The 121,896-nt window shown below is 45.6% G+C and overlaps 6 protein-coding genes across 15 annotated transcripts; all 6 read left to right on the top strand.

The window, feature by feature from the left end:
• Positions 1-5,987: 5,987 nt before the first annotated feature.
• On the top strand, positions 5,988-10,026 carry LOC128342010 (zinc finger protein 382-like). Its single transcript, XM_053288801.1, has 2 exons — positions 5,988-6,365; positions 8,103-10,026. The coding sequence occupies exon 2, from the start codon at positions 8,187-8,189 to the stop codon at positions 8,895-8,897; it is 711 nt and encodes a 236-aa protein (XP_053144776.1). The 5' UTR covers positions 5,988-6,365; positions 8,103-8,186; the 3' UTR covers positions 8,898-10,026.
• Positions 10,027-19,902: 9,876 nt separating this feature from the next.
• On the top strand, positions 19,903-44,885 carry LOC128343912 (zinc finger protein 420-like). The gene is made up of 3 exons (XM_053293343.1): positions 19,903-20,015; positions 27,417-28,786; positions 42,914-44,885. The coding sequence occupies exons 1-3, from the start codon at positions 20,004-20,006 to the stop codon at positions 44,028-44,030; spliced, it is 2,499 nt and encodes an 832-aa protein (XP_053149318.1). The 5' UTR covers positions 19,903-20,003; the 3' UTR covers positions 44,031-44,885.
• On the top strand, positions 38,583-55,519 carry LOC128348103 (zinc finger protein 2-like). 4 transcript variants are annotated; one of them, XM_053303661.1, is made up of 2 exons: positions 38,583-38,732; positions 54,097-55,519. In XM_053303661.1, the coding sequence occupies exon 2, from the start codon at positions 54,190-54,192 to the stop codon at positions 54,748-54,750; it is 561 nt and encodes a 186-aa protein (XP_053159636.1). In that variant the 5' UTR covers positions 38,583-38,732; positions 54,097-54,189; the 3' UTR covers positions 54,751-55,519. The 4 variants fall into 4 exon arrangements, with proteins under 4 accessions (XP_053159636.1, XP_053159638.1, XP_053159637.1 ...); XM_053303663.1 differs by having other exon boundaries at positions 38,583-38,777; XM_053303662.1 differs by lacking the exon at positions 38,583-38,732 and adding an exon at positions 50,463-50,546.
• Positions 55,520-59,619: 4,100 nt separating this feature from the next.
• Positions 59,620-77,410, top strand: LOC128342262 (gastrula zinc finger protein XlCGF8.2DB-like). 3 transcript variants are annotated; one of them, XM_053289399.1, is made up of 2 exons: positions 59,620-59,736; positions 75,252-77,410. In XM_053289399.1, the coding sequence occupies exon 2, from the start codon at positions 75,336-75,338 to the stop codon at positions 76,296-76,298; it is 963 nt and encodes a 320-aa protein (XP_053145374.1). In that variant the 5' UTR covers positions 59,620-59,736; positions 75,252-75,335; the 3' UTR covers positions 76,299-77,410. The 3 variants fall into 3 exon arrangements, 2 of the variants coding, with proteins under 2 accessions (XP_053145374.1, XP_053145375.1); XR_008314874.1 differs by lacking the exon at positions 75,252-77,410 and adding an exon at positions 62,241-62,618 and having other exon boundaries at positions 59,634-59,736; XM_053289400.1 differs by lacking the exon at positions 59,620-59,736 and adding an exon at positions 74,092-74,141.
• LOC128342263 (zinc finger protein 501-like) lies at positions 62,825-63,259 on the top strand. The gene has a single exon (XM_053289401.1). The coding sequence runs from the start codon at positions 62,825-62,827 to the stop codon at positions 63,179-63,181; it is 357 nt and encodes a 118-aa protein (XP_053145376.1). The 3' UTR covers positions 63,182-63,259.
• A 9,541-nt stretch (positions 77,411-86,951) lies between the features above and the next one.
• Positions 86,952-117,729, top strand: LOC128344816 (zinc finger protein 420-like). 5 transcript variants are annotated; one of them, XM_053295722.1, is made up of 6 exons: positions 86,952-87,162; positions 90,491-90,589; positions 109,593-109,709; positions 110,826-110,908; positions 111,468-111,594; positions 114,755-117,729. In XM_053295722.1, the coding sequence occupies exons 3-6, from the start codon at positions 109,676-109,678 to the stop codon at positions 116,638-116,640; spliced, it is 2,130 nt and encodes a 709-aa protein (XP_053151697.1). In that variant the 5' UTR covers positions 86,952-87,162; positions 90,491-90,589; positions 109,593-109,675; the 3' UTR covers positions 116,641-117,729. The 5 variants fall into 5 exon arrangements, with proteins under 5 accessions (XP_053151697.1, XP_053151698.1, XP_053151699.1 ...); XM_053295723.1 differs by having other exon boundaries at positions 86,960-87,002; XM_053295721.1 differs by lacking the exons at positions 86,952-87,162; positions 90,491-90,589 and adding an exon at positions 105,806-105,929.
• Positions 117,730-121,896: the final 4,167 nt, after the last annotated feature.

The raw sequence follows: 121,896 nt of genomic DNA, 5'->3' as shown, positions 1-121,896 counted from the left end.
TTTCCTATCTAGAATGGAGTTCTCTAATAAATACAATTTATATTGATTTGAATCTATGAACAGGCTCCAAGTTACTTTACTCTCAGCATACCTAACTAAATTCCGCTGTGTTGTGCCTCTGTGCACTCTGCTATAATGAAAAAGGGTTTCTCTTACCAGAGAGAATTCCCAACATAACAAGCCAATTATGCCAAGCAGGAATAAAGTAGATCAGGCAGTGGAGCAATGGTCCATCCTCCACAAAGAGGATGGATGAGTCTTTGTGTACCTATTGAAATTAGATGTACTTTTTGAAATTATTTAGATTTACTGGAGAGCCTGTCCCGGCACAGAGACTCGTTGGCACACCTGCATACTCTGATTTTCCTCCACAATCAGCCTTGCACACAGAAGTGATCCCCACATTGTTACATCCAGGAAAAGCAATCAGACACAATGCATTCCATTCCACCCTGGCACTTCTAATCAGAAAAGTAGGACAGTAGGAATTTGCCTCCAAGGCATGTTTGGGGATATAAGTAACCCCAGTTCCATGACTCAATGTGCTCCTTTTAGGGGTGTGCACAAAACGATTTTTTGTGATTTGATTTGTACCCGAATCAAAACACCTCCGTTTCTATTTGTGTCCGTATCTGACCCATTCGAATCAGCCCAGATTCTATTCTGATCCAAATTTATCCAAATCCGAATTGATTTGGATCAGAAAAATGGGTCGTGGGGCCAAAAGAGTGGGGTGGGGTGGTAGTGCCTAAAGGGTGGAGGCTACCACCCCAATTTCCAAAAAATTGGGCAAAGGGTTGATTTAATTATTATTGTTTTGAAGTTTATGTGTCTTTAAGATTTTATTTTATTTTTTGCTATTAGCAATAGCAAATGAGAGTGGATTCATGGTTTCTCATTGAAAATCTCATATGCAACCAGAGAATCTACACTCGGAACACTTACAAAACAACAGAACCCAGTACACCATGGGTTATCAAGCCATGGGGGGTGGTTGGCACCCTATGTTCACTATGCCACCACTCTCTCTGGGCCACCCAAGTGCCCCACATGTGCAATTATGGGGCTACTGAAACCTCCATTCATCACTATGGGGGAAAAATCTTAAAGACGCATAAACTTCACTTCAAAAATCAAATAATATTGAGCCCGTTGCCCAATCACTCTGAAACCTAGGTGGTAGCAGGCACTCATTGGGGCACTACCACCCAACCCACTCTTTCCCCCCCCCAAAAAATAGCATCAACATCACACATCTACAACATCCGCAGAGCTTTGCAAAGAACAAGTTTTGGTCACGCACATTCACATCCCCCCAAAAATGAAATTTATCCACACACAAGAGTGTAAAACAACAACAAACAACAAACACCACACATAACTTTTAAAATTCAATTGCTGCAATTGAATTTAGGTTCAATTCCCCGCCGCGCTCCCGCCGCCCCAGACCCCCTGCCGCCCCAGACCCCTAGCCGCACTCCCGCCGCCCCAGACCCCCCGCCGCGCTCCTGCCGCCCCAGACCCCACGCTCCCCCCACCGCGCTCCCCCCCGCCCCAGACCCCGCGCCGTGCTCCCCCCGCCCCAGACCCCGCGCCGCGCTCCCCCCCTCGCCCCAAGACCCCGCGCCGCGCTCCCCCCCGCCCCAGACCCCGCGCCGCGCTCCCCCCTCGCCCCAAGACCCCGCGCCGCGCTCCCCCCTCGCCCCAAGACCCCGCGCCGCGCTCCCCCCCTCGCCCCAAGACCCCGCGCCGCGCTCCCCCCTCGCCCCAAGACCCCGTGCCGCGCTGCCCCCTCGCCCCAAGACCCCGTGCCGCGCTGCCCCCTCGCCCCAAGACCCCGCGCCGCGCTGCCCCCTCGCCCCAAGACCCCGCGCCGCGCTGCCCCCTCGCCCCGCGCTGCCCCCCTCGCCCCAAGACCCCGCGCCGCGCTCCCCCCTCGCCCCAAGACCCCGCGCCGCGCTCCCCCCTCGCCCCAAGACCCCGCGCCGCGCTCCCCCATCGCCCCAAGACCCCGCGCCGCGCTCCCCCCTCGCCCCAAGACCCCGCGCCGCGCTCCCCCCCTCGCCCCAAGACCCCGCGCCGCGCTCCCCCCTCGCCCCAAGACCCCGCGCCGCGCTCCCCCCCTCGCCCCAAGACCCCGCGCCGCGCTCCCCCCCGCCCCAAGACCCCGCGCCGCGCTCCCCCCCGCCCCAAGACCCCGCGCCGCGCTCCCCCCCTCGCCCCAAGACCCCGCGCCGCGCTCCCCCCCTCGCCCCAAGACCCCGCGCCGCGCTCCCCCCACCCCAGACCCTGATTGGCTGGGGAGGCTACCACCCGTCCCCAATTTCAGAGTAGAGGGCTGAATTTTGGTGAATTTCTGAGGTTTTTCTTCATAAGGTGTGCTAGATTGATTGATTCATTCATCATATTCATAGTAAGTGAGAGTGTGAAAAAGTGAGAGTGGGGTCAAGAGTTGTTTAATTGAAAAAAAAATCTCTTTTTCTATCATAGAATGAGAATTCACACCTCAGAAGTTTTTTTATTTTCTGAGGTGTGAATTCTCATTCTATGATAGCAAAAGAGATTTTTTTTCCAATTAAACAACTCTTGACCCCACTCTCACTTTTTCACACTCTCACTCACAACCCACTCCACTCTTTTGGGGCAGATCCACTTTCTGCCCCCAATCTGCCCCAAAGACACCAAAACTTCAAAAATTCCCAAAATATCAGCTCTCTGCCCAATCCCCCTGAAATTGGGGTGGTAGCCTCCACCCATTAGGCACTACCACCCCACCCCATGCTTTTGGGGCAGATGCACTTTCTGCCCCCAAACATCCCCAAAGACACACAAAATTCAAAAATTCCCAAAAACTCAGCCCTTTGTCCAATCCCCCTGAAATTGGGGTGGTAACCGCCCCCCCATTGGGCACTACTACCCCACCCCACTAGTCTGCCCCAGGCCCCACTTTCTGCCCCAATCTGCCCCAAAGACACAAAAACTTCAGAAATTCCCCCAAAATCAGTCCTTTGTCCAATCCCCCTGAAATTGGGGTGGTGGCCTGCACCCATTAGGCACTACCACCCCACCCCACTCTTTTTGCCCAGATCCCATGCTATGCCCCTGAACTGCCCCAAAGTCACTAAAACTTCAGAAATTCCCCCAAAATCAGTCCTTTGCCCAATCCTCCTGAAATTGGGGTGGTAGCTTCCACCCATTGGGCACTACCACCCCACCCCAATATTTTGCCCTGGGCAACTTTTCCCCCCGAATCAGTTCAGATTCGTATTTGGATTAAATCCAAATCCGAACCGAATCAAGGGTGATTCCGGTGGCCCAGATTCGGGCACAAAACAGAACAGGGGTGATTTGGTTCAGGTCCAGAACCAAATCACCAAAAATCTGAATTGCACACCCCTACTCTTAAGATCAGCTTTTCTAACCTATTCTTTAATGTAATCTAAATAAAATATTAACCTGTTTTCTGGGGTGTTCATGTTTCACTTTCTGGGAATTGGGCCCAGTTACCAATAGTATGCATGTTTACTCAGAAGGAAGTCTCATTATATTTAAAGGAGCTCCGGAACATGTGCACAGGATTGCAGCCAGCCAAGTCATTGAAGGGGAACAACTGGGTGGGAATTCAGACACCACTTAGCTGACAACCAGCAATCATGTCAAGAGAAACATGAGACACTCCCAACTGCATTAAACATTGGATGCATTAGCACATGATGGGGAACCATGTGTTGAATAGAACCATGGATCAATTACCCCCTCCCCCCTCCCGCTCAGAGGCGGATCTAGGGAAAATAGCGCCTAGGGCAAGCACTGAAATTGTGCCCCCTGTCCAAACATCTGACACCCATCTTTCAGATAACTTCACCATAATATCAGCTGAAAAATACAAGTCAAGCTCGTTAATCTTTTAATATTTCAAAAACTATTTAGCAGTGGATGTAGCCAGACCAAAAAGGGCTGGAAAACTACAAATTTAAGTATGCTGGGGCTCATGAAATACACAAATACTATGTGGAGGTGTACTTGAAAAACTGAACAGAAGTGCCTATCTAATTCTTTACTATGCATTGTAGCATCACTATTACATAAGTTTTAAAATTAAATGGAGAATTGGACTTTTCCCAGATACTCTGGAAAATAATTAAAGGATATGCAGAGTAAACTGTGTCACTGCTTGGAATATATTCTAGTCTTTCAGAAAGACAGTTAAAATGAGAGAAAGAGATCAAGAAATTCCCATTGGGTGTTAATACTAAGGATTTTACATGGATTCAAAGACAAACTCACCATTAAGAGCCATATTATTAAGACATCACATTTAACTCGCTTATCACAAGAAGCAAAAAAATATAAAATGAATACAATCCTAGCTCATAAGCTTCAGCTCAGTATTCACAAGCCGTGATTCTCTGTACATAGTGTCAATCTGAATATGTGTACAGTGTCTTATATTATATTAATTTGTTTTAATTTTTTTAACCTGTAGCCCCTTCAGGGGGCTTCCTAAAGACTGTTGGGGGGGGGAGTCTGCAAAGGTTCCCCCTCCCCCACTGGACTCTAGGGCCTCACAGGGACCATTTGAGCATGTGTGCTGGCCATTTTTTAAAATAATCTTTAAAAAAAAAAAAAAGGCCGCAGAAAACAAAATGGCCACCGTGCATGCTCAAATGGCCTCTGCTAGGCCTGGCATGACCTAGGGCCTCACAGAGGCCTTTTGACCATGCACAGTGGCCATTTTGTTTTCAGCAGCCTTTTAAATTTTTTTTTAAATTTTACAAAATGGCTTCCCCCTTCAAGTGGTGCCCCGGGGCACATGCCCTGCCTGCCCAACCCTAGATATGCCCCTGTTCCCGCTGTCCGCATTCAAACAACAGGGAGAGCATCATCTATGCAGTAGGTGAGACTGCAGAGAAGAGAGGAAACTGACTGTACCGGCTTCCTCCTTCCATAAAGAACTCTGGTTCTAGGGGATGCAGCCTGTGGTTCCAAATTCAGACAACACACAGGCTGTGTCCAATTTTGGGTTGTGGTGATGACACACTACAACCTGAGGGTTCAGATTGGAATTCCAAATCTGAACCTGCAATTTCGTCACCATGCCAAACCGTTTGGGGCGTAACGCCCACAGAAACTCTGGCCTATTCAACTGCGGTTCCGCATTAAGTATGAGTGTGTCTATTGTTTCATGGGAACCTCAAAAGAACTTAGAACTGGGGGGAGGAATGCTGTAAAAGTTTGGTATACTGGAAGTACACATCAAAAGAATAATTCTTTTAATGGTAGTCATATTTGGGTGCTTGAGGAAGGGGGAGGTACAGACAACCAATGAACAATGTGTTGGAAGTTAAGGACCTTGCGCTGTCTCTTGTCTTGTCTCAGCCAGTGGAGGACAGACTAGTGAGTCAGAGGGCTAGAAGGTCAAGACATTGGTCATCCATTCTCTACTGCTCTGACACTATCCCTTTTGAAATGTAAATTGGTACTCTTAGGGATTAACTTCTTCCCTCTCTTCTCTTCCTGTTCCTTCTACCTTGCAACATGGCAAGCTCCTCTCCCTGCACCATGTGTGCAGAGAAGATGCAGAATCCATCTGCATCCAGCTAGATAGATAGATTAGAGATCCTAACTCCTCACTTTCCTATCTAGAATGGAGTTCCTTAATAAATGCCATATATATTGATTTTAAACTATGAATTGGCTCCAAGTTACTTTACTCTCAGCATACACGCATGCCTAAGTAAATTCCACTGTGTTGTGCCTCTGTGCACTCTGCTATAATGAAAAAGGGATTCTCTTTCCACAGAGAATTCCCAACACAATGCTCAAAGCCTTAAGTCAGATGGAAAACAGTGCTTTGAATGGGGGAAAAAGAAACCCCTGAGAACTGTTCTCAGTGGATGCTCCATTTCTTGTCTGTATGCAGGTCAACCCAGAAAACCACAGAAGTGCAAAAAACTAACATGTCTGGAAGAGCCTTAACACTCAACACTTGTAGTAGAAACAGCCTCACATGTTGAAATATAATCTGAAAGCTGCAAAACAACTTGAATACACAGAAAAACAGGAAGAGTATTGCTCAATAGGGAAGAGCAAATTGGAATAAACACCATTGGCTGTTCTGATTTCATTTTCCAACCAGGGTTCCCACCTGCCTAAGCCGCCTTCTTGCTTAGAACAACAATTTCCAGAAAGCATTGCAAACCTAATAGAAATGGCAAACAGCTGGTTCCCTTTGTGGAGGATGGAAGCACTTAAGTCATTGCCTGTGGTTTTGAATAAATGCCCCATCTACTGCTTTGGAATAGCTGCTTGATGATTTTATCCTTCCAAGGGCTGGACCCTTTCCTGGTTCTATGGGAAGTTGGGTAAGTGAAAAGCTGTAGCTTCTTCTTCCAAGAGGAAAGACGTGAAGAAACAAGGGAATTCTTGCCTGGAGGAGGAGAAATAGTGAGAGGTAGCTAGAGAGTTCAATTCCCTCAGTGGTATGGCAAGAGGTGTCAGAGCTTGGTACCGTTTCCATACAAAGTCGAGAGCCAGCGTGGTATAGTGGTTAGAGTGCTGGACTAGGACCGGGGAGACCAGAGTTCAAATCTCCATTCAGCCATGATACTAGCTGGGTGGCTCTGGGCCAGGGGTGGAGCCACCATTGGGCCAACCGGTTCAAAGAACCCGGGCTGCTGACCAATCAGGGGCCGCGAGAGCGGCCCCAACATGCCCCCCGTGTCTGACATCAGATGCAGATGCAGTGAAGCTAGTTTAGCTCCCGAGCGGGGTTTGCGTGGGCCCCCTTCGGGAGCGACACAAAGGCTGGCGCTATGTTCCTGCAAAGGGAAGAGCCACTCCTGGGCTGCGCTGCAAAAGCAGCACCAGCCTTCGTTTAACTGCCGAAGGGGTCATGCGGCCCCTTCGGCAGTTAAAGGGCAACTCTCCCCTCTCTGGGTTGAACAGAGCCTCACGGCTCAGTTCAGCCAGACCATGCCCCTGCATCTGAAATCAGATTTGGGGGCGTGGCTAGCCCCAGCGTCTGACATCAGACGCGAAGCCGGGGTCAGCAGGGCCTGTGGCCACTGGCGGTCCTGCTCCGCTACTGCTCTGGGCGAGGCACTTCTCTCTCACCCTAACCTACATCACAGGGTTGTTGTGAGGAGAAACCTAATTATGTAATACACTGCTCTAGGCTCCTTGGACGAAGAGCAGGATATAAAATGTAATAAATAAATAAACAAAGTCCTATGAGTTGGGGTGTCCTTGTGGCTGCCCCTTCTAAGGACAGGCTTTGTGGAAGCAGCATCTTGCTGGCCCAAAACAGAGAGAAAAAGGTTTGATTATTTATTCCTTACACTTCTGTCTGATCTTGGAACTCCAAGCAGCCTATACAGGATTCTTTGAGAATCTCACCAAATATGAGGCTAGGAGTCATCTGGTAGGCATTAAATACTACTTATTAAATACACATTTAGACAACAGTGTGTTACCAAAGGCTACTAAGGAAAATTGTCCATCAGAAAATATTACTGGATAAAGTAATATAAATAGTTGTGATTGGTTTTAATGTTGTAACCTGGTTTTCGGGTTTTTTTAATTTAATTGCTGTTTTATGATGTTTTAATTGTTAACTGATTTTAATGGTTTTGTTAATTGTAAACTGCCCTAAGCCATTTTGGAAGGGCGGTATAAAAATCAAATAAATAAATAAATAAATAAAAATAATTAAAATGAAGTGTTCAGCCCTGCACTGAAGGTATCTGGGTCTCTAGGCAATTCATTGGAAGACTATGACCCATGCCTCCGCCCTAATGAGGTGCTTGTAGGAACAGAAGCCCCATAATGGATATAATTAATTTTGTATGTATTATTCAACTCCACACCTTCCTGGTCCTGCCTCTGATGTTGGTACCAGAACTGATGTTTTGCAGAGTTTTCCTCATTATGTCTTTGCACTGGGTTGCCTGCCCCTACTCTGCCTTCCACAGATTCAAATACATGATTATACTTTGCATATATGTAACATTTCTTCATTGTTTCTAAACATGATTTGTCGTTCCCATATTGGAGGTCAATTCCTTACCTATGTTTGTTCTCTTCTATTCCAATTTCCACAGGAAGAACCTCAGCACACCAGTGTGGACCTCTCTCACTTATCCTTGAGCTGCCTATAGTCTGAAGCTATATTTGGGAGGTGGCGCATGGAGAACCAAAACCCAACAGGCCCCCCAACAGGGGAGGAAACAGAAGATGGCCCTCATGACTTCCAGGGGACTGCACTCCTCAGTGATCGTACAGCACTCTTGGCTACTTCCAAACAAGGCAGTAAAGCACACCAATCTAAAAAAGAAAGGGATGTGAGGTACCTCACAAGACAACAAACACTTTGTGGAGCACAGAAAACATATAGATGCTCAGTGTGTGGCAAAACCTTCAGGAGCTGCTCACACCTTAGTAGACACAAACTAATTCACACAGGAGTCAAACTATATGTGTGTTCTGTGTGTGGAAAGACCTTCAGATATCTCCAAACCCTTACTCAACATGAAAGAACGCACACAGGAGTGAAACCATATACATGCGAGCAGTGTGGAAAGAGCTTTTTTCTTATCCGATACCTTGTTATCCATTCAAGAACCCACACAGGGGAAAGGCCATACACATGTGAGCAGTGTGGAAAGAGCTTCATTCATAACACTGATTTTACTAGACATCAAAGAACCCACACAGGGGAGAAACCATATATGTGTTTACACTGTGGAAAAAGCTTTGCTCAGAAACAGAATCTTGCTAGACATCAAAGAACCCACACAGGGGAGAAACCATATACTTGTCCGCACTGTGGAAAAAGCTTCACTCGGAAACATCATCTTGCAAGACATCAAAAAACCCACAAAGTGAAGAAACCATAATCCTGCTTGGAGGGTGGAGAGACACACCAACTGTTCATACACATGAAGGAAACCATCAGAGAGACATTGTCCAAATACCTGCACTGCAGTGAGTGCATTGGTGATGATATGAACCTTTTAAAAAATTTTACTGTTAATATTTATGTTTTAACAGAAATGTAAACAATTGAGACAATTGGAGTGTGGAAACAACCGCAGTCTCATCACATAATTCATTTCACATCAAGGATTCCACACAGGGGTTAGGCACTGTGGAAAAAGCTACACTCGGAAACAGCATCTTGCAAAACATCCGAGAACCCATGAAGTGAAGAAACCATAGACATGTTTGGAGGGTGGAGGGAGTTTCTGTCACTAATCAAGCCTTCATGAACATGAAAGAAGACACAGAAGAGAGACATTGGACAAATGTTCATACTCCAGAAAGAGCTTTGCTGATAAAACAAGCCTTAATGAACGCAAGATGATGTACAGAGAAGAGGAAACCCCTTGACTACTTGGGCTGCAGAAAGAGTCTCAGTGTCACAACACCTGCTGCTTTCCCCTTCAAGAAGTCCACACAGGTAAAATTCCAGTTGGTTTGTCTTATATGGTCAGGTTGGGGCATTCTTTGAGTGTCCTATATTTCTGAGCCTTGGAAGCTTCAGGGTCTGGAGCACTTTTAAGGGGTTGCTCAGTGAGGAACTCCATGGACTTTTATCATGTTTGGTGGTTTTAATTGTGTCTTTTAGTGCGCTGGGTTCAGTGTTTCCAAATGCTTTGATTAAAGGTGGGTTGGGGGGATGTGATAAGTGAAGCTTTTTCCATTGGTGGAGTAATTGCAGCTACAATTTTCTGGGAGATCTGAGATTTCTACCAATAGAGAAGACCCATTAATAAGATTGCATTGAAGGCTGTTCTGTCAATTGAATAGGCCAATTGTCAAACTATACCAGATATTACATCTGATCATATCCCCAGTTCTGAATTCACAAGGAAGAAAAGAAAAGTAGAAAACATTTTCTCCTCCAGCATTCAGCTGCATTCGAACAGATATATTTGCTGCTTCCTACATTTTTAAAATATATGTATATCAATATTTGAATGTATTTGCTATACTTATAAATAAAGTTGGTTGTGTATTTTCTCATTATGTAGTCAGGTGGTCTATGTAACAATCCTGTTTCTAGCCAATGCTAGTTGCTTGCTAATTGAGCAAAGAGGTGCCTTTTAAAAAGTGGTGATTCACTTTATTGAGCAGGGGGAGAGCAACTGGCCCTATCCATCCCCAGCACAGCATCCCTCCAGTAGTGGTGTGCACTGAACCGGACGGGGGAGGGTGCTCTTACCTCTCCCGCCATGTTCCCCCCACTGGCGGCGCTGTCATTTGAAATGGTCTGGTGGGGTGGCAGTGTACCCAGTGTACACCCTGTCACCTCCTCGGACCGGAAGTGCCTGGTGCACATGTGCATATGCTGCCACCCCATCAGACCATTTCAAATGACAGTGCTGCCAGTGGGAGAAACACAGCAGGAGGGATAAGAGCACCCTCCCTCATCCTTAAAGATATTCTCCCCACCACCACCTTCGAACTGGCCAAACCACGGGAGATTCGAACTGGTTTGGGGGCCCATAAAAGGGCCTCCGTACCGGTTCATGCACATCTCTACCCTCCAGTAGCTGTTGCTGGTGTCTATCCTATATTTCTTTTTAGGCTGTAAGCCCTTTGGGGACAGGGAGCCATCTTATTTTATATAAATCACTTTAGGAACTTTTGTCAAAAAGCGGTATATAAATATTTGTGGTTGTCTTAGTAGTAACTGCTGCCAGGAAATCCATAAACAGGGTATGATGACAATAGCTCATCCCTGTTTTTTCACAAGAGCTGCACAACTTTGGATCTCCAGGTGGTTTTGGACTACAGCTCCCATCATCCCCTGTCACAGTGGCCAATACTCGGGTATGAAGGGAGTAATAGGCAACAGCTGCAGGAGGGCCAAAGTTGTTCAGCCCCGGCCCCAGCCCATACCTGGTATCTGGTAGGGAGACCCTCTCTGTACATGCAGGTGAGTGTGTAATGGTGGCTCAGACTTTTGGAGCTATGGGGGGGGGCAGGGAGACAAGACAACCTCCATTAATACCGCGCAGTCCTCCTCCTTCCTCTTCATGGATGTGTAGTATTTGACCAGTGCAAAGGGAGGGGCCTGGGACTGGGGTGGGGCAGCTGGCTTTATTTAACTTCCAAAAATTCAAATTTGCAGCAGTAGAACTACCTCATCCGACTCCCTTCTGGCTTTCCGATTGCGCTGCGCTATCCAGGAAGCTAGAAGCGGGAGGGAAGCTCAATAGCATTGTGCATTGGGAAGCCAAAGGAGAGGTTCCTCCACAGAGCCGGAGAAGCTGGGAGCTGAAATGATGCTGGCTGCTGTTCCACCTCCGGTGCTCCCGTGAAAATGAGGCTCTCTCGAGTAAGAGGTCAAACCTTCCAGGAACCATTTATCCTAATCAACACCCCTTGATTAGGATAAATGGCCTGAAACCCATCCATGGTGGCGGGGTCGCCCTTCTTAGCATATGCAAGCTCTGTTGCAGGAATTAGTGAAGAAAAAATGTGCCTCTGAGCATATGCAAAGTTCAAGCCTGGAGGAATGTCCTCATGCATCTTCCTCTCAAGACTTGAAGAGGGAGTTCCGGAGGTCTCTAAAGAAACCTACTAACCCCTCCCCCCACACTGGTGGAAGAGAGAGACAGGTTTTCGCCATGTATTTTGGGCTGTTTGACAATCACTGCCTAGTTACAATGGCAACCAGGTGCCGAAGACATTTCCAAGGACAGGTAATGGCCCCAAAAGGAAGCAGCAGGCATGATGGAGTGATGTGTAGCCTATGGGGTGGGGGGTATCCAGAGAGGCCCCATGGCCATTTCGAGCCCCACCCCACCCCGAACCTTGGAGGCCATGGACCAGCACCTCTGGCTGTGCACACCCACTGATCCTAGTTAATCTAGGTTCCAGGGCCAGAAACATTGTTGTGTGAATGTTGCCTATGTAGTGGGTGAAACATTGGGGGGTTGGATCCACCTACCCAACTTCCATACTTTGGCACATCTTTGTCACTGCCTTTTTGCAGTACTGACGATGAAACATACAATCTCTGCCCCACTCCTGTATTTTTTAAAATAAAAGCCTGCTCCCATTACTGGTCTCCTTAATGAGAGGTAAGCCTGACTCACCTCCAGTCGGACTGCTAACGAGGCTGCATGCTTCCCGACAGGGGAGACCGAGGAGGAGTACTTTAAGGGGGTTTTGAGGCTTCACAACCCCCCACACACCACCCTGGATTAAAGGGTTTGGATCTAGATTGCCCACAGATTCCCCCTGAGCTGGTTCCTTAATTTGGAACTGTGTTGAAGAGCGCAGTTCTGATTTAAGTTGAGCGGTGGGGGCTGGGATACATCAAGCTGCACTCCTCCATTGGTAATCCTTTCCACTGAAGCCAGTTGGCATCTAATCTCTATGGTTTGGATTTAAGTAATTACTTAAAGTTCAAGAAGCTCACCTCTCAGCATGATTAAGGATAACTTGCTGGAATTTCGCCTGCTTTTGTTGGAAGGACTTCACAGAACTCAATCCATTGCTGTAAGTTTTCTAACTATAAATCCAGGATGGAAATTCAATCTTCTTACTAAATGCTGGAATTAAAAAACTAAGCTGATGTCTAAAAGTTTTAAAACTTTTTAAAAAGTATATTAGTGGGAACTATTATTATTCTTTTTCACTTCTGTTTGAGAGAGTTTATGGAAGAAGCGTTTTGCTGTTTGCTATTGAATATGGCCATCATGAAGTCAGCCAATTAAAGGAAGAAGGTGTTCCTCTCTACCGTTGGAAATTTTAACTGACAGTGATAAGATATAAGAGTTGTGGTGTGGAGCTGACTCTATTTGGAAAATAACCACAGGCTTTTACTTTCTCTCTCGAGACCAAGGACATTGAACCCTGCTGTGAGGCTGCTGGAAAGTGTTCTATTTCCCCCCCCCTTTTCTCTACTACGAAGAGAGAGAGAGAGAAAAGGGACAATGCAAAGAAAACAACAACAGAGTGAGATACAAACCCACTTACAACCTAGGAGACTTTCTGCTCCAAATCCAGGTCTGGGTGAAGGAAAAATGTCTACAGATTTAGATGAGACATTATTAGCCATGAAACAACTACTCAAAACTAATACCACCACCCTTCAACAAGTTAGTCAAGATATCCAACAAGTTAGGCAAGATACACAAACACTAAACAATAGAACATCAAATACCGAGGAAACAGTTAAGAAATTAGCACAAGACAACAAAGAATTTAAAACAAGGGTTGATACTCTGGAGCACAATGTGGGGTCATTAAGAGATGACAGGGAAAAACTATTAGATCAAATGGCACTGCTGGAACTCAGACAAAAAGAGAGATTTTTAAGGTTTAGAGGTATTCCAGAAAAAGCTGGTCAGGATATTAAAAAATTGCTTGGGGAGGAGCTTGCATCACTTTTGGGAATTTCAGGTGAAGAGATGGATGCGCAGATTGATATAGCTTTTCGTTTAAATTCGGAATTTGCCACAAGAAAAAAATTAGCAAGGGATTGTTTGGTAAAATTCAGTTCAAAATCAATCACTGAGCAGATTTTTCAAGCCCATTTTGTCAAAGCCCTCATTATTGACAGATAAATTTTTTGAAAAAAATACCATCCAGAATTTTAAGGAAACGTAAGGATTACAAATTTGACAGATGCTTTGAATGCCAATGGAATACGTTTCAGGTGGGAAATACCTGAGGGAGTCTCCTTTTTTTACAAGGGCAAGAAGAACAGATTCACAGAGCTCCTCAAAGCGCAAGAATTTTAGCGAAAATCCAAAAAAAAAAAAATCTTCCGAGCAACCAGCTCCCTCAACACATAATTCTAGTTAGTTTAGATGGATTACAAAATGCAAGATTACAAGATACTTTCTTGGAACATTAATGGGTTAAATACTAAAACAAAAAGGAATAGAGTTTTTACTTTCTTAAGAAACAAAATTTGGACATTGTGTGTTTACAGGAGACACACATTAGAAAACAAGATAGAAAATTTCTGATCAACAATGCTTTAGGACAAGAATTTGTTTCCTCAGATAAGAAAAAAAAAGAGGGGTAGTATTTTATGTTAAACAACAATTCGAACCCAAGTTGATTTTTAAAGATGAAGAAGGAAGGCTACTAGCCTTGGAAATTTTAATTTCTGGAATTAAATGATGATAATTGGGATTTATGCACCTAACGAAAAGAAAGTTGAATTTTATAATTATTTGGACCAGAAGATGGCTGAGTTATCGAATGTTAACTTGATTATACTGGGAGACTTTAATGGTGTTGTCTCTACAGCTTTGGATAGAAAATCTGATATATCTGAAAGGAACCTGCAAGGCAAGCTCCCTAAAGCATTTTTTGATTTAGCAGAACATATGGATCTTTACGATTTGTGGAGAATTAAAAATTTAAATGCAAAAGAATATACCTACTTCTCTGAAAGATATCAATCTCACTCAAGGATAGATATGGTTTGGACATCAAAATCTATTACGCCATGTATAAAAAGAATGGATATTTTACCCTGGACTTTTTCAGATCATAATCCAATTTGTTTTACATGGAAGAAGAAAGGAATGGTTTCATTTCATTGGAGACTGAATGAGTATCTGCTGAAAAAATCAGATGTTGTGGAGAAAGCTAAAAAGAAGCTAAAGGACTATTTTGAACTGAATTTAAATCAAGGAATGGACAATAAAACAATCTGGGATGCAGGTAAAGCGGTCATGAGAGGTTTCTTTATACAGCAAAATGCATACTTTAAAAAGCAAAGAGGATTGAAAAAAAGAGACATTACTGATGCAGATTTCTAAAACGGAAAGAGGATTATTATGGGCTAAATATAAGAAGACAATTACTCAAGCTATCAAAATGCTCCAACCACAACTGTCTATGTTAGTAGCGGATGAAGTTGAACGGAACTTAAAATATGTCAAGCAAAGGTCATTTGAGTTCGCAAATAAACCAGGCAAGTTGTTGGCTTGGAAAATTAGATCTGAGAAAAAAAATAATTACATATCCAAAATACTTACAAAAAATTGGCTTTCTTATGATGGTAAGGAAATAAGAGGAGAATTTTTTAAATACTATTCAGAACTATATAAAGGAAATAGTAGAAGATGTAAAAATTGAGCAATATCTTAAGACCAAAAATATTCCAAAACCTTCTAAGGAACACATAGAAATTATGAATGCTCCGATAACAATAATGGAAGTAACTGAAGCAATAAATCAAAGCAAGGCCAATGAGGCGCCAGGACCTGATGGGCTATCAGCTTTGTACTACAAATCATTTAAAGATCAAATTTTACAGCCTTTGCAATGGACTATGAATATGTATATGTATGTATAAAATTGTTTCTAACAAATGTTGGAAATGTGGACACTCTGAAGGAACCTTTTTTCATATGTGGTGCACTTGTAGGAAGGCTAAGGCCTTTTGGGACATGATATATAATGAGTTAAAGAAAATATTTAAAATGACATTTCCTAAGAAGCCAGAATCCTTCCTGCTGGGAATAACGTAAGGAGTGTTTTCTACAACTAATTTAACATTCTTTATGTACGCTACCACGGCAGCCAGAATAATATATGCGCAGAAATGGAAGAGCAATGAACTCCCCTCAAAAGAAGATTGGCTGATAAAAATTTTGGAATATGTGGAGATGGCAAAACTTACAGTACTGATAAGAGACCAAAATTTAGAATGCTTTAAAGAAGATTGGAAACGATTCTTATATTAAAGAACTATTTTCCTAATATTGATTTTCCAACAGGGTTTCAAATCTAGTAATATTAGCAGGTTGGGTAGATCAAAATCGTGTTTGTAAGGTTTAGATCTATGTTTTGAATTATTATTATAGCAAGGGTTAATTCTATAGTTGGTGATTCACAAGGAGGTGTGAGCAGGAAGTCCATATTTGTTCAATATGTTGTGAATGTTAAGATATTGTCAAAATTTATTAAAAAAATAATTTTAAAAAAAAGAGAGAGAGGTAAGCCTGACTACTGTTAACGAGACGTCCTCTGAAAAAGGGGAAACCATGAGTTGTGGAGGGAATAAGGTTGTGCATTAGGTCAGGTGGGCTATTTAAAAATGGTCACCATCTGCAAACCTGCAAACAAAGCTCTTTAAATGGTAAAAAGCCAAAGCTCAAAACTTTAGAGGGTGCCTTCATGGAAACCACTGGAGCTGCTTCTCTGAAACTCAGCAGGCCTCAGAAGCTTCTTCCATGCATCATATCCTGCAAGGGAAAGGGTGAGGTGACCCTAAAATCCGAAGTGTTTTCATAAAAGCCCCACATTTATCTTCCTGCAGTCTTGGCAGGAAGACTTGGCAGGAAAACCATTTATCCTAATCAACACCCCTTGCCCCCTGCTGCCTGAAACCCATCCATGGTGGCAGGGTAGCCCTTCTTGGCATATGCAAGCTCTGTTGCAGGAATTGGTGAAGAAAAATGTGCCTCTGAGCATATGCAAAGTTCAAGCCTGGAGAAATTTCTACAATGCGCGGTGCGCCGGTGCAGTTGAAAGATATAGTCACAAGTCCGTGGCGTCCTCCCCTGCTCGGCTCATCCCCTGGCAGCCACCCCTCAGCTGCACTGTAGCTGAATTTTTTAAAAACAACTGGAAGTTCAGTGCAGCAGGGGTGGGAGTGGAGGCCCCTCGGCCATTTGGAGGCCCCCCCCCCATGGACCAGGGCACCAAGGTCCGGGGTTTAGAGCACCTCTGGCTGGGCATACCCTCTGATCCTAGTTAATCTAGGTTCCATGGCCAGAAACATTATTGTGTTGTTGCTGCCTACGTAGCAGCATTGCTACATAAGCAGTGGGTGAAACATAGTAGGTGAAACAGGCATGGAGGCCCCATGGCCATTTGGAGCCCCACCCCACCCCATCCCGCACCTTGGAGGCCATGGACCAGCGCTTCTGGCTGGGCACACCCACTGATCCTAGTTAATCTAGGTTCCAGGGCCAGAAACATGGTTGTGTGAATGTTGCCTATGTAGTGGGTGAAACATTGGGGGGTTGGATCCACCTACCCAACTTCCATACTTTGGCACATCTTTGTCACTGCCTTTTTGCAGTACTGACGATGAAACATACAATCTCTGCCCCACTCCTGCATTTTTTAAAATAAAAGCCTGCTCCCATTACTGGTCTCCTTAATGAGAGGTAAGCCTGACTACTGTTAACGAGACGTCCTCTGAAGAAGGGGGAAACCATAGTTGTGGGGGAAATAAGGTTGTGCATTCAGTCAGGTGGGCTATTAAAAAATGGCCACTATCTGCAAACCTTCAAACACAGCTCTTTAAATGGTAAAAAAAGTCAAACTTCAAAACCTTAGAGTGTGCCTGCATGGCAATCACTAGAACTATTACTCTGAAACTCGGCAGGCTTCAGGCCCCAAAGGTTTCCTCCATGAATCATATTTTGCAAGGGAAAGGGTGAAGTGACTCTAAAATTTGAAGTGTTTTCATAAAAGCCTCATATTTATCTTCCTGCAGTCTTGGCTCTGTGGTCACCAGGAGTCGACACTGACTCAACAGCACACTTTACTTTAGTCTGGGTGACATCATGCCCTGCAAAGAAACTAACATATCTGCAACTTTTCTCCAGCTCTGAGGTGGGGAAAATGTTGATGAAAAGCAATCTGAACTTATGGGCTATATTTACAGGAACTCTAACACCTATCTGCCTGAAAGCTGGTACTCTAATGGACACAGAAGGAGATACCTAACCTGGATTTTTCATCCCACCCTGTGAAGAAATAGAAAATGCAGCCATTTTGATGGGTTTTTCTTTCTTTTTCAATTTAGGATCATTTTAGCCAAGAATTGCTGTTATCACCTTTTTTGATCCAGTACCAAAACATTGTACCAAATTTGGTTCAAATCAGTTAGATGGTCCACACAAGTTAGCCCTCTTGCACCTCAAACATTCATGCACCACCATCTTGAATCAGGGTGGATGACATCATCACAAACGACACCATTGTGGTTGTATCCTATGTGTCCCTACAGCTGTACCCGATTTGGTTCATATTGGTCCAAGCATTGCAATGTTGATGGTGGGGATGCACACGGAATGTTGGGTGATCTCATAAGCCGATTGGAAAGTAGGCTAATAAAAATGTTAACTCGATTTCTGAAGTGTGTGTGTTTTCTCATGTTTACTCAGAAGTAAGTCTCATTTTCTTCAATTATATACATGCCCAAGATTGCAGCCAACTCATTAATGGGGAACAATTGGGGGGCAATTCAGGAAGCGCTTAGCCGACAATTAGCAATCACGTCAATAGAAACAAGAGACACTTCCAACTGCATTGAACATTGGCAGCATTCGCACGCCATGTGGAACTGCGGATCCAGTGGGCCTGTGGTTCTGCTCCCCACTCCCGCTGCTCTGCTGTCTGCATTTGAACAACAGGGAGAGAGTCCTCTCAGCAATCAGTAAGACTGCAGAGAAGAGGGGGAGATGACTGTGCAAGCTTCCTTCTTCCATGAAGGACAGCCCACAGAGCCAATCACAGCTGGAGTTGAGGGAGGAGCGATGAAACTCACTACAACCTGAGGGTTGAGATTGGAATTGAAAGACTGAACCCTCAGTTTCTTCACCACAGCAAACTGTATTTCCCTGTGTTCAGATGTAACACCCATGAAACAAAGTGAGAATAGAGATTGTGGATCCTGATTGTCTATATATTTACATCCTGGATTAAAATGAATAAAATTGAAAATATAGAATATATCGGTTGGGAGGGGGCCTTTTAGTTCACCAGTATATTCTTACTGAGAACCTTACATATAGCCATGCCTCTGAGCTTCCCTGCAACTCTGGTTAAGGAATTTTTTACGTTAAGTCATTTTGTTTTATGTTCTTTTTGTTTTATGTTCAACCTTGAGCCCCTGGTGGCGCAGTGGTAAAACTGCCGCCCTGTAACCAGAAGGTTACAAGTTCGATCCTGACCAGGGGCTCAAGGTTGACTCAGCCTTCCATCCTTCCAAGGTCGGTAAAATGAGTACCCAGAATGTTGGGGGCAATATGCTAAATCATTGTAAACCGCTTAGAGAGCTCTGGCTATAGAGCGGTATATAAATGTAAGTGCTATTGCTATTATGCTTTATGTTCTTCAACCACCTACCAACCCATAAGAGGACCTGCCTTCGAATCCCATGGCTGCTACGTTTGTTCAAGAGCGTTTGGTGAGGCATTTGCTCAAAAGTGTTTTCAGAAACCCAGGTATCCAATATCCACTGGATCACACCTCTCTCTCCACTTGTGGATCCTTCCAAAGGAGTCTAGGAGATTAGCGAGACAAGACTGACCTTGGCAGCGGCCATGTCAGCATGAGGCATATTAACACCCAAAAACATGCAGCTGTGCTCACTTAAGGGTCACAGCTCCCTAGGCAAGCTCCTACACACTCACAAAGGGGCAGAATGGTTTTTCAGGGTGTAATTCATATGGAAACTCAGTTTGGAAGTGCTGAAAAAGAAATTCTCCTAACGGCAGCACTGAGTAGTGGCCCCACAGATACTTCCGTTAACCAGACCAGATGGTCTGAGGACTTTTAGGGATACAGTATTCCAGGAAAGGAATCAACCAAGCACAGACACTCTGTAAGGTCTCCCAGTCAGAGAGGTTTTCTAACATGAGGAAGTGTGATCAATGCAAAGCAGAGTCATTTCAGGCTATTCACACAGACTGCCTCCCTTTCTACATTTTCCTCCCCTTATCCTTCCACACAGGAGGACTACCTATTAGAAACCTGCAGTTTTCAGCTCTTAACCCACCCATCCCAACCTCCCTGGATCTGTCTGAGCTTTGTTCTTCCTCTGAACTACAATGCCCAGAAAGCATTGCAAATCTCAAAGAAATAGCAAACAGCTGTTGCCTTTTAACCTGTGCAAAGGAGGGGGGTGGGTGGAGGTATTTAAGTCTCTATCATGCTCTTTGCTTCTTCTATGGTGCTTCTTATTCCCTGGGACTGGATCCTGTCAATCTGCCTTTCTTAGCTCTATGGACATTTGGGTAAGTGGAAAAGTGTTGGAGCTACTAAGAGAAAAGGATAACCAAAGGACTCCCTGCCTGGAGAGGGAGGAATAGTGACAGGTACACAGCCAGAGTCCTCTAGTAGAAGAGCAAGAGGTGGGGGAGCTTGTGCCCTTCTGCCTTTAACATCCTGGGAAGCAGGAGAATCCCTTTGGTGGTGCCTTCTATGATAAAGCTTTGTGGAAGCAGCACCCTGGAGCTCCAAAAGGGAGAGAGAAAGAGTTGCAGTCTCATTATTGATTCCTTACCTCTGTCTTTGAAATTCAGAATGGTCCATACAGGCTTCCTGGAAAATGTCAACAGGAATGAGGCTAGGTGTCATCTGGTGGACATTCAATACTTGGCTTGCTATCTATCACCAAAACCTCCCGAGTAATCTTAGCACTTGCTGGGTCAGAGGATGGCTCTTCTTCTGGATTAACAAATGGAACCTCCTGGTTCAGGGAGGAAATGCCTCTGAACAGCTGTTGCTGGGGAAGGGCAGGGAGAAGAGAGAGGGAGGGAAGTCCTGCATTTGGACTCTGGGTGGTGGGAACTTGGACTCCCTTTGTTCTGATCTAGCAGGACTCTTCTTGGGTTCTCCAGAGTTCTCACAGCCAACCTAGTATACCTTCATCTAGATGGCTACATCATGGAAGGGCTGCTCACCACTTCCATTTGACTAATTCTCCATGTTGATACAGCTGACCCTACTAAAGAGACTGCCAGATCCACTTCATTAGTCAGGGGAAGAAGCCCAGTAATGGAGGCTGAGATAGGTGATTTTGTATATGGCTCCATTTCCATGTATCTGGGGACCCGGTTTGCAGGAACTTGTGGTTTCCTTACCATTGCATCCAAACACATGCAACTCCTGTTCCATCCATTGTCGGACCTGAGGTTGGTCTCAGGAGGAGACTCCAATTTCAGTACTCAGTTTGTAGAGAGCATCACTGCCCCAAACCCAGGACCCATGAAGCTTCCTTTCCATCTACACAGAGCAGTGTAAGCTGCATACAGCAGGACTGGAGTTGAGGGAGAGAGCTCCTCCCTCTCTCCCCCTCCCATTCCATAATTGGCAGTATGGGCTGTCTTTCAAGGAAAAGTAAGCCCACACAGCTGAAAATTCTCTGCAATGATCCAGTTCTTTTATTGCCGCCGTTTGGTAGGCTTTTCGTATGATCCACACCCTAGAGCCCAGTGATAACATCTTTTTATGTTTTAAAGTTTTATTCAAAGACTTGAGACATAAAGGGTGGTAAAATGTAGCAAAAGACACGGGGAGAGATATATCACAACACAAGCATAAGCAAAATTTGCTACATATCTGGCATCTGAAGCTAATATCAAGAGTGATGTTGTGAGTTAATAATAATCACTACCCACTAAATGCATCTAGAATCCTACTCCCACCCCTCCCAAATTAAAAGTTATATATTTTCCCATCTGGCAGCTTGAAGTATTTTCAGGTTTCTCCAAAAAGAAATAAAAACCTTAATAATAACAAAGTCAACAGTTAACTATTTAGTGAATATATATATCTATAGGAGTATAATCAGTTGCTTAGACAGAGTTAGTACACTTAAAAGAGGATAGAATAGTTGAGGCTAATGTAATGAGGGAGGAAAAGGGGAAGCAGGAAAATTATTTTTTGAAAGAGATACATAGAAGCAGGTAGAAGATTAGAGGCGACTGTTAGGAAGGAGGAAAAGGAAGAGAGACCAACATTGGTTTGGGGAGAGATGGCATATTGAATAACCAAAGGTACAAGAAGGGAAAGTGAAAGGTGTATGTAGGAAGAAAAAGAGAGACCATCTGCTCTCTTCCTATTAGGAACCACCCAGACCATTTTTGGACGGTCGGTATATAAATCAAATACATAAATATTAACTCTTTTTATAGCCCCAAAGTCACACTTCTTCTTTGTTTGTCTTTTCACTCTGGATTGGTTTCCACTTGTTGCACTCAACTTCTGATTGGTTCTTTTAAGTTTCTCATCTCTATAATCATTAGAAATGTAATATTCTGTGCTGATCATGGCAACCTGACTTCCATCAAAATTCCAGTTCCCACTTTTCGTCAGGACTTGTATTTTCCAGTTCACTGCCCCCATCAGCCTGATAATTCCTCTTCTTCATCCCAATAGAGTACTGGGAACTATATCTTGTTTTTGACAAGGCACCAGTGAAAAGGATCTTCCAGTCACCACATACATTCAGAGACCTAGAAAACCCTATAAAAACTGCAATTTATCTGCAGTTTGACTATATGGGGCCAGACTGTACCTGCATCCCTTTCTTCTAGCAAAATTAGCCTGAGTTTATCTTCTCTGCTACAGTCTTTTCGTAGCACATAGCAAAATGTTAGACTTTCCCATTCGGTCCAGTTTCCAGTGATTGTTCCCTTATTTTCAGTATGAGCCTCCATAGTCCAGCATAGTCCAAAAATACTGGCCAGAGTAACAACAGCCAGTCCCCGCTCCTCTCTGCAGTCTCAGTGACTGTACATTCTCCCTGTTGTCTGAATTGGGACAGGAGAGTGGCGAGGGAAGCAGAATGGAACCACAGTGCCTGACACATGAAAGCAACCAATATCATTCAACTCCACCACACGTTCCTGTTCCTGCCTCTGCTGTTAGTCCCAGAACTGCTGCTTCATTGGGGTTTTCTTGTAGTTCCTTTTCCAGTTCCACTGGGCTGGGACATCTCATGCTCTCACTCCTTAAGACAGGGTTTCCAATTCTTTATCAGAATTGCTCCCCCTGACATTCAACAGCAACTTGCCCAAGAAGAAAGAGAAGCATTTTTGCCACTTCATTTAGGAGCTGGAAAGGTTTCATTTTTGAAAAACTTCCCTGGGTCAGGCAGGGGCGTATCTAGCATGGGGCAGGCAGGGCACATGCCCCAGACACCACTTGAAGGGGGGGCGTCATTTTGTAAAATCAATTTTTAAAAATGGCTGCTGAAAACAAAATGGACACCGCACATGCTCAAATGGCCTCTGTGAGGCCCTAGGCCATGCCAGGCCTTACAGAGGCCATTTGAGCATGCACGGTGGCCATTTTGTTTTCAGCTGCCATTTTTTAAAAAAATGATTATTTTTTAAAATGGCCACCGCACATGCTCAAATGGTCCCTGTGAAGCCCTAGAGGCCAGCGGAATGAGGGGGACCTTTGCAGACACCCCCCATGGCATTTAGGAGGCCCCCTGAAGGGGCTACAGGTTAATTTTTTTAAATATAATATAAGACACTGTACACATATTCAGATTGGCACTATGTACAGAGAATCAGGGTTTGTGAATACTGAGCTGAAGCTTATGAGCTAGGATTGTATTCATTTGCTCTTACTTTGCTACTTGTGTTAAGTGAGTTAAATGTTATTTCTTAATAATATGGCTATTAATGGTGCGTTTGTTTTGAATCAGTGTGAAATCCTTAGTAGTAAGGCCCACTGGGAGTTTCTTGCTCTCTTACTCTCATTTTAACTGTCTTTCTGAAAGACTAGAATATATTCCAAGCAGTGACACAGTTTACTCTGCATATCCTTTAATTATTTTCAGAGTATCTGGGAAAAGTCAAATTCTTCATTGATTTTTAAAACTTATGTAATGGTAATGCTACAATGCATAGTAGAGAATTAGACAGGCACTTCTGTTTAGTTTTCCAAGTACACCTCCACATAGTATTTGGGTATTTCTTGAGCCCCAGCATACTGAAATTTGTAGTTTTTCAGCATTTTTTGGTCTGGCTACATCCACTGCTAAATAGTTTTTGAAATATTAAAAGATTAACGAGCTTGACATGTATTTTTCAGCTGATATCATAGTGAAGTTATCTGAAAGATGGGTGTCAGATGTTTGGACAGGGGGCGCAATTTCAGTGTTTGCCCTAGGTGCTATTTTCCCTAGATACGCCTCTGGGGTCAGGTTTCAGTTAAAGGCACAGGAGAAGAGGCTAATAAAGAAGGGAGCAAGCCTGGCTGCCTCTGAATGCGTTTTGAAATTTTACAACTCTGTCTGTCCCCAAATCTGGTGGGGAAACATGCTCTATGGAACTCATCAAAAGAGCTCACACAAAAGGAAAATGAGGTCTATTGTCTATAATGGAAGAGAAAAGGAATTCCTGTGCATTTTTTCTAAGATGGTTGTGTCTTCTATTAATTCATCAACTTGCTTAGCTGCAAGCTACGGTTTCTTACTGTAAACTGAAATCCCCCAAAGCCTTGGCAAAGTGGTCAAATGTGCCCCAGAATTAGGTTAACTGACCAAATAAGACCACCTGCAATCCAATTAACTAAAATCAGTGGGACTCATTTGTTCTAATAAAAGTGGGCAGTGTGAAAGCGGTTCTAAAATTGAATGGAGAGACCGCAAACTTGGAGATGGGGAAGGAGAGGCAGAGAGACAAAAACCTCACTGGACCAAACCTGCCGCCAGCAAGAGATCCTTTTTGGCTGAGAGGCATGAGGTGAGCCTCAGAAGGACCCAACCCATATCCAGAATGTGAGACCAGGATGGAGACTGGCCATCTCTCTGTTCCTGCCCAGGGAGCTAGCTCTCTTCAAATATTCAGTAATCCAAACACCTTTGGTTTAAAATGAGAGTGAAGCTTCCTTATATTTTCATTCGTGCCCTAAAAAGAATGTAAAATGTAATTTAAGGTGCCCATTTTAATGTGTGTCATACATTTTGAAAAGACTTTGTACAGTCTGGTATGTGATGATGTATTTAAAAATGGGGTTTCATGCACCTACACTTTGCCTAGGTCAGATATTCATCAGGCTGAAATTCATCAGGAGCACCTTTAGGAAGCGATTAAGGAAACTGCACCTGTTAAATGCCTGCCTGGACGCATCCCTCCCCAGTCCAATGTCCAACCAAAGGCAAAGTGTCGGGTCTTCATCATAATGGGGGGGGGGCGTATTCCTTGTCACCTAATGAATGTGTGCTGATGGCCAGGCAGATCAGACGAATGGTTTTGACTTGAAAAGCAATAGAATGTCCAGGGCTTATGTAACACATTACAGCTTTTATCTCAGAGCAGCTCACATGAGGGAGAAAATGCTGAATCATCCCTGGCAAGCTGCCTGGCTGGGCTTCTCATAAAATTAATCTATATTTCCGGTAGAATTAAAATGTTGCCGCTGCTCTTATCAACAGAGCTTGAACCTCCATGGGCTTGGGGTGGAATCCCAGGGAAAACTCTGAGCCGGGCCTCACAATCGGTGAGACCCAGTTTTGCAAGCAGAACAGGCTACGCCCGTTCTCCCCACTCACGAGCAGAGAGGAAGCCCTGGGCAGCCAGATCAGCCTCCCACACAATTGCCAGCTCCGTGACAGAGCCGGCCCGGGCTGGGGGGAGCAGGGGCTGAGCGGGAAGTAGGGGCGAGACCCCCGGCGTCAGGAGGCAGCTTTTTGCCTCCCCTCCGGCACTCTCCTCGTGAGTAGCCATGGCTCAGAGCCGTGCCGCAGCTACTTAAGATCCGATAGCCTGGGTTTAAGGAGCGCGTGCTCTGCAAACCCAGGCTAAGGGGCGGGCTACTTGAGCGGGTTAGCCGCTCAAGAAATACTGGGCTCGCAGCCAAGCCCGGTGGTTCTCACAATGGATGGAAATCGGGCTAGCGGAGGCTAGCCCAATTTTCTTCAATCTTGAGAATAGCCTCTTTTCATTTTGCTATTCGAAAAGGACAAAAACATTCCATGTGTAGGCTTACACGATCTGAGAAAACTGATAGCTACTGAGCGCTTGAGGATGCTTTTGCACCAGAGAAATCCCCATTTTTATTCAATTGCTACAGACACATTCCATCACAGGCTTTTAGGTTTTAAATACACTCAAATACTTAGTAGGTTACAAAAATAGGTTGTCTTAACCTTCAGTTGCAAGTTGCATTTAGGCATGCTGAAAGGTTTACAGAGTCTTTTGCAATGCCTTAGGTGGCTTGGGCGTAGGCTAGTGAATCTGATTTTAATTATATTGCCGGCAAACAATAATAGAACAGTATCAGGAATATGCAAAGTACGCGCACAAAATAATATAGGTTTCTAATATAAAATATGACTAAAACTGTTCCCTATGCTGAATCCTCTTTCCCTGGAAAACTCACCCAACACCTGATGAGAATCAAGCTTCCTGCAATCCAGTCTTTCAAGGATCTGCAATTATTCCATGAGAAACTGCCCTAGAGTTCACCAGCCTGTCAGAGGAGACAAGGGTTTTTTTAATGATGTGCACAAAACCGGTTTGCCCAGTTTGGTTCGAATTCGAAGCAGGAGGGGGAGGTTCAGTTTTGGTTTTGCTCAGACCACCCCCTGGTTAGTTTTGAATTTGAACTGCTTTGAACTGGTTCAAACCTCCAAAAGTGGGTGGAGTGGTAGCTGGAACCAATGGGTACATGGCTCCCAAACCCCAAAGCAATCGGACACTCTTACAATATTTTTATGAATTTTTGAAATTTATTTATATTTTTATCTCATAGGGGATAATGGGAATCGAATCAGTTCATTGTTCCTTATTGTGGAGCACCCATGGGTGCCAACAACCACCCAAAATCCGAAGCAATCGGACACTCCTACAATCTTTTATGAATATTTGTAATATTTTTAAATTTTCTCATAGGGTATAATGGGACCTGAACCAGCCCATTATCCCCTCTTGTGGAGCATATAGGGGCACAAATGTGGGGTTGGTGGTAAGCACCCAGTGGTGCCTACCACCCACAAAACCCCAAGGCAATCGGACACTCCGATTATTGGTGAATTTTTAAATTATTTTTTAATTCCTGGTGGGGAATAATGAGGACTGCAGCAAATGTATAGCTTCACATCAGAGGGAAAGGGGTGTCCTAGAGTGGAGTGTGGTGGGTGGTAGTTCCCAAGGTGGGCAAGGAAGCCATCACAATTATTTGAAATGAATTGGGCAAAGGGCTGGTTTTTAAGTGATCTTTGAAGTTTATGTGTCTTTAGGCTTAGCAGATGAGAGTGGATTCATGGTTTGTCATTGAAAATCTAATATGCTACCAAAGAATCTACACTCAGAACACCTCAGAAACAACAATACCCAGTACCCATGGGAGTGGTTGGCACCCTCTGTGCACTAGACCACCACTCACTCTGGGCCACCCCAGCACCCTACAAGTGTCTTTAAGGTTTTTCTCAATAGGGAAGAATGGAGGTTTCAGCAGCCCCATAACTGCACTTGGGGGGTGCTGGGGTGGCCCAGAGCAAGGGGAGGCTGATCACTACAGCTTATAATAGTGGAACATTGAAAACAAGCTCCAGCTTAATAATGCTGGTCCTATTGTACCTGTAATGTTGGATTTGTTCAGGATTTCTAAAAATGATTCATGGCTCTCCTATTGGATCCCAGTTGCTTCCCTATATTCATTCTCTTCCATTCCAGCTTTCCCAGGAAGACCTACAGCACACCAGCCTGGACCACTCCTATTTATCCTGGAGCCTCCTAGAGTCTGAAGCTATTTTTTCAGGTGACTTATGGAGGATCAAAGTGCCAAGGGCTCCCCATTTGGAAAAGGGTCAGAAGAAACAGGAGACGCCCCTCAATGACTTCCAGGCAGGGAGTTGGGAGGAATGCCCACCAAGGAGACCAAGAGAACAGGCTAGACAGAAATACAATGAGAGACAGGATCAGATCCAGGAAGCCCAAAGAGAGGAGTTCCTGGAGGGAAGGGAGGGACTGCACACGCTCACAGAAGACTCAGGCCAGCTGAAGGCTAAAGCACTGCTCCCTTCAATGGAGTTAGAGACAGAAGCCTGCCAGCCTCCCCCACAGATGCCGGAGGGGGCAGCACTCTGCAATGATCCTCCAGCACTCTTGGCTAAACCCAAGCAAGACACTAGAGCCTGCCAATCCAAGAGAGAAAGGGCTGTGTGTTCCCTTTCTGGACAGCAAACACTTCGCAGAGAAGAGAAAACATATAAATGCTCAGTGTGTGGCGAAACATTCAGGTGGTGCTCACACCTTAGAAGACATGAAATAACGCACAGAGGTGAGAAGCCATATCCATGCTTGCAGTGTGGAAAGAGGCTTTCTCATATTAGGCACCTCAATTCCCATGAAAGAACCCACACAAGGGAGAAGCCATATAAGCGTTCACAGTGTGGGAAATGCTTCAGGCGGGAAACTAATCTCACTAGACATCAAAAAAACCCCAAATGCACATATACATGCAGGCAGTGTGGGAAAAGATTCACTCAGAAAAATCATCTTACTCGCCATCAAAGAATCCACACAGGGGAGAAACCATATACATGCTTGCAGTGTGGAAAAAGCTTCACACAGAAACAGCATCTTACTCAACATCAAAGATGCCACACAGGGGAGAAACCATATACATGCTTGCAGTGTGGAAAAAGCTTCGCTCGCAGACATTGCCTTACTATACATCAAAGAATCCACACAGGGGAGAAACCATATACATGCTTGCAGTGCGGAAAAAGCTTCCCTCAGAAACAGCGTCTTACTCGACATCAAAGATGCCACACAGGGGAGAAACCATATACATGCTTCCAGTGTGGAAAAAGCTTCGTTCGCAGACATTGCCTTACTATACATCAAAGAATCCACACAGGGGAGAAACTATATATATGTTTGCAGTGTGGAAAAAGCTTCACTCGGAAATATCATCTTGCTGTACATCAAAAAAGCCACACAGGGGAGAAACCCTATACATGCTTGCAATGTGGAAAAAGCTTCGCTCAGAAACATCATCTTGCAGGACATCAAAAAACCCACAAAGTTAAGAAACCATAATCCTGCTTGTAGGGTTGGGAGACACACCAACCCTTCATACACATAAAAGAAACCATCAAAGAGAGGCATTCTCCAAATGCTTGCACTGCAGTGCAATTCATTGGTGATGAATTGAGTGATGAATTGAATGCATGATGAATGAATTCATTAGTGAATGAATGATGAATGAATTCATTAGTGAATGAATGATGAATGAATTCATCACCAATGAATTCATTGGTGATGAATTGAGCCTTTTAAAAAATTTTAACTGCAAATTTTTTTGATTGTTTTAATTCTCATTTGCTTACATTTTTCTTAATGAACACAAGAGAACACACAGGAAACTATTTCACTACTTGGACTGTGGAAACAACCTCAGTCGGCACAGGATTCATTTCACATCAAGGATTCCACACAGGGGGCAACCTTCAGTCTGTTTTCCCCGATGCAATTTTAAGATTAAGTGGGAATGTACTTTGAGCATCTTGCATTTCTGAGGCTTGGAAGGTTCAGGATCTGCAGCACAGCCTTTTTAGTCATGGCTCAGTGAGGAACTCCGTGGTCTTTTAGAGTTTTGTGGTGGATTTAACAGTGCCTTTTAGTGTGCCGGGTTCAATCTTTTGATTAAAAAGGGAGAGAAATGTGATATGTGAAGTTTTTTCCATCGATAGAGTAATTGCAACTACCATCTTCTGAGAGATCTGGGCTTTCTAGCATACATCAGATTGTAGTGAAGATTTTTCTGACAACTGGCCAATTCTACATCTGATCATATGTTCAATTCTCTTTCTTGGACAATGCACCTTCTTTGTGAAATGTTTGGTCCTTTTTAGATGTTTTTCATATCAGTAATTGAATGTATTTTTTCTGCTTGCAAATAAAGTTAGATGCATTTTTCTCAGTCTGTATTAAAGTTCTCCTTGTAACAATCCTGTTTCCAAACGTTGCCAGCAAGATTTAATCTGGGCATGGTGGCCATCACTCTTCCCAGGTGTTTACCCAACCCAGGGCTCTCCAGCCCTTTTGGACTACAACTCCCATCAGTGCCTGCCACAGTCGCCAATCGTAAGAGATGATGGGAGTTGTTGGGAACATCTGCAGGTGTTCCCTGGCCCAATCCATGACTTGGCATTTTGGTGATGAAAAACGTTTCTCTGAGCATATGCAGAGTTCAGACCTCCTCACGTGTACATGCTTGGTTTATGCATGCTGCATTTGCATATTCTGGAAAACAGTGAGGGACAATGTCTCTCTGAAACTATGCAGAGTTCAGATCTCCACAGACGGATTAGCATAAACCTCTTCCAAGGGAAGACTTAAAGAGGAAGTTAAGGAGGTCTTTAAGGAAACCCACAAGCCCCCACCCTCCAACCCAGTAGAAAACTCTCTGGCTGGGAAATGGAGAAGAGGAGCAGCTACGGCTGGAGAGCTACTTGCTGGTGCTGAATGGGTCCAGTTGCCATCCACTCACTCAGCGTGAAGAGACTTCCAGTTGGCCTGGATGCTTGGGCTGGAGTAGGTGCTGATTGCACAGCCCACCCAGTCTGGATAGCCTCCCTCTGTGTGCCTGTCTCCCCACTCCCGGCCAGGCTGAGCCAGGGGTCCTTGGGTGGACTGCCCAGCTGATTTCCCTGTGGCAGGGAAGGAGTTAAGGCAGCTGATGCCCCCTTCAGTAGCGGCCTCACAAGACAGTGGAGTCGAGCATTGGCAAAGCGCTCTGATGATAGGGGTGTGCAGAAAACCAGCTTGGCCTGTTTGGTTCAAATTCAAACCAGCTTCAAATCAGGGTGGGTAGGTTTGGTTTTTGTTTTGCTTGAATCCCCCTGCCCCCATCGTGGTTTGAATTTGAACCGGTTCTAAAAGGTTCTACATAGGGTAGAATCAGGAACTGGCCCACTACTCCTTATGTAGAGCACCGAGGGGCACAAAACCAGGATGGGTGGTAGGCACCCAGGGATGCCTACCACCCACCAAATTCCAAAGCAATCAGACATTTCTATGATATTTAATGGATTTTTGAAGTCCCCCCCCCCGTTTGCATTTCTCCCATAGGGAATAATGGAGATTTGAGGCAGCCCCATTCCCCACTCTAGGGCTGCAAGGGCTCCCTAAAGTGGGTCTGACAGTAGAGTGAGTTGTGCCACAATTCCCCCCAGGCAGCCCCAAGCCAGTGTGGTTCATGATCTTTTTCCAGGAATATATTTAATTACTGTCCTTTAAATAAGTCTATTCTCTTTCAGAGCAGCTTCTCTGGTCTGTGTGTGTCTATATGTATGGAAAGATCTTCATAGGGATTCATTGAGAGAACTCATACAGCCACCAAGATTCCAATTTGTGTTTGGACTTGCTGCTGCATGAGTTCTCTCAGTGAATCCCTATGAAGATCTTTCCATATACCTGTATATACACCGAGCAGAGAAGCGACTCTGATAGAGAATTAACATAGACTTGTTAAAAGGACCATAACTAAAAACGTTCTGGGGGTGGGGGGACCATGAACCCCACCGGCTTGGGCCTGCCTGGGAGGAGTTGTGACACAACCCACTGTGCCTCCAGACCCACTTTGGGAGGTCCTGGCACCCCACAAAGGGGAGAATGGGCTGGCTGGGCCATCTCAAATCCCCCTTATTCCCTATGGGAGAAATGCAAAAGTTAGAACAATCTAAAATCACAGAAGTGTCTGGTTGCTTTGGTGTTTGGTGGGTGCTTGGCACCCCTGGGTGCCCACCACCCAACCCATTTTTTTTGCCCCTAGCAGGCCACCATACCAACACACAGTGACACAACTCAAAAGACAACCAAAAGACAACCAAGAAACCAAAAAACCACCACAGAAACAGACCAGCTGCTGTGCCTGCACAACTGCAAGGCCAAGGGGACCAAACCAAACCACAGCACAGACTAAACAACAACAGCCACAAACCAACAAGATGGCACAAGGGAGTAAAACCAACCCAGCACACATACTGCAAAGAAAGAGAGGCAAGGCAAAAACACACCAACACACTGAAGGAGAACTTAAAGTAACACACGCCATGTTCCTGGTTCTTTGGCTCTTCTCTTCGTGTGCAATGCGTGAATTTTGCCTGTGGGGAAAGAAATGCCTCAGAGTGCCTGGTCCACCACATTTTTGCTGGAGGCCACAAAGAGCCCCTGGCATGTGGTGGCACCAGAGTACATATAGGCATCATCGACGTGCATGTGTGTGCATATTTAGTGTGTGTGTACTGCCAGCTAGAAGCAGGGAAAGCGAAGAGGGCTCTGCAAAAATTAATGGGATAAGAACATAACATAAGAACAGCCCTGATAGATCAAGCCCAAGGCCCCTCTAGTCCAGCATTCTGTTTCGCACAGTGGCCCACCAGATGCTGCTGGAAGCCACAGGCAGGAGTTCAGGGCATGTCCTCTCTCCTGCTGTTACTCCGCTGCAACTGCTACTCAGAGGCATCCTGCTTTTGAGGCTGGAGGTGGCCTTTAGCCCTCCAACTAGTAGCCCATGATTGACCTATCCTCCATGAAGTTATCCAAACCCCTCCTAAAGCAATCCAGGTTGTTGGATCTCACCACATCTTGTGGCAGAGAATTCCACAAGTTGATTATGTGTCGTGTCAAAAAGTACTTCCATTTGTTGGTCCCAAATTTCCTGGCAATCAATTTCAACATGGGATGACCCCTGGTTCTAGTGTTATGGGAGAGGGAGAAGAATTTCTCTCTATCCACTTTGTCCACACCATGCATGATTTTATAGACCTCTATCATGTCTCCCTGGAGTCTTTTTTCTGAACTAAAAAGCCCCAGGTGTTGTAGGCTTGCCTTGTAAGGAATGTGCTCTAGGCCCCTGATCATCTTGGTTGCCCTCTTCTGCACCTTTTCCAGTTCTACAATGCCATTTTTTTAGATGTGGTGACCAGAGCTGTACGCAGTACTCCAAGTGTGGTCGCACCATATTTTTGTATAAGGGCATTGTAATATTCGCCGTTTTATTTTCAATCCCCTTCCTAATGATCCCTAGGATAGAATTGGCCTTTTTTTAAAGCTGCCGCACATTGAGTCGATACTTTCAGCGAGCTGTCCACCACGGCCCCAAGATCCCTCTCCTGGTCAGTCACCGACAGCTCAGATCCCATCAGCGAATGGGATCATCGCCGACAGTTCAGATCCCATCCAGTTGGGGGTTTTCATCCCAATGTGCATCACTTTCCACTTGCCAACATTAAAACTGCATTTGCCACTTTTACGCTCTTGCCTGCCCCCCTTGGAGAAGCACGAGGCTTCTCTCGACCTGATTGGTCGAGGGGCCCGTGCAGGGGGCGGGGCTTCAGCTCTGCATCCTGCTCCGGGCCCGGGAGAGCTCAGTTCACTCTCGGCAGGCACCCACCCTCCCTTCCCTAGGTACAGTCTGGGTTATCGGGTGGTCGCCGTTTGGGGCCGAGCAGGAATTTTTTGGGCGTTCACTTGATTGGCCAGTAGTGCGCGCCTTTTTTCGCCTGCTCCTGACTGTACTAGCCCGTAGTTAGTTAGTTAATCTTGGTCACAATTTGGCAGGTGCAGTGCAGTTGGGAAAAATATGATCAGGCTGGTGGACACCTTCGGGTAAGCGTTTGGCTATGGGTTGGGAAGGGCAACTCCCTAGAGACTGCACGGCTCAGGGATATCTGCCCTTGGTCGACCTACCCTGGCAGGCTAAGCCCCGAGGAATCGCTGAACGGCTACCTTGGGGTGATGCTAGCCAGGGGCCCGGCACTAGGCCAGCTAGGATAGGCAGCCCTGGATTTGGAACATTTGGGGTTGCCTGGAGCCAAGGTGTATCGCCCTATGCCATAGGTTAGGCATGCCCTGGTGGCGCATGCCTATAGTACTGCACTGCCAATTGGGAAGCCATCCCTGCTCTACAAGTTCTTGTTAAAGTTAAATAAATTGTGGCCCAATTTACACCAATACCTTGTGTCTCGTGTCTTCTTGGGTGTCGGGCAATGTCACCAACTCTGCCAGTTTGGGGAGATCCTTTTGGAGCTCCTCACATGGTGGCCATCCCTCTTCCCAGGTGTTTACTCAACCCAGGGCTCTCCAGCCCTTTTGGACTACAACTCCCATCAGCCCCTGCCACACTGGCCAATTGTAAGAGATGATGAGAGTTGTAGGCAACATCTGCAGGTGGCCCAAGTGGTACAGGCATGGTCCAATCCATGACTTGGTATTTGGTAGGCAAACCACATCTATATATGTAAGTGGACGGGAGATATTTTAAAGCCATGGTAGTGGCCCTCTGCTGAGGGAGTGAGACAAGCAAATCACAATTCACCATAACCACCAGCAATTGGACAGGCAGCAGGTATTAGAGTTCAATATGAGAAAAAGGGCTCAACAGACTGATTTGGAAATATGGCCTGAAAAGAGAAGCAGATCTGTGGAGGAACCATGTTGATTCTGAGGAGGAAAGGAAAGGAAAGGCTTCTTATAGAAGTTTTGATGCCTGGCAACTGCAGACTGACAGGTGGACAACATCCCATCTTGAGAAAGTGCCATTCATTGGCCCGTTTTAGACTGTTGAGGTGAATGATGGGTTGTGGCATGTGCTGAGTAGCAACCTGTCCTGCCTGGGATCGTCTTCAGCTTTAGAGAAGCTGCCTCCTCAGTGTGGGAAATGGTGGTGAAACCCTTGGAGCTCCTGAGGAGGAGCCAGACACGCTCTAGTACTGTATATCGGTCAGTCCTCTTTTTTTGTGAATAGAAAAGTTCAGATTTGCAGTCGTGGCACTACAATTCCCTCCACTCGGGCATTCCCACTGCAGGAATGGCATCCAGCAATGGCCAGTGGGGGAGTTGGAATGGGCGGGGGCATTCTTCCACAGTGCAGGAGTAGTCAGGAGCTGACATGAAGCTAGGGGCTGTTCTGCCTCCTGTGCTCCCTCTGTGTCTGGTGAAAGAAGCACGGAGCAGACACACGCAGGCGAAGGCAGAATGGGCCAGGCTGTGTTCTGCTACAGATGTCAGAGGAACATAAGAACCTGCCATACTAGGTGGCCAGATTTGGCTTTTAAAAAGCCAAGTTCTGGCTTACGGCCCATTTGACCCACAAATATACCCCTTAGGTTCTGGCAACCTTGCTGCCATATACCGAGTCTGACCATTGGTCCATCTAACTCAATATTGTCTACACAGACTGGTAGCGGTTTCTCCAAGGCTGCAGGCAGGAATCTGTCTCAGCCCTATCTTGGAGAAGCTAGGCAGGAAGTTGCAAGCATGCAGGTGCTCTTCCCAGAGCGGCTCCATCCCCTAATGCAGGCCTGCTCAACCTAGGTCCCCCAGCTGGTTTTGGAATACAAATCCCATAATCCCCAGCCACAGTGGCCAATATCCATGGATTATGGGAGTTGTAGGCCAACATCAGCAGGAGTTGAGCAGCCCTGCCCTAAGGGGGATATCTTACAACAGGGTTTCTTAACCTTGGCCCCCCAGATGTAGTTGGACTACAACTCCCATCATCCTCAGCCACAAAGGCCATGTCTGGGGTTGATGGGAGTTGTAGTCCAACAACATCTGGGGGCCCAAGCTTCAGAAACCCTGTCTTACAATGCTCACCCATGTAGTCTCCCATTCAAATGCAACCAGGGCAGACCCTGCTTAGCAAAGGGGACAAGTCATTTTTGCTACCACAAGACCAGAACTCCACTAGATGCAGCTGCAGGTTTGCAAGAAGAGGACTACTGGCCAAAGCAGCACATCACTCAATATTTGGGTGTGGCTTGGGCCTGAGGTGAACGGGAGTGATGGTAAAGAGTAGAGGCAGTCTCTGTGAAGAGCCCCAAAAGCTTTTGCTTTGTGTACAAGAAAACTCTCTGGCTGGGAAATGGAGCAATAGGAGCATCTATGGCTGGAGTGCTGTGCTGTGCTGGTGCTGAATTGGTCCAGCTGCCATCCTTTTACTCAGCATAAAGAGACTGAGAGGTGGGTTGAGTATTTGAATATGGATACTGTATTCAAGGAAAGGAATCAACCAAGTACAGACACTCCATGTAGCCTCCCAGCCAGACAGGTTTCTTGCATGAGGAAATTTGATCAGCAGAGTCATCAGGCTATTCATACAGACTGCCTCCCTTTCTACATTTTCCTCCCCTTTCCTTTCAACACAGAATCATTACCTATTAGAAACCTGCAGTTTTCAGTTCTCAACCCACCCATCCCAACCTCTCTGGATCCCTCACCTGACTCAGCTTTGTTCTTGCTCTGAACTACAATGCCCAGAAAGCATTGCAAATCTCAAAGAAATGGCAAACAGCTGTTGCCTTTAGAATGGGGGGTGGAGGTACTTAAGTTACTGCCTGCTCTTTGCCATGGATCTCACAGCTTCTTCTTCAGTACCTCTTCTTCCCTGGGATGGGATCCTGTCAATCTGCCTTCCTTAGGGGAGGGCAGTCAACCGGTCAGTCCTCTTTTTTTGTGTGTGACTTCCTTGTGGGAATTTGGGTAAGTGGAAAAGTGGTGGAATTCCTAACAGGAGAGGCGAAGCAAAGGACTCCCTGCTTGGAGAGGGAGGAATAGAGGCAGGTACATAGCCAGAATCCTCTAGTAGAAGAGCAAGAGGTGGGGGAGCTTGTGCATTTAACATCCTGGGAAGCAGGAGAATCTCTTTGGCGGTGCCTTCTATGATAATGCTCTGTGGAAGCAGCACCCTGGAGACCCAAAACAGAGAGGGGGAAATTACAGTCTCATTTATTCCTTACCTCTGATTTTGGAATTCAGAATGGCCCATACAGTCAACAGGAATGAGGCTAGGTGTCATCTGGTGGGCATTCAATACTTGGCTTGCTATTATCAAATATAACTTCAGACAAAGTCTGTCACCCAAAAGCTCCCAAGTAATCTTAGCACTTGCTGGGTCAGAGGATGGCTCCTCTTTTGGATTAGCAAATGTATTTGAAAGTGGCATGGAGACATTTTAAAGCCCTCTGCTGAGGGTGAGATAAGCCAATCACAATTCACCATAACCACCTGCAATCAGGCAGTCAGCAGGTATTAGAGTTCAAAGTGTGAAAAGGCTCAACAGTCTGATTTGGAAATAGGGCCTGATAGGAGAAGCAGATCTGTGGAGGAACCATGTTGATTCTGAGGAGGAAAGCAAAGGCTTCTTCTTATAGATGTTTTGATGGCTGGCAACTGCAGACTGACAAGTGGACAACATCCCATCTTGAGAAAGTGCCATTGATTGGCCCATTTTGGACTGTTGAGGTGAAAGATAGTTTGTGGCATGTGCTGCTGAGTATCAACCTGTCCTGCCACGGATCATCTTCAGCTTTAGAGAAGCGGCCTCCTCAGTGTGGGAAATGGTGGCCAAACCCTTGGAGCTGCTGAGGAGGGGCCAGTCACCCAGTCAACCAGTCAGTCCTCTTTTGTGTGTGTATGACTAGAAAAGTCCAGGTTTGCAGTGGTGGCACTACAATTGCCTCCGCTCTGGCATTCCCACTGCAGGAGTGCAGGAAATCTGTCCGGCATTGTCCAGTGGGGGAGTTGGAGTGGGCAGGGGCATTCTTCCACAGTGCAGGAGTGGCTAAGAGCTGACATGAAGCTGAGGGCTGTTCTGCATCCTGTGCTCCCTCCACGTCTGATGAAGGAAGCACGCAGCAGCCACACACAGGTGTAGGCAGAATTCTGAGTCTGACCATTGGTCTATCTAGCACAGTATTGTCTACACAGATTGGTAGCAGTTCCTCCAATGTTTCAGGCAGGAACCTCTCTCAGCCCTATCCTGGAGAAGCCAGGCAGGAACTTCCAAGCATGCAGGTGCTCTTCCCAGAGCGGCTCCATCCCCTAATGCAGGCCTGCTCAACCTAGGTCCCCCAGCTGGTTTTGGACTATAACTCCCATAATCCCCAACCACAGTGGCCAATAGCCATGGATTATGGGAGTTGTGGGCCAACATCTGCAGGAGTTGAGCAGCCCTGCCCTAAAGGGGATATCTTACAACAGGGTTTCTTAACCTTGGGCCCCTAGATGTAGTTGGACTACAACTCCCATCATCCTCAGCCACAAAGGCCATGTCTGGGGAGTGATGGGAGTTGTAGTACAACAACATCTGGGGGCCCAAGCTTCAGAAGCCCTGTCTTACAATGCTCACCCATGTAGTCTCCCATTCAAATGCAACCAGGGCAGACCCTGCTTAGCAAAGGGGACAAGTCATTCTTGCTACCACAAGACCAGCTCTCCACCAGATGCAGCTGCAGGTTTGCAAGAAGAGGACTACTGGCCAAGGCGGCACATCACTCAATATTTGGGTGTGGCTTGGGCCTGAGGTGAACGGGAGTGATGGTAAAGAGTAGAGGCAGTCTCTGTGAAGAGCCCCAAAAGCTTTTGCTTTGTGTACAAGAAAACTCTCTGGCTGGGAAATGGAGCAATAGGAGCATCTATGGCTGGAGTGCTGTGCTGTGCTGGTGCTGAATTGGTCCAGCTGCCATCCTTTTACTCAGCATAAAGAGACTGAGAGGTGGGTTGAGTATTTGAATATGGATACTGTATTCAAGGAAAGGAATCAACCAAGTACAGACACTCCATGAAGCCTCCCAGCCAGAGAGGTTTCTTGCATGAGGAAATTTCATCAATGCAAAGCAGAGTCATCAGGCTATTCATACAGACTGCCTCCCTTTCTACATTTTCCTCCCCTTTCCTTTCAACACAGAATCATTACCTATTAGAAACCTGTAGCTTTCAGTTCTCAACCCACCCATCCCAACCTCTCTGGATCCCTCACCTGACTCAGCTTTGTTCTTGCTCTGAACTACAATGCCCAGAAAGCATTGCAAATCTCAAAGAAATGGCAAACAGCTGTTGCCTTTAGAATGGGGGGTGGAGGTACTTAAGTTACTGCCTGCTCTTTGCCATGGATCTCACAGCTTCTTCTTCAGTACCTCTTCTTCCCTGGGATGGGATCCTGTCAATCTGCCTTCCTTAGGGGAGGGCAGTCAACCGGTCAGTCCTCTTTTTTTTGTGTGTGACTTCCTTGTGGGAATTTGGGTAAGTGGAAAAGTGGTGGAATTCCTAACAGGAGAGGCAAAGCAAAGGACTCCCTGCTTGGAGAGGGAGGAATAGAGGCAGGTACATAGCCAGAATCCTCTAGTAGAAGAGCAAGAGGTGGGGGAGCTTGTGCATTTAACATCCTGGGAAGCAGGAGAATCTCTTTGGCGGTGCCTTCTATGATAATGCTCTGTGGAAGCAGCACCCTGGAGACCCAAAACAGAGAGGGGGAAATTACAGTCTCATTTATTCCTTACCTCTGATTTTGGAATTCAGAATGGCCCATACAGTCAACAGGAATGAGGCTAGGTGTCATCTGGTGGGCATTCAATACTTGGCTTGCTATTATCAAATATAACTTCAGACAAAGTCTGTCACCCAAAAACTCCCAAGTAATCTTAGCACTTGCTGGGTCAGAGGATGTCTCCTCTTTTGGATTAGCAAATGTATTTGAAAGTGGCATGGAGACATTTTAAAGCCCTCTGCTGAGGGTGAGATAAGCCAATCACAATTCACCATAACCACCTGCAATCAGGCAGTCAGCAGGTATTAGAGTTCAAAGTGTGAAAAGGCTCAACAGTCTGATTTGGAAATAGGGCCTGATAGGAGAAGCAGATCTGTGGAGAAACCATGTTGATTCTGAGGAAGAAAGGAAAGGCTTCTTCTTATAGAAGTTTTTGATGGCTGGCAACAGCAGACTGGCAGGTGGACAACATCCCATCTTGAGAAAGTGCCGTTCATTGGCCCATTCTAGACTGCTGAGGAGAATGACGGTTTGTGGCATGTGCTGCTGAGTATCAACCTGTCCTGCCACGGATCATCTTCAGCTTTAGAGAAGCGGCCTCCTCAGTGTGGGAAATGGTGGCCAAACCCTTGGAGCTGCTGAGGAGGGGCCAGACACCCAGTCAACCAGTCAGTCCTCTTTTGTGTGTGTGTGTGACTAGAAAAGTCCAGGTTTGCAGTGGTGGCACTACAATTGCCTCCGCTCTGGCATTCCCACTGCAGGAGTGCAGGAAATCTGTCCGGCATTGTCCAGTGGGGGAGTTGGAGTGGGCGGGGGCATTCTTCCACAGTGCAGGAGTGGCTAAGAGCTGACATGAAGCTGAGGGCTGTTCTGCATCCTGTGCTCCCTCCACGTCTGATGAAGGAAGCACGCAGCAGCCACACACAGGTGTAGGCAGAATTCTGAGTCTGACCATTGGTCTATCTAGCACAGTATTGTCTACACAGATTAGTAGCAGTTCCTCCAATGTTTCAGGCAGGAACCTCTCTCAGCCCTATCCTGGAGAAGCCAGGCAGGAACTTCCAAGCATGCAGGTGCTCTTCCCAGAGCAGTTCCATCCTCTAATGCAGGCCTGCTCAACCTAGGTCCCCCAGCTGGTTTTGGACTATAACTCCCATAATCCCCAACCACAGTGGCCAATAGCCATGGATTATGGGAGTTGTGGGCCAACATCTGCAGGAGTTGAGCAGCCCTGCCCTAAGGGGGATATCTTACAACAGGGTTTCTTAACCTTGGCCCCCCAGATGTAGTTGGACTACAACTCCCATCATCCTCAGCCACAAAGGCCATGTCTGGGGGATGATGGGAGTTGTAGTCCAACAACATCTGGGGGCCCAACTTTCAGAAGCCCTGTCTTACAATGCTCACCCATGTAGTCTCCCATTCAAATGCAACCAGGGCAGACCCTGCTTAGCAAAGGGGACAAGTCATTCTTGCTACCACAAGACCAGCTCTCCACCAGATGCAGCTGTGGCTTTGCAAGAAGAGGACTACAGGCCAAGACGGCACATCCCTCAGTATTTGGGTGTGGCTTGGGCTTGAGGTGAACGGGAGTGATGGTAAAGAGTAGAGGCAGTCTCTGTGAATAGCCCCAAATGCTTCTGCTTGCATGCAAGAAAACTCTCTGGATGGGCAAGTGGAGCATAGGAGCATCTATGGCTGGAGTGCTGTGCTGGTGCTGAATTGGTCCAGTTGCCATCCTCTCACTCAGCATGAAGAGCCTGCGAGGTGATGGTTTGGATGCTTGGGCTGGAGTAGGTGCTGATTGCACTGCCTGCCTGCCTAGTCTGGATAGTCTTTCTCTGTGTGCTTGTCTCCCCCAGCCTGGCCAGGCTGATCCAGGGTCCCTGCTGGGTGCACTGCCTGGCTGATTTCCCTATGGCAGGGAAGGCGTTAGGGCAGCTGGTTCTCCCTTCAGTGGCTGTCCCACCTCCAGAGTGAAGTTTAGTGCTGGCAAAGCGGTTGCTGAGGGGGGCTGAGAATGGTCAGAGGTCCTTCGGCCACCCACTCTAGGCTTGGGCCTATTGGGGGACTATGTGGTGGTGATGCCCTGTGCTGGAAATTCTCTGTGGTGAGAGAATCCCTTTCTCATTATAGCAGAGTGCACAGAGGCACAACAGAGCGGAGATTTAGTTAAGCATGCGTGTGTGCTGAGAGTAAAGTAACTTGGAGCCAATTCATAGTTTCAAATCAATATAAAAGGCATTTATTAAGGAACTCCATTCTAGATAGATAGATTAGAGATCCTAACTCCTCACTTTCCTATCTAGCTGGATGCAGATGGATTCTGCATCCTCTCTGCACATATGGTGCAGGGAGAGAGGCTTGCCATGTTGCAAGGTAGAAGGCAGGAAGGGAAGAGAGAGGAAGGAAGTTGAATCCCTAAGAGTAGCAATCTACATTTCAAAGGGATAGCATCAGAGCAGTGGAGAAGGGATGACCAATGTCTTGACTCTCTAGCCCTCTGAATTACTAGTCTGTCCACTGTCTGAGGCAAAGAGACAGCGCAAAGTCCTTTAACTTCCAACACCCTGAACGCTTTCCAGGGTGACAGGCAATGTGAGGGCGGGGATTCCCTGGGCGTCCCTGCAGGCCCATGGCTGCCCCAGTCAGCTCCCAAGCTATATTAAAAAGAAAGAATATATCTGTTTTCAGGGGAGCTCTTTTAGTTCACCAGTATATTCTTACTGAGACCCTTACGTATAGCCACGCCTCTGAGATTCTCTGCAGCTCTGGCTAAGGAATTTTTTACTTTAAGTCATTTTGTATTTTTCTGCCATAGGGGACACATTAGATTCTCAGACGTTACATTGCTTAGTCATAAGGATTCAGTACAAAAACCTTCCACGTGTAGGCTTACACGTTTTGAGAAAACTGATAGCTACTGAGCTCTTGAGGACACTCTTACACCAGAGAAATCCCCTTTCCACTCTCTCATTTTCTCAAGTTCAAAACCAACTCTGAGAGTTGGAACAAAAGAACATTTTTATACAATTACTACAGACAGCTTGTGTCAGAGGCTTTTAGGTTTTAAATACACTCAAAAATACTTAGTAGCTTACAAAAATAGGTTGTCTTAAGCTTCAGTTTCAAGTTGCATTTAGGCATGCTGAAAGGTTTACAGAGTCTTTTGCAATGCCTTGGGTGGCTTCGGCGTAGGCTACTGTATCTGATTTTAATTACATTGCCGGCAAATAATAATAGAACAGTATTGGGAATATGCAAAGTACACACAAAAAGAAATATAGGTTTCTAATACAAAATCTGACTAAAACTGTTCCCTTTGCTGAATCCTCTTTTCCTGGAAAACTCACCCAACACCTGATGAGAATCAAGCTTCCTGCAATCCATTCATTCAAGGATTCTCAATTTTTCCTTGAGAAACCTCCATGCTGGCTTTGACCATGAGGGAGCAAAAACTCCAGGCCCCTCAATAAGCTTTTCCAAACTTGCTTCTCCAGCACAGACCATCCTTTCTCTTCCCAGAATTCCAGCAACTGCCCTCTAGGTTCCACCCACCTGGTGTACTGTTTGGCTGCCCTAGAGTTCACCAGCCTGTCAGTCGAGACAAGGGTTCACTACCTGTTAACTCTTCAGAGGGAGAGGAGGCTGATCACTACAGCTTGTTGAAAACAAGCTCCAGCTTAATAATGCTGGTGCTATTGTATCTGTAATATCGGATTTGTTTAGGATTTCTAAAAATGATTCATGGCTCTCCTATTGGATCACAATTGCTTTCCTATACTCATTCTCTTCCATTCCAGCTTTCCCATGAAGACCTAGAGCACACTAGCCTGGACCACTCTTCTTCATCCTGGAGCCTCCTAGTCTGAAGCTATTATTTCAGGTGACCTATGGAGGATCTAAGCCCCACTGGCTCCCCATCAGGAGAAGGGTTGGAAGAAACAGGAGACACACCTCATGACTTCCAGTCAGGGAGTTGGGAGGAACGCCCGCAAAGCAGACCAAGAGAACAGGATGGACAGGAACACAATGAGAGACAGGATCAGATCAAGGAAGCCCAAAGGGAAGAGTTCCTGGAGGGAACGGAGGGACTGCACATGCTCACAGAAGACTCAGGCCAGCTGAAGGCTAAAGCATTGCTGCCCTCCATGGAGTCAGAGACAGAAGCCTGCCAGCCTCCCCCACTGATGCCGGAGGGGGCAGCACTCTGCAATGAGCCTCCAGCTCTCTTGGCTACATCCAAGCAAGACACTAAAGCCTGCCAATCCAAGAGACAAAGGGCCGTGCAGTCCCTTTCTGGACAGCAAACACTTCACAGAGAAGAGAAAAAATATAAATGCTCAGTGTGTGGCGAAACATTCAGGTGGTACTCACACCTTAGAAGACATGAAATAATGCACAGAGGAAAGAAGCCATATCGCTGCTTGCAGTGTGGAAAGCGGTTTTCTCATATTAGGCACCTTAATTCCCATGAAAGAACCCACACAAGGGAGAAGCCATATAAGTGTTCACAGTGTGGGAAACGCTTCAGGTGGAAAATTGATCTCACTAGACACCAAAGAATCCACACAGGAGAGACACCATATACATGCTTGCAGTGTGGAAAGAACTTCAGGTGGGAAACTACTTTTACTAGACATCAAAGAAGCCACCAAGGAATGAAACCATATAAATGCTTGCAGTGTGGAAAAAGCTTCACTCGGAAACAGAATCTTACTGGACATCAAAGAAGCCACACAGGGGAGAAACCATATACATGCTTGCAGTGTGGAAAAAGCTTCACTCAGAAACATCTTCTTACTATACATCAAAGAAGCCACACAGGGGAGAAGCCGTATACATGCTTGCAGTGTGGAAAAAGCTTCACTCAGAAACAGCATCTTACTCAACATCAAAGAGGCCACACAGGGGAGAAACCATATACATGCTTGCAGTGTGGAAAAAGCTTTACTCGGAAAAATCATCTTGCAAGACATCAAAAAACCCACAAAGTGAAGAAACCATAATCCTGCTTGGAGGGTTGAGAGACACACCAACCCTTCATACACATGAAAGAAACTATCAAAGAGAGACATTGTCCAAATGCTTGCACTGCAGTGAGTGCATTGGTGATGAATTGAGCCTTTCAAAAGTTTTTACTCTAAGTATTTTTGTTTTAACAGAAATGTATACAATTGAGCCTTAATGAACACAAGAGAACACACAGGAAACTGTTTCACTACCTGGAGTGTGGAAAGAACCTCGGTCTCAGCACAGGATTCATTTCACATCAAGGCTTCCACACAGGGGCAAATCTTCAGTCTGTTTTCTCCAATACAATTTTAAGATTAGGTAGGAATGTACTTTGAGCATCTTGCATTTCTGAGGCTTGAAAGGTTCAGGATCTGCAGCACAGCCTTTTTAGTCATGGCTCAGTGAGGAACTCCATGGTCTTTTAGAGTTTTGTGGTGGATTTAACCGTGCCTTTTAGTGTGCCGGGTTCAATGTTTTGACTTAAAAGGGAGAGAAATGTGATAAGTGAAGCTTTTTCCATTGATGGAGTAATTGCAGCTACCATTTTTTGAGAGCTCTGGGCTTTCGATCATTAATCAGATTGTAGTGAAGACTTTTCTGACAACTGGCCAATTCTACATCTGATCATATCCTCAATTCGGTATCCTGGAAAATGTTACTTCATTGTGAATCCACAAAGCCTGAAGAGAAGTTGGAAACACTTTCCCTCCAGAACTCAGCTGCAGTGGCACAGAAATGTTTGCTCTTTTAAAGATGTTTCTCATATCAGTATTTGATCTGAATGAATTGCTTGCAAATGAAGTTAGATGCATTTTTCTCAGTCTGTATTAAAGTTCTCCTTGTAACAATCCTGTTTCCTAACGTTGCCAGCAAGATTTAATCTGAGCATGGTGGGCATCACTCTTCCAGGTGTTTACCCAACCCAGGAGTCTCCAGCCCTTTTAGACTATAATTCCCATCAGCCCCTGCCACCGTGGCCAATAGTAAGAAATGATGGGATTTATAGACAACATCTGCAGGTGCTACCAAGTGGTACAGCCCTGGCCCAATCCATGACTTGGCATTCTGGTGACAAAAAAATTTCTCTGAGCATATGCAGAGTTCAGACCTCCTCACGTGTACATGCTTGGTTTATGCATGCTGCATTTGCATATTCTGGAAAACAGTGAGGGACAATGTCTCTCTGAAAATATGCAGAGTTCAGATCTCCTCAGACGAATTAGCATAAACCTCTTCCAAGGGAAGACTTAAAGAGGAAGTTAAGGAGGTCTTTAAGGAAACCCACAAGCCCCCACCCTCCAAACCAGTAGAAAACTCTCTGGCTGGGAAATGGAGAGGAGGAGCAGCTACGGCTAGAGAGCTACTTGCTGGTGCTGAATGGGTCCAGCTGCCATCCGCTCACTCAGCGTGAAGAGACTCCCAGTTGGCCTGGATGCTTGGGCTGGAGTAGGTGCTGATTGCACAGCCCACCTGCCTGCCCACCCTGTCTGGATAGCCTCCCTCTGTGTGCCTGTCTCCCCACTCCCGGCCAGGCTGAGCCAGGGGTCCTTGGGTGGACTGCCCGGCTGATTTCCCTGTGGCAGGGAAGGGGTTAAGGCAGCTGATGCCCCCTTCAGTAGCGGCCTCACAAGACAGTGGAGTCGAGCATTGGCAAAGCGCTCTGATGATAGGGGTGTGCAGAAAACCAGCTTGGCCTGTTTGGTTCAAATTCAAACCAGCTTCAAACCAGGGTGGGTAGGTTTGGTTTTCGTTCTGCTTGAAACCCCCCCACCCCCATCGTGTTTTGAATTTGAACCGGTTCTAAAAGGTTCTACATAGGGTAGAATCAGAACTTGAACTGGCCCACTACTCCTTATGTAGAGCACCGAGGGGCACAAAACAAGGATGTGTGGTAGCCATCCAGGGGTGCCTACCACCCACCAAACCCCAAAGCAATCAGACATTTCTATGATATTTAATGGATTTTTGAAGTAACCCCCCCCCAATGTTTGCATTTCTCCCATGGGGAATAATGGAGATTTGAGGCAGCCCCAAGCCAGTCGTTTTCATGGTCTTTCCCCAGGAATTTATTTCGTTACTGTCCTTTAAACAAGTCTATTCTCTATCAGAGTCGCTTCTCTGGTCTGTGTCTGTCTATATGTATGGAAAGATCTTCATAGGGATTCATTGAGAGAACTCATACAGCCACCAAGATTATTTGTGTTTGGACTTGCTGCTGTATGAGTTCTCTCAATGAATCCCTATGAAGACCTTTCCATATATATACACAGAGCAGAGAAGCGACTCTGATAGGGAATTAACATAGACTTGTTAAAAGGACAGTAACTAAATAAATGCGGAGGAGGGGGACCAGGAACCCCACCGGCATGGGGCTGCCTGGGGGGAGTTGTGACACAACCCACTGTGCCTCCAGAGCCACTTGGGGAGGCCCTGGCCCTGGAGCCTCTTCTCTTCATGTGCAATGCATGAATTTTGCCTGTGGGGAAGGAAATGTCTCAGAGTGTCTGGTCCACCACATCTTTGCTGGAGGCACACAGGGCCCCAGGCACTTGTGGCACCAGAGCACACATAGACATCATCCGTGTGCATCTGTCTTTGCGTTTGGGGTGTGTGTGTGGGTGTGTTGCTATCTAGAAGTGGGGAAAGAGAAGGAGGCTCTGAAAAAATTAAAGGGAAAGGAAAGTCCAGCTCAGAGGCGGGTCAGTGGAGGCCACACACGACGTGGTGTGGCAGGAGTCCACTTACTTATCATGGCTGGTGCATGCACGTCTAGTGTGTGTGTGTCAGCAGAACCAAACTGGAGAGGGGAAAGGGGGGCACACTTAAACCTCCATGCGCACACACACACACAGCCAACACTTCTATCTACACAAGCACATATTTACACACACTGAAATATTTACAAATATACATTGGGGCAGTCCCACTGCCCTCCCCTGCAAGTCAACTATGTACAACAGCAAGCAACACAACACTTTTAAAAACTAACATACTAACAAATCTACATTTTTACAGGCCCTGCCCCGCCCCACAACCGCTGCCCCCCCCAGTCACTTATTTCTACATTCAGAAATTTACATATTTACAAATCTACATATTTACACATCTACACAATGCCACATTGGCACAAACCACCTTGTGTCTGTACATGCACCCATGGCCCCACCAAGTGCTGTGGTCGGGTTGAACCAGGGGCAAGTTCAGCATCGGGTTACGCCAGTGGAGTGCGTGTATCCAGTTGCCAAGTCACAGCACTAGCAGGCATGCTGCAACATGGCATGGCTGAAGGAAAAAGGGCGGAGGGTAGGGATAAGTAGAAGCTGCTGCCGGGCAGGTGACTGGCACCATGGGTCAACCATGGGCCACTCACTCGCCCAGCTCAATCTCCAGATCAGGGTAGCCCAGCAGGGGGAGGTTAACCTTGAGGAAAACCAGCTGCTCAACCAAGCCAGAGTCCAACCGGGACCAAGAGGATATTACCATATCGCCATCACGTGAAAACACCCGCTCACTCTGGCTGCTGGTTGGCAGGCAGGAGAGGGCATGCGCAGCAACCACCGCCAGGTCCGGCCAGACTTGGCAGTGGGTTGGCCAGAACTGCATGCTGTCCATCTCGGGGTCTTCCTCCACAGGCTCCTCCAAGTACTGGGCAACACATTGCGCAGCACTGGAGGGCCTGCTAGGCCGAGCCTCCTGCCAAGGCACACCCGCTTGAACCACTAGGCTGGTTTAGTGGGAGCAACTACCTGTTGTGTTGGCACCACTGCCTGGGATGCTGTGCCACCAGTCTGGGAAGAAGAAGGGGTGGGAGCTGAAGGGTCGCCCACACTGCTGCTGCTGGGTGTGGGTCTCACATGCTCGGGGGAGGGGCATCATCACCATCCTCCTGGTCTCTGCCAGTCCTAATGACCTCCTCTTCCCTAACTCTATCGACCTGGAGATCCCTCCACCTGGGCAGGTCATCCTCTTGAATGACATTGCCCTTGATGGTTGGGTCACAGAGACAAGCCAGGATGTACTTCTCCATGTCACACAACTCATCAACCAACCTATCGACGACCCCATCCCTTAGCTTTCCAGCCAGAGCACACCCCTCTGGCATGGTCAGCGAAGTCCAGTGTTCACCCATCAGCTTCTCCAGGAGGAGAGCCACGGGCAGGGACTGGCTCAGAGGAGTGGTGTCACAACACAAACCACATAAAAGTGCCAAAACCATCTTGGACATGAGCTTCCACAGGGCATTGGATAGGTTTCACATGCCCAAGGACCCGTTCCTCACCAGGTCATCGAGGAAGATGGAGTTCCACCGGGTATCTATATCTGTGTGGATGAGATGTTGTGGAAGCCCATGGACACACTTCTGTGTGGATGTTTGCATACTCCAACACTGACTCTATTGTTGCCATTATGTTGGAGCCATTGTCTGTCACAATGAAGCCCTGGGTGAGGTGTGGCAACCCACCTATCCACTCCTCAATTTGGCGGACAAGCACGGATGCCACATCCTCCTTGGTGTGCTTGACATCCAAGGTCTCCAAGTGCAAGATGGCCCACATGAGCCGAAATGCTGTGTGGGACGTGCTGGAGCCAGAGGCAGCACCTGAGGTTCCTCTCTCTCCAGACCACACCACAGGGCAGTGAGGGCCAGGAAAGCAGCGTGCATCCCACTCACACTGTTCCACAGATCAGTGGTGAAATGCACGCTGGTGCCAGCTGGTGCTGCATGCAGCATGACTGACACGAGCTCTCTGCACCACTTGTACAAGGAGGGGACCACGTTACGGCTGAACCTGGTCCTTAAGGGGATGGTGTAGATAGGCGCTAGCAGCTGGAGTATCCGGCAGTAGCCACAGTTCTCAACCACCTGAAAAGGCTGGTCGTCAGTGGCCATCATCTCCCCTATGAGGCAGGTGAGGAGACGTGGGTCCAGGTGACTGGGGTGCTTCTTCCCCGATGACTGCGTTCACCGCATGACTTGCAGCGTGCCTGCTTCATGGAAGCTGGCACACTGCCCTTCTCAGTGCTATCCACAGGCACATGAGGCGCACTGGTGCTGCCAGCATAGTCAAGGAGATCTGGATGATGCCGTCACATGTGTCGCCACATGGAGGTCATCTGCAGATGCTTAGCCTCCTTGCCCCGACTCACCTGTACCTTTCAGTGGATGCAGAAAGCAGCACTTTGGGCATCTTGAGGGACCTCAAAATGCCGCCAAACATCACTGCTCTGGGTGGCCTCCAATGCCCTTGATGTTGTCTTGGGCCGCTTGGGTGACAGCAGACCAAGGGGGCCTGCTGGCGCTGACCCACCGCCATCACCCCCCAGCCACCCTGTGTGGAAGAAGGACCCGGCCTCACTGGAGAAGCATCTGCCCCCCTCCAACTCAACAGCAAACCCTTCCCCCTCAGATCCAGACTGGGAGGACCCAGCACTAGACTCTGCCATGACCTGGGAATCATCGGGGGGGGGGGCACAGAGTGGTGAGAGGACCATTGGTGGGTCTGAAAGAGGGAAATAACATCTGGCTGCACTGCCAGCCATCAAACCCCTGCCCTCCACCCCCACGATGGAAGTAGCTTCTCTGGCAGGAGAGTCCCCTGCACTACTAGGCTCTGCACAGGGTGGGAAAACTGATGGCGCACCACCTGAAGAACCTGCCGTTCAAAGCATTTTCAAAAACCAGGTATCCAATATCCACTGGATTAGCACACTCTCTATGCTTGTGGATACTTCCAAAGGAGTCTAGGAGATTAGCGAGACAAGACTGACCTTTGAAGAGGCCATGTCTGCATGAGGCATTGCCTTTATTAACACCCCAAAACATGCAGCTGTGCTCACTTAAGGGGCACAGCTCCCTAGGCAAGCTCCTACAAACACAAAGGAGCAGAATGGTTCCTCAGGGTGTAATTCATATGGAAATCAGTATGCAAGTGCTCAAAAAGAAAGCCTCCTAATGGCAGCACTGAGTAGTGGCTACACAGATACTTCCGTTAACCAGACTAGATGGTCTGAGGACTTCTAGGGATACTATCTTCCAGGAAAGGAATCAACCAGTACAGACACTCCATGAGGTCACCCAGCTAGAGAGGATTCTTGCATGAGGAAGTGTGATCAATGCAAAGCAGAGTCATTTCAGGCTATTCACACAGACTGTCTACATTTTTCTCCCCTTTCCCTTCCACACAGGAAGACTACCTATTAGAAAACTGAAGGTTTCAGCTTTTCACCCTCCCCTCCCCTCCCCTCCCCTCCCCTCCCCTCCCCTCCGGATCCCTCACCTGTCTGAGCTTTGTTCTTGCTCTGAACTACAATGCACAGAAAGCATTGCAAATCTCAAAGAAATGGCAAACAGCTGTCTCCTTTTAACCTGTGCAAAGTATGGGGGGGGGGAAGGTATTTAAGTCACTGTCTGCTCTTTGCCACAGATTTCCCATCTTCTTCCTTCGTGCTTCTTCTTGCATGAGACTGGATCCTGCCAATCTGCCTTTCTTAGCTCTGTGGAAGTTTGGGTAAGTGAAAAAGTGGTGGAGCTCCTAAGAAGAGAGGCAAAGCAAAGGACTCCCTGCTTGGAGAGGAAGGAATAGTGGCAGATACATAGCCAGAATCCTTTAGTGGAAGAGCAAGAGGTGAGGGAAGCTTGTGCCCTTCTGATGATTTAACATCCTGGGAAGCAGGAGAATCCCTTTGGTGGTGCCTTCTATGATAAAGCTCTGTGGAAGCAGCACCCTGGAACCCCAAAAGGGAGAGAGAAAGAGTTGCAGTCTCATTATTGAGTCCTTACCTCTGATTTTGGAATTCAGAATGGCCCATACAGGCTTCCTGGAGAATGTCAGCAGGAATGAGGCTAGGTGTCATCTGGTGGACATTCAATACTTGGCTTGCTATTACCAAATATAACATTAGACAAAATCTATGACCCAGAACTCCTGATTAATCTTAGCACTTTCTGGGTCAGAGGATGGCTCTTCTTCTGGATTAGCAAATGGAACCTCCTGGTTCAGGGAGGAAATGCCTCTGAAGAGCAGTTGTCGGCAACGGGAAGGGAGAGGAGAGAGGGACGGAAGTCCTGCATTTGGACTCTCTGGCTAGTGAGCAGGGGTGTTCTGAGCTTGGACTCCCTTTGTTCTGATCTAGCAGGCCTCTTCTGGGGTTCTCCAGGGTTCCCATGGCCAGCCTAGTATACCTTCATCCAGGCTGCTGCATCATGGAAGGGCTGCTCTCCTCCTAATACTCCATGTTGATACAGCTGACCTTACAAAAGAGACTGCTAGATCCCCTTCATTAGTCAGATGCAGAAGCCCCTTAATGGAGGCTGAGATGTGTGAATTTGTAAATGGCTGCATTTGCATGTAACTGGGGACCTGAGTTGCAGGGATTTGTGGTTTCCTTACCACTGCAACCAAACACCTGCAACTAACGTTCCATCCATTTTTGGACCCGAGTTTGGTCTTGGGAGGAGACTCCAGATTCAGTCCTCAATTTGTAGAGAGTTTCAGTCTCCAAACGCAGGATCCATGAAGTTCCCTTTCAATCTGAACGCAGCATTGCAGGCTGCATTCGGCTGCACTGGAGTTAAAGGAGGTATCTGGCTGGTTCTTTGAGCTCCTTATCTGCATAGTCATTTGAAAACTCATATTCTGTGTTGATCACAGCAACCTGGGTTCCATCAAAATTCCAGCACCCACTTTTTGACAGGGCTTGTCTACTCCCAGTTCACTGCCCCCATCAGCCTGATAATTCCTCTTCTTCATCTCAATACAATACTAAGAACCCTATATTATTTGACAAGGCCCCAAAGAAAGGAATCTTCCAGTCTCCACATACATTCAAAGACCTACAAAACCCCCAACAATTTGTCTGCTGCCTTATGTCTGCATTCTCTATTTGACTTTATGGTGCAAGACTGTACCTGCATTTCTTGCGGGAGGCTCCTTTCTTCTAGCAAAGTTAGCCCAGGTTTGGTCTCTTTCCTAGACCCTTTTCATAGCACACAGCAAAATGTTAGATTTTTCCATTCAGTTCAGTTTCCAGTCCATTGTTCCCTTTTATCAGTATGAGCTTCCATAGTCCAGCATAGTCCAAAAATTTAGCCCAGAGTAACAGCCAGTCCCCGCTCCTCTCTGGAGTCTCGGTGACTGTACATTCTCCCTGTCGTCTGAACTGGGACAGGAGAGTGGCGGGGGAAGCAGAGTGGAACCACAGTGCCTGACACATGAATGTAACCAATATCATTCAACTCCACCACACCTTCCTGGTCCTGCCTCTGCTGTTGGTCCCAGAACTGCTGCTTCATTGGGGTTTTCTCATAGTTCCTTATTCCAGTACCCCTTGGCTGGGAATGAACTCTCTCTCTCTCTCTCTCTCTCTCTCTCTCTCTCTCTCTCTCTCTCTCTCCTTAAGACAAGGTTTCCAATCCTCTATGAAAATTGCTCCCCCTGTGTTTCAACAGCAGCTTGAGCCAGAAGAAAGAGAAGCATTTCTTGGCATTCCACTTAGGAGCTGGAAAAGTCTCATCTTGTACAACTTCCCTGGGTCAGTTTCAGTTAAAGGTACAGGAGCAGAGGCTGATAAAGAAGTTGGCAAGCCTGGCTGCCTCTGAATGTGTTTAGAAATGTTACAGCTCTCTCGGTCACTAAATGGGGAAACATGCTCTATGGAACTCATGGAAAGAGCTCACACAAAAGGAAAATGAGGGCAATTATCTATTAATGCAAGAGGAAAGGAATTCCTGTGCATTTTTTCTAATATGTTTGTGTCTTCTATTAAATTATTATTATTTATTTCTTATTATTTACATTTGATATCCCACTCTTCATCCAAGGAGCCCAAGTATCATGGCTGAATTGGGATTTGAACTCTGGTCCCCCAGTCCTAGTCCAGCACTTTAACCACTAGACCACGCTGGCTCAATTTGCCTAGCTGAATGCTACTGTTTCTTACTGTAAATTGCCAAGGCTCTTGAGAATTGCTATGTGGCGAAATGTGCCCATTAACTGACTAAAGAAAGACAACCTGCTGTCCAAGGAACTGAAATCAATGGGATACATTTGTTTTAGTAAAAGTGGGTCGTGTGAAAAGCAGTTCTAAAATTGAATGTAGAGACCCCAAACCTGGAGATGGGGAAGGAGAGGCAAAAAGAAAGACATCTCACTGGATCATGCATGCCACCCGCAAGAGATCCTTTTTGGCAGAGAGACATGAGGTGAGCCTCTGGAGGACCCTCCCCAAATCCAGAATATGAGACTAGGATGGAGATAGGCCATCTCTCTGTTCCTGCCCAGGAAGCTAGCTCTCTTTAAGTACATATTGATACCTGCATATATTTAGTAATCCACTGACCTTTGGTTTAAAATGAGAGTTAAGCTTCTTTATACTTTCACTCTTGTCACCTAGTGAATGTGTGCCGATGGTCAGACAGATCAGACAAATGGTTTTGACTTGATAAGCAGTAGAATGTCCAGGGCTTATGTAACACATTACAGCCTTTATCTCAGAGCAGCTCATGCGAGGGAGAAAATGCTGAATCATCCCTGGCAAGCTGCCTGGCTGGGCTTCTCATAAAACTAATCTATATTTCCGGTAGAATTAAAATGCTGCTGCCACCACTGCTCTTATCAACAGAACCTGAATCTCCCTGGGCTTGGGGTGGAATCCTAGGGGAAATTCTCTTTATTTAGCTATTGGATAAGTACAAAAACATTCCATATGTAGGCCTAGATGTGATGAGAAAACTTATAGCTGCTGCACGATTGAAGATGCTTTTGCATCAGAGAAATCCCCTTTCCACTTTCCCTTTTTTGAGTTAAAAACTAACTCTGAGAGGCTTGTAAAAAGAAAAGTTTTAAATACACTCAAAAACACTTAGTAGGTAACAAAAAAGGTTGTCTTAGGGTTCATTTTCAGGTTGCATTTAAAAGTAAAGTGTTCCGTCAAGTCGATCTTGACTCCTTGTGCCCAGAGAGCCATGTGATTTTCTTTGGTAGAATACAGGAGGTGTTTACCATTGCCGCCTATTGGAGCTCAATTGCTTCCCTTTATTCATTCTCTCTTCCATTCCAGGTTTCCCAGGAAGACCCACAGCACACTAGCCTGGACCATTCTTCTTTATCCTGGAGCTTCCTAGAGTGTGAAGCAAGTTTTGTCAGGTGACCTATGGATGACCAAAGCCCCACTGGCTCCCCATCAGGAGAGGGGTCAGAAGAAACAGGAGACGTCCCTCATGACTTCCAGGCAGGGAGTTGGGAGGAATCCCCGCCAAGGAGACCAAGCAAACAGGCTGGACAGGAACACAATGAGGGACAGGATCAGACCCAGGAAGCCCAAAGGGAGGAGTTCCGGGAGGGAATGGAAAAAACCCACACAAGGGAGAAGCCATATAAGTGTTCACACTGTGGGAAACGCTTCAGGTGCAAAATTAGTCTTACTAGACATCAAAGAATCCAAAGAGGGGAGAAACCATATACATGCTTACAGTGTGGAAAATGCCTCAAATGGGAAATTGATCTCACTAGACATCAAAGAATCCTCACAGGAGAAAAACCAAATGCATGCTTGCAGTGTGGGAAATGCTTCATGTGGAAAACAGATCTTACTCGACATCAAAGAACCCACACAGGGGAGAAACCATATACATGCTTGCAGTGTGGAAAAAGCTTTGCTCAGAAACCTAATCTTACAAGACATCAAAGAACCCACAAAGCGAAGAAACCATAGACATGAAGAAACCATAGACACAGACCCAACGGTGGAGAGAGTTTCTGTCACTAATAAACCCATCATGGACATCAAAGAGAGATATTATACAAATGCTTGCACCGCAGTTAGTGCGTTGGTGATGAACTGAGCCTTAATGAACACACATAGGAGAGGAAACTACATGCCTATGTGCAGTGTAGAAACTGCTTTGGTCTTGGCACAGGCTTCATTTCACATCAAATATTTCACACACGGGCAAACTTTCAGTCTGTTTGTCCCAATACAATTTCAAGATTTAAGATGGAATGTACTTTGAGCAACCTGCATTTCTGAGGTTTGGAAAGTTCAGGATCTGTAACAGAATCTTTTTAGTCACGGTTCAATGAGGAACTCATTGGTCTTTTAAAGTGTTGTGGTGGTTCAATATTTTCAAATGTTCTGATTAAAAGGGGGGAGAAATGTGATAAGTGAAGCTTTTTCCATTGATGGAGAAATTGCAGCTACCATCTCCTGAGAGATCTGGATTTTCTGGCATTAATCAGATTGTAGTGAAGGCTTTTCTGACAATTGGCTCATTCTACATCTGATCATATCCTCAATTGTGTATCCTGGAAAATGCAACTTCAATGTGAATCCACGAAGCATGAAGAGAAGTTGGAAACACTTTCCCTCTAGAATTCAGCTGCACTGGCAGAGAAATGCCTGCTCCTTTTTAGATGTTTTTCATATCAGTATTTGAATGAATTTGTTCTGCTTGCAAATAAAGTAAGATGCATTTTTCTCAGTCTGTATTAAAGTGCTCCTTGTCACATTCCTGTTCCCAAAGGTTGCCAGCAAGATTTAATCTGGGCATGGTGGCCATCCCTCTTCCCAGGTGTTTACCCAACCCAGGGCTCTCCAGCCCTTTTGGACTACAACTCCCATCAGTGCCTGCCACAGTGGCCAATAGTAAGCGATGATGGGAGTTGTAGGCAACATGTGCAGGTGGTCCCAAGTGGTGCAGGCCTGGCCCAATCCATGACCTGGTATTTGGTAGGCAAACCACATCTTTATATGCAAGTGGCATGGAGATATTTTAAAGCCATGGTGAGGGTGAAACAAGCAAATCACATTCCACTATTACAACCAGCAATCAGGCGGGCAGCAGGTATTAGAGTTCAATATGAGAAAAAGGGCTCAGCAGACTGATTTGGAAACACGGACTGATAGGAGAAGCGGGTCTGAGGAGGAACCATCATGTTGATTCTGAGGAGGCAAGGCAAGGAAATGCTTCTTATGGAAGTTTTGATGCCTGGCAACTGCAGACTGACAGGTGAACAACATCCCATCTTGAGAAAGTGCCATTCATTGGCCCGTTTTAGACTGCTGTGGCATGTGCTGCTGAGTAGCAACCTGTCCTGCCTGGGATCATCTTCAGCTATACAGAAGCGGCCTCCTCGGTGTGGGAAATGGTGGCCAAACCCTTGGAGCTACTGAGGAGGGGCCAGACACCCTCTAGTGTACCAGGCAGTCCTCTTTTTTACATCGCTTAAGAAAAAAACAACTGTTTAGACTGTGAATAGAAAAGAAGCTGCCATATACCAAGTCTGACCATTGGTCCATCTAACACAGTACTGTCTACACAGACTGGTAGCGGCTTCTCCAAGGTTGCAGGCAGGAATCTCTCTCAGCCGTATCTTGGAGATGCCAGGGAGGAACTTGCAAGCATGCAGGTGCTCTTCCCAGAGTGGCTCCATCCCCTAATGTAGGCCTGCTCAACCTATGCCCCCCCAGCTTTCGGACTATAACTCCCATAATCCCCAGCCACAGTGGCCAATAGCCATGGATTATGGAAGTTGTAGGCCAACATCTGCAGGGGTTGAGCAACCCTGCCCTAAGGGGGATATCTTACAACAGGGTTTCTTAACCTTGGGCCCCCAGATGTAGTTGACTACAGCTCCCATCATCCTCAGCCACAAAGGCCATGTCTCCCCAGACAGGATAGGGGTTGTTGTCCAACACCATCTGGGAGCACAAGGTTAAGAAGCCCCATCTTACAATGCTCACCCATGTATTCTCTCATTCAAATGCAACCAGGGCAGACCCTGCTTAGCAAAGGGGACAAGTCATTCTTGCTACCACAAGATCAGAACTCCACCAGATGCAGCTGCGGCTTTGCAAGAAGAGGATGACTGACCACGGTGGCACATCCCTCAATATTTGGGTGTGGCTTGGCCCAGACGTGAACGGGAGTGATGGTAAAGAGTCGTGGCAGTCCCTGTGAAGAGCCCCAAATGCTTCTGCTTTTGCTTGCAAGAAAACTCTCTGGCTGGGAAAATGGAGCGTAGGAGCATCTATGGCTGGAGTGCTGTGCTGGTGCTGAATAGGTCCAGTTGCCAGCCTCTCACTCAGCGTGAAGAGATTGCGAGGTGATGGGCTGTATGCTTGGGCTGGAGTAGGTGCTGATTGCACAGCCCGCCTGCCTGCCTAGTCTGGATAGCCTCTCTCTGCAGGCCTGACTCCCCCCTCCCTGCCAGGCTGGTCCAGGGGTCCCTGCTGGGCTCATTGCCTGGCTGATTTCCCTCTGGCAGGGAAGGGGTTAAGGCAGCCGGTGCTCCCTTCAGTGGCTGCCCCACCTCCAGAGTGAAGTCTAGTGCTGGCAAAGCAATGGCCGAGGTGGGCCGAGAATGGTCAGAGATGCTTCAGCTGCCCACTCTAGGCTTGGGCCTATTGGGGGACTATGTGGTGGTGATGCCCTGAAAGCCTTCCAGGGTGAGGGGCAGTGTGAGGGCTGGGATTCCCAGGGGGTGCCTGCAGGCCCATGGCTGACCCAGTCCATTCCTGTTAATAGGGATCACGTGGATGGTGCATGACAGCCACTCGGGGGATCTCGATAAGCCACTGAGGGAGGATATTCACAGCAACAGATCTGTTTTGAGCTTGATTCATGACAGGAATTGCCACTGATGAAGAGTGTGCATCGGTCTAACTGCATCTGGCTCCAGTCTCTAGATTGTTAAAAGCACCTCCTAGCACTGTGCTATGCAACAGTTTTACTCTCTACCCCAGATACAGAAGTTCTACTTTCTTAAGAGCTCAGGACTCCCGTTGGGGCACTCCCTTTGTGGCTTTTAATTCTATATTTTTATAGATCTTTCTACAAATACTTGGGATGGCTTTTATCTTTACCATGGAGAGTCTTTCTTGTTGAGAGTTTATTTATACACATACAAACACAAACACCATTCAAGAATTATCTATACAATTCATTTTCATTTTCTTTGGCTTGGTACTGGTTCTGATGAGATACTTTTATGACAGATGAGATTGTGGATCATGATTGTCTGTATGTTTACATCCTGGATTAAAACTAATAAAATTAAAAATATAGAATATATCAGTTTTCAGGGGGGCTCTTTTAGTTCACCAGTATATTCTTACTGAGACCCTTATGTATAGCCATGCTTTTGAGCTTCTCTGCCACTCTGGTTAAGGAATTTTTTACTTTAAGTGATTTTGTATTTTTCTGCCATAGGGGACACATTGGATTCTCAGATGTTACACTGCTTGGTCATAAGGAGTCATTATGAAAAACAGTTAAAACAAGAGATTCTAAAATCTATTATATTAATTCTCCTGGGTGTGTCATGGAATGTGCGTCCTGGCTCCCAGCTGATTGGCTGGGGGCCGGCACACCCAGAAGACCAGAGGCGGCGGTGGGCATGGCCGGGGAGGCAAGCGGCAGGCGGGCCCAGCCGCAGAGGCAAGCGGCAGAGGCAGCTGACCCGGCCACAGAGGAGGCACTCGGCATAGCAGTGGGCCCATCCGTGGTGGCGGCACCTGCCACGCCGGTGGAGACAGCAGGCCGGCGGCGGAGGCAAGTGGTGGCGGCAGTGGACCCATCCGCAGAGGCCGGCGGCAGGCCCATCCGTGGAGGTGGCACTCGGCCTGGCAGCAAGCCCATCTGCAGAGGTGGCACTGGAGAGGAGAGGTAACTGCCGGCCCTGAAGAGCGCACAGAAGATGCTCTGTGCGGGGTCGGCTAGAACATAAAAATCCCCTTAAAAATCACCAGAGTGCTCCACTGCTCTGCGGTTTGGATGGGAGTGGGCACCCATGGGGCTCTACCCCCAAACCTGCTTTTGAACACCTAGGCACTACCCACAGGAAATAATGGGGTTGCTTTGAGTCCCCATTATTCCCTATAGCAGAAAAATACAAAATCACTTCAAACAAAAAAACAAAAAATCCTAAAAATCAATCACTTGCGTGATCACTTTGTGGTTTGCGTGGTAGACAGTATCCTTGGCACCCTGCCACCCAACCTGCCTTGCTGCCCTCTAAGCCATTAAGATTGAATTTGAATCAATACAAATTCAAATCAAATCTACCCTGATCCAAAGACAGCTGTTTTGAATCTGAATTGAATCAGGCTGAAGCAATTCAAACTTGAATTGAAAAGCAAAATCTTCATATGGAAACTCAGTTTCAAAGTGCTGAAAAAGAAAGCCTCCTAATGGCAGCTGAGTAGTGGCCCCAGAGATATTTCCGTTAACCAGACCAGATGGTCTGAGGACTTCTGGGGATACTGTATTCCAGGAAAGGAATCAACCTAGTACAGACACTCCATGAGGTCACCCAGCTAGAGAGGATTCTTGCATGAGGAAGTCTGTTCAATGCAAAGCAGAGTCATTTCAGGCTATCCACACAGACTGCCTCCCTTTCTACATTTTTCTCCCCTCTTCCCTTCCACACTGGAGGACTGCCTATTAGAAATCTGCAGGTTTAACCTCTTCTCTTCAGCTCACCTGTCTGAGCTTTGTTCTTGCTCTGAACTACAATGCCCAGAAAGCATTGCAAATCTCAAAGAAATGGCAAACAGCTGTCTCCTTTTAACCTGTGCAAAGTATGGGGGGTGGAGGTACTTAAGTCACTGTCTGCTCTTTGCCATGGATTTTACAGCTTCTTCTTCCCTGGGACTGAGAGGTCCTGTCAATCTGCCTTCCTTAGCTCTGTGGGAATTTGGGTAAGTGGAAAAGTGGTGGAGCTCCTAAGAAGAGAGGCAAAGCAAAGGACTCCCTGCTTGGAGAGGGAGGAATAGTGGCAGATGCCTAGCCAGAATCCTCTAGTAGAAGTAGAAGCAGTGGGGGAGCTTGTGCATTTAACATCCTTGGAAGCAGGAGAATCCCTTTGGTGGTGCCTTCTATGACAAAGCTCTGTGAAAGCAGCACCCTGGAGCCCCAAAAGGGAGAGAGAAAGAGATGCAGTTTCATTATTGATTCCATACCTCTGACTTTGGTATTCAAAATGGCCCATACAGGCTTCCTGGAGAATGTCAACAGGAATGAGGCTAGGTGACATCTGGTGGACATTAAATACTTGGCTTGCTATTACCAAATATAACTTTAGACAAAACCTATCACCAAAAACTCCTGAGTAATCTTAGCATTTGCTGGGTCAGAAGATTGCTCCTCTTTTGGATTAGCAAATGGAGGCTCCTGGTTCAAGGAGGAAATGCCTCTGAAAAGCAGTGGTTGGAGAAAGGCAGGGAGAGGAGAGATGGAAGTCCTGCATTTGGACTCTCTGGCTGGTGAGCAGGGGTGTTCTGAGCTTGGACTCCCTTTGTTCTGATCTAGCAGGCCTCTTCTTGGGTTCTCCAGGGTTCCCACGGCCAGTCTAGTATACCTTCATCCAGGCCGCTACATCATGGAGGGGCTGCTCACCCCTTGTGTCTGACTAATCCTCCATGTTGATACAGCTGACCTTACAAAAGAGACTGCTAGATCCCCTTCATTAGTCAGAAGCAGAAGCCCCCAATGGAGGCTGAGATGAGTGATTGTGTATATGGCTGCATTTGCATGTAACTGGGGACCTGATTTGCTGGGACATGTGGTTTTCCCACTGTTGCATGCAAACGTAGGCAACTCCAGTTCTTCCTCCAAGGAGCCCAGAGTGGTATGTACTATATCCTAAAGTTTCTCCTCACAACAACTCTGTGAAGTAGGTTAGGCTGAGAGAGAAGTGACTGGCCCAGAGTCACCCAGCAAGTCTCATGGCTGAATGGGGATTTGAACTCGGGCCTCCCCGGTCCTAGTCCAGTACTCTAACCGCTACACCACACTGACTCTTGTCACCTAGTGAATGTGTGCTGATGGCCAGGCAGATCAGACAAATGGTTTTGACTTGATAAGCAGTAGAATGTCCAGGGCTTATGTAACACATTACAGCCTTTATCTCAGAGCAGCTCATGTGAGGGAGAAAATGCTGAATCATCCCTGGTGAGCTGCCTGGCTGGGTGTCTCATAAAACTAATCTATATTTCCTGTAGAATTAAAATGCTGCTGCCCCACCCCTTATCAACAGAGCTTGAACCTCCCTGCGCTTGGGGTGGAATCCCAGGGAAAACTCTCTTTTGCTATTGGAGAAGTACAAAAACATTCCACATGTAGGCTCACACGTTTTGAGGGAACTGATAGCTGCTGAGTGCTTCAGGACACTTTTGCACCAGAGAAATCCCCTTTCTGCATTCCCTTTTTCTTGCATTAAAACCCCACTCTGAGAGACTTGTAGAAAGAAAAGAACAAACATTTTTATTCAGTTACTACTTACAGCTTCTGTTTGAAACTTTTAGGTTTTAAATACACTCAATACACTCAAAATACTTAGTAGGTTACAGAAACAGGATTTCTTAGGCTTCAGTTTCAGGTTACATTTAAGGGTAAAGTGTGCAACAAGTCGATCTCAACTTCTGGCTCCCACAGAGCACCATGGTATTTTGGGGTAGAATACAGGAGGGGTTTACCATTGCCTCCTCCCACGCAGTGTGAGATGATGCCTTTCAGCATCTTCTTATTACCCGATATGATTTAGGAATGCTTAAAAGTTTATAGAGTCTTTTGCAATGCCCTAGGTGGCATGGGCGTAGGCTAGTGTATCTTCATGAAAACAATAAAAGAACAGTATCAGGAATATTCAAAGTATGCACACAAAGAAATATAAGTTTCTTGTGCAAAATCTAACAAACTGTTCCCTATGCTGAATCCCCTTTTCCTTGAAAACTCGCACATCACCTGATGAGAATCAATCATCCAGCAATCCAGTCTTTCAAGGATCTGCAGTGATTCCATGAGAGAAACCTCCATGCTGGCTTTGACCATGAGGGGTCAAAAACTCCAGCCCCCTCACTAAGCCTTTCCCCACCCGCTTTTCCAGCACGGACCACCCTTCTTGTTCCCAGAATTCCCAGTAACCGCTCTCTAGATTCCACCCACCTGGTGTACTGATGGACTGCCCTGGAGTTCACCAGCCTGTCAGCCAAGACAAGGGTTCACTCCCTCTTAACTCTTTAGAGGGAGGGGAGGCTGATCACTACAGCTTGTAAGGGTGGAACATTGAAGACACTCTCCAGCTTAACAATACTGTTCCTATTGTACCTGTATAATGTTGGATTTGTTCAGGATTTCTAAAAATGATTCGTGACTCACCTGTGAAGCTCAGTTGCTTCACTATACTCATTCTCCTCCATTCCAGTTTTCCAGGAAGAACCACAACACACTAACCTGGACCATTCTTCTTTATTCTGGAGCTTCCTAGAGTCTGAAGCTATTTTTTTAAGGTGACCTATGGAGGATCAAAGCCCCACTGGCGCCCCAGCAGGAGAAGGGTTGGAAGAAACAGGAGACACCCCTCATGACTTCCAGGCAGGGATTTGGGAGGAATGCCTGCAAAGCAGACCAAGAGAACAGGTGAGAACAGGTGAGGATCAGACCCAGGAAGCCAAAAGGGAGGAGTTCCTGGAGGGAATGGAGGGACTGAACATGCTCACAGAAGACTCAGGCTGGCTGAAGGCAAAGGCATTGCTGCCTTCCATGGAGTTAGAGACAGAAGCCTGCCAGCCTCCCCCACAGATGCCGGAGGGGGCTTCACTCTGCAATGATCCTCCAGCATACTTGGCTACATCCAAGCAAGACACTAAAGCCTGTCAATCTAAGAAAGAAGGGGCCGTGAAGTACCTTTCTGGAGAGCAAACACTTCACAGAGAAGAGAAAACATATAAATGCTCTGTGTGTGGTGAAACATTCAAGTGGTGCTCACACCTAAGAAGACATGAAATAATGCACAGAGGAGAGAAGCCATATCAGTGCTTGCAGTGTGGAAAGAGGTTTTCTCATATTAGGCACCTCAATTCCCATGAAAGAAACCACACTGGGAAGCCATATAAGTGTTCACAGTGTGGGAAATGCTTCAGGTGGAAATTCGTTCTCACTAGACATCAAAGAATCCACGGAGGGGAGAAACCATATACATGCAGGCAGTGTGGAAAAAGCTTCACTCAGAAAACTAATCTCACTAGACATCAAAGAATCCACACAGGGGAGAAACTATATACATGCTTACAGTGTGGAAAAGGCTTTGCTCTGAAACAGCATCTTACTAGACATCAAAGAACCCACAAAGCGAAGAAACCATAGACATGCTTGGAGGGTGGAGAGAGTTTCTGCCACTTATAAACCCTTCATGGATGTCAAAGAGAGAGAGATTATACAAATACTTGCACGGCAGTGAGTGCATAGGTGGTTAATTGAGCAGTAATGAACACAAGAGAACACACACAGAGAACATAGGAGAGGAAACTATTTGATTATGTGCAGTGTGGAAACCGTACAGGCTTCACAGGGGCAAACTTTCAGTCAGTTTGTCCCAATACAATTTCAAGATTTAACTTGGAATGTACATTGAGCAGCCTGCATTTCTGAGGCTTGGAAGGTTCAGGATCAGTAGCAGGGCCTTTTTAGTCATGGTTCAATGAGGAACTCATTCATCTTTTAAAGTGTTGTGGTGGTTTTAGCTGTGCCCTTTAGTGTGCTGAACTCAACATTTTCACATGTTCTGATTAAATGGGGGGAGAAATGTCGTAAGTGAAGCTTTTTCCATTGATGGAGTAATTGCAACTACCATCTTCTGAGAGCTCTGGGCTTTCTAGCATTCATCAGATTGTAATGAAGACTTTGTTGGAAGGAAAGGACTTTGCGCTGTCTCTTTGCCTCAGACAGTGGAGGACAGACTAGTAAGTCAGAGGGCTAGAAGGTCAAAGACATTTGGTCATCACTTCCTGCTGCTCTGATGCTATCCCTTTGAAATGTAGATTGCTAATCTTAGGGGATTCAACTTCCTTCCTCCTTCTCTCTCTTCCTACCTGGCTGTTGACCTTGCAACATGGCAAGTCTCTTGCCCTGCACCATATGTGCAGAGAAGATGGTGAATCCATCTGCATCCATTTAGATAGATAGATTAGAGATCCTAAATCCTCACTTTCTTATCTAGAATGGAGTTCCTTAATAAATACCTTTTATATTGATTTGAAACTAGCAATTGGCTCCAAGTTACTTTACTCTTAGCACACATGCATGCATAACTAAATCCGCTGTGTTTGTGCCTCTGTGCACTCTGCTATATTGAAAAAGGGATTCTCTCACCACAGAGAATTTCCAATAGGTTATGGGCTCCAGCCAGTTATGGGAGCAGTATTTTGAGCTGCGTGTGCTGCAACTAGATAGTTAGGTTTGTTCCAGGAGATCCATTGAGATCTAGCGTGGACACTTTGAATTGCTAATCTACAGCAACTGCCTTTTGGAGCCAGTGAGCATGGCTGCATACCTGGAGGGAAAACTCAGGCTTACCATCCTGGAAGCGGATAATTACTTGGAATGGAAGACTCGACTGAAGATTGCACTGAAAGCAGAGGGACTCCACCAAGTTACTGAGGAAGACCCGCCGCCAGATGGAACCTCGGATGCTGAGAAAAAGGAGAAGGAACTCTGGCTAATTAAGGACCGAAAATCACAAGCGATGATTGCAGCTTCCGTGAGTAAAACTTTCCTTTATGCTATTTGTGATCTTGGAACCTCAAAGGAGATGCTAAACAAGCTAGATTCTATGCATATGAGGAAAGGATGGGCATACACGTTTAATTTACGCCGAAAATTGCAAGATCTCCAATATAAAGATGGGGACTGTTTCTCTACTTTTATTGGGACTTTGGAAGATTTCTTTTTCCAATTTAGACAAGCAGGAGAGGAATTTACAGAGAGTCAAAAGCTGGAGACTCTGTTCTTGAGCTTGCCTGCTTCCTATAGCACTATAATTGGGCAATTGGAAACCCACACCAATCTAAACTTTGAAAAGGCTGTAGAAACATTGTCTTCGGAGGCAAACCGAAGAAACCTTTTAAACTCACGCTATGAAAGTGAACTGGCTAGCAACTTTGCTCTTAAAGCAACAATTGATCATTCCAGACGTAACCCGAGATGGGGAGGGAATGCTGGAGGAAATGCTGCAAGAGGGAACCGCATGGGCACCTCATATTTGCATACAAAGAGAGCCGATTTCACCAGAGAAACTCAGCCCAGAGAGAGAGGTCACATGACCGCCAGTGCTGAAATGAGGTCAGCTGGAAACAAAGCCTTCAGGTGTTTCCTATGTAACGAATTTGGCCACCGGGTGGCGCATTGTCCCAAGAATCAGACCAGGAGGTCTGGGAATATCAGTCAAACAAAGGAGAATGAAAATAGAGATTCCAAGTATACAGACAGACATTTCAACAAGAACTATAGTGTTAATTTAATGAAAAATAATGAAAAGCTGATTTTAGATTCTGGGTCATCTGTCCATATTTCTAAAAATCTAAGTTTCTATACTGAACTGTTTGATATTCCTGAAGAGACTGTTTATTTGGGCAATAATACTACAATTAAAGCAAAGAAAAAGGGCGAAGGAATTGTATATTGCAAATTGCTGGATGGATCTGTTAAACCATTTTTTCTGAGAGATGTTTTGTATATCCCTGAATTCTCAAGCTCCTTGATTTCAATATCCAAGCTAGAGCAACAAGGCTGTGAATTGTATATTAAAAATGGACAATGTGTTGTTACCCAGAATGGAAAAGTTTGCCTTGTGGGCTCGGAATTTCAAGGTCTTTATCATGTGGAAGAGCAATTTACAGACAGAGAAAGACCAGCCCAGTCCAGACCTGAGGCATACCAGCCTAATGTAGTGAACCTAGCCAAGTTGTGTGAGCATGGAAACTGCTTACAATTATGGCACAGAAGACTAGGACACAGAAGTTTTGAATCAATTCAAAACATGAAGGAACAGGGATTAGCTAATGGCATTGATTTTGTACCATGTGACACTGTAACTAACTGTGTTTCTTGTCTCGAGTTCAAAGCAGTAAACAAGCCATTCCCAAAGCAGAGTGAAAGGAAGACGAAAGGACCCTTGGATCTGATCCACAGTGACATATCTGGACCACTACCAGCAACCATAGGTAATCATAAATATTTTCTAACTATAACAGATGATTTCTCACGATACACGTGTGTTTATTTACTGAAGGAAAAATCAGAGATGCTGGAGAAATTAAAACAATATGTGGCGATGGCAAGCAACAAATTTGGCTGGAAGCCAAAGATCCTGCGCACAGACAATGGAGGAGAATACATGTCCAATGCTACACAGCAGTTCTTAAGAGAACATGGAATTGTGCATCAAACTACGGTGCCTTACTGCCCGCCCCAAAATGGAATCGCAGAAAGAATGAACAGAACTCTACTGGACATGGTAAGATGCATGCTTGCTGACGCACACCTCCCACAGAAATTCTGGGGAGAAGGCATCATGACTGCTACATACATACACAACAGAATGAACACAAAACCTATTGAAACAACACCTTATGAACTTTGGCATGGTCATAAGCCGTCCCTGACGCATCTGCGTGTCTTTGGAAGCACGGCTTACTCATACATCCCAAAGGAAAAAAGGACTAAGTTAGGGCCTAGGGCCACAAAAGGGATTTTTGTAGGCTACGCAGCACAATCCAAAGCCTACAGAATTCTGGATCCTGACACCAACAGGATAACCATAAGCAGAGCAGTGTGTTTTGAAGAGGATGAAAGAGCTACACCTTCAGAGGGGGCCTACACTGAAGCAAGCAACCAGACCAAGCACCCTGATGACTGGATTATGCTTCCTGATCTCAGAGGAACTGAGGAGGAGGAGGAGACAGCAGATCCAGATCCAACCACACTTGACACAGAGACCCCCAGCGATCCACCAGACGCACCTGAGGTGATAGAAGAGACCACAGAGGGTGAGGTGAGGCGATCAACGCGCTCAAACAGAGGTGTTCCAGCTCCGAGGCTGTCCTACCTCGCAAGAACAGCGGAACAACCAGAACCTTCATCATGGGAGGAAATATCCCAGCTACCACAACCAGAAGCCCAGAAGTGGAAACAGGCTGCAATTGAAGAGCTTGAGGCTCTACAGAAAAACAAAACCTGGACTCTTACTAAGTTACCACAAGGAAGAAAAGTTATTGGCTGCAAATGGGTTTTCAAACTCAAACATGATGCTGATGGTGAGATTCAGCGCTACAAAGCCAGATTAGTAGCAAAAGGATATTCACAAAAATATGGAGAAGATTATGATGAAACCTTTGCACCAGTGGTTAAACATACCACAGTAAGGACTCTGTTAAGTATTGCTGCTAGCAAAGGAATGCATGTTGAGCACCTAGACGTGAAAACTGCATTCTTGCATGGTGAACTAGAAGAGGACATTTACATGCAACAACCACCAGGTTTCTTACAGGAAGGCAAAGAGGACTATGTATGCAAACTGCAAAAGAGCATTTATGGTTTAAAACAAGCTGCCAGAGCATGGAATATAAAACTGAATGATATGCTGCTTCAAGCAAACTTCAAAAGAAGTGAAGCTGATCCCTGCCTGTACACGAGATGCAGAGATGGGAAATGGACTTACATTTTGGCGTATGTTGATGATTTGATTTTTGCCTATGAAAATCCAGATGACAGCAAGGAAATAATGGATCATCTGAACAAAGAAGTGGAAGTCAAGCAACTTGGCAACATTGCACACTACTTGGGCATTCAAGTACAAAGAGAGAAAGATGGAAGTTTCCTGATCAACCAAGAACAGAAAATTAAAGACTTGATAAACTTGCTCAGACTGGAAAATGCAAATCCTACACCAACTCCAATGGAAGTGAACTACATAAAGCAAGAAGATCAAACTGAGCCACTATCTGACAACCATAGATATCGTGAAGCATTGGGTAAGCTTTTATACATTAGTACACTCACTAGGCCAGATATTAGTACAGCAGTTGGTTTACTTTGTAGAAAGACTGCATCACCAACAGTCAAGGACTGGAATGCAATGAAAAGACTTGTTAGGTACCTAAAGGGTACTGCACACTTTAAGCTCAAGCTGCCAGCTAATAGTGAACCAAAACTAGAAGCATACGTAGATGCAGACTGGGGTGGAGATATAACAGACAGGAAATCCACCAGTGGTCACATAATTTTCTATGGAGATGGAGCGATAAGCTGGTCAAGCAGAAAACAAGACATAGTAGCATCATCAACCACTGAAGCGGAATATGTATCAGCTGCACAGGGCTGTCACGAGATACAATGGCTGTGTCAACTACTGAAGGACCTAGGTACAGATGTACCACAGCCCATACCAGTGTATGAAGACAACCAAAGCTGCATTCAACTCTCCAAACAAGAAGATGTAAAGAGGAGTACCAGACATATTGATGTGAAGTACCATGTAGTGAGAAGTCTGCAGAAAGATGGACTAATCAAGTTGCTCTACTGCCCGACAAATGAAATGCTCGCAGACTTACTCACTAAGCCACTACCAAGACCCTGCTTTGAAAAGCTGAGAGAGAAAATGAATATTGTGAACTGAGTCACGAGACAACGAGAGGGGGTGTTGGAAGGAAAGGACTTTGCGCTGTCTCTTTGCCTCAGACAGTGGAGGACAGACTAGTAAGTCAGAGGGCTAGAAGGTCAAAGACATTTGGTCATCACTTCCTGCTGCTCTGATGCTATCCCTTTGAAATGTAGATTGCTAATCTTAGGGGATTCAACTTCCTTCCTCCTTCTCTCTCTTCCTACCTGGCTGTTGACCTTGCAACATGGCAAGTCTCTTGCCCTGCACCATATGTGCAGAGAAGATGGTGAATCCATCTGCATCCATTTAGATAGATAGATTAGAGATCCTAAATCCTCACTTTCTTATCTAGAATGGAGTTCCTTAATAAATACCTTTTATATTGATTTGAAACTAGCAATTGGCTCCAAGTTACTTTACTCTTAGCACACATGCATGCATAACTAAATCCGCTGTGTTTGTGCCTCTGTGCACTCTGCTATATTGAAAAAGGGATTCTCTCACCACAGAGAATTTCCAACAGACTTTTCTGAAAACTGGCCAATTCTACATCTGATCATATCCTCAATTCTGTATCTTGGAAAATGCAACTTCAATGTGAATTTGTGAAGCATAAAGAAGAGTTGGAAACACTTTCCCTACAGAACTCAGCTGCAGTGAAACAGAAATATGTGCTCCATTTAAAGTTTTTTTTCATATCAGTATTTGAATGTATTTGTTCTGCTTGCAAATAAAGTAAGATGCATTTTTCTCAGTCTGTATTAAAGTGGTCCTTGTAACAATCCTGTATCCAAACACTATCAGCAAGATTTAATCTGGGCATGGTGGCCATCGTTTCTTAGAGAATGTCAACAGCTATGAGGCTAGGTGTCATCTGGTGGACATTCAATACTCACGTTACTACGACTAAACACACCAAAGGCTCCCTGAGGAAGCTTAGCAATTGCTGGGTCAGAGGATGGCTCCACTTCTGGATTAGCAAATGGAACTACCTGGTTCAGGTGGAAATGCCCGTGAAGAGGAGGGAGAGAAGTCCTGCATTTGAATTTTCTGGCTGGTGACCAAGGCAGGTGGGAGTTTGGACTCCCTTTGGTCTGATCTAGCAGGGTTCTTCTTGGGCTCACACACAGCCTGGTTTTGAATCCTCTGTCTCTAGAGGATTTTGCTGCTCCATACTGAAGGTCTACAGAGCTCCCATTCCATCTGAACGCATAATCGGAGGATACATTTGGCTGGACTAGAGTTGAGGGAGGGAGCTCCTCCCTCTCTTCCTCCATGTTTGGCTGTGAGGGCTGTCCTTCAAGTAAGAAGGAAGCCCACACAGCCAGGAATGGAGACTTCTCAGTTTGGCGGGGGGTGGGGGTGGGAGGGCACATGGGAGGAGAGGTCTTGTGGTAGCAAGCATGAATTATCCCTTTTGCTAAGCAGGGTCCACCCTGCTCAGCATTTGAATGGGAGACTACATATGTGAGCACTGTAAGATATTCCCCTTAGGGTAGGTGCCTGCTCAGTTTAGCCACACACAGCCCTCACTGTTTTTGTTCTACAGCTTCCATAATCCCCAGCCATAGTAGCCAATAGCCAGGGATTATGGGAGTTGTATACCAAGGTCTGAAGGAGGGCCGAGGTTAAGCAGGCTTGCCTTAAGGGCTGGGAATGCTCTGGGTAGAGCACTTGCATGCAGAAGCTTCCAGGTGCCCTCCCATCCCTGGCAGCAATAGGGCTAAGAGAGACCCCTGCCTGCAATTTTGGAGAAGCTGCTGTCAGTCTGTGTAGAAACTACTGAGCTAGATGGACCAATGGTCTGGCTTAGCATAAGGCAACTTCCTATGTTCCTTCCTATCTATGTTCCTATGGCTAAACCCAGGACAGGCACAGGTGTTTTCATCTATAAGAATTCATTATTTATATTTCTAGAGATCACTCTTCATCTACAACTGATCACATAATTTAAAAAATGGGATATATTTTTCACTCTGTAAATTTAAGACCACAATCTAAAATAAAAATCAAGTTACTTTATACATGAATCCTCCGGTAGAGCTGCCACCAGTCTCCTATGGGACAAAATTAATATTAAAACCTTCCCTGTTCTATCTAGAACCAGGATGAACTCAACATATAGCCAAAATGCCTTAAACCCTCTTTAAAGAGCATATAGCCTCTACATAGGGAGACAGAACGGACCACATTTCCAGCCAGATTAAGTTTATAACAATCCAAAGCTAGTTTATTTAAGTAGATATATCAAGTAGGAACGTTCACAGGCAAACAAAGCAAAGTGGTAAAAATGTACAAGCGAGATCCCTTTTTCCCTATCTGGTGTGAATCAGGAGGGTCTCTAGCTCTTGCTTCTCAAATTGCAGTTCAGAAAACAAAACCTTGCATCATGGTGAAGTTTGCACACTCCCAGGAGCCAAGCAGCCTGGTCTCAACTAAGAATGCTAAACTAACACCAAAGTAACATGTTGGAAACCACAGCCTCAAGAGTTCCTCCCCTCACCTAACTTGAGGTTAACTATTTCCTCTTGGAGACAGGCAAAACAAGAAAAAGCTTAATGTTTCTCCCTCAAGGTAGAGTTTTCTGGACAACAGGAGCAAGATTCCTGTTCAGAGGACCACAAAAGATTCTGAGGGGTTTGGAAACCAAGTCCCAGGAGGCCAGTGTGGCCAGCTGTGCTTATTCTGCCCGACTTCCAGTCCCTGTTTGCAGTTGCATCTGCAGGCTTGGAGATTGCACTTTGGATATGCTCAGGAGCATCACAGTAATATGAGTTCTCAGTTTATGGTACATGCAGACAGGCCACTTAGTTGGCAATGGGCTAGTCACCCCTAGATTTGGCTACGAACAAAGCAAATTGGAATGGGGATCAGATGCACCCCACCTCTCCCTATGCGGGAGTCCCAGCTAAATAGACTTCAGAGCTAACTGTAGTGAGTTAACTGGCATCCAACACCATTCTGAATGCAGAGTGAATGATCTTAACTCCCCTCATCCTCTCACAAAAGATAATGGTATTCAAACAACACGCTAACATGTTGGAAGTGAAGGACTATGCACTGTCTTTTGTCTCAATGACACAGGAGGACAGACTAGTGAGTCAGAGGGCTAGAGGGTCAAGACACTGGTCATCCCTTCTCTACTTCTCTGGTATTATCCCTTTGATATGCAGATTGCTAATCTTAGGGACTTCCTTCCTTCCAGCCACTTTCTTCCCCTTCTTCCCTTCCCTTCCTTCTACCTTGCAACATGCAAGCTCCTCTCTCCCTGCACCATGTGTGCAGAGATGCAGAATCCATCTGCATCCAGCTAGATAGATAGATTAGAGATCCTAGCTCCTCACTTTCCTATCTAGAATGGAGTTCTCTAATAAATACAGTTTATATTGATTTGAAACTATAAATTGGCTGCAAGTTACTTTACTCTCAGCATACCTGCATGCCTAAGTAAATTCCGCTGTGTTGTGCCTCTGTGCACTCTGCTATAATGAAAAAGGGATTCTCTTACCACAGAGAATTCCCAACACAATGCTCAAAGCCTTAAGACAGATGGAAAACAGTGCTTTGAATGGAAAAAAGAAACCCCTGAGAACTATTCTCGGTGGAAGCTTCATTTCTTGTCTGTATGCAGGTCAACCCAGAAAACCACAGAAGTACAAAAAACTAACATGTCTGGAAGAGCCTTAACACTCAACACTTGTAGTAGAAACAGCCTCACATGTTGAAATATAATATGAAAGCTGCAAAACAACTTGAATACAAAGAAAAACAGGAAGAGTATTGCTCAATAGGGAAGAGCAAATTGAAATAAACACCTTTGGCAGCTTTCTTCTTGCTTAGAACAACAGTTTCCAAAAAGCATTGCAAACCCTTTTTTTTATTTTTTTATTTTTAAATTTCTATTAGGTTTGCAATGCTTTCAAAGAAAGAAGTGGTCTTACCCTGCCACATTTAAGGTTGTCTTTTGATGCTGTTTGTTTGACGTGGTTAAAAGAATAGATAACATTAAGAAATCCCAGAATACTTGATCTGGAAGGTTTCGATAGAAGGTTTGGATGGCATTCATATCTGTGGTACAATAAAAGTAAAGTGCATCAAGATTTTCTTAATCACGATGTAAGAAGGAGTCTAATGAGAGTGTGGGTAAAATATAAAAAATGGTTGGAATCTAAAACTCCATTATGGCTATCCCCGATAGTTAACGATTCATTAACTATACAAGTCAACCATTGCTATAGTAATTCAAAACATATATCCTACACATTGCAAACTCGACTTTACTCTACCTAACCTGCTATTATTACTAAATTTCAAACCCTGCTAAAAAATCGATATTATAAAAATAGTTCTTTAAGCATAGTAAGAATGGTTTCCAATCTTCTTTAAAACATTCCAACTTTTCATCCCTTATCAGTACTACAAGTTTTGCCATCTCAGCATATTCCAGAATTTTTATCAACCAATCTTCTTTTGAGGGCATTTCATTATCCTTCCATTTCTGCGCATATACTATTCTGGCCACCGTGGTTGCATACATTAATAATGTTAAATTTCTTCTGGAAAACTTTCCTTGCATTATTTCCAGTAGGAAGGATTCTGGCCTCTTAGGAAATGTCATTTTAAAAATTTTCTTCAACTCATTATATATCATATCCCAAAAGGCCTTTGCCTTCCCGCAAGACCACCACATATGAAAAAAAGTTCCTTCACAATGTCCACATTTCCAACATTTGTTTGGAACATTTTTATACATTAATGCTAATTTTTTGGGAGTCAAATACCACCTGTACATCATCTTATAATAATTTTCTTTTAAAGTATAACATGCAGTGAACTTTAAATCCATTTCCCATAATTTTTCCCCAAGCTGCCATATCTATATTTTGACCCACATCTTGAGCCCATTTTATCATAGTCGGTTTAACCACTTCACCTCTTGTCTCCTCCAAAAGCAACAGCTTATACATCTTAGAAACTAATTTTTCATTGTTTTCATACAGCTCCATCTCAAATCTCGACATTTGATCCTCAAATTCAACTTTAAGATCCTTCTTATAGATTTCATTTAACTGATGGTACTGAAACCAGTTACTAACCAAACTTTCTACTTCGACTGGGTTTTTTAATTTACAGCCCTTTTCTTGGAAACATAACAAATCCCTATAGGTACCCCATTCAGATTGGATATTTGTCTCTTTACGTGCAAAAGCTTCAATCGGTGATAGCCATAATGGAGTTTTAGATTCCAACCATGTTTTATATTTTACCCACACTCTCATTAGACTCCTTCTTACATAGTGATTAAGAAAATCTTGATGCACTTTACTTTTATCGTAACAAAGATATGAATGCCATCCAAACCGTCTATCGAATCCTTCCAGATCAAGTATTCTGGGATTTCTTAATGTTATCTATTCTTTTAACCACGTCAAACAAACAGCATCAAAAGACAACCTTAAATGTGGCAGGATAAGACCACCTCTGTCTTTGAAAGCATTGCAAACCTAATAGAAATGGCAAACAGCTGGTTCCCTTTGTGGAGGATGGAAGCACTTAAGTCATTGCCTGTGGTTTTGAATAAATGCCCCATCTACTGCTTTGGAATAGCTGCTTGATGATTTTATCCTTCCTGGGGCTGGACCCTTCCTCAGTTTTGTGGGAAATGGGGTAAGTGAAAAGCAGTTGCTTCTTCTTCCAAGAGGAAAGAAGAAAAGAAACAAGGGAATTCCTGCCTGAAGAAGGAGAAACAGTGAGAGGTAGCGAGAGAGTTCAATTCCCCCAGTGGTAGGGCAAGAGGTGTGAGAGCTTGGTACCGCTTGCATACAAAGTCCTATGAGGTGGGGTGTCCTTGTGGCAGCACCTTCTAAGGTAAGGCTTTGTGGAAGCAGCATCTTGTTTTCCCAAAACAGAGAGAAAAAGGTTTGATTATTTATTCCTTACACTTCTGTCTGATCTTGGAACTCCAAGCAGCCTATACAGACTTCTTTGAGAATCTCAGGAAATATGAGACTAGGAGTCATCTGGTAGCTATTAAATACTACTTATTAAATATACATTTAGACAAAAGTATGTCACCAAAGGTTACTAAGGAAACTTGTCCATCAGAAAATATTACTGGATAAAGTAATATAAATAGTTGTAAATGTTGCAGTTGTAAATTACATAATTGTAATTGGTTTTAATGTTGTAACCTGTTTTGGGGTTGTTTTTTAATTGTTGTGATTGTTTAATTGCTATTTTAGGATGTTTTAATAGTTAGTAAAAAAATTAATACTGTTTTATAATATTTGTTTTAATTGTTAACCGTTTTTAATAGTTTTGTTTTAATTGTAGACCGCCCTGAGCCATTTTGGAAGGGTGGTATAAACATTAAATAAATAAATAAATAAATAACCAGCCCTCCACTGAAGATATCTGGGGCTCTAAGCAATTCATTGGAAGGCTATGACCCATGCCTCTGCCCCAGTGAGGTGCTTGTAAGGACAAAAGCCCCATAATGGAAATAATTAATTTTGTATGATGTATCATTCAACTCCACCACACCTTCCTGGTCCTGCCTCTGATGTTGGTACCAGAATGGATGTTTTGCTGAGTTTTCCTCATTATGTCTTTTCACTGGGTTGCCTGCCCCTACTCTGTCTGCCACAGATTCAAATATATGACTATACTTTGCATATATGTAGCATTTCTTCATCGTTTCTGAACATGATTTGTCATCCCCATACTGGAGGTCAATTCCTTCCCTATGTTTATTCTCTTCTATTCCAATTTCCACAGGAAGAACCTCAGCACACCAGTGTGGACCTCTCTCATTTATCCTTGAGCTGCCTATAGTCTGAAGCTATATTTAGGAAGTGGCGCATGGAGAACCAAAACCCAACAGGCCCCCCAATAGGGGAGGAAACAGGAGATGGTCCTCATGACTTCCAGGGGACTGCACTCCTCGGTGATCGTACAGCACTATTAGCTACTTCCAAACAAGGCAGTAAAGCACGCCAATCTAAGAAAGAAAGGGCTGTGAGGTACCTCACAAGACAACAAACGCTTCATGGAGCACAGAAAACATATAGATGCTCAGTGTGTGGCAAAACCTTCAGGAGCTGCTCACACCTTTGTAGACACAAACTAATTCACACAAGAGTCAAACTACATTTGTGTTCTGTGTGTGGAAAAACCTTCAGATATCTCCAAATTCTTACTCAACATGAAAGAACGCACACAGGAGTGAAACCATATACATGTGAGCAGTGTGGAAAGAGCTTTTTTCTTATCCAATGCCTTGTTAGCCATTCAAGAACCCACACAGGGGAAAGGCCATACACATGTGAGCAGTGTGGAAAGAGCTTCATTCATAACACTGATTTTACCATACATCAAAAAATCCACACAGGGGAGAAACCATATATGTGTTTACACTGTGGAAAAAGCTTTGCTCGGAGACAGAATCTTGCAAGACATCAAAAAACCCACACAGGGGAGAAACCATATACTTGTTCACACTGTGGAAAAAGCTTTGCTCGGAAACAGCATCTTGCTGAACATGAAAGAACCCACACAGGGGAGAAACGATATACTTGTTCACACTGTGGAAAAAGCTTTGCTTGGAAACATCATCTTGCTGGACATGAAAGAACCCACACAGGGGAGAAACCATATACTTGTTCACACTGTGGAAAAAGCTTCACTCGGAAACCTGATCTTGCAAGACATCAAAAAACCCACACAGGGGAGAAACCATATACATGCTCGCTGTGTGGGAAAAGCTTCACTCAGAAATATAATCTTGCAAGACATCAAAAAAGCCACAAAGTGAAAAAACTATAATCATGCTTTGAGGGTGGAGACACACACCAACCCTTCGTACACATGAAAGAAACCATCAGAGAGACATTGTCCAAATGCTTGCACTGCATTGGTGATTATTTGAGCCATTTAATATTTTTTATTGTAAATATTTTTGTTTTAACAGCAATGTAAACAATTGAGACTAATCGCAGTGTGGAAACAACCACAGTCTCGTCACAGGATTCATTTCATATCAAGGATTCCACACAGGGGTTAGGCACTGCGGAAAAAGCTACACTCGGAAACATCGTCTTGCTAGACATCAGAGAACCCATGAAGTGAAGAAACCATAGACATGTTTGTAGGGTGGAGGGAGTTTCTGTCACTAAACAAGCCTTCATGAACATGAAAGAAGACATAGAAGAGAGACATTGGACAAATGTTCACACTCCAGAAAGAGCTTTGCTGATAAAACAAGCCTTAATGAACGCAAGATGATGTACAGAGAAGAGGAAACCCCTTGACTTCTTGGGCTGCAGAAAGAGTCTCAGTGTCACAACACCTGCTGCTTTTCCCTTCAAGAAGTCCACACAGGTAAAATTCCCATTGGTTTGTCTTATATGGTCAGGTTGGGGCATTCCTTGAGTGTCCTATATTTCTGAGCCTTGGAAGCTTCAGGGTTTGGAGCACTTTTAAGGGGTTGCTCAGTGAGGAACTCCATGGGCTTTTATCATGTTTGGTGGTTTTAATTGTGTCTTTTAGTGCGCTGGGTTCAATGTTTCCAAATGCTTTGATTAAAGGTGGGTTGGGGGGATGTGATAAGTGAAGCTTTTTCCATTGGTGGAGTAATTGCAGCTACAATTTTCTGGGAGATCTGAGATTTCTACCAATAGAGAAGACCCATTAATAAGATTGCATTGAAGGCTGTTCTGTCAATTGAATAGGCCAATTGTCAAACTATACCAGATATTACATCTGATCATATCCCCAGTTCTGAATTCACAAGGAAGAAAAGAAAAGTAGAAAACATTTTCTCCTCCAGCATTCAGCTGCATTGGAACAGATATATTTGCTGCTTTCTACATTTTTAAATATATATATTTGAATGTATTTGCTATACTTATAAATAAAGTTGGATGTACATTTTCTCATTATGTAGTCAGGTGGTCTATGTAACAATCCTGTTTCTAGGCCAATGCTAGTTGCTTGCTAATTGAGCAAAGAGATGCCTTTTAGAAAGTGGTGATTCTCTTTACTTAGCAGGGAGAGAGCAACTGGCCCTATCCATCCCCAGCACAGCATCCCTCCAGTAGTGGTGTGCACTGAATCGGACGGGGGAGGGTGCTCTTATCCCTCCTACCGCGTTTTCCCCACTGGCGGCGCTGTCATTTGAAATGGTCTGGCGGGGCGGCAGTGTACCCAGTGTATACCCTGTCACCTCCTCGGACCGCAAGTGCCTGGTGCACATGTGCATAAGCTGCCACCCCATCAGACAATTTCAAATGACAGCGCTGCCAGTTGGAGAAACACAGCAGGAGGGATAAGAGCACCCTCCCTCATCCTTAAAGATATTCTCCCCACCACCACCTTCGAACTGGCCAAACCACGGGAGATTCAAACTGGTTCGGAGGCCCGTAGAAGGGCCTCTGTACTGGTTCATGCACATCCCTATCCTCCAGTAGCTGTTCCTGGTGTCTATCCTATATTTCTTTTTAGGCTGTGAGCCCTTCGGGGACAGGGAGCCATCTTATTTTATATGAACCACTTTGGGAACTTTTGTCAAAAAGCAGTATATAAATATTTGTGGTCATCTTAGTAGTAACTGCTGCCAGGAAATCCATAACCAGGGTATGATGACAAGAGCTCATCCCTGTTTTTCACCCAACCAAGAGCTGCACAACTTTAGCTCTCCAGGTGGTTGTGGACTGCAGCTCCCATCATCCCCTGTCACAGTGGCCAATACTTGGGTATGAAGGGAGTAACATGCAACAACTGCAGGAGGGCCAAAGTTGTTCAGCCCCGGCCCCAGCCCATACCTGGTATCTGGTAGGGAGACCCTCTCTGTACATGCAGGTGAGTGTGTCATGGTGGCTCAGACTTTTGGAGCTATGGGGGGGGGGGGGCAGGGAGACAAGACAACCTCCCATTAATACCGGGCAGTCCTCCTCCTTCCTCTTCATGGATGTGTAGTATTTGACCAGTGCAATGGGAGGGGCCTTGCACTGGGGTGGGGCAGCTGGCTTTATTTAATTTTCAAAAATTCACATTTGCAGCAGTAGAACTACCTCATCCGACTCCCTTCTGGCTTTCCGATTGCACTAGGCTATCCAGGAAGCTAGAAGGGGGAGGGAAGCTCAATAGCATTGTGCGTTGGGAAGCCAAAGGAGAGGTTCCTCCACAGAGCCGGAGAAGCTGGGAGCTGAATGTTAGAGGTTGTTGATTTTTCCCCACATTAGGTAAAACAGCAGAGCACTAAGGAATGAGCATACACTCCAGTTACAGAGTAGGTAGCAGAGGATGGTTTGGATATTGCAGCTATTTAAAGAAAAGACATGGAGATCCTTGTATGACTAAACACTAAATATTTATTGGTTAAATACACTTAGATAGGAAAGACCTATCTCTAATCTAAAGGACTACATAGTGGATAGGTAAGGAGAGAAAGATGTTTCCATCTGTTCTCTAGGAGGAAAGGAAGAATTGTGACTCAGCAGAGGAAGTGCTGCTGAGTCAGTTCAGGGGTCATAGAGTAGGGACAGATAGGGTGACCATGACTCACTGTCTTTACTCCCAGTGCCCCTAGTGGTCATTAGGATAGTTGGTGCAAAAGGTCGATGCACTGGAAGTTCATCTCCAACACCCCTTCTCATCGCCTGTCGCACCTGGTCATGACTCCCATCTTCTCACAAAGCACCTGGAATCTGTCTTTGGATATTGGCTTGGTTAATCCATCTGCCAGCATCTCTTCTGTGGGGCAGTACCTCAGCTGGATCACCCCTTTTTCTTGTAAGTCACAAACATAGTGGTACTTTATGGGAATATGCTTAGTTCAAGATTTCATCTTCTCCATGTGGGAAATCTGGATACAACTTTGGTTGTCCTCAAACATCACTGTGGGCTCTGGTTCCTCGATGCCAAAGCCCAATAGTAGTTGGTGTATCCATACTGCTTCCCTGCTCGCTTCTCTTGCTGAAACGTACTCCGCTTCTGTGGATGATTTCCCAATGAGTGACTGCTTGCAACTACTCCAAGTTATGGCTCCACCTCCATACAGGAACAGGTGTCCACTTGTGGACTTGCGGTCTGCTCTGTCCTCGCCCCAGTCTGCATCTACATATCCCACGAGTTTTGGATTTCTGTTTGCTGGAATCTCCAATACATAATGTGCAGTGCCTTTCACGTACCTTCCCAGTCTTTTGACCGCTATCCAGTCCTTGTTCGTTGGCACACTCACTTTTCTGCTCAGGATTCCTACTGCTGAGGCAATGTCTGGCCTTGTCACTGTGGCTATGTACAAAAGTTTTCCAATTGCCTTTCTCTATTGATTGTTGGCTGGTAGAGGCTGGCTGTCCTCATCTTGCTTCTAGAAATCAGCATCCATTGGCATTCTGACTTCATTGGCATCTGTCAGTCCCAGGCATTCTAGAAGATCTTTTATTTTCTGTTTTTGGTTGAGAAGGAACGTTCCATTCTCTTCTCTTTCTATTTGGATGCCAAGGTAATATGAGATGCTTCTGAGTTCCTTCACCTCTATTTCCTTGTTCAAGTGTTGAACAATTTCATGACTGTCTTGCCTTTCCTTGTGTGCAAGAATCAAATCATCAACGTAAGTCAGAATGTAAGTCCTCCTATTGTCTCTGAGTCTAGAATATAGGCAGGGGTCAGCGTTTCCTTACATGAACCCTTCCTTAATTGGTTAAGTAATTGATTCAGTTTTTCATTCCATGCTCTGGCTGCCTGCTTTAAGCCATAGATGCTCTTTTGCATCCCACAGTCTTTCTTCCAGTGGGTAGTTCCACAAGTCTCCAAGTCTCATTTTTGTGCAAGGAATCAATTTCTTCCATTGCTGCTTTTCTCCACTTCTCAGCTTCATCAGCTGGCAACCTTTCTATATCTTGCCATGTAGTGAGTTCTTGCATCTCTCCTCCTTTAGCCATGAGTGAGAGTCTGTTAGGTGGAACCCCTTTGTTATGCCTCTGTGGGTGCCTCAGTTTGGGTTCTGGTTGTCCAGCCCCTTCTGAATCTGGCACTGATTTCTCGGTTAGTTCCCTCATTTGGGAGTCAGTTTCAAAGTTTAGGCTTCGGTGGCCCAATTTTCTGTGCCATGAGAAATCACAATTTTTGTGTTGGCCTGGAGCACCTTTCTTATGTGGCTAGGCTACAACACCTGGGGCTATTTAGTTTAGAAAAAAGACAACTGCGGGGAGACATGATAGAGGTCTATAAAACCATGCATGGTGTGGAGAAAGTGGAGAGAGAGAAATTCTTCTCCCTCTCACATCACACTAGAACCAGGGGTCACTCCATGAAACTGATTGCCAGGAAATCTAGGACCAGCTGACCGAAGTACTTTTTCACACAATGCATAATCACAACTTGTGGAATTCTCTGCCACAAGATGTGGTGACAACCAAAAACCTGGATGGCTTGAAGAGGGGTTTGGATCACTTCATGGAGGAGAGGTCGATCAATGGCTACTAGTCAGAGGGCTATAGGCCACCTCCAGCCTCAAAGGCAGGATGCCTCTGAGTCCCAGTTGCAGGGAAGTCACAGCAGGAGAGAGGGCATGCCCTCAACTCCTGCCTGTGGGCTTCTCAGAGGCATCTGGTGGGCTTGTGCAGTAGCACAGTCTACTTCAAAAAGTCCATCATCCCGCATGTGGGCAGTCATGATTAACTCATCACCTTTAGAGATGTAGCATGCTTCATTTTCAAAAATTGCTTTACACCCCTTCTTGAGTCCATGCCCAATTAAAATCAAGTTGACTTGCATCTCTGGCACGAAAAGTGCATCAGTTATCTTAACCTCATAAGTTTCAGCAGCAGAGCCACAAAGTATCTTTGCTGTCCTCTTGCCAGCCATGCTTAGCTTCCTTGAATCTGCTAAGGTCACAACAGATCTGTGGCTTTTATCGAGTTCGATAAACAGAATGCGATCACAGATTATATTCTGGGATGCAACTGAGTCCAGGATGAAAGTGTGACCCTTTGTTGGCTCATTTAAGGTAATGTAGCTTTTGGCTTTGCTCTCCCTTTCAGATAAGCCCTTTGTTGGCTCTTTTAAGGTAATGTAGCTTTTGGCATTGCTCTCCCTTTCAGATAAACCACTTTGTCCGTGCTTCTCCTCCTCCCCTCTTTGTTTGTCACCATGACTCATCCCTGTGTTTACTTTATTGCCATGGTGACCAGGTCTGTGCCCTCTGAGTTTCCCACTCTTTGAATTATATGCTGATGAGTCACTGAGGCTCAAAATTTCTCAGACTGGACATGACAGAATCAACCTTCAGTTCATAGTGAGACAGTTCAAGAGTGACAATTAGGGGTTCAAAACTTTTAGGCAGGGATTGTAGGATTGCCCCAATTAGAATAATTTCATTCAATTCACATTGGTTACTCTTCAAAAGCTTTTGTTAATTTCTAAGATATTTGCTATGTGGGCTTCAAAGTCTCCCCCTTCCTGCAGTTTGCTTTCACATAGCCTTTTATACTGGAGAAGATCTGCATTTGCAGAGACTTGGCCACATTGCTTTTTCAGTCTATCCCACGCTTCTGAGGCTAAATCAGTATCCCCCACATAGATCAATAAATCATCGCTTATACTCAAAATTAAAAGGCCATATGCGTGTCGGTTTTTCTTGTCCCACAAGGCTTGAGCAGCTTCATCTTGGGCTGGCCAGCCCTCCATGAACACTTCAAAGATTCCTTTTGTCATGAAGATCGCTTTCATCTTGAGGGCCCAGGTTTCGTAGTTATTGCCATCCAGTTTGGAAAAAGAAGGAGCCATTCCTGAGTAGGCTGTACCGGGTGGGTGCGGATTATTACCAGCTGTTACCAGCTTAGCACCAGGAATTAGTGTCTCTTAGCAGGGGAGGTAGAGTCATGCCTTCTCTGAAAAAGGCAGCTTGTTTTAAAGTATGGAAGTAAGAATAACTTTTTAAAATCAACTTGATTTTTGATTCATCAGAGCATGGGATTGGCACAGGTTCCGCTGGTTAGCTTAGTGGTTGGGAAGGAGAATTGGACTTGGTTTCCTTTCTGAGCATGGCTACACCATAGTCTTCAGAGCAGTGGAAAAGAACTGCTGATTCAGGTGCTGGAACACGATTGCTAAGAGCTCCAGATGCAGTTCAATGGAAGTAAGTGGAAAGTGATGCACGGTGAAGCAGGGCAAGGGGATCCAACCTGCAGGTCTAGCCATGGACCTGCAAGAAAAGGATCTTGGATGGCTGTAAGGTGGCATACATGTAAGGGCTGACTTAGAAGGCATATGGGGTGTGCTGCTTGTACAGCCTCCCTGCAGGTCTAGTCCTGGACAGTCCCTTCCTGTGTGCTTTGCCTCCCTCACTGGGATTGCAGCCCAGAAGATCCGCCTGTGCCATATAAGAGGTTAAGGCAGCCACCCACCAGGATCCACTCCTAAGGAGCTGTTAACCAGGACCGTGTGGATGGTGCACCACAGCCACTTGGCTATAATACGGTGTGCTGGGCACACCTAGGTAATTCTGGCACCGGGACTGTCCCTGCCGGGCCTCTTGCCACGTGGAACCTCCATTAAAAAAAATTCAGTCACTGCATGGCTGAGGGATGATTGCTGGGGAGTGGGGTGCTGAATAGTCCTTCCTCCCCTGCCCTGGCTCTTGCTAACTCCAAGGTGCACCTGTGCAGTTGAAATATATAATCGCAAATCTGTGACGTCCTCCCCTGCTCGGCTCATCCCCTTGCTGCTACCCCTCAGCTGCACAGCAGCTGAATTTAAAAAAAAAAAAAAAACCTGGAAGTTCAGTGCGGCGGGGGAGCAGCAGGGAGGGAGTGGAGACCCCTCAGCCATTTGGAGGCCCCCCCCTCCATGGATCAGGGCACCAAGATCCAGGGGTTAGAGCACCTCTGGCTGGGCACACCCACTGATCCTAGTTAATCTAGGTTCCAGGGCCAGAAACATTGTTGTGTTGATGCTGCCTCCATAGAAGCATTGCTACACAGGCAGTGGGTGAAACATAGTAGGTGAAACACTGGTGGGTTGGATCCAGCTGCCCCACTTCCATACTTTGGCACATCTTTGTCACTGCCTTTTTGCAGTACTGAGGATGAAACATACAATCTCTGCCCCACTCCTGCATTTTTTAAAGTAAAAGCCTGCTCCCATTACTGGTCTCCTTAATGAGAGGTAAGCCTGACTACTGTTAACAAGACGTCCTCTGAAGAAGGGGGAAACCATAGTTGTGGGAGAAATAAGGTTGTGCATTCAGTCAGGTGGGCTATTAAAAAATGGCCACTATCTGCAAACCTTCGAACACAGCTCTTTAAATGGTCAAAAGTCAAACCTCAAAACCTTAGAGTATGCCTGCATGGCAATCACTGGAGCTACTTCTCTGAAACTCAGCAGGCTTCAGGCCTCAGATGTTTCCTCCACGAATCATATCCTGCAAGGGAAAGGGTGAGGTGACCCTAAAATCTGAAGTGTTTTCATAAAAGCCTCACATTTATCTTCCTGCAGTCTTGGCTCTGTTGTCACAAGGAGTTGACACCGACTTGACAGCACACTTTACTTTAGTCTGGGTGACATCATGCCCTACAAAGAAAGTAACATATCTGCAACTTTTCTCCAGCTCTGAGGCAGGAAAAATGTTGATGAAAAGTCATCTGAACTTGATGGCTATATTTACAGGAACTCCAACACCTATCTACCTGAAAGGTGGTGCTATAATGGACACAGAAGGAGATACCTAACCTGGATTTTTCACCCCACCCTGTGAAGAAATAGAAAATGCAGCCATTTTGATGGGTTTTTCTTTCTTTTTTCAATTTAGGGTCATTTTAGCCAAGAATTGCTGTATCACATTTTTTGATCCAGTACCTATACATTGTATCAAATATGCTTCAAATCAGTTAGATGGTCCACACAAGTTAGCCCTCTTGCACCTCAAACATTCATGCACCACCATCTTGAATCAGGGTGAATGACATCATCACAAACTACACCATTGAGGTTGTATCCTATGTGTCCCTACAGCTGTACCCGATTTGGTTCATATTGCTCCAAGCATTGCAATGTTGATGGTGGGGATGCACACGGAATGTTGGGTGATCTCATAAGCCTATTGGAAAGTAGGCTAATAAAAATGTTAACTTGATTTCTGAAGTGTGTGTGTTTTCTCATGTTTACTCAGAAGTAAGTCTCATTTTCTTCAGTTATATACATGCACAAGATTGCAGCCAAATCATTAAAGGGGAACAATTGGGGGGCAATTCAGGAAGCGCTTAGCCGACAATTAGCAATCACGTCAATAGAAACAAGAGACACTTCCAACTGCATTGAACATTGGCAGCATTCGCACGCCATGTGGAACTGCGGATCCAGTGGGCCTGTGGTTCTGCTCCCCACTCCCGCTGCTCTGCTGTCTGCATTTGAACAACAGGGAGAGTGTCCTCTCAGCAATCAGTAAGACTGCAGAGAAGAGGGGGAGATGACTGTGCAAGTTTCCTTCTTCCATGAAGGACAGCCCACAGAGCCAATCACAGCTGGAGTTGAGGGAGGAGCAATGAAACTCACTACAACCTGAGGGTTGAGATTGGAGTTGAAAGACTGAACCCTCAGTTTCATCACCACACCAAACTGTATTTCCCTGTGTTCAGATGTAATACCCATGAAACGGTTCCGTGCTACACGTTAAGATATATAAGTTTATTGGGTCATTGACCAGCTACATGTTAATGCAGCCATTGTTTCATGGGAGCCTCAAAAGAAGTTAAAAGTAGTGGGAGGAATGCTGTAAAGGTTCGGTGTACTGGAAGTAGATGACAACAGACTTTTTTTTTTTTAAACAGCAGTCACATTTGGGTGCTTGAGAGAGGGGGAGGTACAGATAACCAACCAGCAGTGATCAGAGCCCTAGGCCGAATGGGAAACGGTGCTATGAACATGAAAAAGAAAACCCTGAGAACTGTTCTCTGTGGAAGCTCAATTTCTCTTCTGCATGCAGGTCAATCAAGAAAACCACAGAAGTGCAAAAAAGTAACTTGTCTGGAAGAGCCTTAACACTCAACACTTGTAATAGAAACAACCTCACATGTAGAAATGTGACCTCACATTTCACACATGTAGAAAGCTGAAAAAACAATTGAATACAAAGAAAAACAGGAAGATAATTGATCAATGGGGAAGAGTGAATGGAGACAAACACCCTTGGCTGTTCTGATTTCAGTTCTTTTACCAGGATTCCCAGGTACCTGTGCTTTCTTCTTACTGTGAACTACATTTCCTAGAAAGCATTGCAAATCTCATAGAAATGAAAAACAGCTGGTACCTTTTAATCTGAGCACAGTGGGGATGGCTCTTTTGCATGTACTTTCTATGTCCTTCCTTGGAATAGCTGCTTGGTAGGTCTTTTTCTTCCCTGGGACTGGATCCTGGTTAGTTTTGTGGGAATTTGGGTTAGTGAAAAGCTGTTGTTTCTTCCAAGAGGAAAGAGAATCTCTGCCTGGAGAAAGAGAAATGGTAAGAGGTAGCTAGAGTGTCTGATTCCCCCAGTGGTAGTGCAAGAGGTGGGAGCAGGGGCATAACGAGGGTGGGGCAGGCAGGACACGTGCCCTGGGCGCCATTGCAGGGAGGGCGCAAACTGCCTGCCATGCCCCACCCCCGCCCTAACTGAGGTCTGGCGTGGCGCCCGCCCCCCAGCGAGCACTTTTATTTCGGCCAGCATTTGCTGGCTGAAAGTGTCTATTCCCCTTTCTCTTCCTCCGGAGAGGGAGAGAAAGGAAGAATAGATGCTTTCAGCCAGCAAGCTCTGACTGAAATGACTCCAAAGAGCTTTCTCAAGCTCTTCAGAGCTCAAGGCCACGCCCTCTTTGCGTGTGGTGTCAAAGAGGGCATGGCCTCAAGCTCCAAAGAGCCAGAGCAAGGAGCTTGAGGCCCCTCCCCTTTGCATGTGACATCTAAGGGGCATGGCCTCAAGCTCCAAGGAGCCTGAGCAAGTTCTTCAGAGTCATTTGAGGGCTTGCTTTCAGGCAGCAAACACTGACAAGTGTTGGGGAGGGGGCATCCTAGTAACCTGGGCGGGGTTGCTTGTTCCCATTTGCAAGCACTACGACTGCCTGTCCTGCTGTCTCATCTTATGTTCTTGCTGCAAGTTCTGACCCACCGCAGAGTCCAAAGTAAGTAAATTGCCTGTGCCCCGCCTGCTCTCAAGTAGTCTCAAAGAAATTATATCTGAGTGCTTTCTCAGGCTGATGCTTCCCCCCTGCCCCCGCAGAGGACGTTTGTTTCTTTTTTAAAATGTATGCAATAAAAGAAATGTAAGAGAACTGTAACAAACTAGTTTTTCAGGAGAGGCTGAAAGAGTTAAATGAACAGAGAGTTCGTGCCTAGAGAGGTCCAGAAATGTGAATGTTCCCCAGGTTCCATCCTGTCCCGTCTCCTTCTTGTTAAAAAAAAAAACCTTGTGTTTGCATTTTCCAACCTGTGAGCAGTTGTGGCTTGCAGTTTGCAAGGCAGGAGGTTTTTCAATGGAAATCCTGCAAGAAGAGGGTGAGTTCAAGGAAGAGAAAGGAAGCCTTGACTGTATAGAAGAAGGGAAAACCCATTGCTGGTGGGGAAAAGGAAGGAACAGGGCTGCAGATCCAGTGCTCAGCTGCAAAGGAGGAGAGAGTGCCTTCCTTTTAGTTGTATATGGAGGAAGGGAATTTTGGTAGGTGCAGCTTTTAAACTGAGAAAGCTGATTTACACTTTCATTTTTATGAATTCAAAATTCTCTACATCCAACACATTGTACTAAATAGCCATTTTCTACAGAGACCTGCGCCGGGATTTCCTTCACCCTCTGACAGTCAAATTCCCAGGTCTCAATCTACCTCAGATGACTGCCAGGCTCCTGGAAGGAAGTAATTCCTCTTCCACTAGACAGGTAGCCAAATTTTGCAGTGCAGCCCTTCGCTTTCGGAAGAGCCTAAAAATGGACAAATAAACGACACAATGCCAGAGCAATTTGTACTCATATCTCGGCTAGTTGTAGCTGGGCATGTGGGGATAGGTATTGCCAGCTTAAAAGTAGCTAATTCAATGCTAACACTTTATAGAGCCCCTGAATTGTATATCTCCTCCCAGATTGGGAGCTGAGCTGTGTTTGGAGTTGTAATTGTTCAATAAGCAGGAATAAGCTGCCCTTTTATTTTAATCTATTTCACTAGTATTTTACTAGCATTTTCAGTGACTCTGTGCTGAGCAGGACCCCATAGAATGCTGATTATCCCCTCTTTTAAATTTGTTCTGATTTTATACTGCTTTTTGACTGAAACAAAGTGTTTGGCTGAGTCCTTTTTAGCTTACATGCATTTTATCTATTCTGTTTGTGTTTTATATCATGTTTTAAAATTTTGTATTTTTAGATTCCCTCCCCCTCAGTCTTAATGCTACATCAATTTTAATCTCCGTAATACTGCAACACTTTCTTTATATTGCATTTACTGTATAGTATTACTGTTTTACAACTTGTGCTGGTCAACGACCATAATAAAGATTATTTTTATAAATAGCCATTTAGCTCTAAAAATACAAGATGTTTGCAATTGATGTAAACATTTGCTTCCCTCAAATTGCCAAAAATTTATATTCAGTGAAACAGAATTAAAATTAACTAATTTCCTTTGCTGAATTAGATATTATTCTGAACTTCATATGATTTAAAAAATAATTGAAATGTAAATAGTCATTCAGTTAAATAAAGCCAGCTTTACATTTATATTAATGTAATTTCATTTCAAAGGAGCAGGTTAAAATTAATCTAGATTCAAATTTTGTGTGTTCAATATTAATCCAAGCAAATTGATCTAGATTTAGATTTTGAAACATAAATAATACACCTAGCTTGCTTCCACTAAGAGTAAAATTCAGTAGAAAGTTATCCATAAACATACGAGATTTTCCAGTAGAACATGACCCTATTCTGGTCATAGGGAAAAGAACTGGGTGTGTGGGGCTCTGCTTCTTAAACACTGTACTTTGCTTATCCTTTAATTAAATATATGTATATCATAAAGTGAAATGACTTTTAGAGACAGGAATTTCCTTGCAAATATGATAGTTCCTTCCATATAGAACAAGATATAAAAGACCTTGCTGTTGCCCAGGGTCTCTGATGCACTTCCTGCTTTGTTGTATCCAGCTTTATGCTTACATTATCTGTGTTTCTTGGTAAATGGAACATCATATTATTTTATTTATTTAACATATTTTTATACTGCCCAAATTCTTTTGCCAAATTCTTGTCCATTGCCTGTCACCCAGAACTAGTTAATGTGAAGCAAAATTTCCTGTAGGGATGTCATTTTTGTAAGAAACTGTGTGGAATAGATACATATGTATTGATCACTACACAGGGGTTTCTGCACAACACCTGCACAGAAGAAACTTCCATGTAGAAAATGTGTCTCTTGTAAATTGACCCTATATTTTCCATCCATGACTGAGATATCTGAGAGTTGAGATATCTGAGAGTCAATAATAAAAGAACAGCACGCTGCTTGTGACAGGAAGGGGCAAATGACAATGATTTCTTAGTCTGGGAGGGGCTGGTTTTGGCCCTGGCAGAACTTGGCTGTCTGCTCCTGTTGCAAATGCCTCTGTCTGGTGTGGCAAACTATTGTATCCTCCTCCCTCCTGGTGCCAAAGTAAGCACTAGTGTGGTGAATGCACATATACCCCATCATGAGCCAACTGTCATCACAAGACAAAGGCTGTCAGGAGTTTGGGCAGGTGATCCTTTAGGACAAAGTCATGGTTTTTAAAAAGCATGAGATGAGACAGAAAATGACACTGGAATCCTCACATAACTCCTGACTGTTGTTCTAAGTCTTTAAGAAAAATGGCTCATGTTTTCAGGTTTTGATCAACAACCATGTCTAGATGGTACAGTGTTCCTTTTAACAGGGATTTCCAGCTCTTGTTAACTACTAGTCCCATCATCCCTGTTTGGACAGGGGCGCAATTTCAGTGCTTGCCCTAGGCGCTATTTTCCCTAGATATGCCTCTGCCTCAACGGTGTAGTTTGTGATGTCATTCACCCCGATTCGTGATGGTGGTGCATGTATGTTTGAGGTGCAAGTGGGCTAACTTGTAGACCATCTAACTGATTTGAACCAAATTTGGTACAGCTGTAGGAACAGTGAAAGGAAAATAAGCAGTTTAGTTCTTACTAGAACAATTTGTTTAGATTATATTAAAGATAGGTTAGAAAAGCTGCTCTTAAGAGTCCTTAACATAATAACAGCATACGTTGTGTTGTTGAGATCATCATTTTCTGGATTTGTAATGTTGTAAGGATCAGCGGGGAAAGGCTTGACTATCAAGCAAGGGGTTGCCAGTTCGAATTCCCACTGGTACACCTATGTCAGGCAGCAGTGATATAGGAAGATGCTGAAAGGCATCATCTCATACTATGCGGGAGGAGGCAATGGTAAACCCTTCCTGTATTCTACCAAAGACAACCACAGGGCTCTGTGATTGCCCGGAGTTGGAACTGACTTGATGGCACAGTTTACCTTTACTTTAAGTTAAATTGCAATTCTTCACCAAGGGGATGAATAAGCAATATACTACTAGATCAAAAAAGTGATACAGCAATTCTTCAATAAAATGATCCTAAATTGAAAAAAGAAAAAAAAACATCAAAATGGCTGCATTTTCTATTTCTTCACAGGGTGGGGTGAAAAATCCAGGTTAGGTATCTCCTTCTGTGTCCATTATAGCACCACCTTTCAGGCAGATAGGTGTTGGAGTTCCTGTAAATATAGCCCTCAAGTTCAGATTACTTTTCATCAACATTTTCCCTACCTCAGAGCTGGAGAAAAGTTGCAGATATGTTAGTTTCTTTGCAGGGCATGATGTCACCCAGACTAAAGTGTGTGGTCAAGTCGGTGTTAACTCCTGGCGACCACATAGCCAAGACTGCAGGAAGATAAATGTGAGGCTTTTATGAAAACACTTCAGATTTTAGGGTCACCTCACCCTTTCCCTTGCAGGATATGATTCGTGGAGGAAACATCTGAGGCCTGAAGCCTGCCGAGTTTCAGAGAAGTAGCTCCAGTGATTGCCATGCAGGCACATTCCAAGGTTTTGAGGTTTGACTTTTGACCATTTAAAGAGCTGTGTTCGAAGGTTTGCAGATAGTGGCCATTTTTTAATAGCCCACCTGACCGAATGCAGAACCTTATTTCCCCCACAACTATGGTTTCCCCCTTCTTCAGAGGACGTCTCGTTAACAGTAGTCAGGCTTACCTCTCATTAAGGAGACCAGTAATGGGAGCAGGCTTTTATTTTAAAAAATGCAGGAGTGGGGCAGAGATTGTATGTTTCATCTTCAGTGCTGCAAAAAGGCAGTGACAAAGATGTGCCAAAGTATGGAAGTTGGGTAGGTGGATCCAACCCACCAATGTTTCACCCACTACATAGGCAACATTCACACAACAATGTTTCTGGCCCTGGAAACTAGATTAACTAAGATCAGTGGCTGTGCCTAGCCAGAGGTGCTGGTCCATGGCCTCCAAGGTGCGGGGTGGGGTGGGGCTCTAAATGGCCATGGGGCTTCCACGCCTGCACTGCCACACCAAACCTCCAGGTTTTTTTTAAAAAAATATTTCAACTGCTGCCAGGGGTGGCTGCCAGAGGATCAGCCAAGCAGTGGATGACGTCAAGGGTTTGCGTCTATGTCTCTCAACTGTGCAGGTGCACCTCACAGTTAGAAAGAGCTGATGGGCCATACAGACAGGCCCAGTGCTCACTCCAGCAACTGCCAGTGTGGTGGTGGGAGGACTGTTCAGCACTCTCCACCCAGCAGCCACCCCTCGGACACACGGCAGCTGAATTTTTTTTTAATGGAGGTTCAGTCTGGGCACCATAATTACCTAGGTGTGCCCAACACACCTTATTGTTTCCAAGTGGCTGTGGTGCACCATCCACACGGTCCTGGTTAAAAGCTCCTTAGGAGTGGATCATGATGGGCGGCTGCCTTAACCTCTTAGATGGCACAGGGGGATCATCCGGGCTGCAATCCCAGTGAGGGAGGCAAAACACACAGGAAGGGACTGTCCAGGACTAGACCTGCAGGCAGGCTGTACAAGCAGCACACCCCACATGCCCTCTAAGTCAGCCCATACATCTATGTCACCTTGCAGCCATCCAAGATCCTTTCCTTGCAGGTCCAGGGCTAGACCTGCAGGTTGGATCCCCCTGCCCTGCTTCCATACTTTTCCTGGGCAGTCACTGCAAGCTCAGACCCCATCAGCATATATGTGAAGTTTGGACATTTTTAGCTCCAACGTGCATCACTTTCCACTTACTTCCATTGAACTGCACCTGCCATTTGACTCAGCTGGGAGAGATCCTTTTGGAGCTCTTGGCAATCGTGTTCCAGCACCTGAATCAGCAGTTCTTTTCCACTGCTCTGAAGACCATGGTGGAGCCATGCTCAGAAAGGAATCCAAGTCCAATTCTCCTTCCCAACCACTAAGCTAACCAGGGGAACCTGTGCCAATCCCATGCTCTGATGAATTGAAAATCAAGTTGATTTTAAAAAGTTATTCTTACTTCTATACTTTAAAACAAGGTGCCTTTTTCAGAGAAGGCATGACTCTACCTCCCCTGCTAAGAGACACTGATTCCTGGTGCTAAGCTGATAACAGTTGGTAATAATCGGCACCCATTCATATGTAAAAGAGACTTTCCTCAGAAGATCGATCATTGTGCCTTGAAGAAATATTTGTACGTGAGAATTTACAGGTGCAGTTTTATTCTTCTAGCAATTCTTTCTGGCTGCACGTGCAGAATTTTTTTTAAAAAAAATGGAATTGTAGAATATGCTTTTCCAAGTCCAGTTTAAACTCTCCACCTTCCTCTCTGCCCTCTCACTGCTGTATCCAGCCTCTCTGGATTCCCCCCACTCCATACCCTACACACATCACTCCATCATGCCTGCTGCTTCCTTTTGGGGCCATTACCTGTCCGTGGAAATGTCTTCGGCACCTGGTTGCCATTGTAACTAGGCAGTGATTGTCCAACAGTCCAAATTACATGGCGAAAAGCTGCCTCTCTCTTCCACCAGTGTGGGGGGGAGGGGTTAGTAGGTTTCCTTAGAGACCTTTGGAACTCCCTCTTCAAGTCTTGCCAGGAAGATGCATATGGAAATTCCTCCAGGCTTTAACTTTGCATATGCTCAGAGGCACATTTCTTCACTAATTCCTGCAACAGAGCTTGCATATGCCAAGAAGGGTGACCCCCACCACCATGGATGGGTTTCAGGCAGGAGGTGGCAAGGGGTGTTGATTGGGATAAATGGTTCCTGGAAGGTTTGCCCTCATACTCAAAAGAAAGTCTCACTTTCACACGAGCACCGGAGGTGGAACAGCAGCCAGCATCATTTCAGCTCTCAGCTTCTCCAGCTCTGTGGAGGAAACTCTCCTTTGGCTTCCCAACGCACAATGCTATTGAGCTTCCCTCCCTCTTCTAGCTTCCTGGATAGCGTAGTGCAATCGGAAAGCCAGAAGGGAGTCGGATGAGGTAGTTCTACTACTGCAAATGTGAATTTCTGGAAGTTAAATAAAGCCAGCTGCCCCACCCCAGTCCCAGGCCCCTCCCTTTGCACTGGTCAAATACCACACAAGAGGAAGGAGGAGGACTGCCTTAATGGAGGTTGTCTTGTCTCCCTGCCCCCCCCGCCCCATAGCTCCAAAAGTCTGAGCCACCATGACACACTCACCTGCATGTACAGAGAGGGTCTCCCTACCAGATACCAGGTATGGGCTGGGGCCGGGGCTGAACAACTTTGATCCTCCTGCAGTTGTTGCCTATTACTCCCTTCATACCCGAGTATTGGCCACTGTGACAGGGGATGATGGGAGCTGCAGTCCACAACCACCTGGAGAGCTAAAGTTGTGCAGCTCTTGGTTGGGTGAAAAACAGGGATGAGCTCTTGTCATCATACCCTGGTTATGGATTTCCTGGCAGCAGTTACTACTAAGACGACCACATATATTGATATACCGCTTTTTGACAAAACTTCCCAAAGTGGTTTATATAAAATAAGATGGCTCCCTGTCCCCAAAGGGCTTACAGCCTAAAAAGAAATATAGGATAGACACCAACAACAGCTACCGGAGGATAGGGATATGCATGAACTGATTCGGAGGCCCTTTTACGGGCCTCCGAACCAGTTCGAATCTCCTGTGGTTTGGCCAGTTCAAAGGTGGTGGTGGGGAGAATATCTTTAAGGATGAGGGAGGGTGCTCTTATCCCTCCTGCTGTGTTTCTCCCACTGGCAGCGCTGTCATTTGAAATGGTCTGATGGGGTGGCAGCCTATGCACATGTGCACCAGGCACTTGCGGTCCGAGGAGGTGACAGGGTGTACACTGGGTACACTGCCGCCCCGCCAGACCATTTCAAATGACAGCGCCGCCAATGGGGGGAACGCGGCAGGAGGGGTAAGAGCACCATCCCCTGTCCGGTTCAGTTCACACCACTACCAGAGGAATGCTGTGCTGGGGATGGATAGGGCCAGTTGCTCTCCCCCTGCTCAATAAAGTGAATCACCACTTTTTAAAAGGCACCTCTTTGCTCAATTAGCAAGCAACTAGCATTGGCTAGAAACAGGATTGTTACATAGACCACCTGACTACATAATGAGAAAATACACAACCAACTTTATTTATAAGTATAGCAAATACATTCAAATATTGATATACATATATTTTAAAAATGTAGGAAGCAGCAAATATATCTGTTCCAATGCAGCTGAATGCTGGAGGAGAAAATTTTTTCTACTTTTCTTTTCTTCCTTGTGAATTCAGAACTGGGGATATGATCAGATGTAATATCTGGTATAGTTTGACAATTGGCCTATTCAATTGACAGAACAGCCTTCAATGCAATTTTATTAATGGGTCTTCTCTATTGGTAGAAATCTCAGATCTCCCAGAAAATTGTAGCTGCAATTACTCCACCAATGGAAAAAGCTTCACTTGTCACATCCCACCCCCCTTTAATCAAAGCATTTGGAAACATTGAACCCAGCGCACTAAAAGACACAATTAAAACCACCAAACATGATAAAAGCCCATGGAGTTCCTCACTGAGCAACCACTTAAAAGTGCTCCAGACCCTGAAGCTTCCAAGGCTCAGAAATATAGGACACTCAAAGAATGCCCCAACCTGATCATATAAGACAAACAAACTGGAATTTTACCTGTGTGGACTTCTTGAAGGGGAAAGCAGCAGGTGTTGTGACACTGAGACTCTTTCTGCAGCCCAAGAAGTCAAGGGGTTTCCTCTTCTCTGTACATCATCTTGCGTTCATTAAGGCTTGTTTTATCAGCAAAGCTCTTTCTAGAATGTGAACATTTGTCCAATGTCTCTCTTCTATGTCTTCTTTCATGTTCATGAAGGCTTGATTAGTGACAAAAACTCCCTCCACCCTCCAAACATGTCTATGGTTTCTTCACTTCATGGGTTCTCTGATGTCTAGCAAGACGATGTTTCCGAGTGTAGCTTTTTCCACAGTGCCTAACCCCTGTGTGGAATCCTTGATGTGAAATGAATCCTGTGACGAGACTGCAGTTGTTTCCACACTCCATGTAGTCTCAACTGTTTACATTTCTGTTATAACAAAAATATTTACAGTAAAAAAAATTTAAAGGCTCAAATCATCACCAATGCACTCACTGCAGTGCAAGCATTTGGACAATGTCTCTCTGATGGTTTCTTTCATCTGTATGAAGGGTTGGTGTGTCTCTCCACCCTCCAAGCATGATTATAGTTTCTTCACGTTGTGGGTTTTTTTATGTCTTGCAAGATCAGGTTTCCGAGTGAAGCTTTTCCCACACTCCGAACATGTATATGGTTTCTCCCCCGTGTGGGTTCTTTAATGTCCAGCAAGATGCTTTTAATGAGCAAAGCTTTTTCCACAGTGCGGACAAGTATATGGTTTCTCCCCTGTGTGGGTTCTTTGATGTCTAGTAAAATCAGTGTTATGAATGAAGCTCTTTCCACACTGCTCACATGTGTATGGCCTTTCCCCTGTGTGGGTTCTTGAATGGATAACAAGGTATCGGATAAGAAAAAAGCTCTTTCCACACTGCTCGCATGTATATGGTTTCACTCCTGTGTGCGTTCTTTCATGTTGAGTAAGAATTTGGAGATATCTGAAGGTCTTTCCACACACAGAACACACATATAGTTTGACTCCTGTGTGAATTAGTTTGTGTCTACTAAGGTGTGAGCAGCTCCTGAAGGTTTTGCCATACACTGAGCATCTATCTGTTTTCTGTGCTCCACAAAGTGTTTGTTGTCTTGTGAGGTACCTCACAGCCCTTTCTTTCTTAGATTGGCGTGCTTTACTGCCTTGTTTGGAAGTAGCCAAGAGTGCTGTACGATCACTGAGGAGTGCTGTCCCCTGGATGTCATGAGGGCCATCTCCTGTTTCCTCCCCTATTGGGGGGCCTGTTGGGTTTTGGTTCTCCATGCGCCACCTCCCAAATATAGCTTCAGACTATAGGCAGCTCAAGGATAAATGAGAGAGGTCCACACTGGTGTGCTGAGGTTCTTCCTGTGGAAATTGGAATAGAAGAGAACAAACATAGGTCAGGAATTGACCTCCAGTATGGGGATGACAAATCATGTTCAGAAATGATGAAGAAATGCTACATATATGCAAAGTATAGTCATATATTTGAATCTGTGGAAGGCAGAGCAGGGGCAGGCAACCCAGTGCAAAGACATAATGAGGAAAACTCAGCAGAACATCAGTTCTGGTACCAACATCAGAGGCAGGACCAGGAAGGTGTGGAGTTGAATAATATATACAAAATTAATTATATCCATTATGGGGCTTCTGTTCCTACAAGCACCTCATTGGGGCAGAGGCATGGGTCATAGCCTTCCAATGAATTGCCTAGAGACCCAGATATCTTCAGTAGGGATGTACAAAAAATTTTGGGCACAGATCGATCTGTGCCCGAAACGAGCAATTTCGGGTGATTTGGGTCCGAACCGAATCACCCCCGATATAGCAAATTAGAGTGGATTCATGGTGTTTCATTGAAAATCTCATTAGCTATCATAGAATCCACACTCAGAATACCTCTGAAACAACAGAACCCTGTACCCCATGGGGGTGGTTGGCACCCTATGTGCACTACACTACCACTCGCTCTAGGCCACCCCAGCACCCCCCAAGTGCAGTTATGGGGCTGCTGAAAGCTCCATGTATACCCTATGAGGAAAAACCTTAAAGACGCATAAACTTTAACAATTCCCCCAAAATCAGCCCTCTGCCCAAATCCTTTGAAAAAATTCAGGTAGCTTCCTTGACCCTACCTGGCACTACCACCAACCCCACACTGCTCTAGGCCACCCCTTTGCCCCCCGTGTGAAGCTATACATTTGCTGACACCTCAATGCTTCTCTATGGGGGTAAACCTTAAAGAAGCATAAATTTCAACAATTCCCCCAAAATCAGCCCTCTGCCCAATGACTCTGAAATTGGGGTGGTAGCCTCCACCCATTAGGCACTACCACCCCACCCCACTCATTTTGCCCAGATCCCACGTTATGCCCCCAATCTGCCCCAAAGACACTAAAACTTCAAAAATTCCCCAAAAATCAGCCCTTTGCCCAATTCCCCTGAAATTTGGGTGGTAGCCTCCAACCATTGGGCACTACCACTCCACCCCACTATTTTGCCCCTGGGACCCATTTTTCTTACCCGAATTGATTCGGATTCGGATTTTATCCGGATCCGAACCGAATCAGGGGTGATTCGGGTAGCCCAGATTCGGGCACAGAACAGAACGGGGGTGATTCGGTTTGGGTCCTGAACCAAATCACCGAAAACCCGAATTGCACACCCCTAAAAAAGGTAAACCGGGGTGAGAAGAGAGTCAGGTTTATGCCATCTCTCTGATAGGCTGGCTGCTTTAGAAGCTGAAAAGGCAGAACCTTCGCCAGCCTCTGCTGACCTAATGCAAGAAAAGGATAAAGCCACACCTGGATCAGGAGCTGCGGAGGCGGACAGCGGAGCTCCAGGGGATCATGGATTATGTGAGCCTTCACAGGGTTTTTGGCCTGGTGGATGCATCCTTATGGTTTTCCTCCCAGCCCTTATGGGTGGTATCCTGGGGTATTTGGCCTGCCTACACCTTATGGTGCGTGCAGTCAGGTTTGGCAAGGGGTGGGGGGAGGGGGTTACCCCAGTGGGGGCTTTCAGCTTCCACCACACCTGCAATAGCCCAGAAAAACTACCCACCTGGTGATACATCCCTTCCTCTGGGCAATCACCTTTTGCCTGCAGTTAAGGAGAAGATATGGAGGGGCAAGTTCGTGGATGTGTTCCACCTGTTTTTTAGGGAACCCAAACCAGTTATCAAAGAAGGGGAGCCGAATAGGGCTCTGGAAAAATCCAAGCGGAAGCCTATTGAACCATGGGGGCGGTTAACAGCAATGGGAAATGCTCAAGATCACCATGTAGGTTCCGGCACACGACTGTGGGATTTGTGGGATTTGTGGTGGGATTTGTCACTCAGGTAACATCTGTCCTAGGGCCAAGGGATTTAGAGAAGGTTTCAAGGATCAGCAGTTTAGCAACAGGAAAGGGGGAGGAGTGCCTCAGGGTGGGTCTAACAGGAAAGGGGCCCAGCCCAATTCAGATCACTGTTCTGGTACGTCTTCTGTGTAGTTACCCACTTTGTTACAAAGCCTCTTATCTTTTACATAGTTTTCAGTTTGGTTTTCAGATTCCGTGCACATCACCCAGAGAGCATAGGTTTGCCAAGAATTTGAAATCAGTGCAGGGCATGGAAGGAGTGGTTGCTAATAAGATCCAGAAGGAGGTAGCCTTAGGAAGAGTCCTTGGTCCATTTAAGAACTTGCCCCTGCCCACGCTACAGTGCAGGTGTCCCCTTTGGGTGCTGTACCTAAGAAAGCACCTGGAGCATTCAGGTTAATATATCCTGTTCAGGTTGATACATCCTGAAGGAGAGAAGAGCTGGTCTTATGGTAGCAAGCATGACTTTCCCCCTTAGCTAATCAGGGTCTGCCCTGGTTGCATATGAATGGGAGACTTGATGTGTGGGTACTGTAAGATATTCCCCTCAGTGGATGGAGCAGAAGGTTCCAAGTTCCCTCCCTGGCAGCATCTCCCAGATAGGGCTGAGAGAGATTCCTGCCTGCAGCCTTGGAGAAGCCGCTGCCAGTCTGTGTGGACCAGGGATTCTCAACGTTGTGTCCCCAGATGTTATTGGACTTCAGCTCCCATAATCCCCAGGCCTTTGGCTGGGGATTATGGCTGGGGATTTGGCTGGGGATTATGGGAGTTGAAGTCCAATAACATCTGGGGACCCAATGTTGAGAATCCCTGGTGTAGACAATTCTGAGCTAGATGGACCTGTGGTCTGTCTCAGCATATGGCAGCTTCCTGTGTTCCTATCACTTCTCCTTCCCCCGTGGGGCTTCTGTGAATGATGGTATACTACCAGAGCTCTGCTCGGTGCACTATGCGTTATTTGATGAAGCAGTGCATATTGTCCATGCTTGTGGGAAGGGCGCCCTGTTGGCCAAGTGTGATATAGAGTCAGCATTTCGCCTCCTTCCAGTGCACCCAGCAGACTTTGACCTCCTGGGTTTTTCTTTTCAGGATCATTTTTACATCGATCAGGCCCTGCTCATGTAGTGTTCAGTATCCTGTTCTGCATTCAGTTCCATGTTGGAATGGGCGATTCACGCAGGGCAGGGCTTGATACTGCGGCTCACTTGCTAGATGATTTTATTTTTTGTAGGGAGGGAGGGTACCCATCAATGTGCACATTTATTAGAATCATTTCTGGATTTGTGCTCGGACTTAGGGTCCCTCTTGCCCATGGGAAGACTGAAGGACCAGTGGCTTGCCTTACCTTCCTTGGTATTGAACTAGATACCCGGGAGGGGTGTTCTAGGCTCGGTGGAGAAGCTGACCTTGTTGAGGTCCCTATTGGATGAATGGTCTCGAGTTAGGAATATTACTCTGAAGCAGCTGCAAAGCTTAGTTGGCCATCTTAATTTTGCATATACGGTGTTGCGCCTGGTCACGCCTTCTTGCAATGCCTCATAGACGCAATGAAGGGCATTAGGGAGCCACATTTCTGCATCAGGGTCACTGCACCCATGCGGGCGTTCTTGGAGTTGTGGGTGGCCTTTCTTGACTCCTATAATGGTGTGTCTTTCTGGAGGGATACTTTACTGTTAAAGGCTGATCTGCAGGTGCAGTTTCATGCAGCCAGCGGCCTTGCCTTTGGCGTGTGTTTTAGGGGGCATTGGTGTGCTGCTAGATGGCCTAAGCAGTGGGTGGTGACATTTCTCAAGTTTTTCCCTATAGTTGTGGCAGTGCATATATGGACTGACCCGTTTCAAAACATCACAGTGAGATTCTGGTGTGACAATCAGGCTGCAGTACAGGTAATTAACCGACAAACATCATTGTCCCCCAGGGTTATGCGCCTAGTCAGGGCCTTCATTCTTGCTTGTCTTAAAAACAACATGCTGTTTATCACACACCGTGTTCTGGGTGTTCAGAACAGCCTGGCGGATGTCCTATCTAGTTTTCAGGTGCACCGTTTTTGGCACGGCACCCAGACAAGGTGCCCGATTGGCAGTGGAGCCTTGGTGCATAGAGGTACTCAGAGCAACTTCATCATCTTTGGCCCCGAGCACCAGGGTCACTTATGACAAATTGAACAGGTATGGGCTGTGCCCACAGATTAGTACGTTTGTGAGCGCAGGGCTTGACCACAAGTACCATCTGACTGTGCTCACTTTTATTGCTAAGGTGCAGGGGGTTCAAGATTTCACAGGGGATTTCAAGATTAGGTGTATGCTGGAAAGGTGGTCCAGGGAAACGCCAGCACGACCGAACGATAGGAGGCCCCTTTCCCCTTAGGCAGTGCAGGGAGCAGTTGGACAGTTTGGGAGCATTTGTTCATCATAGTACGAGGTGGTGCTGTTTCATGCAGCTACCCTAGTGGCATTCTTTGGATATTTCAGGGCTAGTGAGCTATTTGTCAAAGGGAATAGGGGCCCCTCAGGCAAAGGAGGGACCTTGTTATTGAGTCAGGCTGTGTTCAGTTACTACTGTGTTTTTTCAAAACTGATCAAAAGGGTAGGGGACAGGTGGTTGTGCTACACCATGCTGATAACCCAGCACTTTGCCTGGTGCAAGCTCTGCAGTGTTACATAGCTTTGCGGGGTTAGAAGGAGGGTTGCCTCTTCATACATGCAGATGGGACGCCTCTATCTCAATTCCAATTCTGGGCTGTTGTTCGTAGGGCCCTGGCAGCGGCTGGGGTCCCTACTGGGCATTTGTCCCTACATTCCTTTTGCATTGACGCAAACTCTGCAGCATCTCATTTAGATTTTCCTGGCTCTGACATTCAGCAGATTGTCTGGTGGCGTTCAGGCGTTTACAAGTGATACGTGCATTGAAGTATGTTTGGTGCTGTCACCGTTGTCTTTCTCATTGCAGGAACAGTGTACTCGGCTGAACGAGCCCAAGTCCTCTTCCTGGGGTACTCCATTGTGTTCTGGTCCCACAAGGTGGCATGTGAGGGCGAGCCTGGAATGCAATTAGGGCTGGGGAGGTGGGCTTCGATCTCATGGATCAGCCGATGGGGTATGGTATTCACCCAATTTTTGCCTGTTCTGCAGGAATATTTGGAGGTTAATCCTTCGCCTGATATTTTGCTGCTTCACCTTGGGGGAAACAACATAGTTACTCAGTCAGTTCTGTCTCTTATTCACAGGGCATGGGAAGACATAGGATTGGTACAGAGGTGCTGCCTGGAGCTAATCATTATCGGGTCGAAACTGCTGCAATGCAGGGTTTGGTGGGAGGTAGCTAGACTGGGGAGAACTGATATCGCACGAAGAAAAGTTAATGTTGCACTTTCCCTGTTTGTTCATTCCTTGGGGGGGGTGGAGTGCCTGGAACATCCAGACATAATTTTTTCATCTGCCGAGCTGTATTGAGGGATTGGTATCCACTTGATGCCTGCGGGCACACGACTCTTTTTGGAAGATCTGAGGTGGGGTTTGGCTGCTGCACTGAGTGGCTGGTGGGCTGTGGGGGGGGGGCGGCGGGGTGTCAAGCTAGGCTAACCTAGCTGTGGCAGGAACTGTGCGGTGGGGAGGAACAGCTGAATTCTCTTTGCACCTTCAGGTAAGCATTTGGTTATGGGACGAGCAGGTCTGTTCGCTAGAGGCTTGGCGACTCAGAGAATCTGACCTTGCTCGTTCTACTCTATTGGGTGACACCCTTTGGAAAGTTTGTTGGCTTCTTGGGGTGGGGGGTGTCGTTAAGGACAGAGACCTGGCATTAGGTTGGCCAAGAAGGGGAACCTCTGCTTTAGAGCACTGGCGGCTGGCTGGACCAATGTTCGCTGCTAGTAATTATCAGGCAAGGCACCGCCCTGCTGGGGCCTGCCTTTAGTTACAGCACTGGGGGTGGAGCGCCAGTCCCTTATCACACCTGCCTCCAATCTGATCAATAAATTGTGGCCCTTTATTACCATACTCTTGTGTCTCGCATCTTTTGGGGGTTGATGTCCACTTTCAGGGGCGAAGCAAGGTCGGAGTGGGCCTGGGGATGGGATTTGCCCCTCACTCATTTTAGGCAGGCACTGCCTGCTGGTCTTGCCACACTTCCACCTGGCAGCAGTGCAGCTCCCATGACCCAGCCACACCGATCAGGCAGGCTGGCAAGGCCCTGCCTCAAGTCTTGCCACACTTGACTGCCTGGCGCATTCCCTTCTCCTCGCTCTCTGCTTTGCGAAGGGCTGTCCCGGGGTGAGGGGGCTGGGGGCAAATCATCATGTGCAGGGGGGCCTCTTTAACATTTCATATCATTACAGAATCATACTGACTGATGACATACTGTGTAAAAAGTGCAAGTGGGTAAGTGAGATTTTTGGACATGTCCAACCAGCTTGGACATACAGTGCATTTCTAAAGAAAAAATAAAGAAAAAGCACAACACATGCTTCACAGTTCTCACTCAGACCTTCTGCGTTGCAAACCAACTTGAGCATAGTGCATTTATAAATATATATGTATAATATATTTGTTCCAGAAGCTTTTGTAATTTTCTGCCTTGCAACAAGCCACTTTCAGGACTTCTTTGATGATTTTTAATTTTAAAAAAAATAAAAAATAAAAACCAACCATTTTGCCAAACCACTTCAATTTGAATATACATATTCCTCCTACACTCCCCTACATCTCTGCTCAATACCAAAGCCCCATGTCAAATCATTCCAGGTGATCTAAAGGCTGGGACAGAAATGGGTATTTTACCCCCTTTTTATGAAGACAGATTATTCCATATGGGGGTATTCCATATGATGGTATAAGGGGGGGCCTTCAGTTCCAGACATTTTTGTAATTTTCTGCCTTTAAACAAGCCGATAGATAGATAGATAGATAGATCCTACAAATTCCCCAATCTGGTTCAAATTAAATATTCAGAATCTTCTCAATCTGCCCTACCCCTCCCCCCCATATCAAAGCCCTATGGCAAGCCAGTCCCTAAATATCAAAGGGGTGGGGGATAACCGCAAATAGGAAATCAGGTTATACTTCCATTACTAAGCAGGCAAGGGCTGGGCAGGGCAGGGGCCAGGGGTCTGCACAGAGCTGTGGTAGGAAGCCAGCGCTGGCCACTGCCGCCTCCTGCAATACCCCCTGCAAGCTCTTCAAATATCTCAAAGGGTACTAGTACCCCCTGTTGGGGACCTCTGCTCTAAATGCCAATTGGACTCCTCAAGAGTCATTTAGTCTGGCTATCTGCCAGTATTCCAAATGTAACTCTATAACACCATAAATTAAACAGCACCTCTGTGAGCCTAGGGAGTAACCGCAGGGAAAAGGCAGCTGCTGCTTGGCAGGAGCAGTGGTGAGAAAGAAAAGAGCCAGCGTGGTGTAGTGGTTGGAGTGTTGGACTAGGACTGGGGAGACCCGAGTCCAAATCCCCATTCAGCCATGATACCAGCTGGGTGACTCTGGGCCAGTCACTTCTCTCTCAGCCTAACCTACTTCACAGGGTTGTTGTGAAAGAGAAACTCAAGTATGTAGTACACTGCTCTGGGCTCCTTGGAGGAAGAGCGGGATATAAATGTAATAATAATAATAATAATAATAATAATAAATAAAGTGTGCCTTCCTTACCCACATTTTTTTCACCCACCCCATGGAGCAGCTTTCCTTTTCTTTGTTGTGCTCCAGGGAAGGCTGAGAGTGGGTGGTGTGAAGAGGATGAGGAATTATTTGCGTGACCCCCCACCCTGACCCCCAGACTGAGGAGTTAGGTGAAGGGACCGAACTCCCCTCCTCTAGGCTCCCCTGAGAAGTCTTAGCATTTGCCTGTCTCTCTTGGGCATTTTCCAGACTACGAGATTTGCAAGAGTTAAAGCGTTGCAACATGTGACGGAATAGTGCAACACATTAAAATCGAGGATTGAAAATAAAACGGCTAATATTATAATGCCCTTATACAAAACTATGGTGCAGCCACACCTGGAGTACTATGTACAATTCTGGTCACCACATCTTAAAAAGGACATCTAAAAGAGGACATTGTAGAACTGGAGAAGGTGCAGAAGAGGGCAACCAAGATGATTACGGGCCTAGAGCACCTTTCTTATGAGGGAAAGCTACAACACCTGGGACTTTTTAATTTAGCAAAAAGACTGCAAGGAGGTCTATAAATGATAGAGGTCTATAAAATCATGCATGGTGTGGAGAAAGTGGATAGAGAGAAATTCTCCCTCTCACATAACACTAGAAACAGGGGTCATCCCATGAAATTGATTGCCAGGAAATCTAGGACCAACAAACGGAAGTACTTTTTCACACAACGCATAATCAACTTGTGGAATTCTCTGCCACAAGATGTGGTGACAGCCAACAACCTGGATGGCTTTAAGAGGGGTTTGGATAACTTCATGGAGGAGAGGTCTATCATTGGCTGCTAGTCAAAAGTCTATAGGCCACCTCCAGCCTCAAAGGCAGGATGCCTCTGAGTACCAGCTGCAGGGAAGTAACAGCAGGAGAGAGGGCATGCCCTCAACTCCTGCCTGTGGCTTCCAGCGGCATCTGGTGAGCCACTGTGTGAAATAGGATGCTGGATTTGATGGGCCTTGGGCCTGATCCAGCAGGCTGTTCTTATGTTCTTAAACTCGAATCAAGGCATTGGAATATGGGATATTAATATAAAATTTATATTAATAAGATTTTTAAAATATTGCAAATAAACCAATAAAAATACTCAGTAGCTCCTTCAATATACAATCATAGAATCTAGTATGCCCACTGGGTACAGTTCTGTTCTCAAAAATTGATCTATATCCAAAGAGTGATTCAAAAGTCCTAATAACTCATTGGAAATATTGTGATTTCTTTTTTTCCTAGCAGAGCCTATTGACGCATTCTGCAAGGATTAACAAAGATGGAAGTCCTCCAGCTTGGTAGGGATGTGTTCGAAATGCAATTCGGCTTCTGAATTGCAGCACAATCCCTTTAAAATTGAGGGCTCACCCAGCCCCTTTAACACAGAGGATGCCAGCTATCAGCACATGTGGAGGTACTCTTCCCCAGCAACCTGTGCATGATGCCAGCACACACATGGCCTCCATGCATGCCTGGCAGCCATTTGCGTGGTGCTCCAACAGATCACCAGGCTCCTCAGGATCTGATGTGGAGAGTAGCTCTGGTGTGAAATTAGTACTGGGGGAAGGGAAGGTGGATGAATACATGCATTGGTTGTTGCTTATGATGCTGCTTATAAAGACCCAGAGAGAGGTTCCTGCTGCTTGGGTAGGAGATAGACTTCCAGAGAGAGAGAGGGAGAGAGACACTTTGGGAGATGGCGTAGCATTTATCATTATAAATAATAAATAAATAAATAAATAAATAGATAGATAACACCTGTCTGACTGTGTAAACAAGAAATAATAAATAAATAAACTTTATTTGTTAGCTGCCCCCAAACAAATTGTTCTCTGGGCAGCTTACAACACAACATTAAAACATGAGATAAAAACACACATTAAATCCTAACAGACCAAAAAAAGGGGGTGGGGAGAGAAAATACAAAATACAATACAAAAACCATTTTAAAAACATTTTTTTGAAATCAGTTACAATCAGATGCACCTCCCCATCGTGCTTTGGAGAGAGCAGTGGAATGCAAGCACGTTTAAACACCCTGCTGCCTCTCCAGGGCAATTTTTCTGGGAATTGTGTATCTAAGGGTTAAAATGAAGGAATCTCGATTCCTAGAGTGGCAAAGAGGAAGAAAGGACAAATGTGGAAATCACTTCCTGTTCCTCCCTTTCCCTTTGTAACCTGGACCATGTGGGATCAATTCAGTAGCCCGGTTTCGGGGGGATCTGGTAAGTCCTATACAAACTGGGGTGAAGTGAAGGGGAGTCCCAGGGCTGCGGCTAGCAAGAGATGCGAGGCTGGCAAGTGAGGCAACTGTGAGGCTGGGGGGGAAGAAAGAAAAGAAAGAGCCCCGGTGGTTTTCCTTTCGTTTTCCATCTTTCTGGTTGTCTGTATGGCTGTACTCCACGAAGCTTAACCAGAACTTTGAGCCTCTTCGAGTGCCAGTGGATTTAACCATCAGCGGACCAGGAGGCAGAAACTTCTTCCTCCACCGCCTCATTCAGTTCAGTAATCTGGAAATGTTGTGGTTGGGAACAACCTAAAGGGCTTTGCTCCTTCTTGGGAAAACTAAGTGCCCAAAAGGGACAGCTTCTCCCTCGATCAGTCTGGGCGGGAAAGGGAGGAGCAGCCAGCTGGGGTGAAGGAGACTCGCGGCCCTCCCTCTTGCACGGGAAGCGGCTCCTCTCTCCTCCTCCCCCACCCGCGTCCTATGCAAAGAGCTCCCCCGATCCTGTTTCAGCACGGCCGGTGCAGCGTGAAAAGCCCCGAATAAGGAGATGAACTTGATACCTCTCTTTGGGCGGGTTGGCGGGCTCCGCCATTGTCTTTTCCACCCAGAGCGATTTGGTGAGACCCAGGAGGGTTGGTGGGATCTGCCCGGTGGGGGTGGGATGGAGTCCAGGTACTGGCTGAAGCGTGGAGGGGGGGGAGGCAGGTAGGTAAGGCAGCTGCTGGTGGGGAGGGAAAGGCAGAGAAGTAGGATTTCTTGGTATGTTGAAGCCAGGGGGGAAACCTAGTATTTCCAGTTATTTTTTAAAAAAACAAACTAATTTGGGGGGAAAACATAAATATATGCAATACTTCTTTCTGTATCCTATTTAAACATAATTGATTGTTCAAAGATTTTCCTTCTTACAAGTAAAGGTAAGGCATTTACAGCCTTCCGATGTCCTAAGTATACCAAGTAATAGTTAAGATGTTTTATTTTATTGAGTGATCATATTTCTGTACCACCTGATATAGACATCCTTAGGTGGTGATCCAGTGCTAGAGATCAACCTGCCAGCTGGTAGAGGCTGTGCGATCTGAACAGGTTCTCCTTAGGCTTTGCTACCCACAACAGGTCTCCTGCAGCATCTGCCCCCTCAGTCTGCCTCTCTTTCCACTCTCTCCTCCACACAAGCAGGCAGCACAATGGGCTCGTTGCCCTGCAGGAGTGGAAAACAGTGTTGTAGCAGCTCTTTGAGGTGAGAGAATCTTTCCAAGATAGGAACATAGGAAGCTGCCTTATACTGAGTCACACCTTTGGTCAATCTTTTTTATATAGTTATTTGTAAGTATAACTAAAGCGGGGGGGGGAGGGTGGATAAAAATAAAGATAGATCCCTTAAGCATAACTTTAACATAAGATACAACCTACCTTGGAAACACAAAAGGGAAGGGGGTGGGAACACACCTTCTTAACCTTTTCATCAGAAAAACAGTTGAATGCTGACAAGGCACACATGTCAGTTATCCAAAGTTGCAATTCAGGAGTAGATTTGTCCTTCCAGTGCTGTATTATAATCCTTTCGGGACACACACACACACACACCCCACCCGCACACACCTGCAAAAAATAATAATATGAGGAATCCACCATTCTTGATGTAATGCTAGATTCTATATGCAGGGAATGTCCTTGAGAGGCAATGATAGCTGCAATTTAATGCTAACCTTATGAATTTCAAGCCAAAATGGTGCAGTAACTGGACAGGACCAAATTTCTTCTTATAAATAAATATTAAAGCTTTCCCCAGCACATTCCAGTGTAAAAAATAGCGATTTCAGCTAATGCATCTGACACATTTGGTGTCTGGAGAAGTTTGACCTTTTTTCGCACAAACAATGCCACAAACAAACTCATTCTTCCAAATTTATAATAGACTATGTCTTACAATGATTGTCATGGGGCATTCTAAGAGAATATATTTCTTGAGTATTTCCCCCAAACATTCTGATTATTCTGCCATTGGCAGGGGGTTGGACCTGTGAGTCTCCCCCCCCCCATTTCCCAGGGTCTTTTCTGCCCCCACATTCCCTTTCACCCCATAAGAAACTGTTCTGTGCTGCTCACCCAACCCAAAGTTCTTCTCAGCACCCAGATCCTGGACTTTCTCCCCCTACCCATATCAGCAAAACCAAGAGCTCTCTTCTCTTTGGGTTCATTCAAACCACTTTCAAGCGAATGGAAGCAGTGCTGGAGATTTGAATGGCCTGATCAGGTGTAAAACATTTGTGGGGGAAAGAAATCTCCAGGAATAGCTTTGTTCAGAGTTGGCAATCAGTTTTCCCTCTAAGGAGTGCGCGCACACTCAAGCTTTTTGATGTCCGCTCAGTGAATTTTAGATCCCGCTCAGGTTGAATCAGGAAGGTCCCACTCGGAATGCAGGTGCAAACACACTGCCTTGATACTGCCACCCAGAACAAAACTCATTCTGCACACAGATTAAAAAAATAGAGAAAACACTGTTGGCAACTCTGCTCGCCACAAGCTATGTTAAAAAGAAGGAATTTCTTCGTGATAAAAAATCATTTGGAGAAATGGGCCCTTCAAGGATTGGGCCAACCACATCTGCATTGGACCATGGTCACAGCCATTCCAAGCGGGATCCTGCAGGAGGGCGACCAAAGTACTTGTAGGAATAATTTCCACTTATCCATGATAAAGGAAGGCATCAAAATCCTTGCCAAAATCCCTATTGTAAACTGCCCTGAGCCATTTTGGAAGGGTGGTATACAAATCAAATAAATAGTAATAATAATATCTATCTTTCTTTATTTAAGAGACTTTATATAACTGCCCCTATCCACCCCCAGCACAGTACTTCCAGTGACTGTTGCTGGTGTCTATCTTATGTTTCGTTTTAGAATGTGAGCCCTTTGGGGACAGGGAGCCATCTTATTTATTTATTATTTCTCTGTGTAAACCGCCCTGAGCTATTTTTGGAAGGGCGGTATAGAAATTGAAATAATAATAATAATAATTTCAGTCTCTCCCACATCTTCTTGACACTTTCAGTCAATCAATTCTTATTGTGGTCACGTGCCAGTATAAAGTATAGGGCATAAGGGGCATAAAAATACACAACATACATTATAGGAAGGCATATAAAAAGGGATAAAAGGTACAGAGAGGGAGCCTTTCCTGACTCTTCTGTGTCCTTTGCAGGAAATAGGTTGGCAATGCATTCTCAGCTACTTCTTCTTTGTGTCAAAGCAGGGGGAAACATCAATTTGAGCAGGGATTGTTGGGGGAAGAAGACCTGGGGCAGGCAGGTTCCCTCTGTTCCTGCTACATCCCCCTAGGTCTGAAGGAATCTCCCTTTGCTTTGGCTTCAGTCAAAGCTACCCACTAGGAAGGCTGTGAAGGCCACTCATGAAGGTGTGTTTTTTGCTAGCTGAGCTTTCAAACATGACAGCTCTCAAATATTGAGCAGGGGGAGGTTAGTTGTGCCCCTCAGTGTCAGCTCAGCATCTATTCCCAGGGCTGTTGCTGGTGTTCTCCACTGCATCTTTTCCACCCTGCCCTTCTCACACCATATTGCCTTAACTCCCTGTTTAGATTTTGCTTAAACTGGAAAGAACCTTTAAGTGATCTGTGAGGAAGGAAATGTTTTCTTCTTTTACAGGCTCTATTGAACTGGGTGTGCATTTCACAGATAGGAAGTGGGCTCTGCTGGGTCCGGACCAAAGAGACCTGCATTGGGAAGTCATGGAGGAGAACTTTGCCATGCTGCCCTCTCCGGGTAAGGCTCCCTCCTTTTACCTTAAAAGAGAGCATAAAAGTGAGAGAGATCAGCCTGGATAATTAAGTAACTGAGAGAATGGTGCATATAATGCCCAGCCTGTTAGTTTGATCAACGTAGGCAACATGATGCATGGTGGCTTGATCCACAAGACCAATTTTGGGAAAGATACGTGGGGGAAGCATCTGAGGATGCACCTCCAGAGCAATTCCCACTCTTCACTGGAGTGGGAAATAAGAGTGCAAACACTTGAAAATGCCTCCACTGTGCTTCTGTTTAGTCCTGATGAGCATCCATCCAAGGGAACAAAATGGGGAAAATAGCTTCCAGCTCCTTCCTCTTCTTCTGCAAAGTGGCTTCTAGGCTTCTCTCCTACACCCACAAGTGGGATTAGGGGGCCCCATGATCTAGGATCTAGTGAGTCCTCAATGTATTTGGGTGAAGAAGTCCTGGGGTTGCAGTGGAGGAGAAATGCCATCCCCAGGAAAATGTGGGTGGGAAAACCCAGTTCTGGGTGGGAAAACCCATCTCTAACCCGGTTTTCTGCATCCCAGTTTTCTGCACTGCAAGGAAGGGTGAGAGTGGGAGGAGCACAGGTGGGGAGGAATCATTTGGGGCAGAGGTCAGGCAAGGCTGCTTCATTGTCTCTCTCTCACACTCACTCACACTTGGCCCAAGTGGGGCTTAGGAGAAGGGAACTAACCCCTCTCCCGTATGGTCCCCCGAAGTCGTAGCATTTCCCTGTCCTTCCGGAAGGGGGAAGACCTGGGGTCCAGCTGGAATAATTTATCTTTGCTTTGGAGAAATAACCATCCGGGAGGAGGGGAAATGCAATTCTTTCCCCCACAGGACTTTGCCTGTCTAAATCCTCTGCTAATCTTTCACCCGATTTCTGTCTGGCGTCTTCTGTGCTACTTCAGGTGCAGGCACCAATGGAAGCAAATAATCATTTCAAGCAGAGGAAGCTTCAATAGACTCCAGTCAGAGCCCATGTTGAGGGGGATCTTACAGAAGGGCAGCTTAAGGACCCTCGCCCTGCTTTTATGTTTCCCTGAGTCCCAATTCTCTGTAAATTTCATATTCCTACATCTTCCCACCATTTTGCATCCTTTGCAGGTGCCGGAGTCATATTGGCAATGCATTCTCAGCCATCTCTTCTTTCTGGTGAAGTGGAAGAAGCATCAGTACGACCTGATCAGGTAGGGGAGGAATCATTGGGGATGGAGGATGCCTAACAAATAGGCAATCTATGTTCCCTCCAAGTCCTGCTTGGCCTGAAAGAATATGTCTTTCCTTTGGCTTTGGTCAAAGCTGCTCACTAAGAATGCTGTCAAGGCCTCACATGAAGGCCTGAATCTTGTTAACTTGGCAAGGGTCTGCCTTTGAAAGTGATGGCACTACGATATTTAGCAGCGGGAGAGCAAGGGTTAGCTCTTCACTCCAGCACAGCATCTTTTCCACTGGCTGTTAATGATGTATTTATGCTGGGTTTTGTGTGTGTGGTGGTGGTGTTCTTTGAAAGAACTGGAGTCCCTTTGGGACAGTGGGCCATTCTCTCTCCCACCCCCCCACCCCACATTTCTTTTATTCTCTAAACCACTTTGAATGATGTATAAATATACTAAGCAGTCCTGGTGGGAACATCCCCACCCTTCTCACACCATCTCCCCTTAACAAAGGACCCTTTTGGATTGTGCTTGAAAGGGAAAGCCCTGTTATGTGACTCACGAGGGAGAAAATGTTTTCTTCTTGATTCAGGCTCTGGTGACCTTTGAGGAGGTGGCTGTGCATTTCAGTGAGGAGGAGTGGGCTCTGCTGGATCTGGACCAAAAAGCCCTGCACAGGGAAGTCATGGAGGAGAATTTTTGGAATGTTGCCTCTCTGGGTAAGAGACCCTGTTTTTGCAGTACGGTTGTTAGTGTTGAATTAGAAGCAGGAAGATCCTGCTTCAAATGTCCCTTCAGCAGTGAAGCGCATTGGGTGGCTTTGGACCAGTAATCTCTTGCTGTACCTCATAGGGTTGTTATGAACATAAAAAGGCAGGTGCTTAATGGAGGAAGCTGGCATCATATTTATTTCTTTATTTCATTTATATCCCGCTCTTATTCCAAGGAGCCCAGAGCGGTGTACTACATACTTAGGTTTCTCCTCACAACAACCCTGTGAAGTAGGTTAGGCTGAGAGAGAAGTGACTGGCCCAGAGCCACCCAGCAAGTCTTATGGCTGAATGGGGTTTTGAACTCGGGTCTCCCCGGTCCTAGTCCAGCACTCTAACCACTATACCATGCTGGCTCTGTAAAAACAAGAAATAAAGTGGAACCCCCAAGAGGCTCTTTCTGATAGACCCTGAACATATAAAACTGCCTTTTCCAGGGTTCTTCTAGTTCAGCCTTCTCTACATTGTCTGGCAGCAGCTCTCTGCATTTTCGGAGAAATATTTCCCTAGCCTACCTGGAGTTGTTACCAGAGGATGGAACTGAGACCCTTTGCATGGAAAGCAGGTGCTCAGCGACTGAGCTGCAGTCCCTCTCCTAAGGAGTCTGACAGTCTGGAGGGAATCTTAAGCATAGTAGGAGAGAGGGAGATCAAACATCTGTACTGAGACTGGTCCTAGGAGAAGGTTCCCCCTCTCTGCTGTGTAACAGGACTGATGGCAAGCCAAGTCTCGTGAGATGCCTCTTATCACTAAAGGCAGGTCTCGTGAGATGCCTCCTTTCAGAGGCAAGTCCGTATGTGGTGCCAGCAGGAATAATCAAGGCTATGAACCCATTCCATCCTCCTTCTGCCCCCCGCCCCCCCCCCGCATCGCCTTTCAGCCTCCAGACAACTGTCCATACTTGAGTAGAGTCTGATCTAGTGCTTCCCCTCCCACATGATATAACTTTGGGCCTACCCATGGAAGTCAAGGAATCCAGAATCACACTGGACAAGGAGGTCTTGAAGTGTATGTTGGAATCTCCTGGGATAACGAGGCTGGGGGACTTCAACAGCACCTCTGCCAGCCTAGGGAGGGAGAGTGTTAGGTACGAGCAAGAGCTTTGTGAGGGCAGAGAGGCCTGTGTTGAATACACTCCAGAGACGTGAGTTTTGGGCGGTATAAAAATATGTCAGATAAAGAAAACACAGGCTCGGCCCCACCACTGGTGCCCCCTGGTGGGGCCCTGCTCACCCACAGCGGAGTTTGTCTCTCCACCTATGCTGCCACTTCTCCTTAATGCCTGCTCACCAGGTGCCCAGGGCAGTGGGAAACAGGAAAGCCCCAAACAAGGCCGCCTTGTGTCCCACTGGCTAGGAATGCACAGTCAATGCACCCTGATAGAGACACGCTGCACATGCCCATGGCACCTTCCCAGCCAGCTCTGGGCCAGTGGGAAGCAAGAAGGCCCCATTCAGGTCCTTTTTTTGCCTGGGAGCTTGGCAAGTTGGTGGTGAGGCTAACAGCATGGCAAGTGGCAGCGACAGTGGCCGGCCATGGTGAGTGAGTAGCCAGCCAGCAGAGGGAGAAGCGAGGGGGCTTCCAAAGGCTGGGCTGCTCATGTTCCTAGAATGTGCCCGTGCAATTATAGCTCCACCCCTGGGCACCAGGATATTTATTTTAAGCCAACCCTGGGAGCACACACTGGAAAATCGGGGTGTTGCCCAATGAGGGATCCGCTAAACAAGATGAAATCCTGACAGTGACCCAGCTATTGAGCCTGTGCTTCTACAGGTAGGAGAACCCAGATGGACACAGCTAGTGTGCACCATAGGGGCGCTAGATCTCAGGCAACCTTTCATTACCTGAGTGAATTTATTTATTTCTCATATCTATAAACAGCCTGATATGTAAATATGACCTGTTGCCAACTGAAATCTGGGCACCGTCTCCCAGGTGACCTATAAATGAACCGCCTCCAGCAGCTCAGATAAGATCTGGGCATTGTCTCCCTACTGACCCATTTGGGCCTGAGCAGCAGCATGTTACATTACATTTCATTTTCTAACATAATATAGAGTTACATTTCATGTAACTTTTAATAACACATTTCAGATTGATAAAAGGTCAGCCAGATAATAATTGGGCAGTTCCAACAATACAGACAAAATGGCCAGGAAAGGGGGGTTTACAGAGAACAAATGTATGGACAAAAGATATACCCAGCTAAAGGGGTGATCAGTCCCAGTGCTATGGGTTATAGACCAGTGTTCCCTATAACAAGGATTCCCAGATGTTGTTGCCTACAATTCCCAGAATCCCCAGCTGCATTAGCTTTTGCTTGGGGATTCTGGGAGCAATAGCCAACAGCATCTGGGAGTCCTTGTTGGAGGGATCACTGGTGTAGACCTTGACCGGATAGGAGGGTGCAGGACTGATCTGAGGTTACGGATGTTGAGGCTTTCTTCCTGAGCTTCTTGGGATAACAGGTTTGATTGGCTATTCTTGTAAGTGTGGTCAGTTCCAGCGTTACTGTAATGCCCCTCTCTGCTTTGTATGGAAGTTTATACATTCAAATAGAGAAGCATGCCCTGCAGAAATAAAGAACAGAGACAATGTCTAGCAAATCCTAACACTTTTGCCTTGGACAGGCTTGGTCATCTGTCATGCCAGGCCTGGCTCCCGGTTAAAGGCAACATCCTGATTTCTTCAGTCTCATTCAGTACACACACACACACACCCTGCATGCTGATATGCCTCTTTGGGGTATCTGTTTCACCATACAGCCCCTTGATGTGGAACAGTGTGCTTACTCTGTGATTAGCTGTTACAGGCATATTTGATAATTGCAAGCTAAAAGCTACACCAGATCAAACAGCTTCAGAAGGCTACTGAGGATGATAAAATTTTAAGACCTGAGACATTCAATTTGAGGCCTGTATCCAATGCAGACTGGGACATGCTCTCAGCACCAGGACTCTGCCTGCTGAATTAACCTCTCTCTCTCTCAGACATACAAAACTTCCATTGTTTTTTCAATTAAGAGAACATATAACTGGGAGTTGTTCATGGAGTTCAGGCTCCTTTTCTGTCCCAAGCTCTGAGCAGTTTTCTCTCTTCATTCTGGCAGGTGGCAGGTGGGAGAGGAAGGAGGGAAAAGCCCACAGAAGATTGTTGGGAGATGCCAGATATGAAAACGGAGATCTAAAGAGAATGAAAATGGAAGCAAAACAGAAGAGGAGCAATGGACCTTTTGCGACTCAGCATGGTGACCTCCATAAAAGCACAATCCAGGGGGGAAAGGAGGAAGTAAGAGAGAGAAGTCTGTGCCTTGCGTATAAGGAAAGCTTGAGTTTTGAAACAAGCCTTCAACCTCAGTGGAAAATGCACATAGAAGAGAAACCATATAAATGCTTGGAATGTGGAAAGAGCTTCAGTGTGAATGCATACCTCATTTCACATCAAAGAATCCACAGTGGGGAGAAGCCATATCAGTGCCTGGAGTGTGGAAAGAGCTTCCATCGAGCACACTACCTGCCTAGACATCAAAGAACCCACATTGGGGAGACGCCATATAAATGCTTGGAGTGTGGAAAGAGCTTCAGCTACAAGGAATATCTTACTAAACATGAAAGAACACACACTGGGAAGAAACCATATAGATGCTTGGAGTGTGGAATGAGCTTCAGTGAAAATTCATACCTCACTTCACATCAGAGGACCCACACTGGGGAGAAACCATATAAATGCCTGGAGTGTGGAAAGAGCTTCCATCGAGCAAAGTCCTTTCGTAGACATCAAAGAACCCACACAGGGCAGAAACCATATAAATGCCTGGAGTGTGGAAAGAGCTTCACTGACAAAGGAAATCTTTCAAAACATCAAATCACACACATGAAAGAGAAACCCTGTAAATGTTTGGAGTGTGGAAGGAGCTTCAGTGACAAGAAATCTCTTACTCAACATGAAAGAATGCACACTGGGAAGAAACCATATAAATGCTTGGAGTGCGGAAAAAGCTTCAATCGAGCACACTCCCTTCCTAAACATCTAATAACCCACACTGGGGAGAAACCATATAAATGCTTGGAGTGTGGAAAGAGCTTCAGCCTCAAGGAATATCTTGCTAAACATCAAAGAATCCACACTGGGGAAAAACCATATAAATGCCTGGAGTGTGGAAAGAGCTTTGGCGACAATGGAAATCTTACAAAACATCAAAGAATGCACACTGGGCAGCAACCATATAAATGCTTGGAGTGTGGAAAGAGCTTCAGTGTGAATTCATACCTCACTTCACATCAGAGAACCCACACTGGGGAGAAGCCATATCAATGCTTAGTGTGCGGAAAGAGCTTCCATCTAGCTCATTCCCTTCCTAGACATCAAAGAATCCACACTGGGGAGAAACCATATAAGTGCTTGGAGTGTGGAAAGAGCTTCAATGACAAGGGAAACCTTACAAAACATCAAATAACACACATGAAAGAGAAACCGTATCACTGCTTGGAGTGTGGAAAGAGCTTCAGTATAAGTTCACGCCTCACTTCACATCAAAGTATTCACACAGGGAAGAAAAAAAATAAATGTTTGGAATGTGGAAAGAGCTTCAGTGACAAGGGAAATCTTACTAAACATCAAAGAAAACACACTGGAGATAAACCATATGAATGCTTGGTGTGTGGAAAAAGCTTCCATGAATCAAACTCTCTTACCAAACATAAAAGAACACACACAGGCGAGAAACCATATCCCTGCTTGGAGTGTGGAAAGAGCTTCACTGTGAGTTCACACCTCATTTCACATCAAAGGATTCACACTGGGGAGAAACCATATCAATGCTTGCAGTGTGGAAAGAGCTTCAGGGTCAAGGGAAGTCTTACTGAACATGAAAGAACACACACTGGGGAGAAACCCTATAAATGCTTGGAGTGTGGAAAGAGCTTCTGTCGGCGCTCACGCCTCACTTCACATCAAAGGATTCACACTAGAGAAAAACCATCTAATGGCTTATAGTTTGGGAATAGTTTCTGTCCCAGGAAGTCACTTATCTCACTTCAAATAATCTACTCTGATTAGTGTTGTAAATGAATCTCAGAAAAAGGGATGTAAATGAATCCCAGAATCCCACATTGTTCTGCTGTGGAAAAACAGCAAAGAAAGAGTTTAAAGCACATTGCAAGCCTCACTTCTTAGTAAAGTTTTCAATGTGGGGAGCAACCATATCTAATCTGGGAGTGTGGAAATAGTTTTGACCCGAGGCACTCCCTTACTCCTTACCAGAGAACCCTCTCTGGTGATTAAAATTTTATTCACTTTAGGAAAGACTAGAACTACTTTAATCTGCTTTGGTTAAAGCAAGAATATCATTTACAAGAAAAACTTGTACTTTTATTTAGATGTCTATTCAACAGTTGACATCAAAGAACCTACACAGGGGAGAAACCATATAAATGCTTGGCGTGTGGAAAGAGCTTCAGTGTAAGTTAACACCACCCCTCACATCAAAGATCCCACTATAGGGATTCACATTCACAGAAAAGAGCCACATGAAGCTCCTATGCCAAAAAGAAGAAAGGAGCCTGTTATACCTGTAAAACTTCATTTTGGCACAAGCTTTGGGGAGTAGTTTTGTGGTTGTAAGGGCTTCCCTATCTCTAGCAGCTTTTCATTCATTCAATTTCGATTGAGCGCTTTTCGATTGAGCACTCAAGACACATTTATTTCATCAGGCCTTTGATTAGCTGTATGTTGGTTTTATAGCTGTTACTGCTGTTTCAAATGGTTGTTTAAATTTTAAACTCTTTTAACATTTGGTTTTAATTTTGGTTTTATCATTTATTTTGTAAACTTTCATGAGCTGCTGGTATGGGGTCATAGATAAATGTACTAAATAAAGAAGTAGTGGCCTTTCTTATCCAACTTAATGCTTCACTGCACATCCAGCCTCCTCCTCTTTTCCAGTGGCCCAGAGCAGTAACTTTGTTCCCTGACTTTCGCCTGCCCATTTAGTTGAATGGTGTGTTTTTAAGACCCTTTTGGTGTTTTGTTTTTTAAATAAAGGTGCAAATCTCCTCTCTCCAGCTTGGCTGCAGGGGAAACCCATTGCTGTCACTTGTCTTTGTGCTGCTTGAGTTGATCTGTATAGTATTAGCAGTTCAAATTGTACTAATGTCCCCATCAGAATGTAGAGAATGCATGTGTGGAAAGAGTGCATGGGCATTGAATTTTTATTACACCTTTCATAAGGCATCCCAAGGTGGTTAACAAACGTTAAAATACAATAATACTCCACAAAAATCCCCTATAGAAGCTTAAAATCAGTTAAATGGTAAAAACCCTCAAAGCTGAAAATCGGGGCCATAGAGTCTGGAGTGACCAGGAGGGATATCAAGCATCCAGAATAACCTGAAGCCAAGAAAAGGAAAAGTCCAGCTTGCCACCCAAGTGCAGAGTCAAGGGCAGATCCTTGATGAGTAGGGCTCTTGGCTGCATAGCATGACCCTGAGCAGAAGGCAGCCCCCTGAGGGAAGGTGGCTTCTGGACCATGAGCCTGTGAAACCAGTGGCTGCCAGATCGAGCCATGAAGTGAGACTTTAGCACCAAAGAATAAGAGGCAGTAGCCAAGAGAGAACCGTATAAAAGGGGCTTTAGTAACAGCGAACAGTATTAAAAAGGGGAATAGTATAAAAGTTGGTTTCCTTGGTAGCCAGCTAACACACTTCAAGGCAGAGGTGCACAGAACTCCTGGTCTTATCTTCATGCTACTGTTAGAGATGGCCACTGTGGGTAGCATGCACGTATGAGTATCAACAAGGAAGTTAGCAACGTTGGTGCATCTTGTAAGCCCTTAATAAATTATATCCTTTGAACCTTTTTGTTGGTCGGGGAGAACTTTGTGGCAACAAGGCCTGGTCATATATGCTTCCTTCCCACTCAAAGCAGCAGTCCCTCTGGCAGGGGAATCAGCATTTTTGCCTCAAAACTTATGCCACAATTGCTGTAGCTTTCTAATTCCAGCCCTATAGATCCAGTGACACAATGAGTACAAATGCAAAAAAACCATGAGAAATGAAATATATTAACCTTGACGGTATTTCAAGGTTAATGTATATTTCATCGCCGTTATTGAGTCTATAGTGTGACCCAAAAACCATGTTGAAAACCCTTTTTGAAGACCTGGAATATGTCGTCTTCATAAGGAACTTTTAAAATCTTCTCTTGTGATGTATAATATATATATATTTCCACCCATATATATTAAACTAGTACTTACATGGTATACTACTTTTAAAACAGACACAATTTACCATACTCCTTTACTAAATCTAATAAACGAGTTTCATTGATGAGAGAATCATTTTTAAAAGGATTGTATAGACATTTATAGTCTTTGAAGGTACTCATGAGTTACCTATAGGGGGAAGAACTTCTTTTCAGATTTAGTCACTTTGAAATAGTGTTTTATCTTATGGAATATTGATTGGTTTTTGTCACTTGTTTAGAAGATGTTTTGTAATTTCATTTATTTTTAGACAGGTTATTCATATGATTGAATATTAGCCATTTGGGGACATTTAACATTTGAGTATTGGATCTAGTAAAGGAATATGGAGAAATTTTGTCTGTTTTAAAAGTAGAATACCATGTTGTTAGTCCTAGTTTAATATCTTTGGGTAGAAATATCTATCTATTCCTCTCAGTTTTCCTTCTCTCAGTTAACAAAGATGTGTTCTGCATACCTGGGGAATCTTCCAATAGTGGAGAAATTCCCCCTGTGCTTCCCTGTAGGTGGTCCCATTTCATGGAAACCACCCCCACCCCTCTTCTGTCCAGAGCTCCTGCCCAGCTAGAACGGGACTTGGGAGAGGACATTTCTAGAGAAGGGGGAAGTGGTCTTTTTATCACACACCCCATTTTCCCACCACCGTAGGCTTTGTCTGCTCTGCTTTCTATAGATAAAGGGATCTCGTTTGGATCTGGCCACAATTGTTCTACAATTGAGTGTGTATATTGTTATTATAGAGAGGGTGGAATGGATGCAGTTCTCTTGTGAGAAAAAGGAAACTGTTCCTTTCCCTCTTTCCTTCATTCTGAAACATCTCTGTATACTGCAGGGAGGAAAGGTTTTGCTTAGCCTCAGTTTTGCCCAGAGCGATGTACTACATGCTTTAAGTTTCTCCTCACAACAACCCTGTGAAGTAGGTTAGGCTGAGAGAGAAGTGACTGGCCCAGAGTCACCCAACAAATATCATGGCTGAATGGGGATTTGAACTTGGGTCTCCCTGGTCCTAGTCCAACACTCTAACTAACCACCACAGCAAGCTGGCTCTCGCCACTGCTTACTGAATGGGGATTTGAACTCGGGTCTCCCAAGTCCTAGTCCAGCACTCTACCCACTACACCACGCTGGCTCTCGCCACTGCTTACTTTACTACTTAATGTCTCTGCTTACTTACTACAAAGCCTTAAGGACTTGAGCAGTCCAACACACACACCCCTCCTGCTTCCTTTGTTTTAACTTCTCTTAATGGACACCTAAGATTTCTCAAATCCTCATCAGGTTATTTAAGGAAGAGGTTTTCGGGTCTTTTGACAACCAGAACTCGCCATTAGTGCGTTTGATAATGTTGCAGTGGCCATATTTGGAATATTGTATATCTCTTATCATCCCAGCCCACTCCTCAAAAGGATATTAATTGCAGAGCTGGGAACCCATAAGATCAGTGGGCAGGAGCAACTTCTCTACAAGGGAAGCACGGGCTTTTAAGAGTAGAAAAAAGACATTTGAGGTGGGAGGGGAATGGAGGTTTATAAAAAGAAGTGTATAGAGTAAGTGGATATGAGTTTTCTCCATCACCCATAGCACTAGTCAGGGTTGACAAAAGGAAGTGCTGCTTCAGTGAAAATATGACTTATGGAACTCACTGCTACAATATATGATTATGGCAATTTCCTTCAGTTGTTTGTTGGCAAGGGTTGTGATCCAGCATAAGCACCTTCAGGAAAGATCCATTTGAAGAGGAAAAGGGATAAAATGCCTTTGAATAAAAATGCCACTGGATCACTCCTCTGAGAGGCTGCAGGAGGTGAGCAAGTCTTATCAGGGCCGCAGGTTCCAACGAGGGAAGGTGGGATAGAGGGATGCATCCAGTGGTGACAGGCTAGTGATGAGGACTGCAGAGAACATCCCTGGTCTTTTCCTCCAGACTTTGCAAGTGGAGATGCCACCAGGGCCTGCTCTTCAGGACATCTGCAGGTGCTTTGCTGCTGAACTGCTGTCTTTCCATCCTCTGCATCCAGGGAGGGCCACAGCAGAACTGTGTTTCTTTTGCTTCTTGCATATCCAGAGTGAAAATGTAAGGGCTGAGTGATAACTTCATTCACCAATAAGCATAGATGATGCTATATTCTGGGACAGAAAGGGGATTTATTGATATTCACAAGGAATATCCCTGCCTTCCAAAGGAATGTCCATTTATCAGGGGCGTAACAAGGTTGTAGTGGGCCTGGGGACAAGATTTGCCCCTCGCCCACTTTAGGCAGGCCCTGCCTGCAGATCTTGCCACACTCGCGCCCGGCGGAGGTGCAGCTCTCACAGCCCAGCCACACACACACCCGCCCCCCTCCTATGGAAGAGAGATCAGGCAGGCTAGCGGGGCCCCACCATAGGTCTTGCCACACTTGGCCATCCAGCGCATTCCCTCCTCGCTCTGCTTTGCGCAGGGCTGTCCCCTAAGGGGTGTGTGGGGCTGGGGGCGAATCATCATGTGTGGGGCCTCCTTAACATTTCATACTATTACAGAATCATACTGAGTGATGACATACTGTGTAAACAGGGCAAGTGAGTACGTGAGGTACATGTCCAACCAGCCGGGACATACAGTGCATTTCTAAAGAAATAAGTAAAAAGCACATGCTTCACAGTTCCCACTCAGACCTTCTGGGTTGCAAACCAACTTGAGCATGGTGCATTTATAAATATATATTGTTTATTCCAGAGGTTTTTGTAATTTTCTGCCTTGAAACAAGCCACTTTTGGACTTATTTTGATGTGTGTGTATTTTAATTTTTTAAAAAAAAAAGATTAAAAACCAACAATGTGTCAAATCTCCTTCAATTTAAGCATACATATTCCTCCTAGCTTGCACTACGTCTCTGCTCAGTACCAAAGCCCTATGCAGTCATTCCAGGTGATCTAAAGGCTGGGGCAGAAAGGGGCGTGTTTTACCCCTTTATTAGGAAGGCAAATATTCAGAGTCTTCTGAATCT

The sequence above is a fragment of the Hemicordylus capensis genome, chromosome 2 (genome assembly GCF_027244095.1).
Source record: "Hemicordylus capensis ecotype Gifberg chromosome 2, rHemCap1.1.pri, whole genome shotgun sequence".
Classification (NCBI taxonomy): domain Eukaryota; kingdom Metazoa; phylum Chordata; class Lepidosauria; order Squamata; family Cordylidae; genus Hemicordylus; species Hemicordylus capensis.
This window is presented reverse-complemented; position numbering and strand designations above follow the sequence as displayed.

Coding starts and splice junctions, on each gene's coding strand:
- LOC128348103 (XM_053303661.1), top strand. CDS start 54,190: ATGGATGACCAAAGCCCCACTGGCTCCCCATCAGGAGAGGGGTCAGAA.
- LOC128342263 (XM_053289401.1), top strand. CDS start 62,825: ATGCACAGAGGAGAGAAGCCATATCAGTGCTTGCAGTGTGGAAAGAGG.
- LOC128344816 (XM_053295721.1), top strand. CDS start 105,842: ATGTGGAAATCACTTCCTGTTCCTCCCTTTCCCTTTGTAACCTGGACC. Junction 109,710..110,825: donor TGCCATGCTGCCCTCTCCGG/GTAAGGCTCCCT, acceptor CATCCTTTGCAG/GTGCCGGAGTCATATTGGCA. Junction 110,909..111,467: donor CATCAGTACGACCTGATCAG/GTAGGGGAGGAA, acceptor TTCTTGATTCAG/GCTCTGGTGACCTTTGAGGA.
- LOC128342010 (XM_053288801.1), top strand. CDS start 8,187: ATGGAGAACCAAAACCCAACAGGCCCCCCAACAGGGGAGGAAACAGAA.
- LOC128343912 (XM_053293343.1), top strand. Junction 28,787..42,913: donor CACAAAGTTAAGAAACCATA/ATCCTGCTTGTA, acceptor TTTCAGGTGACC/TATGGAGGATCTAAGCCCCA.
- LOC128342262 (XM_053289399.1), top strand. CDS start 75,336: ATGGAGAACCAAAACCCAACAGGCCCCCCAATAGGGGAGGAAACAGGA.